The sequence below is a fragment of the Cupressus sempervirens genome, chromosome 1 (genome assembly GCF_028749045.1).
Source record: "Cupressus sempervirens isolate cs-2001-9-10 chromosome 1, ASM2874904v1, whole genome shotgun sequence".
Lineage (NCBI taxonomy): Eukaryota > Viridiplantae > Streptophyta > Pinopsida > Cupressales > Cupressaceae > Cupressus > Cupressus sempervirens.
This window is the reverse complement of record NC_143118.1, coordinates 432,339,204-432,483,382: the sequence shown is the minus strand read 5'-3', so window position 1 is coordinate 432,483,382 and position 144,179 is coordinate 432,339,204. Positions and strand designations below refer to the sequence as shown.

General features: G+C 33.6%; 1 protein-coding gene across 1 annotated transcript; it reads left to right on the top strand.

The window, feature by feature from the left end:
- Nucleotides 1-60,886: 60,886 nt before the first annotated feature.
- On the top strand, nt 60,887-136,958 carry LOC149578128 (polyubiquitin-like). The gene is made up of 3 exons (XM_089827613.1): nt 60,887-61,914; nt 72,672-72,674; nt 135,674-136,958. Exons 1-3 carry the CDS (start codon nt 60,906-60,908, stop codon nt 136,597-136,599), a joined length of 1,938 nt encoding a protein of 645 aa, XP_089683739.1. The 5' UTR covers nt 60,887-60,905; the 3' UTR covers nt 136,600-136,958.
- The last annotated feature ends 7,221 nt before the right edge of the window (nt 136,959-144,179 follow it).

The window sequence follows — 144,179 nt, the reverse complement described above, 5'->3', positions numbered from 1 at the left end:
GGTTTGAAAATTGTTAAGTGTAGCTTTATGAGTATAAAATTCAACACTAAAAGAGAGTTGTGATCTAGTGACATGGGGTTGAGTGTGATTTTGCAAGATAAATTGCATGGTTAGGCTATGAATTTGAAATGCTATGCTATGAAGAGAAAATGTTAAGTGCACCCTCATAGTTTTCTTACACAAATTTCAAAAAATAATGGTGAAGTGGAGATTAATTGAGTAGCATAACTTCATAGGGTTATGAAGGACAATAATTTTCAAGGTTGTGAAGTTTTGAAAAAGTCAAAACTATTAGGGTTGGTAGTAAATTGGTACATCATAGAAGCTAAGGGTCACAGTTAAACTTAGGTTAAAAAATAGGGATGAATATAAAAAGGAGTAGAGCACTTGATTTTGTAGAGATCAAAAGGAAGTTTGAGATAGAAAGTTATGATGATGCAACTAGGGTAAATGAACTATTGAGTGTAACATTGCAACTCCTAGTTAAAATTTCATGCAACAATTTTATAGACATGTAGACTAGGGTCTGGACAAATGAGTTATTGTCATGTTAACAAGAGATAAATTAATGACAAAGATATACAAATGCTATAAAGTATAAGTAAAGGTTTTGTTCTGAGAATTTCAAGGAATTCATGCATGCAAAATTTTAATGCCATTAATGTCATTTCTAACCCATGAAAGTTGTTAAATTATTCATAAAAAAAGCCATTTCAAAACTTTTAAAACCAAAAAACTTATAGAGAATAGAATTCACAAAGATTTCTAGAGTTGATTGCTAATTAAGAAATAGTAGTACAAGAAGGTGCACCAATTATAGAGGAAGAAGTTGAAGAAGATTTAATAAGTCCATCGCACAACTGAGTTAAGAATCTAAGCCCTTTTTTTGAAGAATGGATAGAATTTCTCCCCAGTTCTTCCAATGCATGGTCTACAAATGTACATGAGTTAAGGAACCTATATAGTTTTTGTAGAGATGTTATAGTCCTTGACACCAATGGAGGTGAACTTTTCTAGTTCTTCTATGAGAACAGGTTGAAGAACCCTTTCGCTTCTAACCCATGGTACATGAATTTAGGTAAGTTAATTATACTAGAAGTATTTTTTGAGGTAGATTTACTGAAATCCTTGATCAAGGCTTATAATACTACCACCCAATTATTTTATAAATGGGACAAGAGCATGCTATGCACATTAGATAGAGAGACATTAATCAAAGCACTTGGTCTTGAGGGACCAATGGGTATAGAAATTAAATTGGATAAGTTTGTGGAAACTTTCCAATCAGAGAATAGTTTCTTCACTAGTAGGGTTATGAGGCCTCATATTCCCATGAGTAAGAAATAGTTGGGAGAATTCCAAAGAAGGTGGATAAACCCATGCCACTTGACTACTTCTATGGATATTTCCAAGAGACACTTTTTGGTCTAAACAAAATGTTAGGAGTTGATGGGACTATGAATGTCACTGGTACTACATATATAATGGCTATAAATATTGTATATTTGTACACTAATGTGGACTATGATTGTCTTAACCCTATAATGATAGTGTTGCACAATGAGATTATGGCTGCACAATAGGGAGAAATGAGAAATTTCAAATTTTACCATTATCCATTGCTCATGCACTTGATTCTTTATAAAAACATTGGCCATATTATTCTAGATTGTATTGAGTAGACTAGAGAGTTTGTAGAGGCACTTCCAATGCAATGATGGACTAGGGTATCAAACATGTTTTATCCCTATGCCAATTTCATTTCATTTTATAATGATCTTCTTTTCCAATAATGAGTATGCTAGGAAGTAATTTGAAGAGAGTTCCATGAGTGGTAAGAAAGTTTCTTAGGAAAAAATTATACTATGATGATTATGTTAAATTAGAACATAATTGGGGGATGTATTTTTATTTGGAGACTATACTATGATGAGGGTTTATGGATGCCAACATCCACTTCATAGTTTTCCTAAATTTGTACCTAGGAGTTTAGAAGTTATGGAATACTTTTGGAAAATGATTTCGATGAATTGAGAACACCTAGGGCCCATTAGGAAATAGGGAAACTTTATATGTATAATTTTTAACATTAGGGACTTCAACATTGGTAATGATGCTATAGATGAAATTGATGTAGTCCTTAGACACTACAAATCGCCAGCTTTACTTACCATGACATTCGACCCTAAAGATGTAGTTAGGAATGCATTAAGAAAAATTAGAGAGTATAATTTACCTTCAAATAAATACTTGTGGGAAGAGGATGTGATCAAAAATTGTTTATTTGATGATATTTGTAGGGATAGAACCCTAAAGTGGAAAGAATTCATGAGGTTTGATGAAGAGATGAAGAGAAATGACCCTACATTCCCAAGATGTACAGTGATGCAAAATATTTGGATAGATTCACCAAGTGCATTGAGAATTATCAAGAAATTGCGTCTCACATTCCTCATGAAGTTTAGGAGAAACAAGAGGAAAGGGTGAAACCTACATCCCCTAAGCCTGGTGTATTTCTCGAGGTAGAAGAAGAGGAAGAACAAGTTGAATCATCAACATGGACACAAGGGGAAGGAAAGAACATATGCTAATTCAAATTCCTCAAAAGGCTATGTAGAAAGCCCCATAGATCTTGTCAAGGAAGAGTCAATAGTTTGCTAATTTGAGGCAAAATAATTTAATAATTCAAGCTATTGAAAGTGAAAAGGCTTCTAGTGAATTGGAGGTGGATGCTAAGATGTTTGGTGATAGAATTGTCTTGGCACAAGGATTCTTACAAGATAATGAATTTGTGAAAAGTTGAGAGTTTAAGAGTTTCTTGTTCAAGTTGAAATGGAATGAATTGACTTTAACATTGCAACCAGGTAATTCAGATGAAAAGGTTTTTGAATTGGTGGAGAAATTGAAAGCCTATGATGCCAATAGTGAAACTCTTACTATTGAAGAGTCTAGAGAACTAGCGAAAAAGAGTGGGATGTTGTTTCTCCCTAGGTAGGATCTAATCTCTTCCTTCTTGTTGGACTAGATCAAGAAATAGGAAAAGTCAATACCTGTTGAAGCTTTTAGCTCTAGAGGACTACAAAGAGGATCTAGTCACAACATAGATGCATAAACCATGGTTGTATGAAGTATAGCTCTAAATCAAACAAGCCCATGCTAATGGAGGTAAAAGACACCTCAAGGGAGTGTGATATTTTGGAGTGTGCAATCCACATCTAGTGGAGAAGTCTTTGGTTTCTTGAGTGTAGCAAAAACCTTGAGCAAGGACAAACTAGAGAAGATTGAAGAATATTTGGCTCAAACATTCATGAATTATCTAGCCACAAAAGTTAGTATGAGGGTGAAATGAAGAAGACTTATGTAATGGAATAGATGATCAAAGAAATAGAAATAGAAATAAAAACTTTAAAGAGTGTTACCAAGCCTATCACTAAGGTCAGTGATAAAGAAGTTCAAAAAGAAGGAGAAGGACCAACTCATGTTGAGGTAACAGAGCAATAAGTGAGTATGGATATTGATGAAAAGGACTTAGGCAGAGATGTAGAATTAAATGCAATGAAGAGAAACTACTACAATTGATACCAAATTGTGATAATAGGTCCGTTACAATTTGGTATCAAATGTAGTAGTGGCATTTTGCACCACAAAACAAATGTGTTGAAAAATATTTCTCAAGGTGTTTATAGAATTTTCATTTATTTGTAGGACGCAAAGCACCAATGCTCTGAGGCTTTTCCCTTATTAACTCTTTTTTTTTTTAAAGTGGGGTCTATATAGTCAAAATTTTGATAGGCTAATTCTAATGATGACTTAGAAGAAGGAATTTCCAAAAGAAATCATTATTCTTACAGAAAATTCTTGGCAGAGTCAAGGAATTATACAGATTTTTTATTGGTAAGGTACAATTGATACATAATAAAATTAAGAACATTTTTGCTCTTATTGTTGATGGTGAAGTAAATTTAATGAATTGGCATGAATGGTCCACCTCTTTTAAAAATATTCTAAATAATGAAAGGGTTATGGCTTATTTTAATAGAGATGTAGATGTACCAGCCTTTTATGAGGCCATTGATACTCTATATAAAATAGAAATGGATATGAATAAGGTGGTTATTGATGCAAAAGCTATAATATATTACATTTGGATCAAGAGCTTGAATGAACTAGATGTAATTAGAGATGCTACATGGCTTGATGTAGAAACAGGCATCACTATCTCAGAAGCCATATAAGAGATTGAAGCCTTCCCAACTAGAGATAGATAGAGGGAAAAAATGGAGCAATATGAAGAGAAAAGAGAGGAAGGAAAGCCTACTATGGATACAACTACATTGAAAATAAAGATTTGATCTTGAACACATAGCTTGCCAGCTATTAATTTTGAAACTATCTCCAATAGTATTCCTCATTATTATATCTTATATGTAACAAGTAGTGGTTGTCAAATGAAAATTTGACATGTGTCTATGCTCTCTCATGTTCAAAGCTTGCTGCAATACTTGTATACAAAATGATTTCCAAGACTGGGATTGGGGGCCTAAGTTTTGAGAGAATGGATGCCATTTCATTTTTTAAGTCAGTCCAAATATTGTGTAGTGTTGTGACTTTGATTTTGATCATAAGAAAGGAAAATAAAGTTTCAGTGTCTTGAGTCTATTTTAAGTTATTTTATTTTACAAGATCTAACACTCCAATTGTATTATTTCAAGAAAATTAATACAAATGAATAAGTATTGTGAATAGCTCAATTTGGATCTTGTCTCTTCTCATGTTGTCCTTAATTTTCCATGATTCAATGACAACTATGTTGAATTTCACTTCTAGTTCATCTTGAATTATATTCCATTTCATATTTTATTGTTCATTAAATAAATGCTTAAGGTTATATGAGAGAATTGAAGGGTTTCATGTGGAGATTCTAACAAGTATGAGATCTAGACTATGTATTGATTCTTTTTTACAAGGTGACGAATCATATCTGAAGTTGTAATGTCATCTTATGAATAAATAACCCAATGAATGAAGCATTGGTTGCATCATGATTATGATCAAATTGATAGACCTACATACTATAAAATTTATTAATCACAATCTTTAATATTTCATGTTATATTGTAGATCTAAAATAGTTAGCCTATACTCGATTTAGGAAGCTTTGAGATATGTAGGGTTGATTATCTTGCATTCCTTTTATTCTCTCTAAATTAGAAGAATTGAGGGGTATTTTATGTTTAATAGGAATTAACATTAGATACTCATGTAAAGGGAAGTGGTGATTGTTTCCAAGGTATAACCACTTGAATCTTGTAAAATTCAAAGGGAAGAAGACTTAAAATATCTTGTTAGTTGGTCCTAATGGTATGTTTGGGAATACTTGTCATAGTTTGTAGTTGATCCCTAGGTATTTTATACATACCAAAAGGTTATTAAAATCCTATCAATTCAAAAGCCAACAAGTGGTTTGACTAATCATGCACATTCAAATTATTACTTTGTGAAAAGTTATGAAGACTATGAGCTAACATATTACTTGTAATTATGAAAATTTGTAATGAAATGTGTAATTTAATATCTTAAGTTGAACCTATATTATTATTGTAAATTAGGAAATCCTCAAGGCCAACTAAATTTTTTCTAGGACTTGGTATAAAGGAATGGTAATTTCCTTGTGGATTACTATCTAGTGCAGAATTTTTTGTAATTAGTGAGATCATAGTGTGATATGTGAACTTACATGCAAACATATTTTGGATCAGAGAAGTGATTGATGTAGTTGAGGCATGGTGAGAATACAAGGAACTATATTTGGTGAAGAAGTTGTTGACGTACACTTGTATTATTCAATGAGGATAGTACTGAAGTTGTTTGGAAAGTGGGTCCATATGTCTTCTTTTAAACCCCTAATAGAGTTGGAATCTCCTAATAGTGATTCAAAGTCTCCTAACAAGGACACATATGTACTAAATGTGTTTCATTGACTCCTAATAGGGTCCATCCATTCATAAGGAACATTTGTATTAGTATATCATCTTGTGGGTACCATCCCCACTAGGGTTTTCCCTCTGATCAAGGGTTCCCCTAGTTAATAGATCTAGTGTTATTGTGTATGGTTGTATTTTTATGGTTGTCACATTTATTATTTACATGTTTTAGAATTAATAAGGATATTTAGAAGTTTTAATTCCATAACTGATTCACTCCCCCACTTGTCTTTGTTATCTTGGTGGGCTTTACTTTCTAACAAAATCTTTGCAAAAATACATGTACTTAAGAAAAATCTCAAGAAGGAAAGTACAAGCAAAGAAGAAACCAAAATAAATAAAATATTCTCATTTCCTCCGTACCATAATGGCATCTAAGATCTCACAAATCCTAACCATACCACCAAGCATGAAATACCCAATCACCAACAAGATCATTGGTGTTTCCTTAAGAAATCTATCTTAGAAATATACATCACATGAACAAGTAAATATAACATCCCAGTCTACCAATAGAATTGCTAATCCATAGCACCGACAAGAACACCATCTAAGCAATAATAACTAACACCTTGATAAAGGAATGAATCAAGTCATATACTAGGCATTTCTAAACATGATATCAAATACATAGAAAGTAAAAATTAAATCACAAGTAAACATACTCTAGATACACTAAAGTACCAAGTGAACATCCAACATTGGCCTCAAATAATAAGTAGATTGTCTCTATCCATCAGTCCCTAGTTGTGGTATAGATAGCTATGCCTCCCAACCACATGGTACTCATAGTCCCACTCCCAATGTGTTGATGCAGATAATGACCCAATCACAATCACATTAGACAATCATCCATGGCTAATACCCTCTCCCATAAAGTGTGATACAAACATCTATATGCTCATGAAGACAATCCAATACATTAGGCCACTAGTCAGAACCATAATAGGATAACTATGTAGAGACTCTACTAGAGTATAAGTGCCTCACATCAGAAATCTCAAGCTATAGGTGGCATGGTAACATGCTTCCCCTAGGAGGCTCAATATCTAATGTAGTAAGATGCTCCTGCAAGAGGCCCAACACCTAGTGTGGAAACACACCCTTGTAGGAGGCCCAACACTACACCCTCACACTAGCTCCCTCAGGACGCTCAAAGAACGTACAGGTTTTCACTTATCTTAACAGTAATTTTTGTTATCAAATTCATTAATTTTACTTATCACTTATTTAAAACTCTTCCCATTACCTTATCGGCCACTTTTGAGTGAGGATACATGAGAGAAGCCACTCCACATGTGTACCCTACACACTCATTCTCATCACAAGATGAGTGCCCATAGGAAATGCAAGTTCCCAACCACCTAATAAAAAATCCCTCAATCTACCTATATTCAAGATTTTTGGCCTCAAAATATCCTATCATATGCATGCACACATGCTTGTGTGTGAGTACAACCAACTTCACAAATTTAATCAGGTAATACCCATGCAACAATTGGATATAATAAATTTTTAAAAAAAAGACACAAGCATAATAAGCTCACTCAACCAACCTATATCTAGGAGTATAGATTCTACATGATTACTAACAAGGAAACAAGACATCAAGAATCATTAACTCACTCAACTAACTTAAATCCAAGAGTATAGATTCAACAAGAATCCCAATGTTCAAAGCATGCTTTCAGCACCCAAGTTTTAAACTTTGAGAATTTGCCCCACAAAACGAACCCCTAGACTATCTTGGTATTTTGGATAGTTCTTATTGCTAATGATGATTTGATAGACTATGAATTGTGAAGAAAATAATGATCTGAGATTATGTTGAACTTGAACTTGGAACCCTAAAGGTTCAAATGTATGGCTCAAGTTCACCAGTTCAATTTTCAAGTTTTAGTTTGAGTTTGCAAAGTTAAAGCTTAGATTCAATTTCAAAGGTCCACCATTATCAAGCTTAACATATGGGTTCAAATGCATATTCACTAATTCAGAAGACGTGCAATTTCTTTGGTTGAGGAGTTCAAAAGTAGAGCTTCAGTTTTATGGCCCAATGTTCAAAGTTTGAAGTGTAGATTAGTTTAAGATCCAAATTTAATTTTGAATATTCGAACATGCATAATCCAAGATACAGATTCACTATTCTAGAGTTATATCAAACTTGACCTTAAAGTTCAAAATCTTAGGTTCAAGTTCATAGTTTAAATTGGGCTCAGGAATTCAAAAGGTCAAAGTTCACATTGTTGACCTCAAATTACTCATAGTTCAATTTGAAAGATAAGTTCCATATCTCACTAAGATGGTGGAAGATGTGATATCTTTTAGAAAGAGAAACCATTTTCAATGATATATTCTAAGGCATCACACATATAATTATTGGAGAGTCATTGCTAGAAGGCTTGATTTATCATGGCTTGAAATAATTGCAAGAATGCGGCGGGAGCTAAAATTTTATATTAATATCTACCTCAAAAATATCAATTGCAAGTCAACACCATAGTAAGGACATTTGCAATATTTGGGAATTGATAACACTTGAAGCATGCTCTACACCATTTGATATGAAAATTAGTTGATCTATAGATTTCATGAGGCTCAATTTATAGGAGATATATACAAAGAATTGTTATCATGATATATAGGTTCTCAGTTACAAGTTGGACCTAAAGACTGCTAGACCCTAAATAAGGAATTCCCCAAACTCTTCAACGTAATATCCTGAGGGACACACTTCTTATCAATGGGAATGTTTTTGATATCAAAAGTCATGGATAGGGAGATGAACATGACTCCAGTGTTTGGTCATGTTCTTAATAGACACACATTGAGTATAGAAAATACTCGATGTGTCTGTAAGAACATAGACCATTTGATCAAAGGTCAAGAAGCAATGCACTAAATATCCTCACTAGGTGGCTAGGTTACAACAAGTATCTGAGTCTCAAACCCATGTGGAGAATAACAATTAATTGTTTGAAAAAATGTATGCCAGTCACCATACCAACTCCATGGTATGAACTTCACAAAATTAACACATTCAACATTCAGAATGACATATGGGTATTAAGTGACGAAATGTCAATCAATAACACAATTTATTGGAAACTTATTGCCCAAGTTACACACGAAGATCATAAGTAGTAAAAATTTTTGGTAGTTGGTGATGAAAGGTGTTAAAAATGTCTTCACCATGTATTGGTACTTAGCCTAGGCTCCACAACCTCATCGATATCTTCCTTGATAGTCTTGGTTGTGCGGACACCTTTGATAGATAAAGGTTGGAATAGTCTTCAATATTGGATCACATATGGATCCAATGCACAATTCAAAAAGATGGCATTCACGACAGTCAACTTTAGAGGCAAAGCCCTTCATAATCACAAAGACCAATTGTAAAGTGTTTGATGTTATGTCAATGTCATTTGCAGGTAGTATGTGGAAAATTTTAGACCATAATTGAGCTCTAGAGAATCACTTTGGAATTAGACATATCATGAATTATGGAGTGAATGGTGCTTTCTTGTTCACACCTATAGAATGAGCTATGGAAACTCATATTGATAGAAATTCTCACTAAGAAAATCAAGAGTGAAGGCACCTTTAATTATAGTCAGTGAGTCTTTACTTTGTACAAGAGGCCACCAAATAAGGACTTAGTATGAAAGAAATGAACTCCAAATGCACCGACATATTTGCAGTGATAAATTAGTATGAGATTGGTGTTAGGAATCTTGGTCATGCCCTATGGTCATGATGCTCATTCCAAGTGACTAAAGAGGAATGAAAATCATCTCATCATATACTATAGAAGTTTTTGCATCCTCAATATGTCTATCTGGATCAATGATGGATAACAAAGAGGAGCTTAGAGAAATTAGATGCAATAGACTCATTATCAATCTTGATAAGAACCAAACAATCACGCTCATACTTTCTTATCACAACACTAATTTGTGAAGGTAGAGGAGGGAAAATATTGAGCCTATGACATCATATGTGAGTATAGAAAATTTCTTGTGAACTACTTGATAAAATGTTGATGTAGAAACTAAAGATGCCCAGGACTAATAGGCATGAAGTGGAGTATGAATCTTATGAAACTAATAAGATTGTTCACATGTCTAGGAGTCGATCTTGATACTAATAAGATGAGCCTTATCTATCTGCACTTTGACAATATAACTTAAAGCCATTGGTATTAAAATTATGCCATTTAGAGTTCAAATGCATTGTAATTCATTAATGTTAAAGGAAAAGGGGCTAATAGTACATGACCCAGTGATGGATAAACCTACCTAAAACCCATAGTCAAGAATCCAACTATATTGATGATTTAGTTAGAAAGTGGGGTAGATGTAATTGAGTCTTCTAAATAAACTTGAAATCCCTAATTCCTAGAAATGGTGCAATGCATGATTAAATGTAGAGAGATCCATGAATTCCATCACCCAACTATTCAAGAACTGACTAGTCAAGTGTAAGAGTTTTTTTGAATGAAGGCATGAGCCTCGACATGGAGGAAAGGTTGAATTCATGAGGTATCTATATAAACTTTGCAAAGAAGTTACTCAACCTCAACTCCCACCAATATGCTACTTGTCAATCCAAAGTTACATGTCAGTTTAGGATAAATCTTAACCTATGGGGATGACAAGTTTAATAAGTAAAAGGAATTAAAATAAAGAGTGGGAATAGATACAATACCCGTGTTTTAGCATATCATGCTAAAAAAAAAGAGATGTCTTCCTCATCACACCTGCTAAAATAAGAAATTGGAACCTATCTCCTACTAAGTTGAATATTGGAAAAGAAGACATGGTTGTGAAGAAATATTAAATATTATTCCTAAGTAATAATGATTTCTTCCAAGATTGAGTTACAAATAAATTGAATGATATTTTTCCAAAAGAGGGCTATATATTGTAAGGAGCAAGCAACGCAAGGGGTTCTTCATTTTCTACAAGTCATAGGGCTTCCAAGGGAGACAGATGATAATTGGACTGTAACAATAGATTTGGGATTTTTCTTTGTTATTTTGTATTTTAATTGTAATTAAAAGGGCATATTATCTTATGGTTTTGTGTTGTGTGTTCATAATAAAGATAGGTTATGTTTATCAATTCTTGTGGTCTGAAGATGTAATTCTTGGATTGTTGTCAATTGTGTGATCACTTCTTTCATATTTCAAATCCAGTCCTGGTTTACCCTTAATTGCAGAATAAAATATGTTTTCCCCATCTCTACATAATCCAAAGAAAATTAAATAATTAGTTGCATGGCTACTTTCTATGCTTTCTTTCTTTATTCCATTCTTAAAACTTGTAATAAAATTCATTCCATATTGATGGGTGAATGTTAGCAACCCTTTGTGTCTTTGGGTTAAAGACATAACTAGTCATCTAATTGATTGTAAATCTTTCTAAGAGGGAGTTGTACCTCTCAATTTAGAGGATGATTATCAACCAACGATAACTCATCCAACTGTTAGTACATTTTATTCTTCTTTTTGGGCATACTGAGTCGTTATTTACTTTTCTTTTCAAAGGAAAAAAAATTTTGGTAACAAATTTTTGGTGACTCATATGGGGAAGAAAGTGAATTCTTGGTGCTTTCTTTCCTAGATATCTAAAGGTACATTCTTGAAGATAGAGGTTGGAGACTCTAATTTTTTTTGGTAAACAAAGTCTGGTGTGTTATGGCTTTAGTTGTAGCCTAGCCATGGGGGGCTCAAATTGGGCCATTTTTTTTATCCCAATATTCAACCCTACCTAAAAGATCAAATGAATACTTCAAGAAGTTTTTTGGTGACACAAATCAAGAACTAGATGATCACATTAAAGAAGCTATAGTCATTTGTTGGATTCTTGGTGTGTAGGAGGAGAACATCATTGTCAGACTGTTTGTTAAAAGCCTCACTTGAAGTGCAATAGATTAGTTCCAAAATTTACCAAATGGTTGGATCACTTGTTGGAATGACCTTGAGGTAAAATTTCTTCAAAGTTTTATGCCAACACTTGATGTTGCTAAATTGCTATTTAATTTCTTCCAAATCAAGATGGAAAAAGGGGAGGCCATGAGGGATTACATTGATAGATTCAATAGAACTATTGGTAAGATTCCTCTAACAAGTCAACCAACTAAAAAAAAATAGTTGTGTATTTTCATTTTTTCCATGAAAACTAAAGTTAGATTCTTACTTCTACATCTAAAAGTACAAAGACTGCAAGATACACAAAAAGAGGCTATTAGCTTGGATGATGATATGATCATCAACAGTTTGAGATGTGCTAAACCCTCATAGATAGAAATATGTTCTTATGAACAACAACATTATCTCAAGGCAAAGCTTGCTCAAAAAATGCTTGTTCTCAAAAAGGAAAAATCAGCACCCCTTGTTTCTTTTTGTCAAAATTTGACAATTTGCAAAGAAGAAAATTTGCTAGTACCTCATGTGATTGAAAACAATCCACATAATATGGCTTCTCATGTTAAGGGGCTTATGGTCATGTCTAGATGAGAATCAACCTATTCTTACATGCCCTTTTGAGGTTCTTCAACACAAAAATTAAATTGATGAGGCCATGGGATTGATTGCACTAAATATTTCAAACAGTCTACTATTTCACTTGGATGGTTTGACGACTCCATAGGCTTATTGGCTCAAATTCCAGACTTTGTTTGGCATAGTGAACAAGTTCCAGGCACTTCATCTTGATGCAAAGTTGATTTATTTAACACCTAATAGCTTTCTCGCCATTGAATACTTCTTGATGAAATTCAAATCTTTATGTACACTTTTGTAGGGATGTGGGAAAACTAGGAAAGATTATGAGTGTATCTTTTTTATACTCTCAAAATTGAGGGGATAGTATCAGATCTTCTCTTCTACATTATAATCCACTATGGATGTCTTGGGTGATAGACATAGGATTCCTTCATTTGAGATATTTTTTGATTAGTTAACTCATGAATAGTCCAAGATCAATTAGATGGATTCACTTTCAGGTTCACAGTCATTTCTTGTCAAGGATATATAGGAGCAGAAGTTGAACTAGTTATTAGATCCCTCTTCTATTGGTTCATCATCTTCTAAGAAGAAGGAGAAAAAGAAGACAAATACTCCTACCTATTCCTATTGTTAGAAAAGATCTCATGATGAGGCACATTATTTTCAGAAGAGATTTGATGGCTATGAGAAACAAATTGCAGATTTGTGAGCTCTTCTTCAGAAGAACACTATTTCTTCTCCATCCTCTTCTACCTCACAAGGGTCTTCCTTTCAATCTTCTTCCACGTCTTCACCATCTACATTAGATTTTGGAAAGGCTCATGCATTATAGGCTTCCATTACATCTCCTTCATAGTTTCCTTGGATAATGGATTCAGGTGCTTCCCACCATATGACATCTTCTCAAAGTGTCTTCTCTACTCTTGAGGCTTCTCCTATTCCTCATATTCTCATAGGGAATAGCACTGCCCTACTAGTTTGTGGGAAAGGTTTAGTTCACATCCAAGATGGTATATTCAATAATGTATTTTATGTTCCATCTTTGTCTACCAACCTTCTCTCGATTTTTCAAATTACACGCAATAGATCAGGGAAGATAGTTGAGTTCACTGCTAATTTAGTTTTCATTTGAGATTGTGCCATAGGGGGCCTTATTGCTATAGGGATAGTTGATTCTTCCACCCATCTCTATACCTTCTTGCACTTTTTCCCACCATCTCCATTTTTGAACCATGCCTCTTCTCTTTTGTAGGAGCATCATGTGGTGTAGTCTGAATACTTGAACCTTTGTATTGTTCCTAAGATCCCTATTTTTACTACCACACCACATCTAGTTGAGGAATTTTCTCCTCTATAGGATTCTTCTTCCACTCTACCTGATCCTCTAGCTTTATTCATTGAGACTCCATGTGCATTTGTTGCAGATACTACAACAGATATTCATGATAGTGTCATCACACCTACCTTAGGGATTCCATTTTTGGATCCTCATACTTTTTCCTTTGGGAATCAGCTAGACCTTTTAGTTTCCCCTCTCCTTTAGGGGTTCCTTTTTTATGTGCCCTTGTTCCTTCTGCATTAAATTTTCACTAGTTTGATCATTTCTACAGGAGCTCCATCATTCTAGGGGGGCTTTGATGTTTATTCTCATGGGGGGACTGGTTGTACTTATGGTTTTGAGAGAGTCTCTTGAGCCATTTCTGGTTGTTGTCCTTGGGGGGTCTTGTTGAGGCCTTCCTTCCTTCATGTTTTTTTCTCCATGTTTATTTTTACCTCTTTTTGGGGGAGGGTTTTTCCCATGAGGTTTTCTCTATTTCCCCATTTTCAGAGATTGCATTTCTTTGCATTGTACATGGGTACCTAACATGGCCTTTTTGCCAGGACCCATTTTGTATTTTCCCTTAGTTTTGTGAGCTTAAGGAATTTCCCTAAGTTGCACTTAAGGGGGGGTGTTAGATTAAATAATTATTTATTTATTTATTCTTTATTCTTTTACTTAAGCTTACTTAGGTTAATGTATTAGTTAATAGTTGTAGTGATGAGTTGTTGACAACAAGAGAGTTTGTTCCCTTCTAGCATGTTCCACCTTTTTGTGGAAGTATGCTTAGTTGTCAACCTTATCTCCTAGCACTTTTTGGCTTGTTCTACAAGCTTCCTTGTGGCCTTTATATCCGGTCTCTCTCTCATTATAAATTCATTTATTCACATAGCAATTTCATTTTCCTATTGTGAAATATTTTCTCTTGCATTGTTTGATTCAAGCTCTTGCTCCTTTGGTTTCTCTTTAGCAAGCTATTTGCATGCAAGTGATCTTGGCACATTGTGGAGTTGAATTTTATCAACTTCTACATAAGAAATAAACATGAGCATGAAAAGATTGATAAGGAAGAGACAAAAGGCATTCTCTTATTTGAAGGACAAGTGAAATGTAAGACTTTCATATTTGATTACAAATCACACCAAGGAGAATATTTTCAGCCCAAAGCATTGGATAGCCATGAAGACATTACAAAGGAGTTGTTTTATTTTTATAAGAAGGAAGATAGTATAATGCTTTACTATGCCAACCAGCTCATTGAAAATTGGGTTAAAGTGTCACAGCCATAATCCTATGGAGTAAAATGGTTGTTCGGATCTAACACATCATTTTGAAGATCTATCCAATACATGGTAATCATACCCTTTTTCACATTTTCTACAAAATGGTTGTATGGAGTGATGCATTTCATTTTTCAAACCCGTTTTCATACTATCACATATTTTTCTTAGCTAGTTAATGACTTTCCATGAAGCATCCAAGTGCATCCTTCAAGGTATAGGTTGCTCGCCCTATCCTATGTACATAATTTTTGTTGTGCTTAGGTGTAGCTTTTTTTGTTGGTTTTGGTTTTGGTTTGTTTCTTTTGGCTTGTCGATAGTTTAGGCATTTTGGGTTTTCCCCTACTCTTCCCATTTCTACAAGCATTCCTTTCAATCTTTGTTATATGCCAACTCTATTTTCCCAATGGATAAACACTAGTCTTTTACCATAGGCTTCTGTATTCTTCATGCCCCTTATGATTCACATCCCCAATCAAAGCCAACTGTAAGCATGCTTTTAGCACTTGAGTTTTTGATACAAGGCAGAGCAGATTGAAGAGGAATTGATCCAACTTAAACCCATGGACATCCCCTTCTTAGAGTTACACATGGAATAAAAATAAAAATTAAATAAACAAAAAAAAAATAGAGACCAAATTCTATGCAACCATATTGATATAATTAGAAAATGAATTCAAACATGCCCGGTTGTGAGGCCTTCTAGGTTACGACCAGATACAAAGAATTATAAAATCAAGTTCAAGATCACATCTTGCCTTCTTCTATAGTATCTTCTCATGATCTATCTTCTAAAATATCATCTACCATCTCCTAATCCTAATAATGAATTCCTACATCAATCTAAGGTTCTTATATAGCCAACTAAGCCATAAGTCAACTAGTCAGGCATTTAATTACAGTATAGGTCCTCCTTGGAAGAGTAAACAAAAACTATCAAAAATATGAATGAAACTTAATACCAAGTGATATTTAGGACTAGACGTGATCCAATAACATGGTCCTATAAGATCCAATTTGCTCACACGAAATTGCACAAGATGAAAAATCCACATGTTTCCATGAGAATTATCTAAAAATTGATGCCTGAGGAAAATAATGATATCTCCTAGCTCCAATTGAATTATAATTTTTCCTTTGAACTAATGGTATTAATTTAGGTCCTCTACAAACCCTAAAGTTTACAAAGGCTAATTCATTAAGGAGAGCTACACATCCATCTCATAAGTCACATGTAGAAACCCATTATAGAACTGGTAGAAAATTGATGTGTTAGAAAAACATCTATATCTCCCAAACCATGACAAATTAGTACTTTCACCTTTAACCATAGATGTTAATCTAGGTCCTCTTCAATTCCTAAAAGTTTTAGCTTCTGAATCATTGTGAAAAATTATTTAAAGCACCCACAACAAGAACATAGAATGCAAAAAAATATAGTTTTAGTAGTAATGCTACTTCTCAAGCAAAGAAATGTTTTTGGTTGATGCAAGATTTCTCCAAGACCCAAGATGCTCCTATAGTAGACACCTGGGGTTAATAAAGAATTGATGTCCACATCAAGCACTACTCATATTGTGAACTAAATCATAAAGATCCAACTCAGCTTGTGTAATCCAAGAACTATCTTCAATTTTCTTGTCTTTCCACTCAACTAGATATTCCAAATAATCTTTTCCCCTAGTGCTTTTGCTTATTGTGGTATCAAAAACTCTTTCAATGCCATCAACTTTCTTCTATGATAATCTAGTTTCTCAATTGCTTCATGATCTAATTCATGGTACTCATATATGTCTACAATTTTGAATATAGGTGAACTATTCATATCCTTTGGTAATTCAATCTCAAAAGAATTACCACTTTCAAACTAATTTAGAAGTTTACAAGGCCTAAAATTCTTCATTTTCAGCTTGTACATTCCAACTAGAAATCTTTTATTTTTTAAGTAAACCATTACTTCATCTTCAAATTAAAAAATTTATGTCTTCTTTTCTCATCCATTCTTTCCTTATATACCAGATTAATGTTATTCAAGTTATCTTTTACTTCTTGATTTAGTTTCTTCATAAAATTAGCAAATTATTCATCCTCAACACTCCTATATGTTTCCATGCTCAAGTCTCTCAATTCTATAGTTCCCTTAGGATGAAATCCAATGACAATCTCAAATGGCATTTTCTTCGTACTTCTATTCATAGAATTATTATATGCAAACTCTGCCTCTACCAAAACCAAATCCCAATTAGAAGGATTGTCTCCAAAAAAAAATCTGAAAATGTTACCCAAGCTTCTATTCACAACTTTAGTTTGTCCATCTGTCTTAGGATGAAATGTAGAACGAAACTTCAACTCTATATTTAGCTTCTTCCAAAGTGTCTTCTAAAAAAAATAACTAGTAAACTTAGTATCTCTATTTGAAAATATAAATTTAGGCAAACCATGCAATCTTACCACTTCCTTGAAGAATAATTTAGCAATATGTAATGCATTAGATGTTTTCTTACAAGGTATGAAATGAGCCATCTTTGAAAATCTGTCAACAAAGTCCATACTAATATCTTCCCAAAGCTTATCAAGTACAAGAAAAGGTGAATACAATCCCAAATTCTAACTAGTTCCATTTGTTGTTTAACAAATTCTACAACTTCTTACCATTATTTGTACATCCTTATAAATCTGTGGCCAAAAGTATCTCTCTGAAATTAGTTTTGCTATCTTATCAATCCCAAAATGTCCAGCAAGTCCATCTCTATGTTTCTCCTTCATTATTTTTTCTCTCATAGATCCTCTAGGTATACATAACTAAATTCCTTTAAACAACATGTCTTCCTAAATGAAATAATGAGCCCACTTATCACTCACTATTTTTTCTTTACAAGCATTCCAAGGTTCTTCAAAATCAAGATCAGTCTCATATAAATTCTTCAAATCATCAAAACCAAGTACCTCAACTCTCATTTGAATCAACAAATTTCTTCTTCAGCTCAAGGCATCAGCAACTTTATTTAGCTATTCATTTTTATGCTTCAATGAAAAGGAAAAAGTCTGCAAAAACTCAACCCACTTCATTTGTCTCTGATTCAACTTATGTTAACTTCCCAAATACTGCAAAGCTTTGTGGTCAGTATAAAACACAAAATATTTAGGCATCAAAGAATGTGTCCATTTCTTCAAAGCTTGAACAATAGCATAGAATTCTTGATCACAAAATGAAATTTTTCTCTTAACATTATACAATTTCTCACTAAAGAAAGCTACAGGTCTTCCTTCTTGACTCAAAATAGCTCTAATTGCACTTCCACTAGCATCACATTCAAATTGAGAAACTTTACTAAATTTAGGCAAAACAAGTATAAGTAAGTCTGTAATTTTTTGTTTCAATGTCTCAAAACTTCTTTGTGCTCCATGTGTACATTTGAAATCATTTTTATCTCCTCTCATAGTTTCAAACATAGCATTGCAAATAGAACTAAAATTTCTGATAAACTTCCTATAAAAACTTGCCAATCCATGAAACGATCTTACCTCTCCAACATTCTCTAGTATAGGCCAATCAAGAATAACTCTCACCCTTTTAGGGTCCATCTTTAGTCCATTAGCTGAAATTACAAAACCAAGGTATACAATTTCTTCTTTCATGAATGAACATTTCTTGAAATTAATCAACTTTTCTTCCTTCAATTTTTCCAATACTTGTCTGATATGCTCAAGATGTTCTTCCTTACTCTTACTAAATTTATCAAAATATCATCAAGATATACAATCACAAATTTACCCAAAAATATCTTCAAACCCTCATTCATCAATCTCATAAAAGTACTAGGTGCATTATTCAAACCAAAAGGCATAACCAAATAGAACCCTTCATTAGTCTTAAAAGTGGTTTTCCATTCATCTCCTTCTCTGATTCTAATATGATCATAACCACTTTTCAAATCAATCTTTGTAAAATACTTTACTCCACTCAAACTATCAATTATGGCATCCATCCTAGGCAATGGAACTCTGTACTTCACTGTTATCTTATTTATAGCTCTAGAATTAGTGCACATTCTCCATTCTTCATTCCTTTTAGGTGCTAACATGATAGGTACTACACAAGGATTTAAAATTTCTCTAATTAGACCTCTCTCAAGCAATTCTTACACTTGTCTATTCAACTAAATATTTTCATTAGATGTCAATTTGTGTGGTGCTTTATTAGGCCAAAAAGCTCTAGGAATCAAATCCATACAATGACTTATACTTCCCATAGGAGGAAAACCATCAGGTACATTATCAAAAATAATATCATGAAATTCAGTCAAGAAAGGTTCAATCTTAGCTGCATGTTCCAATACATCTTGTTTTGCAATCTTTCTAGGAATCAAAGCATAATAAATATTATGTTCTTTCATTTCCTTTGCAAAATTTTTACCCTCTACCAAACATACTCTAATTGTAGTATAGTGACTTTCATCAAACTTTTCCACCAAAGGTAACAATATTTGTTTCTTTCCTTCCACCCAAATAGTATATTGATTCATTCTAACATCATGCAAAGCTTTTCTATCATACAACCAAGGTCTACCCAAAATAATATGACAATGATCCATAGGAATAATATCATACAAGACTTAATCATGATAATTCAATTTTTTTAATTTCAGAAGGCATTATTCACTTACAAGTAAGTTATGCTCCTTCTAGATCCAAGTAAGATGGTAAGGCTTAGGATGTCTCAATCTTTGCAATTGCAATTTGTTAACTAGCTCTTTAGATGCCAAATTATTTGAACTTCCACTATCAATGATTATTTTGCAAAATTTTCCAATGATCTTACATCTAGTTTTGAATAAATTTATTCTCAAAATAGGTTCCTCATCAGTTTCTTCATTCCACAAAATCCTTCTTAACATCAGGTTCTCTTCATTTTTAGGTTCATTATGTGTCTCAACAACTTCCTCACAAGCTAAAATATTTCTATTACCTCCAATCTTCTTTCCAGAGTTAGTACATTCAAAGGCCCTAGTCCTTCTTCACCACATTTCTAACAAGTACCTTTAAACCAATATCTCTCTTCTCTTTTTCCACTATTATTATTCCTAGAGTAACTAGTATAGCTACCTCTAGAGCAATTATCTCTTTTAGCAAGTTCATCTTTCCATCCTTTATCTTCCATTGTGTCATCAAATTTTTTACTTTCTCCATAGGTTCTACCTCTGCTTCTTTGAAATCTCCCACCTCTTCTTTGTTGCCTTTGATCATGTCTCTTTGACAACTTTTCTTTAGCCTTTAAAGCAAATTCATATGGCTCTTCCACGTTATACATCTTAACATAGTTGATCTCATCTTGAATTGATACTCTTAGATCATTTAGGTATCTATCCACTTTCTCAACTTCATCATCAACATGTCTAGACCTGATATCCAAGTTGTACAATTCCTCAATATATTCCTTCACACTCATATCCTTTTATCTCAAATTTTGCAATTTTCTCAAAAAACTAACATGGTAGTCTACTGGGAGAAACATATTCTTCATCTTTCTAAGCATCTTCATCCATGTATTGATCTTTTCTTTTCCTCTCTTTTGTCTATCATTTTGAAAATGATCCCACTAAAGAGATGCATGAAATTTTAGCTTTGTTGTTGCAATCTTAACCTTCCTATTATCAGGAGTACCTTGATATTCAAAATATTTTTCCATCTCAGAGATGCAATCCAACAATGCATTAGTCCCAAGTCTTCCATCATAGTGTACAACTTCAATAGCAAGTTTGGAATCAGCTTTAGATAAAACTCTCAAAATTCTTTCCTCATCTTGTTCAACTTCAAGTATAGGTTGAGGTTTAGGTGCTACCTCTTCTTCATCACTAACATCTTCAAGGCATACACTTCTTCATTGCAATGTCTCTACAACTTCATGTCTAGTTGCAATCTATCTCAACATGTCCATTATAGCACTATCAACTTCAAAATTCAAATCTTGAGATAGGCAGGAAGTCACAGGGAGGCAGACCTTGATCACCAAGCACGTAGGAGGGGATCCAGGCAGGCAACGAAGAGGAGTCAGGAGATGGGGACCCACGTGAGGACATTCCAGGGAATCTCCCAAATTGTTGAGCCTCACTCTTTGGTGTCAAGCCATTTGGTAAGTCCTCTTTTCCACTGGAAAAGGGAACTTGCACGATTGTTATTCTAGATGAGATTGTTGATCATAGCATTGCCTCAATGTCCTCAATGCTCATCGGGAAGTTTATTGGCCCGAGACCAAATATTGATGTGGTTCGGGCCTACATTTTGAAAAAATGGAGCTTGAAAGGTTAGGTCAGTGTCACAACAATGCTAAGGGTTTTCTCTCTTTTGAGTTCACCTATCAAGAGGACATGGTTAACATTCTGTGTGAAAGCCCCTAGATCTTTGGAAGGGCCACCCTGATGCTTCAAAAATGGTTGTCTCAATTGGACATAAATGAATCATTCCTTTGGCAAGCTCCAGTATGGGTTAAACTCCCAGAGCTGCCATTGGAGTTTGGGAATGAGGATGTCTTTAAGGGAATGGCTAGCTCTTTCAGAGAGCTTCTCTCCATCGACCCTATCACAAATTCTAAGAGTAGATTGACTTATGGGAGGATCTATGTTGGTATGAGGGAAGGGGATGATATGCCTGAAGTGGTTTATTTTCAGTCCAAACTTGGCACTCATATCTAGCAGTTGGACTTTGAGAGTGTCCCTTTTGGGTGTTTTCACTATCTAAAAATAGGTCCCAAGGCTTTTCAGTGCCCAAAAACTAAGATTGATAGGAAGAACAATCCCCCTTCTTCTTCTCAATCGAGGATGAAGAAAGTTTGGAAAAAGAAGACCATAGTACACGGCCAGAAGAGCCTTTCTATGGAGACCCAGAATGCAGCAGATGCTCCTAAGTTGACAAACCAAGAGCCTTAAGGCAGGACAAGCAAAGAAGGAGAGTTACTCAAGTGAGGACCCAGCTCCTCTCTACCTTTAAATGATTCCACATATTTTTAGGATGAACAAGGCAAGGAAAGGACCCTCAAGCCTGGAGAAGAGGAAGGTAAGGCTGTCTTGCACAAAGGTTTTCAGGAGTCTAGTTTGGACCTTTTCCCTAGCGAGGAAAAGCTGGTTCTGGGCTCCATGGAAGAGGTAAAGGAAAGAGAAAACAAGGAAATTATCGTCTTTCAGGACCCAAAGGAAAACTTGGTTTCCACCAGAGAAGCGGCAACCAAAATACGAAAAAAGGAGGACTTGTTGAAAGATCAGGACCAAAGGGTTGATCTTCTCAACACCCCAAGGAACGACAATAAGGCTTCTAGATCCTTCAAGTTCAAAAAGAAGGGAGAGATACCTAGGAAGAATCAAATTAGAGATCTATCCAAGGCTTCTCCTATGGTGACCAGGAGCAGTTGCAAACTAGATGTGGGCTCTACAACCAAAGCAGGCAGAAAACTAGAAAGGGTGTCCAGAGAAGAGGAGACTAGAAGGTGCTTGGCGAATGGGTGCCAAAGCAGCCTAAAGGATTTTTCTAAGAGTAAAAAATGAAGATCATCTCATGGAATATTAGGGGTCTAAATGGAGCCCATAAACAAGAAATTATTAGGAATCTAATTAGAGACTAGAGCCCAGACATTTTGATGATCCAAGAAACAAAAATGAAAAAGGATTCTTTAAGAAATATAAAGTTTAGTAACCTGATGAGCGGGGAGGCTTCAGACTCTGATGGAGCCTCTAGGGGCCTGCTGACTTTATACAAGACAAAAAATTTTAGGGTGGAATCAGTTTTCAATGAAGGTAATATTCTTTTTTGTAAAGTGTTCCATATCCATTCCAATGAATTTTGGTTCTTGCTCAATATTTACGGCCCCAACAACAAGAGAGATAGAAAATCCTACTGGTCTAGAGTAGAAGGGCTCATACAGAATAGTAACATGAAAAAAGGAATCATTATGGGAGACTTCAATACCCCTCTTCTGGACAACAAGAAGAAGGGTGGTCTGCCTCAGGACTAGGATAGCAAGCATGGCCTTTCTAACTTCATCAATGGATTGGCTTTTCTGGATCTGGACCTAAAGGGAGGTGACTTTAATTGGTCCAATAAATGCTTAGGCAAGGAGTGTAATTAGGTTAGATTGGATAGAGCCCTCATTTATCCTAAATGGTTGCAGTCCTCCTCTTGCAAGTTAGCTCTTTTTCCTAGAGTTGGGTCTGACCACTCCCCCATCTCCCTCTCGATTGTTCCTTTTGATCCCTGTAGACCTCCTTCCTTTTGTTTCAAGAAAATGTGGACCTCCCACCCTGACCTTTTAGAAAGAATTAAGGTATGGTGGAGCATAGATGTGGAAGGCACTACAATGTTCAGCGTAGCTAGAAAACTCAGTAATGTTAAAAGGATGGTAAAAGATTGGAATAAGGTGAATTTTAGTCATTTATTCACTCTAAAAAAGGATCTCTCTACTAATCTCTCTTCTATCCAAGCCTCCATTCAGGAAAATGAGTAATGCCTCGAGTAGGGAAGAAGAGTTGTCCATCCTATCTGATTTACATGATATCATTAGCAAAGAAGAAAAGTTTTGGAGGCAAAGATCTAGAATCAATTGGCTCAAGGAAGGAGACTAGAACACAAAGTTCTTCCATTTATCCACTCTTAAGCATAGAGCTAGTAACAGGATTTCTAGCCTAAAGAAAGATCAGGGTGTGCCAACTAAGGAAGAAGATATTTCACTTGAAGTAGTTTCTTTTTTCTCCTCCCTTCTTTCTTGGGATCCTTTTCTCTCTAAAGTGGACCAGGATGACATTGTCTCTTGTATCCCTCAGATCCTCCAACCGCACTAGAATAATTTGCTCTAGCCCATTCCTTCTAATTCTGAAGTGAGAGAAGCTCTTTTTTCTCTTTCAGAAGATAAATTGCCTGGACCTGATGATTTTCCCACCTTCTTTTTCCAAATGTACTGGCATGTCATTATGAAGGATGTTGTTAAGGCAATTTAGGAGTTCTTTGGAGCCAAAAGTATTCTGAAGGAAATTAACTCCACATTCTTAGTTCTTATTCCCAAAGTGCCAGGAGCTGACACTCTACATAAGTTCAGACCCATTAGCTTTTGCAACTCATTTTATAAGATCATCTTGAAGGTGCTCACTTCGAGGCTACTTAAGCTTCTCCCCCTGATTATTTCTTAACAATAATCTAGTTTTGTCTCGGGCAGACAGATTTTAGATTTGATTATCATGGTGCATGAAGAGATTCACTCTATGGAAGTTGGAAAGAGAGAAGGGATGTTACTCAAACTTGACATGTCCAAAGCTTATGATCAGGTGGATTGGTCTTTTTTGAATTTGGTGTTGAAGGCTTTTGGCTTTGATGTCAAATCATGCAAGCTAATCGCCCAGCTGGTCACCACCCCCTCTCTAACTGTTTTAGTGAATGGATCCCCCTCTGATTTCTTCAAACCTACTAGAGGCCTATGTCAGTGGGATCCTCTAACACCAATACTCTTTATCATCTTGGTAGAATGTATTGGCAGACTTATGGAGAAGAAAAAGAAAGAAGGGAGTATCAAAGGTTTTAAACCTTCTTCTAAATGCACCCCCTTTACGCATCAACAATTTTTTGATGATACTATTATGGGTAGAGAGGCCTTAGTCAGGGAGGCCAAGGCTATGAAAGACACTTTGGACACCTATTATAGAGGGTCGGTGTAGCTCATCAATTGGGACAAAAGCTCTATTTTCTTTATCAACACTCCAAAGGAAAGACAACAAAGAATCTCTAGAATCCTAGGATGTCAGGTGGGGAAGCTTCCTTCTACCTACCTTGGTCTCCCCTTGGGAATGACCCCTTCTAAATCCTTCTGGAATGGCATCATAGATAGGTTTAGTAAGAAGTTGGTTGGCTAGAAAGGAGCCATTCTTAGCCAAGCTGGAAAATCTCAACTAGTTAAATCCATCCTCCAAAACTTGCCAATATATGCCCTAAGCCTTTTCACCATACCGGTGAAATATGTCGAGAGGATGGAGAAAATCCAAAAGGATTTTTTATGGACGGGAACTAAAAGGAATAAAAGGTACCCCCTTGTTGCTTGGGACAAAGTTTGCCTCCCTAAGAAGAATGGAGGTCTGGGAATCAGGAAGCTCACTCACATCAACAAGGTCCTCCTGGCAAAGAAAATCTGGTGCATCTTTAGTAGCACAGGGGAATGGAGAGACACTGTGGTAAATAAGTATATAAAAAGGCCCTCTATTCAGTTCACTCTATTCAAAAAGGATATCCCAAGAGGCTTAGTTGTTTGGAATGGTTTCTTAAAAGCCAAGGACTTGGCTAATTCTAAAGTCTCCTGGAAGTTGGGTAATGGGGAGAATATTCTGTTCTGGTCTAACTACTAGCTTTCTTAGGGCCCCCTAATAAATAACCCCAGCTATGGAGTATGGGCTAATGATTGCATCAACCTTTTTGGGCACAAAATCAGCAATTATAGGACCGAATAGGGATGGAAGGACCTTTCCATTATCTCAGAGGACCTCAAACCAATCATGATCATGCTTAATTCCTTATCCCTCAACAACATTAAGGATGAACTGGTTTGGAGGGATAATGCCAATGGGCTCTATTCGGTCGCCTCTGGGTACTCTACTTTATGGATCTTAAAAGATTCTCCCCCTTGGTCAAGGGCCTAGCTCCTGGGCCTAATGCCAAAAGTCAACATGTTTTTTTTGTTTTCTCTTCAGGACAAAACTCTCACCCATGAAAATCTCATTAAAAGAGGTCATATCATGCCTCGCAGATGTGTTTTGTGCAAAGAAGAGTCAGAGACAGGTAATCATTTGTCCGTTCTATGCTCTTACTCCGAGATAGTTTGGGGCTTCCTCACCCAAGACCTTGGCCACAGCTGGTGCTCTCCTTCCAACCTTCTGGACTTTTTCTATCAATGGCATGTCATGTTCAATGGGTCTGCCTTGTAGAAAATTAGCTCCTAGCTCCTGCCCCATTTTTGTTGGAGCATAAAGAAGGAGAAAAACAATCAAATTTTCAGAGATAGGGAGGAGCCAACTTTAGTTGTTGGAAGGAAGATCTTTAGTAACATAAAGGATAATTTTTTTGTGAGGAAGGGGGGCATTTTTGAGATAAGAGGCAGGAAAAAGGAGAAGGTAAAAGACAAAGTGAAGAAAACATAGGAAGCCAAGTGGCTCCTCCCCCCTGAAGGTTGGCACAAAGCCAAATTCAACGGAGCCTCCAAGGACAACCCTGGATCCTCGGGTAGTGAAGGTGTGGTAAGGAATGAAAATGGAGATAGTATTGCGGCTTTTTCTTTCCTGTTGGGTTTCCAAACAAATCATTTTGCAGAAGCCAACGCAGCGTGCAATGTTGTAAAACTAGCTTTTGAAATAGGGGTCACCAATTTATGGCTTGAAGGGGACTCAAATAACATCATAAAGTGCATCAATGGAAATTTGTATCCATCTTGGATGATTATAAATCGTATTGATGAGACTAGAGAGACCCTTGCTAAATTTAATAAATTCCATGTCACCCATACTTTTCGAGAAGCAAACCCGGTTGCCGATAGGTTTGCGAATATAGGGGTCGACACAAACCAAAAAATGACTTGGCTTCTCGAAACTTGTTTTTTGATGGACGTTAAAAGTATGATCGACTTGGATAAAATCCAAGGAAGTATAGAGGAAATCAAGTTTTAATTATGAATATGAAAGGGTTAAGAAATAAGGGTACTTTTCATAATAGAAGCATGGGAAATTGTAAATGCAGTAATCCTTTATTGATTAATCACCACGCTTTGTGGGTTGTTTATCGCAATCATTTCAGGGGCAACATCAGGGTTATTTTTCTCTATTCTTTGCTTACTCTCGGTGGTCCATTTAAGTCACAGAGTGAAGATCACATGAGTAAAGTGGGTGTGCAATGTGCAGAAATGGTGGGCAAGAGATGTAGAAAGGAGCCAGTGGGGGACTTTGAGAAATGGAGAAGTAGGCCGAAAGTGTGGGAAAAGCTTGAAGAGGGTGGGGTTACCAAGTATATCATGAAGCTGCATGGTTTTGATTAGGAGGTGACCAAAAGTATGGTGGGGTCCTGGAAGGATTGCAGGGTTAAGGTGAATGGTATCTACTTCCGAATAATGGAGGAGTTGATTACGGTTGTCACCGAAATCCCTATTGAGGGTTTTAAATTCTTTAGGGATAAGAAGCTCTCTGCCAATGCGGTTAGGGACTTTGTGTAGAGTGAGAAGGAATTGAACGTGTTGAAAAAGATTGACACCTACTATGTCCCCGACTCCATGAAGAAGCAGTGGACGTATATTCTGAAAGTTGTTATTGAGTACATTACATTGGACCCTAGGTTTGATAGAGCTCGAACTCACCACTTTGTCATTTTGAATCATTTCCAGAAGAAAGCCAAAATTTCCTTCCCTTATTATCTGTTAATATCAATGAGCAAGGCGGTGGATAGCTTCAAAAAGAAGCCCATCACAAACCCAGCTTTGCACGAGGGGCTACTACTGCTTATCCATGAGCACTTCAAAGCTTAGACTATAAGCATCGCCCCCCCTCAGACAGAGAATGTGGAGTCTGAAAGTTCTAGTTACTCCTCTAACTCGGATGAAATTCAAAACCTTAGCTCTAAAAAAGGTGGGATCTCTTCTTTGGGGAAAGCAATGACTTACCATGCTAAAAAATCCCCCTCCCCCATAACCCCAAGCAGAAAAAGCCCTAGGGATCTTGGGTAGAAGCCTGTTGAGAAGGCTGAGGAGGGAGATAGCAATGATGAGGAGGAACCAGAGTCTGATGATCTGATTAGGATCTAGGACTATTATAGAGGAATGCTTAACATTATTTCATAAAGTAAAATTTCAAAGCATTAATTAGCAAATTAACACAACTTAAATGCTGAAATGAACAAAGCATAAAAAGGTAATGACTGAAAGAAAGAGAGTAGAGAGACATAAGACAAAACACAATTGATAACAGAGTTCATCTGTGGGTCAGACTACACCTCTGGGTCCTGCTCCAATAGAGGGACCAATCCGATTTGCTCCAAAATCAATTACAAGTGTTCAGGATCTTCCCTTCAAGCACAATTGCAGCATTACTCTCCAATGTGATGGAATAATCATCAAGTCTCCAAGATCATAATCTCCTTCTCATCACCTGGATGCCTTTCCAAAGCCTATTACCCCCATTTTATACATCAAATTTAGCCAAAAATGGGCTAAAATAATTAACAAACATAATCCTCTATTTTGATTACATATTTTTGAATTTGCCCCTTTTACCGTTATTTTGATATGATCTCACACCAAAATTAAGGGTTTGTTTTCAACAAATACCCTTATTTAAATAAGATTGAAAATTTTTTATGCATAGATAACAACTCTTCCCTTAATATTCTATATACCATAAATAGCCCATTGGTTGGCCTTAATTTTAGGAGGCCAATGGTTAGGAGTTCAACTCCCATTATCTCATTCCTTTAGGGCCCGTTTGGTTGCAGGCATAGGAATGGGGAATTAGAAGAGAAAATTTGAATGGGAATGGAAATGGAGAATGAGAATAGGAAATTACAATCCAATTCCATTTATCTCTTGTTTGGTTGCACAAACTTGAATTGAAGATTGAAAGTCTGAACCCATCAAATTTTATGAATGAAGAAGGAAAAACATAATTTAAATTTTAGCATCAACAGTGCAGATTGCCGAAAACAACATCGACCACCATTTGTGTCATCACTACTATTGAATTTTGTTGGTTTTCATTAGTTAAATAGTTGGCAATGACATTTACTGCAGAGATTAAAAATATTGCAGTGGAATGCACTATTCCTCTGGCTTGGATGCGGCAAAAAAATTAATGAACAAAGCAGCCAAAAACCCATCAGTAAAAAAGAAAACACCGTTCATTATTTTATTGAGTGATGGTGAAAAAAATGATGGAAAGGATCCTGTGCACCGTGTGCAGAAAATGAAAGGAGAGGAGCGGAGGATGACACTTATACCATTTTGTATGGCAAAGAGACCAAAACAAATATCCTGAAAAAAATGGCAACAATGGGTGAGGGAACTTCTTACCATACTCTTGATGGAATTTAGTTGCTTAGAAGCTTTGAGCATCTCGCACAGAGCCTCAGAACCCAAGTTGCAGGTTTCATTCACGCAATGTGATCATCTTAGTTTTTATCTACTTAGATCATCAGTATCATCAGTTTGAAAATGGTCATGATTTTTCATTTTGGGGAGCTCCAACAGGAAGTTATAATGAAGCAGATCTGAAAACATTTTCAAATAAGAAAAATTCAAAATGGGAATGGGAATAGCAATTCCAATTACAAGTATTTTGGAGAATGGACAAATACTCATTTTGGGGCAAAATGGGAATACGTATTCCTATTCTCACTTTTGATTTGGTGCACCAAACGGAGAATTAAAAATGAATTCTAATTTTCTATTCCTATTCTAGTTGTATTCCAGCAACCAAACGGGCCCTTAATTCGAATTAAATAGCTATTTTAATTTGAATTTGAATGTTTTCCCTCTCCTTATGATTTTGTGATGTCATGCCGACATCATCAAAATCCATACTTTTTCTTGAATTTGAAACCATCATAACTTTTATATCTGATCTCCGTTCTTGATGAAATGAACACCATTGGAAAGCTTTTGATGAGCTCTTTCATTTGGAATCCATTGTCAAATACTTTTGAGATGATTATTTTTTTCACCCTTTTATGACCTTTGATCCCAGTTTGACCATTTTGACTAGTCATAATTTTTGCACTTGAACTCCAATTTTGATCGTTCAAGTTATGTTGAAGTCAAAATTGTGAACACTTGTAATGATGTTGATTCTTGGAGCATTGGGGACATTTTACTTTTCAGTAATTTTTATCCCTTAGATCATCTGAGGAGGTGGTTAAGGAGACGTAGGAGGAAATTAAGGAGGAAAGTGGAAGGAAGAAACACAAGAGGGAGATTTTGGAGGAAGTGCACTCTCAATTTGAGGAGGCATCAATGCTGCCCCTTTCTCCTGTCCATCTCCATCCTAAGGAGCAGAAAGAGGAGAAAGTTGGGTATGCAGAAGGGGAAGTGCAGACCAATCACAGGAGGAAGGTGTGGCTCAACTTCAATGTCAAGATTTCTAAGATGGGCATCTTCAGGGAGGCTGTGAATCCCCAAATCCTCGTGGATAATCAAGAAGAACAGCGACTGGAAGAACTAATTGATCCGGCAATTGTGGCTATTTCGGACAAAGCAAGGGAGATAGGGATGAACTTCTTAAATAATGCTTGCAATAGTATGATTGATAATTTTAGATCAATCAAATGGCTTTTCCATGAGCTTGAGGAGGTTAAAGATCAGGTGAAACATATTGAGGCAACAAGGAAAGGGATGGATGCCAACATGAGAACGAATTTGGTTAACAGGCTCAGTCTGGCAGAAAAAAGGATACACAACCTAGAAAACTACAATCACAACCTTGTGAATTAGATGTTCTCCTTGTTAAGCTCCATTAACAACAACATCATCTATCTCATGGGCTAGATCAAAGATAGAGAAATGCATGAAGATGAGGATGGAAAAGATAGGGATGAGGCTAGAAAGGAGGATGACTCTGCAAAGGACAACTCATTCCTGATCAGGACCAAGGGAATCAAAGGGCGCAACAGATGGAAACAGAGGAGAATCAACTAGCCTTTGAGGCTACTCTAGTTATGCATGATCTAGAGCGAAAGAATGAGGAATAACTCTCACCTGTTCTTTTGTTTATCATTGTCTTTTGGCTTTTTGTTATGGCTTTAGGCCGTGGCTTTGCTTGTTTTTTTTCCTGGTCTTTTCTCAGAACTCTTTCCTATGGCTGGGCTTAATGCTTATTATCAGCCTATGACCTTAAACTTTATTGGCTGGGCTTTCACGCTTATTATCAGCCTTTTTTTTGTTTTAACTATTGGGTTTTAGGTTCCCTGTAAAACCTGTTTATCTAATCAAAAACATTTCCTCTACCAAGAACCATCTTGACAATAGTTCCTAAAAGATCATAACCTTCTACAAGTTATAGGTTAGATTTAAAATCTATCACCCTACAACTAATCCAATAAAGTTCTCCAAGATCCAATCCACAAGAAAGAACTAGGCTCTACTACCACCTAATGCAAGGATGGGAAGATTCAAGAGGAATTGATCCAACTTAAACCCATGAACATTCCCTAATTAGATTTAAAAATGGAAGAAACATAAAAATTAAATAAACAAAAGAGAAATAGAGACCAAATAATGTGCAACCATATTTATATAATTAGAAAATTAATTCAAATATGCTCGGTTGTGAGGCCTTTGAAGTTATGGTCATATACAAAGAATCATGAAATCAAGTCCAAGCTTGCATCTTTCCTTCTTCTCTAGGATTTTCACATGATCTATCTTCTAAAATCTCATCTACCATCTCCTAATCCTAATATTTATTTCCTACATCAATTCAAGCTTCTTACATAACCAGCTAACCTACAAGTCAGCTAGGCAAGCATTTAATTACATTATAGGTCCTCCTTGGAAGAGTAAACCAAAACTATAGAAAAATGAATGAAACTTAATAGCCATATTTAGGACCAAAAATGATCCAAGAACATGGCCCTATCTTAAAATTTCCAATTTCCTCATACAAAATTGCACAAGACAAAAATTCTACATGTTTCTGTGAAAACTATCTGAAAATAGATGTTTGAGGAAAACAACGATATCTCCTAGCTCCAATTGAATTAGAACTTTTCCTTTGAACTAAAGGTATTAATTTAGGTCCTATACAATACTTGAAGTGTGAAAAGGATGATTCATCAAGGAGAGCTATGAATCCATCCCAAAAGTCACACACAAAAACCTATCATGAAACTGACATAAAATTGATGTGTTAGAAAAACATTTGTATCTCCCAAACCATGATGAATTAGAAATTTTTCCTTTAACCACAAATATTACTCTAGGCCCTTTTTAATCCTTGAAAATTTCAGTTTTTAAATCATTGTGCAAAATTAGTTACAGTGCCCACAACAAGCATGCAAAATACAGTTCTAGCAATAATGCTACTTTTCAAACATAGAAATGTTTTTGGTTGATGCAAGATTCCTCCAAAACCCAGCATGCTCCTACATCAATTTTAAAATTTGATAATTTTCCCCAAAAAAGGAATCCCTATATCATCTTGTTATTTTGGTTGACTCTAATTTATAATGATGATTTGGTAGACTATGACTTATGAAGAAAATAGTGATCCAAGATTATGTTGAACTTGAACTTGGAACCTATAAGGTTCAAAGTTCAAAGTTCGAAGATTCAAATGTATGGTTCAAGTTCACCATTTAATTTTTCAAGTTTTAATTTGATTTTATAGATTCAAATCCCATATTCAATTTCAAAGGTCAACCATTATCAAGTTTGACATATGGGTTCAAATGTATATTGACCAATTCAAAAGAAGTGTAGATTTTTTGGTTGAGGAGTTCAGAAGAAGAGGTTTGGTTTTATGGCTCAATGTTCAAAGTTTCAAGTGCAGATTAGTTTAAGATTCAAATTTAAGTTTAAACATTTGAACATGCATAATCCAAGGTACATATTCACTAGTCTAGAGTTATATTGAACTTGAACTCAAAATTCAAAATTCCAAGTTCAAGTTCACAATTTAAATTAGGCTTCGCATTTCAAAAGGCCAAAGTACACATTCTTAGCCTCAAATTTTTCATAATTAAATATGAAAGATGAGGCCAAAGTACACATTATTAGCCTCAAATTTTTCATAATTAAATATGAAAGATAAGGTCCATATCTCACCAAGATGGTGGAAGATGTGATAGCTTTCACAAAGATAAACCATTTTTAATGATATATTCTAAGGTATCACACATAGAATTGTTGGGGAGTCATTGAATCAAGGATTGATTTATCATGGCTTGAAATGATTGGAAGAATGGGGTGGAACTAAAATTCCATATTAATCTCTACCTCTAAAATATCATTTCCAAGAAGACACCATAGTAAGGACAATGTCAATGTTTGGGAATTGATAACACTCAGAGCATGCTCTACACCAATCCACATGCACATCAATTTATTTATAGATTTCATGACGCCCAATTCATAGGAGATATGTACAAAGAATCATTATCATGATAAATAGGTTCTCACTTACAAGTTGGACCAAAGATTTGCTAGACCCTAAATAAGGAACATCCCAAACTCTTCAATCTAATGTCCCAAGGGGCCCACTTCTTGTCAATGGAAATATTTTTGACATCAAAAGCCATAAATAGGAAGTGACCATGACTTAAGTGCTTGGTAATGTTCTTAATAAGCATGTGTTGAGTATAGAAAAGGATCAGTGTGTCCCTAAGTACATAGACTACTTGAGCAAATGCAAAGAAGTAATGCACCAAATATCCTCATCGGGTGGCTAGGTTACAACAAGTATTTAAGTCTCAAAACCATGTGGAGAATAACTATTACGTGTTTGATAGAATGTCTACCAGTCATTATATCAGCTTCATAATATGAGATTCACATAACTAACATGTTCAACAAGAAAATATTGAGCCTACGACATCAAATGTGAGTATAGAACATTTCTTGTGAATTTCTTGACAAAATGTCAATGCAGGAACTAAAGATACCCAAGACTAATAAACATGAAGTAGATTATGAATCCTATGAAACTAACAAGATTTCTCACATGGTTAGGAGTTGATCTTGATACTAGTAAGATCACCCTTATCTATATGCACTTTGGCAATAGAACTTAAAATCATATCATTCAAAGTTCAAATGCATTGTAATGCATCAATGTCAAAGGAAAAGAGGCTAATATTGCATGACCTGGTGATGGATAACCCCACCTAGAACCCATAATCAACAATCCAACTATAATGTTAATTTGGATAGAAATTGGGGCAAATTTTAATTGAGTCTTCTAAATGAACCTAAAACCCCTAATTCATAGAAATAATTTAGTGCAAATACAGAGAGATCTATGAGTTCCATCACCCGACTATTCAAGACCCTATTAGTCAAGTGTAAGAGTTTTTTATGAATGAAGGCATGAGCCTCAACATGGAGGAAAGGATGTATCCATTAGGTATCTATATAAAATTTTCAAAGAAGTTACTCAACCTCATCTCACACCAATATTTTCCACTTGTCAATCCAAAGTTACATGTCAGTTTAAGATAAATTTTAACCTATGGGGATGACACATATAAAAAGTAAAAGGAATTAAAATAAAAAGTTGGAATAGATACAATACTTGTGTTATAGCATATAATGCAAAAAAAGAGAGGTCTTCCTTATCACACCTAGTAAAATAAGAAATTTGAACCTATTTCCTACTAAGTTGAATACTGGGAAAGAAGACATGGTTGTGAAGAAAGATTAAATATTATTCAAATTAATAATGCTTTCTTCCAAGATTCAGTTATAAAAATATTGAATGAGAATTTTCAAAAAGAGGGCTATATATTACATAAGTAGAAGGTGATTTAAGGGGTTCTTCTTTTTGTGCAAGTCATAGGGTTGCCAAGGGAGAGGGATGATAACCGGGTTGTAATAGGAGATTTTGGATTTTCATTTTTTATGTTGTATTTCAATTGTAATTGTAGGGGCATATTATCTTATAGTTTTGTGTTGAGTGTTCATAATAAAGATGGGTTAAGTTTATCAAATCGTGTGATTTGAAGATGTAATTCTTGGATTTTTGTTAATCTTGTGATCTCTTCTTTCATGTTTTCAATCCAATCCTAGGTTACCCATAGTTGTAGAATAAAATATGTTTTCCCCATTTCTTTGTAATGTAAAGAAAGTTAAATAATTAGTCATATGGTTACTTTCTATGCTTTCTTTTTTTATTCCATTCTTAAAACTTGCAATCACATTCATTCCATATTAATGGGTGAATGTTAGTAACTCTTTGTGTCTTTGGGTTAAAGACAAAACCTATCACCTAATTGATTGTAAATCTTTTTAAGAGGGAGTTGTACCTCACAATTCAAAGGCTGATTATCAATCAATGATAATTCACCCAATTGTTGGTATGTTTTTTTTTTCATTTCAACCATATTGATTCATTATGTACTTTTCTTTTTGAAGGAAAAATTTGTTTGCAAATAAAAGGAAACATGAAATACAATCCATTTCCACAATCAAAGAAGACAATGCCAAAACCCCCAACAAAAAATGGGTGATATGCAAAATGAGGCAAGAATAAAAGCTCAAGACTCAAACTTCTTAGAAATAGTTGAAACTAAAACTCCAACTCAAGAAGAGAGTCACAAAATCAAGGGTCAAATAAAATTCACTAAACAAACACACAATCATGAACTAGCAAATCCAGCAAAACTCACAATTCCACAATATCCAATATGGAAACATGAGTTTGGAATTAGAAATAAAATACCCTAGAATGTCTAATACCTATGTCATTTCCATGATTTGAATTGTTAAGGAAGGGGCTACAAGATCCAATCTCTAAAAAATTCAAAATGATAAACAAGTGAAAACCAGATGTTACATAAAACAAGATAATGCCAAACACACCCAAAACTAGAACATCTTGGAATTTGAAAAAATCTAAAACACATTGAGAAAATAGGTCCAAACTAAGGAAAATCAAATAAATTTTGACTTCCAAGAAATCACATAAAAAATGGCAACATGACAGTGCTTAAACTTGCATTTCTAAATTCCTACGAAATAGGACATAAAATAGAGGGGAACACTAGTTCTTCACTCCCTAATTGTAATGCCCCACCAAGGGATCAAAAAGAATTAACCTAGAGTTTTACTAAGTTTTCCAAACATTTTTCTTAAAAGAAGCAAGAATAAAATACACGTCAAACACAAAGTAGTGGAAGCAATAACATACAATCATAAATAAGAAAACATCACAGATTACATTCCTTAAGGATTCCAAGAAATTGAATCACATTTAAATATAATTAATACTAAGTATAATAAATACCACATCCACATGAAAGAATTATTAAAAGTCCAAAGTCCATCTAAATAATATACATTTGTTCTGAATGCTACTTGGCAATAAAATTTGGAATGCTCAATCATCCACTGTACATGTCACAAGGTATGGAAGGCTAAAAGAATATATATTTACAAAAATAGATTACATCGTCCCTTTCAAATCCATAAAATAAAGTACAATACAACAAATGAAACCATCATCATAATAACAAGGATAGAATGAAAGGAAATGTAGACAAAGAAATCTAGCCATGACATCAACGGACCAATCTCAATGGTAAGAGTAAAAAGCACTACCACTTGACCGCGTGGTAATCGAAAAAGGCCCACTCCCACCACACTAAGGAGATAGTCTCAAGTCCCAAACAAGATATCAATCAAAATATCAAAAGTAATCTCTAAGTCTAGGAAACCCTAAAAGTAATCTAACTCAAAGGTTCCAAGATAAATTGACATCTAGACCCAAAGGCACACAAAACACATAGGAAACCTACTATCTAAGTGGGCAAGTGTCATTGCATGAATCAACGATAGAGTTAACCTAGTAGTCTCTTAGGACCCTGGCCCCCTAGTGACACTATGTGGCACTAGTATCCTCTGTAAGGAAACTCAGGTGCAGAAACAACTTCCTACACTAATCTCATAAGGAAAGTATGATGTAAATCCTATTAAAATCTTCTACACTTACAGATTCAATATCATGTAAACAACAATATTGCAGCTAACCATGCATACATAAAATAGATAGAGAAAGGAACACATAACACAAGGATTTTCTGGTGGGGAAAAACCTTTCAGTAAAACGACCCCACCCCTTCAGAACCTACACAATGTATTATCTTCAACATGAGGTTACAATACACTTGCAATGCAAGTTCAACATCAACAACATAAGACTCCAGTAGCTACTCGCAGTACCAACAATACACCCTTTTCGCATTGCATCTCTTTGCAACCCTAAAAATGCTTATAACATGCACTTCACTTTAGGGCTACTCCCAAAAGGTAAACTGTATTAGGGTTTTACCATATCTTAGTTGCCACATGTCTTCACCTGTCATTGAATCTTCCTAACATAGCTCTTATGTGTCATAGGAATCCGTCATAACCGTTTTAGTCATGATCTCCTTACACACGATTCAAGATGTTGACACATCAACATTATTTGCAAAAAATACATTTTACAAAACAAATAATAAGAATAGAAATTATACAAGGTTGAGACACCTTATTCCTAACATCCTCTCATACTGAAAAGACATACTAATGATGCATGGTTGCAACTAAGCTTTCTCTCTACTCCCATCCTAGTCTATACTAGCACTCAAGGCATGGGTGAGAACATACAAAGAATCTTATTAGGTTCATTTTGCTCTCATTTAGTGTAGTGTTTTCACTTATTACACAACTTACAATGGGTTACCCTAGCAGCCACTTAGGGCCCCAGCCTCCATTGCAAGCCACTTCCCAACATTACATATAGATAACCTACCCTAGTCATAAAAGTATAAATCAAAGAATCATATAAAATCACGTTAGTCCTATACAAGTGACTAGAAAGCATCAAAAGATAATTCACAATAAATCATCAGTTCTCTACAAGCAATTGGAAAGTATCCCAAAATTACTAATAGAAGACTCAAAATGGTTAAGTCAAGTAGGTCATAACTTTCATCCCGTTATCCCATAATAACATTGAAAACAATAACCAACAATATAAACAAACTCATCAAAGAGCATACCAACACATTACCATGGTTGAGTTTAAAAGATCAAGATAAGTTCAGCATAATACCACAATTGTAAAACTCCCAAGCCTCTTGTAGACATTGTAAAATTGGTCAACACTCTAGCCAACCCAAACCCCAAAACAAAGACAACATACAGATAACATAGTGTAGGTTTCATAGTTTGGTTTGATTTTGATAACATATTGTTAAGTTAAATGTAAGGTTTTAGTTTTCATTTCAATGTATGTTTCAAGTATAAAAGATTCTCAGTTTGCCCCACAAATTAACCCATTCATATAACCGAATAAAACATAGAATTGCCCCCATTGTATTTTAAGTCAATTTCCTAAAATACTCTAAGGATAAATATTTATTAAAATAATAATTATTGATGTTCCAATAAAAGTAATTTCATTTTTATTAAAGTCAATATTTTAAAAAATAAATCTAAATTCCATTAAATATTTCCACCATTTAATTAAATTTGATTAAATTACATTTAATTAAATTAATTAACAAAATTATTAATGATTTAATATATTTAAAATTTATTAATAATAAATAATAATTAATAAATTAAAACATTTTAATAATTAATAAAAACTTTTAATAAATTTAATAATTAATATTAATAAAAAAAATTTATAAAATATTAATTTTAAATCACTGTCGGCCATCCCTTAAAGGGAGGCTATCGAGTGGCGTACCCTACTGCCACAAGGCCTTCGATTGTAGTGGTACAGTGTACCACTACTATCATAGTAGCTGCGACACCAGCCATATGGCCACTGGCAAAGTTTAAAATGGGGGCGAGGGGGGGGGGGGGTGTGGGGAATTCCCACCCCTTCCCAAAACATTTCAAATTTTTATTTAATACAAAAAAAAATTATTATTATTTTGTTTAATAAAAGATTTTCATAAATATTTTTAAAAAACAAAACCTTCCCCACATTAATTTGTGTGTGTGTGTGTGTAATTTTAGTGTTAATCTGATAGGGAAAATATGACCAACTAGTCGAATTTTCTCTTTAAATTTTCTTTCTTAAATTTTAAAACTACATGCATACCAATAATACTAATCAAAGACTCAAAATACTAATCAAAGTATCCCTTAAATTTCAAAACTATATGAATGTAATTTGCAAATTACTAAATAGGGAATTTAAGATATTTTAATCTCTACATATGCAAAAGAAAACAACATGCATACCGGTAATTTCAAATTGAAATACTCATCACAAAGAATTATTCAGTTAACAATTTCATAGACACAAAGAAGGCAGAAAAATAATTAGCATAATTAATTGTGTGAATTAATCACAAGAATCTACCTAGATATCTAATGCTAAAATTGCAACAGCCAAAAAGATTTGTGAAAGAAATTTCTTCTCTCAAAACCTTATCTCTTCAAAAAAAATTCCTTCTACAAAACTCATGGTCCTTTGAAAATTGAACCCTCAAATGCTGATAAGGAGTTCTCTCCTAAATTCAGGGCACTAATTGTGCAATCACCTGAGAGGACTCCTTGCTTACTAGTTTTTAACTCTTTATTATCTTTCTTTATATTTTTCATGCACATTTATTGAAATATGAAATATCTTAATTAAATTCACTTGACTTCTCTTTTTAATTAATTTATTAAATTTTAATCTCATGCACACTTTATGCAATCTTTAAACTTTTAATAAATTACTATCTTTTCCATTCTTTAATTTATTTTTGGAATGTTAATTGATAAAATATTTATTAACTTAAATAATAATAATATTTAGCATTTATTTAAAAATGAACTCTAAATATATTATTATTAAATTAAATTAATATTATTATATTCTAAAATTAAACTTATAACTTTTACCTTTAAATTTAATTCTTTTTATTTAATTAATTTCCCATTTAATTAAATATAATTAAATATTAAAAATATCATAATAATTTTCCATTAAATTAAATCATTAATTTAATCATTTAATTTGACTTAATTAATAGAAAATGTACCAAAGACTTATAGAACAAAATACGAAAACCCATCATAGAGAAACACATACAAGATCAAACTAAAGGGTTATAATCACAAATTAATGTCATTTGACACATTCAGAAGGTAATCAACTTAGATACTTGTCCTAATTTTTTAGGACAATTGACTTAAAGGTTTAGGATTTGGACTTAAGAATTTATCTCCCCTCTGTTACCATTGAGATAATGTGATAGGGTATGCTCATCCTGGCAATTTAGGGAAGTCAATACCTAGTACCTCCAATCTGAATAAAATCCACGCATGTACAAACACATATATACTAAGCTAAATAAACAATGACAAGAAGTGGTGCATCTTGTAGATCTCGACTAGTAGGTGACTATGACTCCCTTAACCACATCAAAAACACCATACATAAAGAAAATATACACGCACACCATACACATGTAGTATGGGGTAGGTATCCATAAGAAAAAACTTGTGATAATCCATCTAACTAATCATTATCAATAATTGAAATCACCGTAATAATCATCATGCATACATGAAGTATAGAGTACCAAGTAGTCTCATCATAAATCAACTGAATCTAAAACAATATCTAATAAGCTCAAAATAATGCTACTAATAATCAAGCATAAAACTGGCCTAAAAGAGTTTGACAATAATAACAAAAATGCAAACTAGGCGTAGGCACTACATCCACCCCCCCTAGACTTAGGCTTACTCCTGCAAGCCTAAAAGAATGGTAAAACTAAAGAACTCACTATGTGGGTCCCATTGGACCCTTTCCATATGTAGGAGGATATGACTCCACTAAGAACATTCTCTAGGACCTACCCATGTCTTCAACCGTAGGTTCTGAAGCTATGGCTCTTTGATCTGAGAATTGTGATTTCCCTCAAGGGCAATGGGACAACTTGTGTTGACGTTGCTCACATGAGAAACATTCTCTGTTGAAACTCCTCTGCACTCTAGGTGCACTAGACTATTGAACACTACCCCCACTAGGATGAGAATGAATACTCTAAGATAGATGATCATACTGGTTGTGCTTATTATGTTGCACGTTACGATATTTCTTAGAGATAGAATTTTCGTCACCACTCTGAGTTGGAGGATAAGATCCTCCCTAGTATTTATTACTTCCAAAAGGAGGTTTTATATTCCCACATGAGTTGTAGTTACCCTTAGATCCTAATACTATAGGTGCTCCCACAAAACCCCCATGTCTTAGGTTGACAGTCCGCTCTACAAGGATAGCTCGATGTAGTGCATCCTTGAGGGTTTTAGGCTCAAATACCTTAACACTCCCAACTAGATGGTTTTTCAAGCCTCTAATGAAATGGTGTGCCAACTATGTTGGGTTATCACTAATTTCCAAAAAGGGCATAAGCTCATTGAATTTCCACTCATACTCTATTACTATCATAGTAAACTGTCTCAAGTTGCGGAATTCATCTGCTCTATGATGCTTCCATTCCTCTAGTAGGAATCTCTCACATAATTTTTCCAAGAATAACTCCCATGTGGCATTTTTCATGTATATTCCTAGCTTCTTCTCTTCAATAGTTCACCAAGTGGCTCCAAAGAGTTCCAATATGGTAATAGAAAACCTCGCTTTGACATTAGTGTCAAATTCCTAAATAGAAATAACCCTGTGAAGAGCAATAAGCCACTACTTGGCTACATAACCTAAACCTAACCCATTAAAGGGTTTGACCTTGGACCTCTGAAGCTCCTTCATCTAAGTAGATACAATTGATCTCTGTCAATCCCTTTGAGGGCTTCTAGACCTAGGTCTATGGTCAATCCTACCTGATGTGCTCCATTCTAACCCTAAATAGGAGGTAGGTGATCAATGATTGTTTTCATCATTTTCCTTAGGTCAACCTCCTCTGAGTCGGCCTGTTTCTCTCTATGGTTCTCTTCCTGATGCTCTCTAACATGCTCTTCCCTACCCTCTTCCTAATTGAGGCCTTCATGGATAGACTCATGTACACTGATTTTTTTGCCTCATCCATGACCTCTACCACGGCCTACGCTATGACCTCTAATAGAAGATTTCATCCTAGACACCATCCTATAATAATATTCAAGAAACATGATACTATAATAGCCATAAAACATACTACTATAAAGCATGGATAAAAGACACATGTTTTGAAAACAATATAAGTTCAATTTTTAGTTTTGTCTATTTTTAGGTTTACATATGATTTAGTTTTAAAGTCTAAATGTTCAAGTTTAAAAATATACAACAAAAAGTTTAAGTTTTGTTTCAGCTCAACTAGTTCAAGTTTTAGTTTGAAATAGATATACATAACAGTTTTAAGTTTCATCTTTGTTCAACTAGCTAACAACTAGTGGCCTTCCAATATACCTAGAGCTCCCAATGTAGAACGCGGACTTTGATACCAGATGTAACACCCCGCCAAGGTATCCAAAATAATTAACCTAGTGTTTTACTAAGTTTACCAAACATTTTTTTAAGAAGCAAGAATAACATACATGCCAAACACAAAATAGTGGAAGCAATAACATACAATCATAAATAAGCAAATATCACAGATTACATTCCTTAAGGATCCAAAGACATTGAATCACATCTAAATATAATTAATACTAAGTCTAATAAATACCACATCCACATGAAAGAATAATTAAAAGTCCAAAGTCTATTTAAATAATATACATTTGTTTCGAATGCCACTTGGCAATAAAATTCAGAATGCTCAATCCTCCACTATACATGTCACAGGGTATGAAAGGCTAAAAGAATATACATTTATAAAAATAGATTACATCATCCCTTTTGGATCCATGAAACAAAGTACAATATAGTAAATGAAACCATCCATCATAAAGATATAATTATCCATTAGAAAGATATAACCATCCATCATAATACATTAGGATAGAATGAAAGGAAATGCTGACAAAGAACTCTAGCCACAACATCAACAGATGGATCTCAATAGTAAGAGTAAAAAGCACTACCACCCGACTGTGTGGTAACCCAAAAAGGTCCACTCCCACTGCACTAAGGAGATAGTTTCAAGTCTCGAATAGGATATCAATCCAAATATCAAAAGTAATCTCTAAGTCCAAAAAACCCTAAAAGTAATCTAACTCAAAGGTTCTAAGATAAATTGACATCTATACCCAGAGGCACACAAGACACGTAGGAAACCTACTATGTAAGTGGACAATTGTCATCACACGAATCAATGCTAGAGTTACCCTAGCAATCTCTCAAGACCTCGACCCCCTAGTGACCCTATGTGACACTAGTATCCTCTCATACTAAGAAGGCATACTAATGATGCATGGTTGCAACCAAGCGTTCTCTTTACTCCCATCCTAGTTAGCACTTGAGGCATGGGTGAGAACATGAAAAGACTCTTATTAGGTTTATTTTACTCTCATTTAGTGTAGTTTTTTCACTTATTAAACAACTTACAATGGGTTGCCCTGGCAGCCACTTAGGGCCCTGGCATCCATTGCAAGCCACTTCCCAACATTACATATAGATAACCTACCCTAGGCTCATAAAAGTATAACTAAAATAATCATATAAAATCACCTCAATCCTATACAAGTGACTAGAAAGCATCAAAAGTTAATTCACAATAACCCATCAAATCTCTACAAGCAATTGGAAAGTATCCCAAAAATACTAATCGAAGACTCAAATGGTTAAGTCGGCTAGGTCATAACTTTCATCCCATTATCCCATAATAACATTGAAAATAATAACCAACAATATAAACAAACTCATCAAAGAGAATACCAACACATTACCATGGTTGAGTTAAAAATCAAGATCAGTTCAACAGAATACCACAATCACAAAACTCCCAAGCTTTTGGTAGACATTCTAAAAGTGGTCAACACTCTAGCCAACCCAAACCCCAAAACATAGACAACATACAGATAACATAGTGTAGGTTTCATAGTTTGGTTTGATTTTGAGAACATATTGTTGAGTTAAATGTAAGGTTTCAGTTTTCATTTCAATGTATGTTTCAAGTATAAAGGATTTTCAATTTACCCCACAAATTAACCCATTCATATATCCAAATAAAACATAGAGTTACCCCCATTATATTTTAATTCAATTTCCTAAAATACTCTAAGGATAATATATTTATTAAAATAATAACTATTGATGTTCCAATAAAAATAATTTCAATTTTATTAAAGTCAATATTATTATTATTATTTTTAAATCTAAATTCCATTAAATATTTCAACCATCTAGTTAAATTTAATTAAATTATATTTAATTAATTAACTAATAATTATGTAAAACAATAACTATATTAATATTTTTATTAATTAAAATAATTAACAAAATTATTAATGATTTACTAAATTTAAAATATTTTAAAAATTTATTAATAATAATTAATAAAAACTTTTAATAAATTTTATAATTAATAATTAATAAAACTTTTAATAAAATTAATAATAAATAATAATAATAATAATTATTACTATAATACATTAATTTTAAATCACCGCCAGTTGTCCCTTAAAGGAAGGTTGCAGAGAGGTGTACCCTACTGTTGTAGGGCCTACAGTCGCAGTGGTACATTTTACCACTGCTATCACAATACTTGCAACAATAGCCGTATGGATGCTGACAAAGTTAAAAAGGGTTGGGGTGTGTGGGGAATTTACATCCCTTCCCAAAACATTTCAATTTTTGTTTATATAATTTTTTTATTGTTTTGTTTAATAAAATATTTTTAAAAAACAAAACCCTTCCCACATTAATTTGTATATATATATTTTAATAATAATTCCAACATTAATTTGATAGGGAAAATACAACCAACTAGTCAATTTTTCTCTTTAAATTTTCTTTCTTAAATTTCAAAACCCTACCTGGTTTAATATCTAATTTGTAAATTACTGAACAGGGAATTTAAGATATTTTAATCTCTATGTATGCAGAAGAAAACTACATGCATACTAGTAATTTCAAATTGAAATACTCATTACAAAGAATTATTCAGTTAACCATTTCACAGACATGAAGAAGGCAGGGAAAGAATTGGCATAATTAACTATGTGAATTAATCACAAGAATCTACCTAGATTTTGATGCTAAAAATGCAATGCCCAAAATGATTTGTGGGAGAAATTTCTTCTCTCAAAACCTTCTCTCTTCAAAAAAAATTCCTTCTCCAAAATTTGCAGTCCTTCCCAAAACTTTGATCCTTTGAAAATTGATCCCTCAAATGCTGATAAGGAGTTCTCTCCTAAATTCGGGGCACTAATTGTGTGATCACCTGAGAGGACTCCTTACTCACTAGTCTTTAACTCTTTATTATCTTTTTCATGCATGTTTATTGAAATATAAAATATCTTAATTAAATTCACTTGACTTCTCTTTTTAATTAATTTATTAAATTTTAATCTCATGCACACTTTATGCAATCTTTAAACTTTTAATAAATTACTATCTTTTCCATGCTTTAATTTATTTTTGAATCTTTAATTGATAAAATATTTATTAACTTAAATAATAATAATAGTTACATTTATTTAAAAATGAACTCTAAATGAGTTCGAACAGATGGTGCTCCCGACTATCGCAATGACTAGGGTTTCACCTCCCTACAATCTGCCTGTTGGTTATTGAAAATGTTAGGCTCTCTCCCCTCTGGCTTCAAATGGAAATATTCTAGAAAATGATGGTGCTAAGAACATGCAGGGAAAGGAGAAAAGGGTGATCGCAAAGAAGGATACAAGACACATTTCTTATGTGGACAGTGATGTTGGTCCTCTTGCTAAACAGTCACCCTTCAAAGCTGATGGATCCAGGGGCCTGGAAAAAGTCACACAAGGGATGTTAGCTATGGAACTCAGTTTAGATGGCAGACATAGGGTTTCATAGGTCCCAAGCAAAAATTTTAGTTATTGCCCAAATGTTAGTAGGCATTTTGATAAGGCATGGAGTTTTGGAGGGGGTAGATGTAAAAATGGAAGAGATTATAGTAATGAAGGAAATAAGGGTGGAAGAGTGAGTGGTCAGTTTGATGATGGTGGTAGTTTTGGTGCCGTCAGTGAAGACTCTACTGTTGGTGGTAATAAGGGAGGCAGTTTGGTTGGGGATGGAAGCCATGATGATCATGGCAAAGGATGCAGTAGGGCTGTTACCTTTAGACCCCATGTGCAACAAAAAAAAAGGAGGTGTGTTGGTGGTTTTAGATGCATGTGTATATGAGGAAGTTGTGCATAATGTTTTAGTCTTTTTTGAGTTTGGAATAATAGGAAGGTTCAGTGGGTTGTGGCCTAGTTTGAGTGAGCTGCATAAATGGATCTCAGAAAATTGGGGACCTCTACTAACAGGAATAGTTCAGATTAACCCTGCAGCTAAAGGGTTATTTATTGTTGTGTTTGAGAATATCCAGGATAAAAAGATAATCCTATGTGATCATTTTTGGTGCTGGGAGGATCAACATGCCCTTATGTTGAAACCATGGCACCCAAATTTTTGACCTAATTCAAAAGTTTTGAAAAGATCCCTATCTAGGTAAGACTCCCCTACTTTCCTTTACACTTATGGTTTAACTCTTGTTTGGAATCTATTGGAAATTCATTAGGTAATTTTTTGATGGTAGATGAAGGTTCTTCAAACCTTTTACATTCCACCTATGCCTGAGTTTTAGTTGAAATGAATATTTCAATTGGGCTACTGGCAAAAATTGAGATTAAAACTTCAAAAGGTTGTTGGGTTCCACACTTGGATTATGAAGGCATTCCATTTAGGTGTAGGAGATGTCACCAAGTGGGACATGTGGCTTCAAAATGCTCAAAAATGAGAATCCAATGGGAAGCATCTTGGTGGAAAGATAGTGAGGAACAACACTACACAGTTTTGAAGAATGTGGATGGGGGTGAGAAACAAAAAAATTTCTCTCAATTTGTTACAGAATCTCCACAAAGGATATCTCTAGAAGCTACAAATGAGCCTCCAAAAAGGAGTGGCAAATTTTTAGCAACGAGTGGAAAGTGTTTACAGGCTTATGAAGGCACGAGTACACTAGAAGGAAAAGAGAAGCGAAGCATTATGATCATGACGCAGAAAAAGAGACATTACAAAGAAATGATAATGAAGAGGATTCTCTTACACATATGGAGACGACATGGCAGACCAAACTGTAATGGTGGAAGATGGATGGCAAGTTGTGAAGAGCAAGAAAGAGAAGCGAGGGGCAAAAGAGCCCTTTGAGATGATCCTCCGGTCTCAATCTCAAGGTAAAGGAAAGTTATAGGTCCTAGCCCATTTTTTAAATGTAGTTTTCCCTTTGTATTGACTCTCTTTGGATTGGGTGTGTAACCTTTTGTTACTGGTTCGGGCCAAGGATAACCCATTTTTATATTTTATATTACAAAACAACTATTACCGATCAAAAAAAAAATGAACTCTAAATATATTATTATTAAATTAAATAAATATTATCACGTTCTAAAATTAAACTTATAACTTTTATCTTTAAATTTAATTTAAAAATATCATAATAATTTTCTATTAAATTAAATCATTAATTTAATCATTTAATTTGACTTAATTAATAGAAAAATCACCAAAGACTTATAGGATGAAATACAAAACCCATCATAGAGAAACACATACAAGATCAAATTAAAGGGTTATAATCATGAATTAACATCATTTGACACATTCAAAAGGTAATCACCTTAGATACTTGTCTTAATTTTCTAGGAAAATTGGCTCAAAGGTATATGATTTAGACTTAAGAATTTATCTCCCCTCTCTTACCATTAAGATAATGCGATAGGGTACGCTCATCTTGGCAATTTAGGGAAGTCGATAGCCAGTACCTGTAATCTGCATAAAATCCACATATGTACAAACACATATATACTAAGCTAAATAGACAATGGCAGGAAGTGGTGTATCATGTAGATTCCGACTAGCAGGTGACTATGACTCCCTTCCTTAACTACATCAAAAATGCCATACATAAAGAAAATATACATGCATACCATAGACATGTAGTACGGGGTAAGTATCCATAAGAAAACACATGTGATAATCCATCTAACTAATCATCATCAATAAATGAAATCACTGTAATAATCATCATGCGTACATGAAATATAGAGTACCAAGTAGTCTCATTATAAATGAACTAAATCTAAAATAGTATATGATAATCTCAAAATAATGCTACTAATAATCAAGCATAAAACTGGCCTAAAAGAGTTTGACAATAATAACAAAATGCAAACTAGGGGCAGGCACTACAATAACATTTAGCAATAAGAATCAGAAGCTAAAATTGAGTAAAACCAATAGAAGCAGAAAGCCCTGCCTTGCAACCAAAAGGGAAAAACAAGAAATATCATTGTAAAATAATGAGGACGCCAAATCTGATGAAACCATCAACATCGAGGAGCAATCCCGATACGAATCCAAAGAGATCAATCTCATGACGATCTGCCAAGCCAAACTCCTACGATGATAAAAATTTGAATTCTCACAAGAGGGTTTTGAAGGATTTCCTCCATAACCATGAAATAGAAAAGTGAGAAGTTTGAATAAACTTACTTTTTAGTCAATATATGCACTTTTAAAAAGTGACATATAAATTAGACTCAAAAAATAAAATAATTTAATTAGCTCCCTTAACCCAAAAATTATGTAATCCCAATTGAATTGGGATTCAAATATGTGAAATTAGTAGACAATAAAATGAAGATTAAATCAAACACTTAAAATCCCTGTAACCCATTAAATAACATTTAATTTAATCATTTATGTGACCATTGTAAAATTATAAATGAATAGAAATATTCATGGGTCTAATCACATAATATATTATGAATCCATATTTACCAATTAGAAGAGGGTTTAAATAATAATAAAATATGCATTGCCCATATAGGGATGATATTGACTTAACATGAAGGTGTGATCACTAACTCAACGTGCCATTGTTTGGGATATAATTCCTACATAGGAAATGGACACAACCAAGTGTAGATTCACAATATATAATAGCCAAAGAAACAAGTATGTAAATGACATTCTTAAAGCATATAACTAATTTTATTTAAATAATCATTGAGAAACCCCTTTTACATAAATTTACTGAACAAACAAGGTAATCATTCATAGCACAATAAATTAATGAATCTACTATGGATAAATCATTTTCTAATTAATTTAAACATTTAATAATGGAATTAATAACAATTACTCAACAACATAAAAGAAACCATAAACATATAAGTCAACGTGGCCAACACATGAGTAAACACTATTGAAGGAACCTAGCCAAGTGCAGGAGGACAATAATAAATAGTGCAATCACTACACACATCTTAGGGTAATCACAAAAAAACATTGTGGCACCATTTCAATCTAGGAAATAACTGGAATAAACCTCGTTAAAGCCATCTAACACATCATAGACACATGAATCAAGTCTAAGCATAAATTATGCCAACTAATACAATAACATAAACAAATCACCCTAAGGGTGTTGATTAATCACGAGTCCTTATACAATCAACAAAAAGAAAGAGAATCAAGGTTGTATCCATTAGGATGACTTAGAGAAATCAAATGGAAGATGCACTACATCATCCCCCTCAAAGAGTACACTTACAATTCAAAGCCTGCAATCCATGATTAGAAACCAATTACACCAAGAGCAAAATCAAAACAAGCAACACTCAAGAAAATCCTCATCGACTTATTCCCAAGTTGAACCAAATCACTTCAACACTCACAAAGCATCTCATCAACCCCCAAAAGGGTCAACCAAAAGAGAAAAACTAACACATCAATCCCAAGTTTTTCAACAACAAACTTCATGTGCATTAGGAAAAACCCTCTAGCCATGAACTAAGCACAATGAGGCAAGGAACCTACCACTCCACCATGTTATAGGTGCCCGACTGCCACATGCACCTACCAAGTGACCACTAACCAAGGTCAAAACATTAGACACTTCCAAGTTGAATTGTAATTAAGAGGAATAACCATCCCAAACACCCAAGAACACTACCGTGCAACACATGATCATTCTTGAATCCAATAAATCTCATTCTTAGAACACAAAGGATGAAGATTATCTACCAAAAATTACACTCTACAGAATGAGACTCTCAACAACTAACCATATAGTACAAGACCAACTTAGTCTCTATGGTACAAAAAGCTTAATTATCATTAGAAACTTAGGGTACTTAACCCTACCAGACCTTTCAACAAGGTTGCAAGAATTTCATTAATGAAAAAAAAAAAAAAATAGCTTCATACCATCTCACCAAATGGTAATGCATGTCAAAGGATACCATATCCCTCCAGAAACCTATTGGGAAAACTACAACCAACCTATGACTAAAATAATATCCAACCTCAAGTCAACCATGAAAGGGAAACTTGATCAAGATAAAACCCTGAAGATACAAGCTTAGGGAGATAAAATTGTTGAGCATTAGGAACAGGAGGGATTCCCCCTCAACATCTACACTAAGACATCCCAAGATGCATTGGGGAGAACTCACAATTCCATCAATGATCTATAAACTCATCCAAAAGTAATTATGCTAGTGGCATAACCATGCCAACCTACTTGCTCTAGAGAGGCAAGCACAAGAAAAATAGACTAGCACTAAAGCTCACAACTAGGGTCAAACTCAAAGCTTAACTAAGTCACTCCCACTAATAGAGAATGGCTCCAAAGAAGCACATGGTCATAAGATCCATGATAATATATCAAAGCATTCTAAGCATAAGGTCATGCAATAATGCACTAAGCAATAAAGACCTTCAGTACAGGAGCCACCAAGAGCTATCAGAATCCACCAGGAGCTACCAAGAGAGGTAATCTTCATATCCAATCTCCACTTGACTCTTCTCAAAAGAGGTCAAAAAGGGATTTATGTAAGCTCTATGACATAAAGAATCTAAGGCCAACTAAGGACCACACAAAGGACAACATGGAGGAGCATCCAACAAGGTTGAAAACCAACCATCCTGGTTTCCAAAGAATGCAACAACCAAAATGTCTTGAATCTACAAAAGAGGAGGAATGTGGACACAAATATAGAACTTGACAAAAAATTAATAACACACCCTAAAACCACATAATCTCATTTAACTTAACCAACATTAACTCAATCATCTATAAATAGTTGCAAATATTTGAATTCAAGATAGAGAAATACAACAAGAGTAAATTACCATCTAACAAGGATGTACTTTTATCAAATTTGTCTCTTTTTCACCTAAACATTACATTTATCAACATTGAACCAATTGACATTTTCATTACAACTTTATATCTATTAACAAATGCAATAGTATGCTTTGTAAAATTTTATCCCTTGTACATACTATCAAGGATTCAAAATAAATATGATAGAGTCACAATACACAACTGGGCAGCAGTAAAAGACATTCAGAATAGTCACCATAAAGGGAAAAAAAAGGCACAAATGTGGGAATTATCAATTCCAACAGTAAATCTCAAGAATATGTGTAATTCAACAATAAATCAAATGTGACAATTATTACAAAGAGAGTGATACAACAATTTTGGTGACTAGTCCAAGCATGGAAAACATTGAAAACCAATGCTAGCACAAACAACATATGTAAAGTTTCACTTGGTAAATAAAATAAGGCATCAACTTAATCACATTACATGTGATGACTGAGAACAGTCACCTACGAGGGATTAACTGCAACACAGTGCTAAGAAATACATCTTCCTCACATTGTTAGAGAACATGATCAATCACATTAGACATTATACCATTAATGACTTCATGGATATACATACCATAATATTCTATTAAATTCAAGAGCATGATATATCAAATGTAATTTTCCTAAGATTAAGAAATAAACCATTTGGGGGCATAAGTCATTAACCTAAATGATCTAATGCAACAAATTACTTATTATACAATGATTTCACAATATACACTCATTTCTCAATGCAGGGAAATATTTTATTACTATAATGAAATAAAGATGAATTTCAATTACATTCTATTTATGTTACTTTCAATAGGAGAACACAAGGAATATAGTGCACCACTCTCCACAAGGAGCAACACAAGAATCACTCAAGGCCAAAACATGGACACCAATCAGTGACTCCATCTAAGGGGTCACACAAGAAACCAATCCATATTGAGGCACATCAATTCCAACTGCAAAAACCATGAAAGAGTCACTAACCACTCAAATCCATGAGAAAAAACCCACAAAATGGTCTAGTATGTTCAAATGAGGTTCCCACTAAGGGGTATTATCCATCCCTAAAAGGTATACAGAACTGAAAGATTCACTTCCTTCTCCTCGTATTACTTGAGTCACACCTACCAGATAAGAAAGTTCAATCCAAGTAGGTGTCCAAGCAACAAGATATAATGACCTCACAAGGAGACACTCGCACTCACACAACAAAAACATCAACCATATGGGAAACATATACACAGAGATCCAAATGTTTGAACATGGTCTCTGATACTAGATGTAATGCCCCACCTAGATATCCTTGGAAACAAGGATAAACAAAGACGAATATTTTCTTTTAAAAGATAAAGAACATATACAATAAATTACAAACATAAGATCACAAAGATTGCAATGGAAGACTAAACCATTTACTAAAGCTCCCCAAGAATTGATATGCGATCAACATATTCATTTCCATCTACATGAATTAAACATACAAGGTTCATTCCATAATTTTCTAATACGATTACAATGTTCATTTTAGATCCCAAACAAAATTTCTAAATGATTAAACCACACAAGTTCATTTACCATATGCCTAGAGCATGAACAAATTCATGAATAGCCATTTTGAAATTAGGCTAAGTCTAAAATCCTAAACTCCTAAACTAAGACTAAGTTTGAAATCCTAAAAACTTTATAATTATGGAATTTTTAGCACAACTCCTAGAGAGTTGGAACCTATCCCAAATGAATCATCATATATATAATATTTATCAAATGGTATACTCTTCTTCCTTTACTTGTGTTCCTCAAGAAGGCTAAAGGAAGAAGAGTATGTCACTTATATTTAAATGATATATTTTATATATGACTAAAGATCTATAGGAAAGCAATATGATACTTCTCCTAACTATGGTATGATACTTCACTAGTATTGTACAAGATTCCATATATCTGTAGTACAATACTTCACCAATATTGTATCAATTGACATGTCCTAGGGTCATCCAGGAGAATAAGAAAGGTTTAAATGCTAAACTAAGAAGAAAATAGGGTTATAACATCCACACCAGGGAGTATCAAAACCACCAAACTCAAGGAATGAACACTCAAGAGAATCAAAAGCATAAATAAGATCTAGATAACTCACATTAACAACGTGCTACTCTAAACCATAAAAAGTTACATCTCAATGAAGCTAAGAAACATCCTCACATTATACCTATACATAAGAAACATCTCAAAAAGAAAAGAACAAGAAAATAAGCAATTGAACTAAAATAATTGTGCTCATTTCCTCCATAACATAATTGAATCATGAGATCTCACAAATCCTAACCATACCCCTAAGCATGAAATCTCCAATCGCCAACAAGATCGTTGGCATTTCCTTAAGAAATCTATCTTACCAATAACCATCAATAAACATCTCATGAATAAGTAAACCTAAAATTCTAGTCTACCAATAGCATCGCTAATTCATATCAGTATTAAGAGCACCATCTAACCAATAATAACTAACATCATGATAAAGGAATGCATGAAGTAATATAGTAAGCATCATATAAACATGAGATCAAATGCATCCAAAGTAAAGCTTAAATCACAAGTAAACATACTCTAGATATACTAAAGCACCAAGTGAACATCCAACATCAACCTCAAATAAGAAGCAAATTGTCTTTATACACTAGTCCCCGGGTCTGGTATAAGTAGTTATGCCTCCCAACCACATAGTGCCTATGGGCCCATTCCCATTGTGTTGATGGAGATAATGATTTGACCACAACAACATAATATAATCATCCATTGTTAACACACACCCATCAAGTATTATACCAAAATCAATATGCTCATGAAGATAATGCAGTACATCAGGTCACTAGTTAGAACCACTTTAGGATAACTATGTAGGGACTCTAGTGGAGCGTAAGTGTCTGGCATCACAAAACACAAGCTATACATGGCATGTTAATGCACTCCTCTTGGGAGGTCTAACACCATGTGTGGTAATATGCTTCTGGAGGAGGGTCAACAACTATTATGGTAACATACTTCTATGGGAGGCCTACCACTACACCCTTACACCAGCTCCCTCAAGATGCTTGGATAACATACAAGTGTTTACTTATCTTATCATAAGCTTTATTATTCCATTTTATTAATTTTGGTTATAACTTATTTAAACATCTACATGTTACCTTGTTGGCCACTTTTGGGTTAGGGTATACAAGAGAAGCCACTCCACATGTTTACCCTACATACCATGCTCATCACACAATGTGTTCCTTCAGGGAATGCAAGTTCCCAACCCAACCCCCAAATGAACAATCCCTTAACTAGCCTATATCTATGAGTTTGGCTCTCACAAGATCCCATCATACCCACACACAAATGCTCATGTATGGGCACAACCAAATTCATGAATATAATCAAGTAATACCAATGCAAGGGTTGGATATAAAAATGAAACAAATGCTACAAACATAACAAGCTCACTCAATTGACCTATATCTAGGAGTATGGATTTTACATGAATCCCAACAAAGCAATAAGACACCATGCATCATTAACTCACTTGATCGACCTAAATTTGGGAGTATGGATTCAACATAAATCTCAATGTCCATTAAGTAAAATCATAACATGCAAGGAAATGTGGAATACAATCCAAGCAGACAATGCCAATAGCCAAACAAAATATGTGTGGCACAAAAAATGAGGCAAGAATAAAAATCCAAGATTCAAAGTTCTCTGAAAGGGATAAAACTAAAACCCCAACCCACGAATAGGCTCACAAAACCAAGGGTCCAATAAATTTCACTAAACAAGGTCAAATTTATGAACTAACAAATCCAACAAAACTCACAAGTCCACAAAATCCAATATGGAAACATGAGTTTGGACCAGGAAATAAAAGTCTTGCATAGTAAATGAACAAAATCAAGTGTAGATGCACAATATACCATAGCCAAAGCAACAATGACATAAATTACATAATTAAATCATCTAATTATTTTTGTTTATATAATCATTTAAATAGCCCTTTTATATAAATTTATTGAGGAGACAAGGTAATTATTTGTAGCATAATAAATCAATGAAACTACTATGGATAAATCATTTTCTAATTAATTCAAGCATTTAAAAATTGGTATTAATAACAATTACTCAAAAACATAAAAGGCACCACAAACATATAAGTTACTATGGTTGTAACACAATCACTCACAAAGCAAGAGTATCAAGGTTGCAGCCATTAGGATGACTTAGAGGAATCAAAAGGGGGATGCACTACATATGTCAATCCACACCAAATGACTGTGATGACCCAAAGTAAAATATGTTACATTTACATCTAATAGATAAAATAATTCCAAAATATAGGACATACTTATGAATACTTATCAACACACTATACCATGACCCACAAATAGGTCACAATTAAGATTAAAAAATGCATATTACACTTTTTGAGAATCAAGTGAATACCATGACTAAGGCCCAAAGATGAATCATGATATAATTCAAACCATCAGAAGATTAATATTAATAGAATATTTCCTAAATGCAATGTGGCTAATAAATCAAAATTATTCATTGAATTATGTTATTTGAACCTACATAACATAAATACTTTGAGAAATATTGTAGTCATAACAATCATACAAAGTCCTCACTAAAGGTTAAATATGATACCTCGTGTATTCATATTTTGGGGTTTAGATGGGAAAAAAAGTGGGTAATATATTTCCTAAATAAGGGGAGGAGGTTTTTAAGGTAGTCAAGTTTGGGGTTTATATAGGAAAATGCATTCAGGGGGTATTGGTTGGGTGTTGCGAGGAGGTGAAAAAAGGATTTTGGGGAAACATTCTTTTAAAATAGTGTGATTATATAGTATATCGCATATCCACATGCTATGATTTAGGTTCACTATTCAAAGACCTCATGAGAATTTATAAAAATTTGATAGAATATTTCAAGTAAAACTAAACACCAAGGGCAGATAAGTTCACCAAAATAGATGATCCATGAGTAGAACAATGTATATTTTCCATGAAGCTCCAAGAATACAAAACAAATCACACTAAACATGTACTATCCATAATCAAAACTTTTCTTGCATAATTGATAGACAAAATATACATATCCAAAACTATCAACAACTAATTGATACCACTAGAGTGTCATTGTGAACGTTTTGACATTAATAAAAATAAATATCATTGTGAGAAATAAAGATAGACTTGATTGCAAGAACTGCTCACAAATGGAAGGTATTGACTTTGGAGATGTTTTTTCTCATATTGGTATAATTGAGGTAGTTAGGTTATTTATTTCTTATGATACTTTAAAGGACTTAAATTTGTATTAGATGGGTGCAAATTCTACATTCTTGAATAATGAGTTGCAACTATAACTATATGTAGAATAGCTAGATGGTTTCTCTTCGACAAATGAAAGCAATATGATATGCAGGTTTAAAACATATATGTATGGACTAAAACAAGCCCCTAGAGCATGGCATTCAAGATTGGATAAATATATTTTGAAGCTTGGTTAAATTAGTAGATGTATTGTTAATTGCAATTTATATTTTAATATTATTTAGGATAACATATTGATTCTTTGGGTATTTATTGATGATATTATTTTTGGTGGCAATGAAAAATAGAGTAAAGAGTTTGTTGACAAAAGGGAAAGAGAATTTGATATGTCTATGATAGGTGAGATGAATTTATTTCTTGGTTTAAAAATTACAAAACCAAAAAATGGGATTTTCATATCACAATTGAAGTATGTAAAATAATATTGAATTTTTTTTATATGGATGACTCTAAACTAGTTGGAAATCCTATGAAAACTAGTCGTAAGTTTACAAAAGATAAATCAAATGAGATACAAATTAATGATAGATGTCTTATTACATACTTGAAATAAATAAGAGCTAATATTATGAGTGTAGGATGTATGGATCTATATTTTCAATAGAACCAAAGAGATCTCATGAGGTTTCAATGAAGAGGGTATTCAAATATCTAAAAGGAATAGTTGAATATGGCCTATGGTATGATTAGGATGATGATTTTCTAAGAAAGAAAGTGTAGGCAAAAGAGGTGAGGTTGAAATATTTACCAACCAAGGAGCAACTAGATGATAATTTCCCAAAGCCTCTTCAAAAGGATACTTTTGAGTAACTAAGAGAGAAGTTAGGGGCCTTACCCCTATCAAGCCTGAATTAAGATACATAGGCATACACAAATCTATGATCAAAAAGTAAAGAAATCAAAAGATGGATTGATGAGAAAAAGAGACTACTCCATTGGGGGAGAAGTCACAAAGTTAAAGATGAGCATCTTTGGAATTATTTTCAAAGGAAGAGAAGTTAAGAATAGTGGATGAAGAGAAACAAAAGGGAATCCAAACAAGAGAAGTTGAGAAGAAAGGGGAAAAGGTAAGAAGAGAAAGTGCAAATAGAAGATGAGAAGAGCATAAGATGGACACTAAAAAGAGTGAAGTCTAACATAACCCACAAAGGACCAAGAATGATCAAAGTATGTGGATGCATCATCCTAGGGGGAAGATGTTGAAAGAAGAAGAGAAAGAGAAGGAACCAGTATAATGAAAATGTGGAAGTGGTGTCAATAATGCCAAAGGGTGAGATTGATGGCATAACCATCTCAAAGGTCAAAGACTAACCAGAAGAATGGCCAATGGACTCAATTATGATGATGTTTTCATTGATGTCAAGACACAATGAGGAACAAAGATTAGTAGGGAGAAATGACCAAGGAACATTGATCTTGTATGTGTGACTATAGCTCACCAGGGTGATTAGATAAAGATGAAGTACAAGCTTAGAAGAGGTGATGATAGAGGAGATCCACTTAGATAAGTGAAGAGAGAATGTGTAGAAGGACGTCAAAGTAGAAAGAAATTCAAATCGATCAGTGACCATATAGGATGACTTGGCTAAGTCGGTAAGTGAATCATGGAGTGGGTAGAAGTGCACTCATTATTGCACTTAATAGTGATGGGGTTGTCATGTAGAGGAATAGTCGAAAGAATTAAAATTTAAATTCTTTCTAGTAGAGTAAGCTATTGAGGACACAAGAAACCTCTAACTCTTGTAAGAACATGCCACATCTTACAAGAGTGGTGCACTATTGTAATGGGAAGCCAAGCTAGGAGTAGGCTTGAGAGTTAAAATTTTGAATTCACATATTAGGGTTTCAAAGCCAAGAAAGAAGAGACTATAAAAGAAAATGGAGTTGAAAGATAAAAGGTTAGATTGTTGGTTGATAAACTAGAGAGCCAAGAAAGTCGAGCGAAGTCATGTAATCTCAAAGTGTGAAGAAAGTGACAAAATAAAGTCATAGCTAAGGAGTTATTGATGTGTTGAGGAGAAACCAGTGAGCTAGAACAACACAAGTGTGATTGTGTGCAAGAGTGAGTAGCGTTGACCACACAAGTGATCGTGTTTGAAATTGAAGAGCTGAGAGAAGAAAAATCTTAGTTCAAAATGGGTTAGAAGAGAAATAAAGGGATCTATATTCAAGGTAAGTGTAGTAGTTGTCTATTTATAAAATTCTCTATTGTTTACTAATCTCTAAAACAATAAATATTGTTGAGGGTGGACCATAAAAAGTTCTTTGTATCAAATCCCCTAACAGGGTGACACATTAACTTGTGTTCTGAAGTCCTTTAACTAGGCTGCTCCTAATAGGGAAAGACTTTAATATGTCTCATCAAAATCCCTTAATTGGTCGGGTGGTACCTAATAGTGCCATTATAATCTTTTAAAATAGATAGGCTCTTGATTAGATGCACTCCAAGAGAGTGCAAGCTTTGTGGATTGACTCACACATTGAGGCTTTTACCCTAACTGGGTTTCCACAAGATAAATATTGTGTTATACATTGCTATGTTCATTTTCTTTATTTTTACTTAATCTTGACTAATTAAGTTGTGGTTAGCATGAACTTGCAGACTGGCGTGAAGTGTGATAGAAGTAGAAACATTGAATGTAGTAGAGTATAACACCCCTCCTCTCCCCCCCCCCCCCCCCCCGCCCAACCCCACCCCAGTATATTGCCCTGTGTTAGACCAACATAAACATCCTAGATGGTTCTTGAGGTTGACATCCTCTACATTTAATTTTTCTTACATTAGAATATGTTGAGAATAACCCCCAAATAAGTTTTGACACTCACTCAATTTTTTAAAGGGATTTTACATTTTTCTCCTAAAATAACACAACTTTTGAATAATGTATCTAGTAATTTGTGGACTCAATTAGTTATTATTACCACTTTTCAAAAACCTCTTGAAGTGTTCCACATCCTTGAACTAGAATTACTCTATTCAATCAACGTTTGGCCCCCTTCCGAAGCCTCTAAGGCCTTTAAAATGGAGTTCAAAGTTTTTTATACCAACTGCCAAAACAAAAAATTCAATATGATGATCTTCAAAACTAGACTTGATCTTTCCATGAAACTTTATCAGAAACCTTACACATCTAAAGTGAACCTCCAAAGAAGTAATTGGAACAATCCACTCTCAAATGAGTTGCTTACTAAAAATAGCAAACTTGCCAAAAATAGTAACATTGTGCAAAGATAGCCATTATTGAAAAACTAAACAATATTTTTCTTGGGCGATGCATGATCACTCTTACACCTTGGATGCTCATGTGTCAAATTTGCATGTTCGTGTCCTTTTCCATTTAGTTTTTCACCAACCTCAGGAGAATGTATTTAATGCAGCTATATACTAATAAAATTTGTGGCACACTCTGTGCTAGGTTTGTCTCACACCCAATTCCTATCCATCTCAATGTACTCTCATTTACAATAATTTTACAACTTTCACCATTCACCCCTCATTTAATGCATCTCATTCACATGTGCTTAAATACATGTCTCTTACTTTGAGGTTATCATTTATTTGTCCATGTTCATTTATATGCTACTCAAGATCAAATAAACCTCAAATGCAAACTTATTTTCTTCTCTCTTCCCACTAGTTATCATGGTCAAATTTATGCATAAGTGTGGCATGTTACTATGTCTTGGTGTTTAAAGAAACTCAATGTGCTAAAAAATTAAAGAGCGAGAAAAAAATAAGAGAAGTGAATCATTAGAACTAAGAATCATGATAAACCACACTCTATTTTCTAAGGGACAAAGGCTCATCCACATATAGACTATTTACATATTTAAACTTGTTGTCTTTGAATATTTGTTGAGAACCACAATGTCCGCCATCTAGATATCCAACCCAAAAGAACTTGAATGTAATGATCAAATAAATTTCCCTCAAATACTCATTTTAATAAATCATTTACAAACATTGATACTTTTAATAGTTCAAACTCATGTACCAAGCATAAATTTTCATCACTTAAAATTGACCATAGAACATAAGTGTTTAGAGCACAATAAATTCTTCATCATCATTAACTTTTAAATCAAATACTATGTTTTTCTATTTAAAAAGAATATTTTTAAATCAAATTAATGATAAATATAATCCAAATTTATCTATTAATACTATTTTATATGCTTATTATTATTTCTTTGTCATCGTAAATGATTTTATATCTTTCGTCAATGATTCAAATTGCAACGATGATAGGTAATGGCTTGTGATGGGTATATATAACTTAAATCAAGTTCCAAATTGGACCAAGGCGATACAAATCATCTCAAATAAATACGTTATTCATTGCTCTGAATTTCACGGAAGCAAATTTCGTTCCGCCAAGAATTTCTTGCTCTGAATTATTCAATCTCTTCCAGCATGCAGACATCTGTGAGAACATTTTCTGGAAAGATTCACGACAGAGAAATGATTTCCCCTGATCAACAGAGATTGATATTTGCTGGATATCAATTGCAAGATGGCAGCAAAATTGCCGATTACAATTTAAAAAGAGAATCCCCTGTTCATCTGATGAGAGGGATGCAAATCTTTGTCAAGGCTTTGAGCGGCAGAGTAATCAGCCTGGAGGTTGAGGCTTGTCACATCACTGCCGAGATTAAGGCAAAGATTCAAGAAAAGGAGGGAATTCCTGCAGATCAACAGAGACTGATCTTTTCTGGCAAGATATTACATAATGAGAGGGCGCTGTCTGATTATAACATCCAGAAAGATTCCACCCTTCACCTGGTTCTCTGCCTTCATGGAGGTATGCAGATCTTTGTGAAAACTTTGGCTGGTAAAATAATTACTCTTGAGGTTGAGAGCTTAGATACAATTGACAAATTGAAGACAAAGATTCAAGTAAAGCAGGGCATTCCTGCGGATCGGCAGAATTTGCTTTTTGTTGGAAAGCAGCTGGAAAATGGGAGGACACTTGCTCATTACGGCATTGAGAAGGAATCTAATCTAACCCTCGTCCTTCAGCTCCGTGGTGGAATGCAGATATCTGTCAAGGATTTGAGTGGGAAGATCAACGCACTTGCAGTTGAGAGCTCGGACACAATAGCAACCGTAAAGGCCAAGATTCAAGATAAGGAAGGGATTTCTCCAGGCAAACAGATTTTGACCTATGCTGGAGAAGACTTGCAGGACGAAAGAACTCTGGCGGATTATGGCATTGTGAAGTATTCCACGCTTCGCCCTCGTGGTGGTATGCAGATTTCTGTGAAGACGTTAACAGAAAAGATCATTACTGTTGAAGTTGAAAGCTGGTATACAATTGACAATGTCAAGTATATAATTGAGGAAAAAGAGGGGATTCCTGTAGTTGAACAGAAACTGTATTTTGCTCGAAAGCAGCTGGAAGATTGGAAGACACTTGCTGATTACGGCATTCAGAAGGATTTCACTCTGGAACTTGTGCTTCGCCTCCGCGGTGGGACTCAGATCTAGGAGATATTTTGTCTCGCATCATCCTGGTAGATTTTAGCTGTAGGATATCTTTTAATCTTTAAATTACTCTTTCATAATTTTGGCTGGAAGTATATATCATCATTCGCAGTGCCCTGAGGATCTTTCAAATGACAGATGCAAAAGCTAGGCCATAAATTGAAAGTACTTGTCACAGATTTGTTTTGAAGTTCGTGTTTTCTCTGTACAAGATTTGGTTGATTGTCATACACATTTTGTTCCTCAATAAATGTTTTCCCAGTTTAGCAAAACCTGAGGCACGTAGCATTCACTAGAAAGACATTGAAGTAAATGCATGTTCAAAAATTTATTAATTCTTTTTTCAAGAAAGTCTTTGGAAAGCAGAGTTAAAAGCATTCATTTCATATACAAAGATCGTTTGATCTTTCAAATGATACGTGCAAAAGCTAGGCCATGGAATTGAATCTACTTTTTGGAGTTCATGTTTTCTATGTACAACGGATTATTTTTCATGCAAATTTGTTCCTTAATTATCTTTTTCTTTATGTACAAAACCTGAGGCAATCAGCATTCGCTGAAAAAGATTAAATGCATGTTCAAATATTTGTCGATTCACATTGCTAAAAAGTTGAAGAACAGAGCATTCATTTCATAAATAGTCGTTTGATCTATCAAATGATATATACTAAAGCTGGGCCATGGAATTGAAATACTTGTCGCGGGTTTGGTTTGGAGTTGCATGTTTTCTCTGTAGAATAATAGATTAATTTTCAATTAAAAATTGCTTCTCCATTCCTATTCCAATCAAATTCCAGCAAACAAACGGGCCCTAGATGCATGTTCATGTTCAATTATTTATCAGTTCTTATCAATTCATATTGCTAGAAAGTTTTTGGAGAGCAGAGTTTAAAGCATTCATTTCATATATAAGGATTGAATCTCGCATATTTTGTAAGACACCATTTGTCCACATTAAAATACGAATTTAAGCACTAAAATGTTTCTGGTAAAACAATTCCTCGTGATGATCAGATTCTTTTGACTGTGACAATGCTTATAGTCATCCTAAGTAACGCACAGACAAGAAGTAGTGCATTAACTAGATGTGTTCGTTGATCAGAGCTTACTGAAACCCTTTCAGAAACCTGAACTGATAAAATCATTAGCTACATCTACCTCATCTGATAACAATTCCCTTTAGCAGCTATGTTTTAGATTTCTGAATACCAATTCTTGCAAAACGGATTTATGAATTATAGATCAATCATGGCATTGCCAATTCTTGGTTATTCCCAAAGTAACAGAAATCTCACAGAAATGATTTTGTAGTTTTAGTAATAGAAAATAGTTTGTTGCAAATATGATTTTGAGGCTTTACGAGAAACAATACACTGTTGCAAATGTCAAGGACCAGAACTTTATATTCTGAAAATTACCATATGAAAAGTCTCATTAGATTGGGAAGACTAAGGTATTTGTATAACATTTGGAGGTATTCAATATTTTGAAAATGAAACTGAGCGGGAAAAATCTGTAGAAGGGAAAGAAAAAATGAATGGAATAGAAATAACAGAAAGATTCGTAATTACAGTAACAGAAAATCCCGTAAAAAGAATTGTGTAGTTTTGGTAATAGAAATTCAATGTCAAAAACCAGAGTTTCATTACAGTGTGAAGGTATATGAAATCTTTCGTTAGACTCTGAAGATTAAGATACAAAGACTACTGAACATTTTGAAAATATAACCGAGCGGGAAAACTCTCTACAAGAAAGCAAGGGGGACATCTCCATTGCTAAGCTTTGAGGATGGCTTGAAAGATTGGGGATGAAAGGGTTGATCAAAGATGTCCTCAAACTTGATAAAAAGGTTGATTAAAGATTGTGCCTCAAGTTTGAGAAAACAATTTATTTCATTCAGAATTGAATGGTTAATAGTTTTTGGAAAAGAGGGGTAAAAATTTATTAAGATAGAAAGGATTACAACAAAGAGAGCTCAACAAGGAACTCTGTCCTAATCAACAAGTTCATCAAATTCTCGTAACAAATCAGAGGTAGCTGCCTCTATCCATAATATTCCAGCCCGGTTCATGAACAGAGACTCACTTGGCCAAACAATCAACACGACAAGAATGTAAGTAAACTTAATGAACTCAAGAGAGGCACAAAAGAAAAGAATCTGATTAACAAGTCCTCAAGCTCCTCCTAAGTAAGAAGTTCACCACCACTTGAGAATCAGAGTCACAAATAATCTTGTGCTGGTGCTTCAAACTACACTGCTCCTAGTTGTTATTTGCGGTAGAGGTCCAACCCTAATTCCTATCCATCATTATTTAGACCATTCACACATTATTATTATTAGTTCCTACTATTGCATTCATTCACTTTATTTCTCTAATTAAATTGACCAGTCATATTAAAGAACTAAACACACTTCTATAGTTTATATTTATTTTTTATTTTGCATAATTACATAATTTTCAATTTTCTAAAACTCTATCGAACAATACTAATTTCCATCAATCAAAAAATACAGATTTTTCAAAATCAATCTTATCTTTTTTAACCCTATCTGGGCCTACAAGAACTCGTGAGCACCAATAATGTCAATGTCATATCTAACAGTATATTTAACCATTCTTACGTACAAAAGAAATATTTAAAGATCCAATTATTATTTGACAAAGTCCCGATGCTTCACCCCTGTGAGCATCACCTAGATCCAATGAGTGGTAAGTGTTCCATTTATTCTCATGAGAGATGGATTCATGTTGAATCACTACTCATGAAACATGGGTCAATGAGTTTGACTCAAAATCACACAGTTAAATCCTGAGAGCAATATCACAATTTGACTTGTTGTGGAAATTATCTCCGACTTATCAATGAACAATGATATTAAACAACAAACTAACACAATAGAAAATCAGTCATTTCAAAACAGTAACAAGTTAGTGTTATATTATAGTGTTGTAGTTAAATGTAATCGAACTAATCCCATAAAAAACTTGAAACATATTCTAGTATATTAGTTATTATATTTATTATTTATAATGTTTAAATGATTTTAATAGAAATTGAGGAATTTAGCAAAATGAGTAAATAGATTGTGTTATTGTTTGAATATGGTAATTTATACAAAATTTATAATTTAGGTAAGTTAAGTACTTAAGTGACATCTAATTAGTTAGAAATAGTTTTTAAAGTGAAATTAAAAATCCAATTAATTAACAAGTTTAAATCTATACATAAATATTTTGTCATGTATATAAAATACACTAAATTTGTAGCGAAAATAGTGCAATATGGAAGCATTTAATTAGAACCCAACACCTCCCACATGAGAGGTTCACAAGTTACCATTGTGTTGTAGGCTCTTGCCTAATTATTGATGCAAAAAAAAGATAAACAAATCTATTAATTAATTTGATTATTATTATATAGTTTTTTCTTAGATTTCTTTTAAAATGTATATTCTTATATATAACTAACTAATATTCATCTAACTTTATTTTTATTTGATTTATTTTATTTCAATTTTCATCTACAAATCTCTACTTTCCTTGCATTGTGTTTCTTGTTTAATGAGTCTTGTACAATTTACTCATTGTTATTCCACCCACACTTTTCCTCCTACCTCAAAAGTATTATTTTACCCCAAATATCACTTTGAGTGATCTAGGATTGACCTAGTTCAATTTTGTGATATATGATAATAAAATTGAAATTTACGTTTTAACATTTAAATAATAAGTTTCATATGCCTTTCTACTATCTATTTTGAACTAAATTAATACAATTGTGTGTGACATGTTATACTATAGTTTTAAACAACATTCAATGTGCACTTAATTTTATTTAGGAATTAAAAGAAATTTTGCTAGAATATGCTTTAAGTTCTAAAGGGGTAGAATTTTATCTTCCTAGAGGCCAACTACATGTTGCAATGTTTTTGTTAACATCTCTACTTATAATTAATTCTACCCATCGAAAGGGTTTTACTTGAGAACCTAGTGACCACTATAGGCATAGTCAAATCATGTTAATTATTTGACAAAATACCTCAAATAAATGTAGTGGGGTGAAATAATATTTTTAAGAATGCCTTCAAAAATTTTAATTTAATAAAGCACTTTAGAAAATATCTTGACCTTTAAAGATTTTCTTGAATTCAATGTGCATGAAACCATGTACATTAGTGGATGAGGATTCTACATACTTCAACCATGAATAACCCTTATTGCATTTCATGTATAGCTAATAATTTTTGGTTCATGGTTGACCTTGTTTATTAAGGAGACCTTAAGCATTGATATTTCAATTAAACCTATGGTGGTTGTGCGAGTACGATTTCTACGATTTCTATAATGAGAAATAACATACTATAGAAAATTGCATAATTGAGCAAACACACATAACATAGTATTTAGGTGGAAAAACGTGGTAAAAATATACCAATAAAAATCCATGGGTCAATCTATTAACTTGTATTACTGAATTTTTTTAAGAGTTACAAAAGTGTTTTAAAATTTAAATACAATCATGACTCCAAGTTGTATATAACAATTGAGTTGTAGAGTTCAAAATAAAGACCACTTACTAAATTTAGTAGGTATGACATGTACAACTAGATGTTAACACTTGTTGAAATTACTATTTTAGGAAAGCCACCTACCCGAGAATTTGAAAGACTCATGCCAATTTTGATGACTCAACCACAACTAGATGACTAGATGGATGACTTTGTATTCCAACAATTTCTTGGTTCCTAAAATGACATATTAACATATGTTATGTACATGTAGTCTCGTGGAGGTCCTTCCTAAAAAATATTACATGGGTACTACTAAGATTCTTTTAAAATATTTTAAATTGAACAATCTCATGAACATTGCAATGTTCAACTTAGCTTTAGAATTTAAGCTTCAAAATCTACAAAATATAAGGACCTTAGGAACTTAGTTATTTAAATGCATATGAAATTCAAAAAAATATAATTATACAAAAATAGCAATAAATTTGAACTCTCCAATTGATTGACAAGTGATAGAAAATTTCTTAATCAACTATTCCATAACACTCAGAAAATAGAACTTTATATTGAACTTTATGCTCATCTTCATTCTGTAAAATTCCCTTCATCAAATCTTCATTATATTTTTCCAGTCATAAAATTCATAACAAACTTTGACTTTATCCTTTGAACTTCTTGTTCATTTTCATTATTTTCATCAAATGTTGACCTGAGATTAAATCTTTCTTAAAGTGTTCTTCAAGCTCATACTCGGTGAACCTTACATCTTTTCTTGAGAAATACATCACTTGGTTAGCACTAGAATTACTCAATTAATACTACACTTCAACTCTTCTTTGTCAGGTGCTCAGTGACAAATGTATTTATTCAGTGAATATTATATTCTTTCTTTCACCTAGTTTCTTGATGTAGCTTATGAAGCTTAGTGCAACTTGATCATCTTCAACACTTTAACACATGATTGTACAACAATCAAATTAAAATTAACTATCACATTCCAACTCATTCAAGTGCCCATTCAATACCATACATATCAACACTCTAACTCAACATACTTTCTTCAAAACCTCTTCATCAATCAAATGATATGGTACTCTACTAAACTAGCATACTATCTATCTAATTAAGGCTTGACATCAATGACAACATAACAATCGATATGACTCTTACACATAGATTAATAACATAATCAATTAAGGGTAACAAATCCAAGTTCTAACCCATAAAAGTCTACCAATGCTTCCATCTAATTATTAGTGCCCATTGGTAAAGGAACAAGCTTGGCAATAATCACATTTCCCAAATAGTCTTGAATGAATATTCCAACACATTATAATCATGGGTTACGATGTGAAGCCCCATCAAAATTAAGCTTATACACATCTTGTTGTACTAGCTTATGCCATTTAACATCTTTCCTATTAATTTTTGTTGCCTCTACATAATTTTAGCAAGTGGAATCTTAATCCTAGGCTAGTCCCTAAGAATGGCATTCTCTCAAGATGTGAATTGTAGCTCATTAAGTGATATCTAGCTAAGATGTGAATTCATCTTTTCACTTATTGAACTAATTGTATTTTTTAACCAATTCCAAAATTGAGCTCTGCTTACAGAGTATACACTTATTTCTTTCTCACTAGATGGACAAAATTTTAATTACAGGAGCAATGATCCATAGTTCATGTAAAGCCCCGCCAAGGGATCCAAAAGAATTAAGCTAAAGTTTTAGTAAGTTTGCCAAACATTTTTTTTTAAAGAAAGAATAACATACACATCAAATACAAAGTAATGGAAGCAATAACATACAATCATAATTAAGAAAACATCATAGATTGCATTCCTTGAGGATCCCAAGACATTGAATCACATTTGACTTTAATTAATACTAAGTCTAACATATACCACATCCACATGAAAGAATAATTATAAGGCCAAGTCCATTTAAATAATATACATTTGTTTTCAATGCCACTTGACAATAAAATTTGGAATGTTCAATCATCCACTATACATGTCACAGGGTATGAAAGGCTAAAAGAATATCCATTTATAAAAATAGAATTACGTCATCCCTTTCAAATCCATGATACAAAATACAATACAATAAGTGAAACCATCCATCATAAAGATACAACTATCCATCATAAAGATACAACCATCCATCATAATACATAGAGATACAATGAAAGAAAAAGCAGACAAGGAAACTCCAACCACGATATCAATGGACGGATCTCAATGGTAAGAGTAAAAAGCACTACCACCCAACCACGTGGTAACCCAAAAAGGCCCACTCCCACTGCGCTAAGGAGATAGTCTCAAGTCCCAAACATGATATCAATCCAAATATCAAAAGTAATCTCTAAGTCCAAGAAACCCTAAAAGTAATTTAACTCAAAGGTTCCAAGATAAATCAACATCTAGACCTAGGGGCACACAAAGACATGTAGGAAATCTACTACATAAGCAGAGAAGTGTCATTGCATGAATCAACGCTAGAGTTACCCTGGCAGTCTCTCAGTACCCCAGTCTATCAGTAACATTACCATGGTTGAGTTTAAAAGATCAAGATCAATTCCTCATAACATCACAATCACATAACTCCCAAGCCTCTGGTAGATGTCCTAAAATTGGTCAACACTCTAGTCAACCCAAACCCAAAACATAGACAACATATAAAAAACAAGTGTAGGTTTCATAGTTTGGTTTGATTTGAAAATACGTAGTTAAATTAAACAGTAAGGTAACATTTTCATTTCAATGTACGTTTCAAGTTAATGAGATTCTCAATTTACCCTACAAGTTAGCCCATTCATTTATTCGAATCAAATATAGAATTACCTCCATTATATTTTAAGCCAATTTCCTAAAATATTCTAAGGATAATCATTTATTCATTTATATTATTAAAATAATATCTACTAATCTTCCAATTTAACTTATTCTCAATTTTATTAAAGTCAATATTAGTATTTAATGAAATAAATCTAAATTCACTAAGTACTCTCGTATATTAATTAAACCTAATTAAATTTTATTTAATTAATTTAATTAATAACTATAGAAAATAATATTCTTAATATTTTATTATTTAAATTATTCATAATAATAAATATTAAATAAAAATAATTTAATAAATTAAATATTATTAATTTTTAATAAACTATTTATAAAATTAAATTAAATAATATTATAAAATTTATATATTTTTAAAAAATTAAAGCAGTTATTATAAAGGCTTGCTAGCCTTATGAAGGGTCACGGCCTCTCTACGACTACCACAGGGCCTACGGCCACGGCCGTTGTTGCAGTCCTTACATCAGTGGTAGAAGCTACCTCAATTAAGAATAGGGGGAGGTGGGGTAACTCCCTCCCTCAAAAATTTTTTTTTTTGTATTTTTCTTTATAAATATTTTATTATAAAAAAAAATCAACAAAACTCCCACTTATATATATATAGTTCTAGCCTTAATCTGATAGAGGAAATATGACCAACTGGTCGAATTCTCAATTGAAATTTTTGAATTTAATACAAAACCCTTTCCCGTTCAAATTCCACTTTTAAATCTACTAAAGAAGGATTATATTGATCTTTTAATCTTTCCATGTACAGAAGATTTAACATACATACTAGAAATTCACAATACCGAAACATTCGTCATAAAAATTGTTCAGATAACCATTTGATAGTCACAATGAAGACATGAAAAGAAAAAATGTAATAAATTGTGTGAATAATCACAAGCATCTTCCTGGACTCTGATGCTAATCACTATGCCCAAAAAGATTGTGAGCAAAATTTCTCCTCTCAAAACCTTCTCTCTTCTGAAATTCTCTTCCCAAAATTTGCAATCCTTCGAAAATGAACCCTCCAATTGTGATATGCAGTTCTCTCCTAAAATCAGGGCACTAATTGTGTGATTACCCGAGAGAACTCCTTGCTCACCAAACTTTAACTCTTTATTATCTTTTTCATGCACGTTTACTGAATTAAAAAATAACTTTTTTTAATTTCACTTGACTTCTCTTTTGATTAATTTATTAAATTTTAATCTCATGCACACATTATGCGACCTTAAAACTTTTAATAAATTAATATCTTTTTCACTTTTTAATTTATTTTGGAAACATTAATTGATAAAATATTTAATAACTTAAATAATAATAAAAATGAACTCTAAATATATCATTGTTAAATTAAATAAATATTATCACGTTCTAAAATTAAACTTATAACTTTTATCTTTAAATTGAATTCTTTTTATTTAATTAATTCTCCAAATTAATTAAATATAGTTAAATATTAAAAATATCATAACAATTTTTCATTAAATTTAATTATTAATTTAATCATTTAATTTGACTTAATTAATAGAAAAATCACTAAAGACTTATAAAACAAAATATGAAAACCCATCATAGAAAAACACATACAAGATCAAACTAAAGGGTTATACTCACGAATTAACATCATACAACACATTTAGAAGGTAATCAACACAGATACTTGTCCTAATTTTTTAGGACAAATGGCTTAAATGTTTAGGATTTGGACTTAAGAATTTATCTCCCCTCTCTTACCATTGAGATAATGCGATAGGGTACACTCATCCTTGCAATTCACGAAAGTCGATACCTAATATCTGCAATCTGCATAAAAATCATGCATATACAAGCACATATATACTAAGCTAAATAGACAATGGCAAGAATTGGTGCATCGTGTAGATCCTAACTAGCAAGTGACTACGACTGCCTTCCTAAACCACATCAAAAATGCCATACATAAAGAAAACATACACACACACCATACAGTATACACATGCAGTACGGGGTAAGTATCCATAAGAAAACACATATGATAATCCATCTAACTAATCATCATCAAATAACTGAAATCACTATAATAATCATAATCATGCATACATAAAGTAAATAGTATCAAGTAGTCTCATCATGAAATCAACTGAATGTGAAACAATATTTGATAATCTAAAAGATAGTGCTACCGATCAACAAGCATAACCTAGCCTAAAAGAGTTCAGCAATAATAACAAAATGCAAACTAGAGGCAGGCACTACATCCACCCCCCTTAGACTTAGGCTTACTCCTAGAAGCCTACAAGAATAGTAAAACTAAAGAACTCACTGTGCGGATCTCATTGGACCCTTCCCCCCTGTAGGAGGATATGACTCTACTGAGAATGCTCTCTAGGACCTACTCATGTCTCCAACTATAGGTTCCGAAGCTGTGGGTCTCTAGTCTGAGAATTGTGATTTCCATTAAGGGAAATAGGATGACTTGTTTCCATGTTGTCCACATGAGAAACACTCTTCATCAAAACTCCTCTGCACTCTAGGTGCACTAAATTGTTGAACGCTACCCTCACTAGCATAAGAAAGGATACTCTGAGATGACTAGTCATACTAGTTGCAATTATTGCACTGTGCATTGCGATAGCTCCTAGCATTGGAACCACTACCACCACTCTGTGCTAGAGGATAAGTTTCTCCCTACTTATGATTACCTCCAGAAGGAGATTTCTTACTACCACCTGAGTTCTAGTTACCCTTGGATCTTGATGTTGTAGGTGCTCCCACAAAATCCCCATGTCCAAGGTTAACACTCTGCTCTACAAGAATGGCTTGATGTACCACATCTTTGAGGGTTTTAGGTTCAAACACCTTAACAGCCCCAACTAGACAATTGTTCAAGCCTCTGATGAAATGTTGTGCCAACTATGTTGGGTTATCACTAATTCCCAAAAAAGGCATGAGCTCATAGAACTTGCACTCATACTAAATTAAGGTTAAACTGAATTGTCTCAAGTTGTGGAATTCATTTGCTCTATGTTGCTTCCATTCCTCTAGTAGGAAACTCTAACAAAAAATTTCTAGAAATAACTCCCATATAACATTATTCATGTCTATGCCTAGCTTCTTCTCTTCGATAGACCACCAAGTGGCTCCAAAGAGTTTTAGGTTGGTAATAGCAAACCTCTCTTTGACATTACTGTCAAAGTCCCAAATAGCAAAAATCTTGTCAAGAGCAATAAGCCACTACTCAGCTACATAACCTGAACCATGCCCATTAAAGGGCTTGACCTTAAACTTCTAAAAGTCCTTCATCTAAGAAGCTACTATGGATCTTTTTTTATCCCTCCAAGGACTCCTAAACCTAGGTCTATGCTTGTGTCCTATCTCATGTGCCCCATCCCAGCCATGAATAGGAGGTAGGGGATCAATGATGTTTTTCATCATTTTCCTTAGGTCAACTCCTTAGAGTTAGCTTGTTGCTCTTTATAGTTATCTTCCTAATGCTCACTGACATGATCTTCCCTATTTGCTTCTTGAAAAGAGGCTTCGTGGATAGACTCATATACACTGATGGCTCTACCTCACCCACAACCTCTACCACAGCCTAGGCTATGACCTCTAACAAAAGATCATGTCCCAAATACCATCCTACATTAATATCCAAGTTACAAGATGCTATAATAACCATAAACAATACTATTGTATAGCATACATAAAAGGTACATGTTTTGAAAACAATATAAGTTCATTTTTTGTTTTACCTATTTTTAGGTTTAAGTATATTTCAATTTTTGAAGTCTAAGTGTTCAAGTTTAAAGATATACAACTAAAAGTTTAAGTTTCATTTTAGTTTGAAGTTCAAGTTTCAGTTTGTAATAGATATACATAACAATTTAAATTTTATTTTTGTTCAACTAGTTAACAACTAGTGGTGTTCCAACATACCCAGAGCTCCCAATGTAGAACTTGTGCTTTGATACCAGATGTAACGCCCCACCAAGGGATCCAAAAGAATTAACCTAAAGTTTTACTAAGTTTTCCAAACATTTTTTCTTTTAAGAAAGAATAACATACACATCAAACATAAAGTAGCATTGAAAGCAATAACATACAATCATAATTAAGAAAACATCATAGATTACATTCCTTAAGGATCCCAAGATGTTGAATCACATTTAAATTTAAGTAATACTAAGTCTAACATATACCACATCCACATGAAAGAATAATTATAAGTCGAAGTCCATTTAAATAATATACATTTGTTTTGAATGCCACTTGGCAATAAAATTCAGAATGCTCAATCATCCACTGTACATGTTACAGGGTATGAAAGGCTAAAAGAATATACATTTATAAAAATAGAATTACATCATCCCTTTCGGATCCATGATACAAAGTACAATACAATAAGTGAAACCATCCATCATAAAGCTACAACCATCCATCATAATACACAAAGATAGAATGAAAGGAAAAGTAGACAAGGAAACTCTAGCCACAATATCAACGGCCATATCTCAATGGTAAGGGTAAAAAGCACTACCACCCAACCGCATGGTAACATAGTCTCAAGTCCCAAATAGGATATCAATCCAAATATCAAAAGTAATCTCTAAGTCTAGGAAACCCTAAAAGTAATCTAACTCAAAGGTTCGAAGATAAATCGAGATCTAGACCCAGAGGCACATAACGACACATAGGAAATCTAATATGTAAGTGTGAAAGTGTCATCACACGAATCAACACTAGAGTTACCTTGGTAGTCCCTCAGGACCCCAAACCCCTAGTGATCCATGTGGCACTAGTATCCTCTCATACTGACAAGGCATACTAACAATACATGGTCACAACCAAGCATTCTCTCTACTCCCATCCTGGTCTATACTAGCACTTGAGGCATGGGAGAGAATATACAAAGACTCTTATTAGGTTCATTTTATTCCCATTTAGTGTAGTGTTTTCACTTATTAAAAAACTTACAATGGGTTACTTTGGTAGCCACTTAGGACCCCAGCCTCCATTGCAAGCTAGTTCTCAACATTACATATAGATAACCTACCCTAGGCTCATAAAAGTATAAATCAAAGAATCATATAAAATCACCTAAGTCCTGGAAAGCATCAACAGATAATTCACAATAACACATCATTTCTCTATGAGTAACTGGAAAGCGTCCTCAAAATATTGATCGAAGACTCCAAATGGTTAAGTCAAGTAAGTCATAACTTTCATCCCATTATCCCATAATAACACTGAAAACAATAACCAACAATATAAAAAACTCATCAAAGAGCATACCAATATATTACCATGGTTGAGTTTAAAAGATCAAGATCAATTCCTCATAACATCATAATCACATAACTCCCAAGCCTCTGATAGATGTCCTAAAACTGGTCAACAATCTAGTGAACCCAAATCCAAAACATAGACAATATACAGAAAACAAAGTGTAGGTTTCATAGTTTGGTTTGATTTGAAAATACATAGTTGAATTAAAGAGTAAGGTAAAACTTTTGTTTCAATGTACATTTCTAGTTAATGAGATTCTCAGTTTACCCTACAAGTTACCCCATTCATTTATTCAAATCAAATATAGAATTACCCCCATTATATTTTAAGTCAATTTCCTAAAATATTCTAAGGATAAGCATTTATTCATTTATACTATTAAAATAATATCTACTGATCTTCCAATAAAACTTATTCTCAATTTTATTAAAGTTAATATTATTATTTAATAAAATAAATCTAAATTCACTAAGTACTCTCGTATATTAATTAAACTTAATTAAATTTTATTTAATTAATTTAATTAATAATTGTAGAAAATATTATTCTTAATCTTTTATTAAATAAATTATTATTAATAATAAATATTAAATAAAAATAATTTAATAAATTTAATATTATTAATTTTTCATAAAAAAATTATAAAAATTAAATTAAATAATATTATAAAATTTATATATTAAAAAAAAAACATTTTAAAAAATTAAAGCAGTTATTATAAAGGCCCATCGACCTTATGAAGGGTCGCAGCCTCTCTGTGGCTACCGCAAGGCCTGCGACCATGGCAGTACATAGTACTACCATTGCCATAGTCCTTGTGTTAGTGGTAGAAGCTGCCTCAATTAAGAATAGGGGGAGGTGGGGTAACCCCCTCCCTCAAATATTTTTTTTTCTATTTTTTATAAATATTTTATTATAAAAACAAAATCAACAAACCCCCCCCCCCCCCCCCCCCCCCCCCGCCCTACTCTAAAATTTTTTAATATATATATATATATATATATTTAATAAAAAGCTTCAGCCTTAATCTCATAGAGCAAATGAGACCAACTGGTTGAATTCTCAATTGAAATTTTTGAATTTAATACAAAACCCTTCCCCATTCAAATTCCACTTTTAAATCTACTAAAGAAGGATTATATTGATCTTTTAATCTTTCTGTGTATAAAAGATTTAACATACATACTAGAAATTTACAATACCAAAACATTCATCACAAGAATTATTCAGATTACCATTTGACAGTCACGACGAAGACATGAAAAAAAAAAGTATAATAAATTGTGCGAATAATCACAAGTATCTACATGGACTATGATGCTAATCGCTATGCCCAAAAAGATTGTGAGAGAAATTTCTCCTCTCAAAACCTTCTCTCTTTGGAAATTCTCTTCCAAAAATTCATGGTCCTTAGAAAATGAATCCTCCAATTGTGATATGGAGTTCTCTCCTAAAATCGGAGCACTAATTGTGTGATTACCCGAGAGAACTCCTTGCTCACCAGACTTTAACTCTTTATTATCTTTTTCATGCACATTTATTGAATTACAAAATAACTTTATTTAATTTCACTTGACTTCTCTTTGATTAATTTATTAAATTTTAATCTCATGCACACATTATGCAATCTTAAAACTTTTAATAAATTAATATCTTTTTTCACTTTTTAATTTATTTTTGAAACTTTAGTTGATAAAATATTTAATAACTTAAATAATAATAGTATTTAGTATTTATTTAAAAATGAACTCTAAATATATCATTATTATATTAAATAAATATTATCAAATTCTAAAATTAAACTTATAACTTTTTTATAAAATTTAATTCTTTTTGTTTAATTAATTCTCCAAATTAATTAAATATAGTTAAATATTAAAAATATCATAACAATTTTCCATTAAATTAAATCATTTAATTTGACTTAATTAATAAAAAAATCACCAAAGACTTATTAAAGAAAATAGGAAAATTCATCAAAGAAAAACCCATACAAGATCAAACTAAAGGGTTATAATCATGAATTAACATCATATGACACATTCAAAAGATAATTAACACAAAGACTTATCCAAATTTTCTAGGATAAATGTTTTAAAGGTTTAGGATTTGGACTTAAGAATTTATCTCCCCTCTCTTACCATTGAGTAATGTGATAGGGTACGCTTATCCAAACTTCTTCATCTTCAACTTACTATATGTTCCAATAGAAAATTTGCCTTTCTTCAAATGAACCATCACCTCATCACCAACTTCAAAAACATGATGTCTTCTAGACTTATTAGCATTCTCCTTGTACTTTTGATTTCTTTGTTCCAAATTTAGCTTTACTTCCTTATGCAAAGACTCCATAAAATCAACAAATTATTCTCCTACAACACTTATCTTCTCTTCATCAGCGACATCCCTTAAATCTGATACTCCTCTAGGCTTCATTCCAATAACAATCTCAAAAAGTGTATTTTTTGTACTCCTATTCACAAAATTATTATATGCAAACTTAGCTTGTGCTAGTACCATCTCCCAATTATGTGGTTCATCTCCAACTAAGCATCTCAGCAAATTACCCAAGCTTTTGTTTGCAACTTCTATCTATCCATCAACCTATGGATGAAATGTACAGCTAAATTTTGACTCAATACCCATCTTCTTCCACAAAGTCTTCCAAAAATAACCAAAAAACTTACTATCTCTGTCAAAAATACTACTTCTTGGTAATCCATGCAATCAAACAATCTCTTTGAAGAAAAGTTCAGCAACATGCTCAACATCTGATGTCTTCTTACATGGTATAAAATGAGTAATTTTAGAAAATCTACCTGCAACAATAAATGTAGAATCATACCCCTTTTTTTTTTTAGGCAATCCAAGAACAAAATCCATACTAATGTCAGTCCAAGGTTTCTCAGGAATAAAATTAGGTGTATACAATCCAATATTTTGACTTACTCCTTTTGCAACTTGACAAACTCTACAAATTTTTGAACATCCTTATACATCTGTGGCCAATATTACTTCTCCTTCAACAAACTCAATGTCTTATCAATTCCAAAATGTCCAGCCAATCCACTACTATGCTTTTCCTTAATCAAATTAACTCTCATAGAACTTCTAGGGATACACTACTAAATACCTTTGAACAACATACCTTTTTGAATAAAATATTAATCATACTTACTTATATGATCTATTAGATTTGGTTCTCTACACTCTCTCCATGCCTTAGAAAAATTAGGATTAGTATCATACAACTCTTTCCTATCATCAAAACAAAGAACTTCAATCTTCATTTCAGTTAACAAAGAACGTCTTCTACTAAATGCATCAGTAACTATGTTAGTAACTCCACTCTTATGCTTAGTCACAAATGTAAAACTCTACAAATACTCAACCCACTTCATATGTCTTTAAGCAATTTGTGTTGACTTCCCAAGTACTATAAAGCTTTATGATCAGTATACAACACAAACTCCATAGGAATCAAATAATGTCTTTAGTTCTTCAATTCTTGAACAATAGCATAAAACTTTTGATCATATACAGAATACTTCCTTTTAGCATCATTAAACTTCTCATTAAAGAAAGCAACAGGTTTAGCTTCTTGACTCATTACAGCTCTTATTGCATTACCACTTGCATCACATTCAACTTGAAATACCTTATTGAAATTAGACAAAGCCAATACAGGTAACTCAACAACCTTTTCTTTCAAAGGCTCAATAATATTGTTAACTCCATGTGTCCATTTGAATTTTTTTTTATATCCTCTTATTTTCTTAATCATAGTATTATGAAAAACATTGAAATTCTTTATAAACTTCCTTCCTATAAAAAATAGACAAACCATGAAATGATCTTACCTCACCCACATTCTTAGGTGTAGACCATTCCAAAGTTGCTTTAACCTTCTCAAGATCCATTCTCGGACCATTAGCTGAAATCAGAAATCCCAAATACACAATCTCTTCTTGCATAAAAGAACACTTTTTCAAATTAATCATCAACTTTTCTTCTTTCAATCTCTAGAATACTTTCCTAACATGCTCAAGATGTTCTTCCTTGGTCTTACTGAATATCTAAATATCATCCAAATTAACAATCACAAACTTACCCAAAAATCTTTTCAAATCTTCATTCATCAACCTCATGAAAGTACTAGGTGCATTAGTAAAACCAAAAGGCATAACCAACCATTCATACAAAACATATTTTATCTTGGAAGAAGTCTTCCATTCATCTTCTCTGATTTGATCTGATGATAGCCACTCTTCAAATAAATTTTGGTAAAATACTTTTCTCCACTGGAAAAATTCATTTTTCATCTATCCTCGGTATAGGAAACCTATATTTTACTATGATCTTGTTAATAGCTCTAGAATTAGTACACATCCTCCATTCTCCATTCTTCTTAGGTGCTAATATAGTAGGTACAACAAATGGACTCAACATTTCTCTAATTAATCACTTCTACAACAATTCATGCACTTGTCTATTAAGTTCTTCATTCTCTATAGGTGTTAATCTATATGGTGCTTTTTTTGGAAAATAGCTTTAGGAATCAAATCCATACAAATGACTTATACTTCTTACTAGTGGTAAACTATCAGGAATATCGTCAACAACAATCTCTTTATACTCATTCGGCAATTCTGTAATTTCTTCTATTACTCAGCTACCACTATCTATTGTCACTTAGTCATTACTATCCAAACTTGGTCCTCTAGGAACTATAAAAAAACAAACTCAATTCTTCTTCACTTCTTTTTCAATTTTTTTTCCATTAACCATGTAAACTCTCATAGTAGTACACTTAACCTCATCTAGACTTTCAATCAAAGGAAGCAATATTTGCATCTTCCCATTCACCCAAAGAGTATATTGATTCAATCTTCCATCATGTACATCATATCTATCATATTGCCAAGGACTGCCCAACAAAATATGATGATAATCAATAGGCATAATATCACATAGCACTTCATCAAAGCAATGTCCAATCTTGAACTTCACAACACATTGCTCACTTACCAATATCCTATGCTCATTTTTGATCCATGAAACATGATAGGGTTTGGGATGTTTCAACCTCTACAACTAAAACTTTGTAACTAGCTTTTCTAATGCCAAATTTGTAGAGCTTCCACTATCAATGATCACCTTGCAACATTTTTCAGCCATCTTACATTTGGTCTTGAAAAGACTTCTTCTAAGGACATGTTCCTCATCGCTTTCCTTATTACATAAGGTTCTTCTCACCATTGGATTTTATCCAGCCTCATGTCCACTCAGTGAACTCTCAAGGTCTACTTGAATCACAACATTTATGCTACTTTGCCCACTTTCTGAGGATCAACATTCAAAAGATCTATACCCTTTTTTACCACATCTGAAACAATGACCATGACAACCACCTCTAGGATAAGAATTACCTCTTCCTCGGTAAGAACCAATAAACCCTTAGTAAGAACTACCACCTTTCCACTCAGTCTTGTCTTTCTCATCATTCTTCCATCCAAATTTATATTTATCTTTCACAGAACTATTAGATCTACCACCTTCACCATAAGATCTATCTCTACCTCTCTGTCTTTATTCATGCTTTTTTGTCAAGATCTCCTTAGCTTTCAAGCACATTGATATGCTTCTTCTACACTTTCCAATTTCACAAAACTTATTTCCTTGAATTATAGATCTTAATCCATTTCAATTTTCTCAACATCATCATCCACATGTCCAACTCTGATGTTCAATCTATAGAATTCCTCAGTATAATCTTTCACAGTCATGTCTCTTTGTCTCAAATTCTACATTGTTCTCAAGGAGCTAACTTGGTAATTAGTAGGAAGAAATTTTTTCTTTACCTTGTTCACCATCTTTGGCTAAGTCTTGATCTTCTCCTTCCCTCTGCTTTGTTTATTAGTTTGCAAATGCTCCCACCATAGTGAAGCATGACCTTTCAACCTTATAACTACAAGTTTCACCTTCCTATTATCAAAAGTGTTTTCATACTCAAAGAACTTCTCCAAATTAGAGATCCAATTCAACACAAAATTGGTGTCCAATTTCCCATCATAACGAACAACTTCTACAGTAAGATTTGAATGTACCCTAGACAATAATCTCAATAATCTTTCCTCATCTTGATCTTCTTCTAGTTCTAGATTAGGGTTTTGTGCTACCACTTCATCATCACTCACATCCTCAAGATGTGTTCCTCTCTTTTGGGCTATCTCCACTTCATCTAATCTAACTGCAATTTGTCTCAATGTATCCAATATGGCATTATCAACATTTCCTCTACCATGAACCATCTTTATAAATCAAGTTCCTGCAAGATCCTAACCCTCTGCTAGTTATATGTCAAATTTTCAAATCTACAACTCTACAAAAAAATTTGAATAGGGTTCTACATGATCCAATCTCCACAAGGAAGAACCTCAAGCTTTGATGCCACCTGACACAAGAAGGGAAAGAAGGATAGGGCCAAAAGCACACCTAGCAATCCAAACCAACCTTGCAAAGTTAACACAACAGAAGAAAACACACAAAGAGAACAAAACCATAGAGAGAGAGAGAGAGAGAGAGAGAGAGAGAGAGAGAGAGAGAGAGAAATATCCTTTTATTAAATCATCAAATGATCATCATACATGCTTAGTTGTAAGGCCTTCTAGGTTACGACCAGATATGATATACATTCAAGATCCAAGATCTAGCTTCAAATTTGCACTTCCAAACACATATGCAACCAACTTCTCCAACCTCCTATTTCTACTCTAACTCTAAGCCTAAACACCATATTTATACTTGCCAAAATGACTTATAGAATATTCTAGAACATTAGAAAACATAAAAGCCAACCCTAAAATGGTTTGCACACATCCCAAGACAACATCTTATCATAAACATCATGATCAAAATTAATCCCACAAGTTAGTTCCCTTCAAAAGTGCAGAAAACTCATCCAAAATGTTGACACTCAGCATCAAAAGGAACACTTGGCACATGAAGGATCACTCAACACATGAAGGATAGCTCAACACACACTATGGAACTCCAAACACACTGTAGAGTGAGATGGGAAAACACGCTAACCCAAGTGTTAACATGACATGGGATAACTTCAACTAAGCATATACTACAAAATTACTAGCACTCGACAAAAACTGGCAGAATGAACATAAATGAGAAGGATAAAATGTCAATGCAGGATGCTCTTGCATCACTCTCTCTCTCTCCTAATCCTTACTCTCTCTCCCATCCCCTTCTCTCTCTCTCTCTCTCTCTCTCTCTCTCTCTCTCTCTCTCTCTCTCTCTCTCCTACTCCTTACTCTCTCTCCCATCCCCTACTCTCTCTCTCTCTCTCTCTCTCTCTCTCTCTCACACACACACACACACACACACACACTCACATCCTCTTCTCTCTCTCACCCCTACTCTCTCTATCTCACTCTCTCTCATTCCCTACTCTCTCTCACACACACACACTCCATCCCCTTCTCTCTCTCCCTACTATGTCTCTCTCTCTATTCTCTCCCATCCCCTACTCTCTCTCACACACACTCCCATCCCCTTCTCTCTCTCCCTCCCTCCCTCTCTCCCTAGTCTCTCTCACTCACTCACTCTCCCATCCCCTACTCTCTCTCACACACACTCACACACTCTCATCCCCTTCTCTCTCTCTCTCTCTCTCTCTCTCTCTCTCTCTCTCTCTCTCTCTCTCCCCATCCCCTACTATCTCTCTCTCAAACACACACACACACACACACACTCCAACCCCATACTCTCTCTTTCTCTATCACACCATCTCCCATCCCATCCCCTACTCTCTCTCTCTCTCCATCCCTCTCTCTCTCTATCTCTCTCTCCCTATCCCACATTCTTTGATCCCTACTCTCTCTATTTCTCTGTCCCTCTCTCCCTGTCCCACCTCCTACTATCTTCCCATCCTATACTCTCTCTCATTCTCTACCCTCTCCCCTTCCCTCTCTATTGAAATTTAGGCTATAAGAGTGCATGCACACTAAATCACGTACACACTATGAAAGCCTAAATTTAAAAAAATTGGATTCTACCAAGCCTAAGGCTTGGTTTTGCCTTGGAGATCCAACCCAAAAGTTTGGAGTCTATAAACTGATATGAGATATGTTTTGCTACAAATATACAAAAAATGATTAATTTTTCTTTTGTGCTCTCCTTCAAGTTTCCTCGTGGTTGAGCATCGATAAAATTAGATTACATAACATTGTAGATATCTATGTTAGGTATATAACTATATAATTTATTTTAAATTTGAACTATTTCAAGCCTTTCAATTATAATTTATTTTGAATGTATGCACCTTTTTGTCAAAAACCAACATGTACTAATTGGGCTATAGATTTTAGCTTGTTCATTAAAATTTGCAACAACTTAGTTTTTAAAAAACTAGACTTCATTTTGCACACTTTGAATAAAATAAGTTTTGATTTTAGATTAGTTTTCAATCATTTCTAGGGGAAGCACACAAATATTTCACATTTTTGGGATGTGTCCAATTAAAAATTCATTAAAAAAAATTACACATTATAAAATTACCGAAAAATTTTGGGACAAATTACTAGTGTTAGGTAACTTTTGAACAAAGTGATTAAAGAATTTCAAAAAAAAGTTAAAATTTTAGTGGGGCCACACTTTGTACTATGTTATATTTTTTTTACAAAAATAGTACCACTTTTTGTGGCTTCCTTTTTTGAGGACCTAAAACTAAACCATTTTGAAAAAAAATTAGTAGTTTAGAAACTAGATTCAAAGGACTACTACTTTTGTTTTTGTATATCTTAAAATTTTGAGTATAACTATCTTCAAATTCTTGTTGAAGTTTAGAAATTGTTGATTTCAGAAAATGTGGCCACTTATACCCCCCTTTTGGCACCACCACTTGGTGTACTTACCCAGCTACAAGTATTAAAGCTCCATCAATTCCAACATTTATGTCATCCTAAAGTACTTTATTTTGAGCCTTCTTGTAATTCCAACATTGCTTCTTGGTGTGGCATGGTTTACCACAAAACTAATAGGCATCATTTCTTCCTCTAGACTTTGAGTGATGACTTGATCTACCTCTTCCATTATCATTATTGTTATGTCTACCTCTTTCACAACTTATCCCTCTATTGATTGTGCTTACAACTGTTAGAGCATCACCAAAACAGCATTCATGGTGTTTCCTTTACATGTCTTCACTAAGTAATATAGTTGTGACTTCATCAAATTTTAGCTTGTTCTTGGCTTCTATTGAACTACTCACAACCATTACTATGCCTTCCCAGTCATTTAGAAGTAATAAAATGGCTTTTATTTCATCATCTAACGATATACCAATTGAAATGAGCTAACTGGCTAATCTATTAAAATCATTTAGATGATTCAACATTACTCCCCTCCTTTCATTTTCAGATTATATAGCTTCTTCTTTATAAAAAAATTATTCGAAGCTGAAGGTATCTCATGCAATGATGATAATTTTTAAACTAGCTTTCTAGTTGTCTTCTTAGCTAAAATGTTAAACAACATGCTACTTGAGAGAGCTAAGAAAATCATTGCCCTTGCTTTCAAATCCAGTTTTTCCCATTCTTCATCTGTTAATGATCCTTTTCCCTTTTTCTTGCTAAGAAACACAGATTATAAATCTTTCTTGATGAGAAAAGACTCTATCGGCACCTTCCATAGCCCAAAGATTTTCCCAGAAAACTTTCCAATTTTTCACTTATCTGCCTCATCCATGACATCTATATTTATCAATTTCTAGAAAATCAACCAAGCTTAACCAGTTCTGACACCAATGTTGAGGTAAAATAAAAGATACAAAAAAATAAACTAAATCTGAAAACTAAAATTGAATAAAAAAGATACAAGAATAGACACAAAATTTATAATGGTTCATCCAACTAGTTTGGACTACATCCACTCTTCAAGCAGGGTAATTTCTCTTATTCAGATAAATCACAAGTTATAATAATAAAAAACATTAACAATGGAAGACGAATGGGTTGAGAAGAGGAAGAGTCACAATGATTGGACTGCACAATCAAAGCAGTTACATGTTCCCTTGTCAGAATTGTTACACTTTGGGTGCCCTCAATGGAACACATGCTCTTCACACTACCATGTTGGATTAATGGCAAGTTACTTATTACTACCCACACCTAAGAAGGTGCTTTAACCTCATGCTTTCAAAATAACATTTGGAGAAACCTATTTCTAAATGATGACCATATGTCAAAACTTAACTATAACAATTGATCTTCATGTAATATTCCATGATTAATTCTAGTGGTGATTGGGTTTCCATGTGTATTACTCTTGAATTTGTGCATGTGGCTGGTCCATGTGAGTGTATTGAAGTGCTCTCCTTTTGGCTATGACATTTTGTCAAATAGTTTGAAGATATCCTCCATAAACCTGAGTCTTTAACATGTTTACTATGGCAAGTCATTTTAACCATTCACTCTTGTGAACTAGAAAAATGGGGTGCATTTTCATTAACATTGAAAAATATGTGCCAAAAAGATAAAGCTACTATTGAAGCAATCAAGCCACTATCTCTGGATATCTTTTCAAAGGGAGAGAGATTGGGGAGCATATGCGAATCTTGATAATCACGTGATTATCAAATTTTGTGTTCTATCAAAGATTTATATAAAGATGAACCATGCCAAATAGAATCTAAAATGTCTATCGATATTTTGTCCAGTAATTTATGGTTCTCCTTCGCCAATAACCCAAAAATTCCATTATTAATGCTACTTCATGTACCTTGAAATGGAGTCTAAAACAACATCACTCTAAACCAATGAAGTTGAACCTTGAACTAAAAACTTCAAATTTATGGTCTTTGAACTTGGATTTGAACCCTAGCTCTCTAAATTTATGAGTTTAATTTTGAACTGCAAATCTGAATTGGCTACTTGTGTTTTCAATCCTAAGATTCAAACTTTGAGCCTAAGAACTTGGCAGATGAACTTCTCTGAATAAACCAACACATTCTTTGAAGCTAAACTTTGGATCTTCACTTTTAAACCAATGAATCTATATTCTAAACTTTGAACTTTAAACTTTTGAGCTTTGAGATTCAAGTTCAAGTTCAACATGGTCATAGAACACTATTTCTTCATAGATCAATCTTTATAAAGGCATCACTAGTAATAGAAACCAACAAGAAATTGAAACAATTTCTCCACAAGATCAATTTACAAAATTTAGAAACTCGAGTGTTGAGAGTATGCTTACACAATGTATTATCACCTTATTGCGATTGATCTTATTTATCTCTATACAAAACTATTCACTACACTACTCAGACTCTTCTATCTCTAACACTCTTATTCACCTCCAAAATTTTGCATTCAACCAATCTCTTCATCACATATACTCCATATACTCACATAAGAAAACTAGGTCATAGACCTCCTTAAATAGTTGTTTGGGAAAACCTTCTAGATCCCAATCAACAATCTAGATTCATTTCATTTTCTGCTTAGTCCTTGAAATTTTATGATTGGAAGATTGCCTCACATAGGGATTAATGATCTTCTATTGGATGTGTAATCAACTCCTTGATTTGTTCATCGATCTATAAAACATGCTTCCAACTCGATAAAAATGGTTTACTTAGGATTTTATGTCATTCCAAACAAATATGTAAAATTGTATTGCTTGACACTTATACCATATTGATGCTCAACATAAACTATTTCTCCTTGCTATCCCTCAGCCTTAACTATATACGACATATACTTGATAACTTGACCTCTACATCACTCGACTTCTATGACTTTCCCTAAAAAACTCAGCAAACACTAGTGTACTTGATGACCTTTGGCTTTCTCAGTAGTAACTAATGCTTGATACTTGACTTGACATATATACAAGTCCTCAATACATGACTCGACTAGTATAGGATGGTTCAGTCACAATGATGACCAGACCATGCTTCCTTGTGAATGACTAAGTGTTTGACACTAATAGACAACATGACTTAGGGATCAACACAACATTCACTTGCAAATGGGTAGTGTAAACATAAATGATCTACTAATACATTAACCATACCACAAAGAACACATTTGAAAGGTTGGTCATGTATATTTAGCTTCATCAATCTATTGCTAGTCAAAATATGGTTCTTTAATCTCAACCAAAAGAAACAACCTGCTCTTAGTAGAATGCAATTACTCCAACAAAAATTAAATTCCCAATTTGGGGTATTAACTAGATTACTCATTTGACAAGTTGTATAACCAAATTTAATGGAATATGACCCCTTATTGGATGGGGACCAAATTAATTTTCTTGTATCATTTGATAAGAGTACAATTCTCATTGCCAAGTCTTTCTAAATATGTTTGTGAGATTTTCCTCAATAGGAAAAGATGTAGATGTTGGACTAATTGCCAACATTTCCCTTTGGGGTTTGTGACATGGCTTAATCGACTTCTTTGTTCTATAAGTCTATTGGTTATATTAGGCATTAAGAGGTCAATCTTTTGGTGCAACAAAAAAACTAGCTTGTAAAAGTAGGGTCTTTCTATATCACTTTCCCTAAAGAAATTTGTATTGCATCCACGTACTAAATTAAATGATATCCCTGTGCATTTGAAATGGTTTTATAATGATTCAAAAAAGCTTCCATTTTATACATTGGAACTTGACTATTCTATGAATCCAACAAAAATATACTTTTTTTTCACTAGAGTGGACTTCCCAAGGGAGATATTTTATTATGATTTCTCGAGATGATACTAAAAAATTCCAAAATACTAAACCTTTGGGAGGGTTAGCAATAGAGAAAATTAGAGTAGGATCATTTGAGTCTAAGTATTTAGACCTCATTAACTTACACCATGGTAAGTATGGCTTGCTGTATAATTGCCAAACAAGTGTGGCCCCAAAAGCAGTGTTTTAATGAAACAAATCATGAAGACCAACACCCCCAACCTCTTTGCTAATAATAATCCCTTGAATAGACATAAGTGAAATCATTTTTTTCCCATTCATATTATCATGCCAAAAGAAATTTCTTATAAATTTTTCCATATGATTTATAACTGATTTGGGATTATCAAGGACTGAGATAAAAAAATTTGGTATTGTTGCTAGTACTGACTTGACTAGAGTTGGTCTCTCTCCCAAAGACAACCATCTTGCTTTCTAGCTTGAGACTTTAGCCTTGAATATCTCAATAATGTCTAGGCAATATTGCTTTCTATTAGCACCTTGGAATAGAGGAATACCAAGATATGAGCTAGGCAAATGGGCCTTAGAGAACTAAAGAGAGCACATGATTTGTTGTTTCAAAGAAGGTCATGTATTGAAGACATAGATAGAGGACTTCTCGGGATCAATCTTTTGATTTGTAACCTACACCCAAAATTTCTTTCACACATGTAATTTCAATGATATCAAATTTACAGAATAATAAGGAGTCATCTGCAAAAAGTGAATGGGTGGAAGAGAAATCAGTTTGTGTGATGCATAGACCAACTAATTTAGCATTTACAATTTTATGACTAAGAGCTTCTACCATGATAATAAAAATAATAGGATAGAGAGGATTTTCCCTGTCTTATCCCTTATGTGGCCATAAATGATTTCAATGGAAAATCATTAATGATAACTAAAAAATAAGGCCCCTTTAGGATATTCATAATCCATTTACACCATTTGTGAGAAAATCCTAATTTTACTAATACTTTGAGTAAGAAGGATGAACTCGCTCTATCATATGAATTTCACATATTAAGTTTGATCACACAAGTTGGAATATTATGTTCTTTGATGGAATGGAGGACCTCATGTACTACAATAGCACCATCAATGGCTTCTCTTCCCAAGACAAAGCCCCACTTTTTTGGGGATACGAGCTTTCTAATCATTCCTTGAATTCTTAAGTATATTACTTTTTTGAATATCTTATAAATTGTGTTACACAAAGAGATTGGGTGAAACATCTGCAAAAGTGAGAGACTTATTTTTCTTACAAAAAATGCAATGTTCGTTTCACTGAAATGAGATAAAATATTTCCACTTCTCCTTGATTCTTACATTTCTATAAGGAGATCAAAACTAACAACATCCCAGTTTTTTAGAAAGAAAAGTGGGGTGAAATCATATGAGCTTAGAGCTTTGTCATGTGGAAGAGAATAAAACATGCTTGATTTCCTCCAATGAAAAGGGTTTTAGTTGTAGAGTATTGTCACCATCTAAAATTAAGGATGGGAAATGGCATACTAAATGTTCTTCATCTTGAGTCATAAAGCTATCATGTAAATGTGGAGGGGCAAGAAGATTTTGGTAAAACCTTACTCCCTCTTAACCAATTTACTCTCTTCTCATTAGCTGCAAATGAAACTCACCATATTGAATGGAAAATATTGAGTGGTTAGCTTTCTTGATTTTAGCAACATTGTGAAAATAGTTTGTATTTTTGTCCCCATCCTTAAGCCAGAGTCCTCTCAATTTTTGTCTCCAATATATTTCCTCTCGAGATAATAATTCTTCCCAATATGCTTGAAGTTCCTTTTTCTTTTCATAAGTATATTTATCCATTCCATATTTCAAGATAGAATCTTGAATCTATTGTAGGTCCCCTTGCACACTCTCTTTCTCTGAAAAGATATTATTGAATACCATTTTATTCTAAAACATGATTTTTTTTTTAGAAACCTGAGTTTCATATGGAATCTATACATATGGGTACACTCGAAATGAGGAGCAGATGTCCACCATTGATTTAATAAAGGGATAAATTGGGGATGAGGAAACCACATTTTTTCAAAATTAAAAGAAAGGTTGTGCTTAGGAACACTAATATCCTTATCCATGGTCAATTAAATTGCAAAATGGTTAGTGACAATTAAAGGAATAATTTATGAAACAACAAAAAATCCTGAAACAAACCAATAATAAAAGAGTAGGAATCTATCCATTCATTCAGCTATATTTAAGAATTTCTTTATGTAATTTTTCCATGAGAATCTCCCGTTGGAATTTGGGATGTCAACAAGAGCATTGTCTTCAATAAATCCTACAAAATCTATCATAGTTCGAAGTGGAGGGAGAATACCTCCGTGCTTCTCATTCATTGAAGTAAGAGCATTGAAGTCCCCAACAAATATGAACATATATGTATCTAGTGATGATATTACCTCTAATAACATTGTCCATAGATTTGTCTCTATCCCCCATGGAGGTTGGACCATAGATATTAAAAAGCCCAAATTCCAAATCAAACATTATTACTACCACTTGTTGTGAATTTCAATTATGATAGGGGTGATTTTATTTACCCAGGGTTTGATAGATGAAGTATATTTTAGAGAAGTCTAAATTACCAATCATAATACTTGCATTATCTTTCAACAATTCATTACCTACATCATCCCCAGTTTCCCTTTTTGTGTCTACAATGCATGCATCCTCTTCTTGCTCACTACCTTCCTCATTGACACTTGTAGAATATTCTCCAAAAGTCGAGTAAAATGAATCTTTTTTAGTAAAGGCAATTTCCTTCATATCCAAAATATTTTTTTGGTATGAAAGCACATTGGGCATTATAGGCTTCTCAAACTATGGTGGTATCCTCTCCTTTTTGGGATCCATGAGTTATTGGTGGAAATCATGTGCCTCGATAATCTTGACCATGTCCATCATGTCTTTGTTCTTCGAGTGGATGACAACTAACTTTCTAATTTCTTCATTAAATTCCTCAAACTTCAAAGGAGGCATTGACTTTGTAGTTTCTATAGTCTTATTGCAACCAAAGGTATTGTCCCAAAATCTCTTAAAATGCTAACCTCCAATTGTTGGTTGATCTACACAATAATGTAATATTGGATTTCTCTGTGTTCCCAAGAGCAGGGACATTATTCATTCCATTTAATAATTCGTGAGGGTGCTCTAACCTTTCAATTGTTGTAATTCTATAAATTATTTTTTCTTGATTCACATTACCCTTCATTCATATGAAGGATCTCTTTGAGAGTGAGTCCATGAACTGTTGTAATTACACCGAAGGTGTACCTATACTGAATTGAACAACCTTACTTTTGTAATGAATGGTTCACAGTATACAAGGGGCGTGCAAGATGATTGCAGTGTGTAGAACCATTCATCGTTGTTGAGATTATGGTAGTTTCTCTCGATGAATCACCTATGCACTATATCGATGAGAGTTTCAACAAATTTATTGGTTTTCCCATTTTGTTAGGGACATCTCTATATTAAACAAGGGTTCTAAGGGAGCTAGAGTCCTTACCTATTTTGTATTTGTAGATATGTTTATATATTGTGTTTGAATATGGGTGGGTAAATTTAAATTTGATCTTGTATTTTTTTCTTAATTTTAATATGAAAAAATTAAAATAACCCTTGGCAAAAATGCTTCTGACCAATGAGATAAAAGAAATTATGTCTTTAGAATTAGAAATCATTTTTATAATGTCAATTAATTGCATGGGTCTAATGAAAAAATTAGTTCCCTCGCAGGGACTAATAATTTAATGGCTCTTGGAGTAAATTATTCAAGATATTTAATTTTTTTTTTATATTTTATTAAAAATTTGAAACATTATTTAGTAGATAGATAAGTAGGAGATAATTTCCAGAGCAAGTCAAATTGTGATATTGCTATCAGGATTTAACTGTGTGATTTTGAGTCAAACTCATTGACCCATGTTTCACGAGTAGTGATTCAACATGAATCCATCTCTCATGGGAATAAATGGAACACTTAGCACTCATTGGATCTAGGTGATACTCACAGGGGTGAAGCATCAAGACTTCACCCCTGTGAGCATCACCTAGATCCAATGAGTGCTAAGTGTTCCATTTATTCCCATGAGAGATGGATTCATGTTGAATCACTACTCGTGAAACATGGGTCAATGAGTTTGACTCAAAATCACATAGTTAAATCCTGATAGCAATATCACAACACTATTTAGTATTTTTTAGTATACACACACACACACACACACACATGTATATATATCTATTATATATATATGTATGTATCTGTGTGTGTGTGTGTGTGTGTATGTATATATATATATACATATGTGTATATATATATTGTAATGCCCCGTCAAGGGATCCAAATAATTTTACTAAGTTTGCCAAACAATTTTTTTTTGTAAACATGAAAGATAAAACCATTCATAACATTTGTGGAAGCAATAGCAACAATTCAAATGAAAATAAACATAACATATATACATAATAGGCTACATTCTTTAAAGATCTCTTAATGTTGTGTCACATCTAAATTAACTATTCATTTAACATCCCATCTTTATGAAATAACAATGATACATCCAATGTACTTAAACAATATACAAGTGTCTTTTTGTAATTATATTTTAGTTTAGCTCAATCATCCACTATACATATCACAGGGTATTAAACATCCAAGTAAATAAAGTACATCATCATCATCTAATATTAATCCATGATGCAATAACATAAATGAAACCACATATCATACATAATACATCATCACAAAAGATATAAACATCTATCACAAAAGATAACCATATATAACAAACATAAATAACTAAGTGCACGGTTCCTCCCAACCATAAATAACATCATTAGACCATCGTGGATCCTAGCCATACCTCCGTGCATCACATTCCAAAGCACCGAAGATATCATCGGTATTAACATAGTAGGAATGTCACTCCTAAAACATCCTACTAACATGCAAAGTAAAGCATAATAAATCATCAACTAACATATGCAAAGTAAAGCAAATCATCAATATAAGAAACATACCAGTATATACTGTAATCACCTAAAAATGGTCATCTAGACTATTAGCCCCCTTCTCAACATTTTGGCTAAATTAATTTAATCATTTACCTAGACCAAATTGCTAATAATCAATTTATTTGATTATAACCTATAGTTTGACTATGCTATCCTAAGTTCATTATTTGATTAAAAGAACATGTCCCCTTTTAATTAAATAAAAGACCCCATTCTTCTAACCCACTTAAAGTGCACACATAAAGTCTTTTTTCTATTTTGCAATTAAAAGAAAAGGCTTTGTGACTTTTGTCTTATATGACAAGTCAACTTATATTCTATTGGTTGATTTGTGTGTGCACATGGATCACTCCTCTTTTCAAATTCCACCGTTGATCATCCACCATCTTCATCTTGATCTCTACCGTCCATACATCTTTAAAAGGGAGAGAGCTTTCCCCCTCAATCAATCCATCTTTTGAATATTGTTATGCTGCAGGTTTTCTAACAGGTTTCTTTGGAGCTTTGTGGAGAACTTCTATTTCTTGTCTACATTCTCTCATACCATAACATCTTAGCTTAGCTTTCATTTTTACATGTAGCTTAATCTCACATAGCTTAATAATGGTATTGTAACACTCTCATCCATGCTTAGAATAGCTGCATTTGACATTCTCATTCTAGCTTAATCTTCATTTGCATTGCATCCTTGAGGAACTCCTTGGGACATTTGCATTCTTGCATCTTGTCTTTGGAACCTCCCATTGCATGGTTTACTAGCAAGAAGAGTATCTCTAAGGCTCATCTGAGAGCCTTCTTATTCTTAAAATATACTCTCTTGCACTCCGTGGATAGGGAGCTCTAAGCTGGCATCCGAACATTCCAAACTCATGAAATCGTTTGGATAGAAGGGTTTAGAGTGGGACACTTTCGAGTGTACATTTTTGGCGCCCACCGTAGGGCTTGAATCAAGTTTCTAGCTCCATTTGCTTTTATTTTTCATCTCTGATTTTTTACAGTAGCATATTGGATCTAATCAAATGCTTTTGTAGAATTATCACTTGGATTTTAAGGCCAACCCATAAGTAGATTGGTTTGAAGGCCAAAAATCTAGTTGTTTTAAAGATTTGATCATATCTTTTAAATCGCTTGGAGTTTGGTTTTGAATTTTTTTTTTAAGTTGGGTATATGTTCAAAATGTCTCAGTCCAATTTTCAGAGCATTATGATGTGATTTTCGGGAGTTATGAGTTTTTCTTTATTTTTCATAAAAAGTCATTTCTGGTCGCAAATCAGTGTATTTTTTTAAAAAATTTACATTTCCAAAAAGGGCTTTCAATTATAATGGGGGTTATTTCTTTGTATTTTGAATTTTGAGGTCGTATTAAAGATCAAAAACTCAATTTGATAAATTTGGCCTATTCTGACAAAATTGATCTCTAGAGTGCAAATGAAGAGATTTTTTAAAATTTCTTGCATTTTTAGAAAGCTCTCTGATTTTTAATAGGGGTCTCTTCTTTTCATTTTCATTTTTGGATACAAAATCATAGTAAGCAAGTCCAATCTTGTTGACTAGGTCAAAATCAAAGAGTAAAAATGAGAGCATTTGTGATTAACTTGCACTTTTTTTGCATGCACTTGGTTGGAAGATAAATTGGATTTTTGAGGCAACTCACCACTTTTTATTGCAGATTTTTATGTTATTTCATACTAACTTTTGGTGCTAACAAGTTGTGATTACAGGTTGCTATCCTTATGAAGAAAAAAAAAATTGAAACATTGCATAAACAGAACGCATGTCAAAGCTTCAAATGCGCAAGGGCTACTAACATTGTTTGCAGGGCTGCCCAAAGCATAAAAACCCAAAAAAATTTGTTTTTTTATTTCCATGTGCGGCATTTGAATAGTTGTTCATTTTCTTTAGGCACATAAAACTTGTGATTGAAGTCTTTTGGTAATAGGAGAGTATGCTCTTCACCCTTGTGGTGAATCAGAAATCGTGACTTGCCATTTGGTTTCAAAAGCAAGGGGTAACAGAATCTTCTTGGCATGTTTGGGAAAAAAAGATTGGAATAGGAGAGTATGCTCTTCACCCTTATGGTGAATCAGAAATCTTGACTTTCAAAAGTTGATCCACTCTTTGTGTAGTTTAGAATCCTTTAGAGGGCCTGCTCTCGGACAACCTGAGAGGAACGACCCAAGTGGGGACAAGCTGATTACCTGGCTCTTCCAACCCACTATAAACTCAAGGCTACCAAGGACACAAAACTTTGGTAGACGTAGTGTTTGTCTTCGCCTAGTGTGATTGCTTATGGGATTTCGACCATAGGGAGATCACTAGGCAAGAATGCTTAAGATACTCTTGTGATCATGAGATCGGTTACTCATCGCAAGGTGAGGTGTCCCATAATTGGGAGCAAGAGGAACACTATGAACGGAAGCCCGATCTAAAAACTCTAAGTTAGTAACTACCTTTTTTTTTAGCTGCTCAACTTCTTGGTGCAAGGATCGATCCTAGTGGACTACCCGAATCACCCCAAGATTTACACTCACCATATGTGTTCCCTTGGTTGTGCTTATGGCACTTCCATGACAAAGCCAATATCTCTTGTGGGCAACCACTTGGTGTGAGGTGAAGGAGCATCAAGCGTGGGCCAAGTTGTTGAGTAATGAACCATGTCCTTTAGGTAGATATTGCTTGATGTGTTCTCGAATGTGGTATACCTGTGGAAATATTTGGAACATACACATGATGATAGTTATACGGCTTTCTTTTAAGACCTCACATATGCTTGTATCATGCAAGGTTGCTTTGTCCCTTGCTTGATTGTTTGAAGACTACTCCATGTGTCACTATCTTGCTTGGAAAGAAATTTCTTTTGAACATCAAACTTGCTATGCTATCAACTATTGTCAAACTTTATCAACCAAGTCAAAACATCAAATGCAAACATTTTCTTGTGTTGCTTGCTAAGGGGAGTCTCATCATTTGACTTTGATTTGCTATGTCTCTAGTTTTTGAACATGCTTAAAGTGGCTCTTTGGTCTTAGCACTCTTGGTCTTTCTATCTTCATGGTCTATGTCCACTTGCTAGTTATCTTTTTGCTGAAATGGTTGCCTTGATTTCTTGACTACACTCTTGGGTTGGAGAGTTGTTCACTTGTCACCCTGCTTGCTCTATCTATTTGGCTATTTGGGCATCTTGCCTAGCTATTGACTTGAGTCATTCATGTCGTAAATTTCTTAGACATATTGTTTGACAAGTCACTTTAATCTCTCTCTAATATCTTGGCAAGTGAACACTCTACCTCCTATAGTTTCAACATCAAGTTATCTTCTAGATTATTTTATGCTTGGCTTTGCATCTAAAACTATGGGATCTAAACCTTATGCTACCAAAATTCAACCAAATCTAGATGATCATGATATCCTCCATGTCACTAAAGAGTTTCAAGATCTATATGCACAATACAAAGAACTAGAAGAGACAAATGATCTTTCTTACCTTCATCTCTCTAAGCGCATGATAGAAATGAAGTCTAAACTTGAGAAAAGGTTGGAGGAGAAGATTGCATCATTACATGAATCTTCCTTAAAGTCTTTACATGCATGTGAGTCACCTTCTTTGAGGTCATCCTCTTCTTCTAGGTCTACATGCTCTACTTCAAGACATCAAATGTCTTCATCTTCTAGATCTAAAGACCTCTTTAGAGAACAAGCAAGTGATACCTCCTTTGAGCCTATGCTAAAATTTCATGATGGACCTATCTTTGACCAAGATAATGATGAATACATGGATACATACTATTCACTTGAGAAACAAAAAAAGGACTCTAGACATACTTCTAATAGAATTTTTGCTCCCTTGGAAGATTCTTATGATGACACTTTGCAAAAACTTCTTGGCAATAAGATCATCATGTTACCTAAGTCTAGCTCATATGGAAACCCATTCTTGGATACCTATTGTACCTATCATCGATCTAATGACCATGCTACTTCAGATTGCATTGAGCTAAAACATAAAATCCAAGATCTTATTGATAATGGAATTATTGGAACCTCTAGTGACTCATGTGCTGAGGATACTTCTCTTGAGCAAGATTACGTTGATGAACCTATGTCTAGTAGTGGCTCCATTACATCTTCCACTTCTTCCAACACTCATGCATCTCCCAACACTTCAAATCTTTCCAACATGCCTCTATCAAATAAAGAACCTAATGCTTTCCACATTGACTACATGTATCCTCAAGGGCTACCTCTAAAAGAAACTCAAGCTAACCTTCACTTGGCTGTAAACCTTTTCCATGCTACTAATCCTAAACATCCTCAACCTTCATGCACTACTATGCCTAATCCAAGCACTACTCCATTCACTCTTCATTCTCCCTTGTCCTTAGAAGTGGCTCCATGTCAAGAGGACTCTCAAAAAGAAAAAGCTATAAATGTCAAGAAAGATCAAGATCAAGCACCCTTTCATCTCTTTCAAGATTTTTCCCCTCCATATCCTATGTCTTATCCACTTCCTAAGTATGATGAAGATACCACTTCCGTTATGTCCCTTGAGCTTACTGAAAATTATGAGAAAAGTTCTCTTCATATGCTATCCAAAGCTACTTGTCAAGATCAAAGCATCCCCTCATGTTCTACTTCTCCATATCCACTTCAAAATTGTGCTCAAGCTTCAAGTGCTACTATTAAAAATGTTGTTCCTATCAAAGGTACTCATGAGTCTATTAATGGCTTTGACCATGGTGCTCACTTTAAAGATGTTGATATTCCTTTTCACTATCCATTTGCATCTCCTAAGTCTATCCTTGGTCCTCATCCATCAAAGCTAAAGTATTCAAACCTTCCATCTATATTGGGACCTTATGTTCCTTCATCTCCTACATTCACTCCTAGCTCATTCCCTAGCTCTCCTATAATACCTCAAGATCAACAAAGACACTCATCCTTGATGAATTTTCACCCATCTATCCATCTAAACCAGTCATATCAGCCTTATTCATCCACAAATCCCAAGTCCTTTGGAAGTGAGAATAAACATAATAATCCATTGAAAAAGAAAGATCACTATGTCCCATCTAATCGACATGTGAATTCTAAGAAGGAAAATGCACAAAAAAGACTACAAAGGTCCACTATTAAAAAAGCTAAATCAAAGAAAATATGGGTTCTTAAACCCATTATTGAAGAAATGTGTTTTGAAGTATCCAAAGGAAAATCTAAAGCTATGTGGATTCCCAAGTCTCTTTTAAAAGACTTGAATATTGAAAATACTTCAAAGTTGACATTCAAGCTTCCAAAGGCTTCCATTCCATCTTCTTCCAAAAATCTTCCTAAAAATATCCCAAAGCCTTCCACTCCACTTTTTTCCAAATCTTTTCTACCACCTCATACATCTAAATCTCAAGCTATTTAATCCATGATTCCTCCATTGTTCCAATACCCTTCAAGGTGTGTGTCAATGTTGATCTTGTCCAACATTTTAGCTACCCAGATGAAATCCTCTAAAGCTTACACCTCCTTTCTATACATGAACTCTTATCCTCCATATATTCTTCCTACTACCATTTCCCTTTCATCACCCTATCAACATCTTTGAGCATACCTTTCTATGGTCTTGGCTTATCATGGATTATCTTTCCTATAGGAGCAGTATCTAAATTCAAAAAGCTTGAGCTCTTTCTAAAAATTCAAAAAAGAAAAAGAAAAAATGAAAAAATGAAAAAAATGAAAATGTGCCTTAGTGAAAACCACTTCTTGTGGCACCTTGGTAGCAAAAGTAAAGAGAAATAAATGCATCCTATGGTGAAAACTACTTCTTGTGACACCTTGGATAAGTACCATGATGAAAACCTGTCAAATAGGCATCATACGTAGTTCTTCCATCATCCATCTATCCCCTCTTCTCTCTTTGATCTTAACAATGTTGAGCTATCTTTGCATATTGGCTATCTTATCCATGAGATTCTCTATTTGTGCTTTCTCATTCCCTCATAGCCTCCATCTTGAGCTTTATTTTTATTACTCTATCACATCGCTATCCTATCTAGTTGACCCCTTGGTCTTGATCATAATAAATGAAACATGGTTCTCATAGGTCTCTTGACATGTCTACTCTTTTGGACTACATGCTTCATGCTATCTCACTTGTTGGCTTCATTGCTTATCCTACATACCATCTTTCTCATTACTTCCATTGCTTATCCAAAATATGCTTCATATGACTATTTCACCTCTTTTCCTAGCTTGGGTACTCTTGAGGAGTCAGTCCTTGAGGATCACTTTCACTTACTTCACATTCCTTTCTTATCCATCTCTGCTTATCCATTGGCTTGTTGCTCCATCATATCCTATACCTTTCTAGACATTGGGAGAAAATGATGTGATCTTGCTTGAGAACTAGTGATCTCTAAAACCTTCTAAAAAATTCCAAAAAAAAATCATATATAATCTTGAAAAAATTCTAAAAATCAGAAAATGTCCTGAAAAAATGATCATCTTAGTGAAAACCTAGCAATAGGTGCTATGATGTATCACCAAAAAAATCAAAAATCAAAAATACAAAAAAATTGAAAAAAGTCCTGAAAAAATCTATCAAGTGGTGAAAACCTGGAAACAGGCACTACTTGAAACCCTTGCACCTATGTCTATCAATCTCAATCATCCACTTTGCTACACATTTCCTAGCTTGGAATTGTTTCTTGTCCTCATCTTGGGGGCATAGCTACTTAGCCTATTGAGGTATTCTTGTGGATTAGGGTTTCTTTGACAACTCACAAAATAGTGTTTCTCAACACTTCCCCCACTTTGACATCAAGTGTTTTTTAACACTTTACAGATAGTTTACCTACGGTCTCCGATGTTGTGATATCTCACTATCAGAATCAAGTCTAGAAGAAATGGTCAAGTGACTTACACACACGCACTTTAACACTTAAACGACTGAGCTATGCTGACATTTATCTATTTTGTGTGCTGTTTATGATGATTTCTTTGCCATGTATTCCCTCCCTATTAGTCTTTCAAGGATGTCATTGACTAGAAGACTGGGGGCATGGGACATATTTTCTTGATTTCTGCTTGTGGGTATACTTTTGTTTGTCTATAGTGTTGTAAGCATTCATGCTTGTCCTATTCAACACTTTGACTTATAAATGTATCATCCTTGATTGTTTTGCAAGATCGCACTCAGGGTTTATCCTGGCGCTTATGCCTTGATACAGGTGTAATCTTGCTAAATTAAACTTAGGGAATCTAATCGTGTAGTTATCTTGACTTACATGTCTCTGATGCTTAGATTGGATTTCCACATACCTATCTAATATCGATCACATTCATATCCTCATAGTTATACTAGTGATGGTTGTATGATCTCATGATGTCCCTAATAAATGCTCAATGATGAAATTAAGAGTCTAAATGTTATGCACTTCTTGCTGGTAAACCACTTTTCATATTAGCTTGCATTTTAAGTTCATTTTCTAGCTTAGTCTTGCATTCTTGCATATGGGGAGAGCTCTCTCTTCATCTTTTTGTGGACATATCAGCTAACTTCTTTCATATATTTCTTTACTTTCTTCTTGTTCATGTCTTTTCACCTTCTTAATCTTTCACTTCATCTCTTTTCTATCTTATCATCACATTATATAAATTTTTGACCTCTTAAATAATTTTTACATCCTAGATTCATTTTCGAGATCGAAATCCAAATTCGAGTTCATCTTGATGGTCAAAATTGTCTTTTAAAATTCTACTTTCTTCTGAGCAGTTAGCTGACCTTTTGAGGTCTAATCTCTGAATCATCACTGGGGCATCTTCATTTCTCCATGTCTTCATCATTTCCATACTTCATATCTACTTAAATTCACTATTTCATGTCTAAAATCACCTTTCTACTCATTTCAACCTTATTTTTATGCTATATCCTTCAAGGTCAACTCTAGTCAAACTGGGGCATTTTATCAATTTTTTTATATAGTCATTCTTGGGTTCTAATCATCTATCTATCATCTTGGACATTGCTATATTCTAATTTTCTCATTTCTAGCCAGTTTTTGCATCCCCTTACTTCATTTCAATTTCGATCCCGAGGGGGCATAAATACTCTATCACTACTTAGGAGCATTTGTTTGATCTTCTCACTTGCTCTCACTCTATCTGCTTTTCTAAATGTTAGTATTCTTCTTGAATTCTAACATCATCTCTTCCTAGTGTTCAGTACTACTGCTATCAGGCTGTGCATTCAGGACTTGCTATCTATTTCTGCATTTCACTCTTCGAAATTAGACATCTATATCTATCATCACCTACTTGGCTTCGATTTTCTTTGACATAATGTGTTCCCAGATCGATCACGCATTAGTCAAAGAGGGGCAAATGTAATCACCTAAAAATGGTCATCTAGATTATTAGCCCCCTTCTCAACATTTTGGCTAAATTAATTTAATCATTTACCTAGACCAAATTGCTAATAATCAATTTATTTGATTATAACCTATAGTTTGACTATGCTATCCTAAGTTCATTATTTGATTAAAAGAACATGTCCCCTTTTAATTAAATAAAAGACCCCATTCTTCTAACCCACTTAAAGTGCACACATAAAGTCTTTTTTCTATTTTGCAATTAAAAGAAAAGGCTTTGTGACTTTTGTCTTATATGACAAGTCAACTTATATTCTATTGGTTGATTTGTGTGTGCACATGGATCACTCCTCTTTTCAAATTCCACCGTTGATCATCCACCATCTTCATCTTGATCTCTACCGTCCATACATCTTTAAAAGGGAGAGAGCTTTCCCCCTCAATCAATCCATCTTTTGAATATTGTTATGCTGCAGGTTTTCTAACAGGTTTCTTTGGAGCTTTGTGGAGAACTTCTATTTCTTGTCTACATTCTCTCATACCATAACATCTTAGCTTAGCTTTCATTTTTACATGTAGCTTAATCTCACATAGCTTAATAATGGTATTGTAACACTCTCATCCATGCTTAGAATAGCTGCATTTGACATTCTCATTCTAGCTTAATCTTCATTTGCATTGCATCCTTGAGGAACTCCTTGGGACATTTGCATTCTTGCATCTTGTCTTTGGAACCTCCCATTGCATGGTTTACTAGCAAGAAGAGTATCTCTAAGGCTCATCTGAGAGCCTTCTTATTCTTAAAATATACTCTCTTGCACTCCGTGGATAGGGAGCTCTAAGCCGGCATCTGAACATTCCAAACTCATGAAATCGTTTGGATAGAAGGGTTTAGAGTGGGACACTTTCGAGTGTACAAATACATCCATCATAAGGTATATTATCTATCATAATGCTCCAAGAACATAATGAAAAATAAATACCAACCAAAGATACTCCAACCACAGTGTCTCAGACGAATCTCAAATGATAAGAGTGAAAATATACTACCACTCGACCGCATGGAACCTAAGTGGTCCACTCCCACCGTGCTGACGAGATAATCTCAAGTCCCAAATAGGATATCAATTTACGAAACAAAAATCTTTATAAGTCCAAGAATCTTAAAAGTATACTAACTCAAAGGTTCCATCACACAAAATTGACATCTAATTCCCAGAGGCACACAAAGACATGTAGGAAACCTACTCTGCAAGCGGGAAAGTGTCATCGCATTTATCACGTACAAGTTACCTTGGCAGTTAGCTAAACTCTACAAGTCCATACTGATCTCATGTGGCCACTAGTATCTTCTCATACTGACAAGACATACTACGGAATGCACGGTCGCAACCATGCGTTCTCACTACTCCCATCCTAGCCTGTACAAGTACTCAAGGCATGGGCGAGAACATCAAAACAATTATCTTTTTAAGTTCATTTAATCCCCATTTAGTATGTAAATGTTATCACTTGTTAACCAAACTTACAATGAGTTACCTTGGCAGCCACTTAGGGCCCTGGCCCCCATTGCAAGCCACTTCCCGACACTACAAGTAGATTACCTACCTTAAGCTCATAGAATCATAAATTTCAAAATCATAAAAGATAATCCATAATAAAATCATCAAATATTCATAAAAGCATCAAATATCCATAATAAGAATCATCAAATCTCCAAGATAAGAATCATCAAATCTCTATGAGCATCTGAAAAAGCATCCATAGAAAATCATGACCACAACAGTTCTCTATTGGCAACTGAAGGCATCACTGATAATCATAAGTATCCATTGGTTCTCATCAAGCAACCAAGAATATTTCAAAATCATACTGATCAAAGACTCCAAAATGGTTGAGTCAAAACATGTCACAATATGACATCATCAAGAAATAAATTCATATTTCAGTCCCATCATGGCAACTAGAAAATAATTTAAAGATAATTGATCGATGACTCAAAAATAATTAGCTCAAGTGTCTCATACACATACCTCTCAGCTTAACACATGAAGACTGATGAACAATAACAATCAGTAAATACAGACATTTCATAGAGCATACAATCACATTACCATGGTTGGGCTTATAAAGATCGAGACCAAATAAGATCAACATGCCATCATATCTCATAACCCCGAGCCTCTGGTAACATCCTAGGACTGATCAACACTAGTCAACCCAAAACTCAAAACAAGAAGCATATAGAATACACGATGCAAACACATGTTTTGGTTTACTAAATTCACATAGTTGAATAATGTGTAGGGGTTTCCAATCTTCTGTTTGCAAGTATACTTCAAGTGTATAGGATTTATCATTTGACCTACACGTCAACTCATTTGTTCTCCGATAGCATTATCCTAAGAATAACTTAAGGATAATTATTTACTCATTAAACTGATCATCACTGACCTTTAATTAAATTACTTTCTTTATTTAACTAAGATCCATATTCTACTTGATTAAATCTCCTTCATAAATCAAGGATCATTATTCATTTATAAAAGAACCAATTATCAAACTAAGAAGAATTATAACTTTATTAAAATGATCAATTAAATCAAACAATTAACATAGATACACCATCCATGACCTATTAACATCTAATAGTTTCCAATTCAATAATACTAAGTCTCACCATTAAAACATCTAAGGTCGTTATTCAAGTCACGAGAGTACGACTTATCGACTTCGATGTAAATACTTCACAACTTTGCTAGAGGAATCGATATTAGCATAATTAAAACACTATTACATAACTTGATTATTAATTAAATCTAATTAACTCTAATTAATTTAATTAATAATTACATATCTAAGACAACATTCCAATTAATATCAATTGACTAATAACTAACTATAATTTTGTAAGTTAAAAGTCATCTATAATTTAGTACACAAATATTCATATTTATAGTTCAATAATAATAACTTGTTAATATTTAATAACAAGTTATATTGGAAATCTTATTAATAAATCTATAATGACCACATTCGTCATTCTTTCAACAATGTTCCCATTTTATTTTAATAATAACAAGTTATAATAAATCTCCAATACCAAGTATTATTATTTCAAATAAATTTCCCCTATGTACGATAATTCAATTAATTAATACTCTAAATTATTAACCAATTCAATTTGATTAATATCATTTCTTCAATCATTAACTAATCTCCTTTAGAGTAACTCTGTTCGTATTAGTTGATAACTATTTAAACTATTTATACTATTATTTATTAATAGTTTGTTAGACCCAACAAACATTAATAAATAATAAACTTATCACAACTATAAATAATCAATCTAGAGAACTTTTACATAGAACTTCATTAGCTAACTCTTAATACCATTAATATAATAATTCAATCTTAATGCAATATCATTTAGAGTTTTTAAATTTAAATCAACATAATATAAATTATCATCTTACAATTATTTAATCAATATTAAAATCAACCATTAGACTCCATTTTCTAATTGTTCTAATAATATTTGTCTATATAAACGTTGTTTGAAAGAGATCCCTATCACAAACCAATAAGGCTCACTGTAAATTTTAACATGAATAATCTCCAAATTCTTAATATTATCATCTTCATTAAACAACTCTAAAATTGTTTAATATATATTAAATAGTATTCAATATATATTATAAAAAGTCCACTTTATAAACTATATTAAAATCTCTTTTCTTTTAATCCATTTACTTAGATTGACTAATAATTAACTACACTTTTTCTACTATTAACTAATCTTAATTAAATTTGATTTAATTAGATTAGATAATAAATCATATAAAACTAATGCATATTAATAAGATTCTAATAAGGGAAAATTGCAATAATATCTTTAATTTATTTCATACTTTGATATATATATTATTTTTGGGAAGTTTAAGCATAAAGAACTCTTAGTTAAGAAAAATGGAGAAATATCTGTCTTTGAATAAAATAGTCCCAGTACGACGGTCATATCTCGCTAATGAACCGTTGAATCGAGCTGAAATTTAAATATGTTGGAGAGGGCCAAGTTGTGCCAATTCTGACTGGAGCGATCGAATAAATTTGATCACAATAAAAAGTTATGAATGACTGAGTTCGGGTCTATCCAAGGGGCAACGACAGGACAATTTGTGATGAATTAAGAATTTTCTGTTAAAATAATTGTTCTCTAAATTTAACCATAAAAGGGTTTGTTCATATGCATCTAAAAATATAATTGATAGACAGATTACATCTAATTATTCAAATTTTTACCATAAAATTTTTATTTTAATTCTAAATCTTGTCTTTCTAATTTAATATAAATTCGAATCCAAACTCGATTAAAATCTAATTTATTTCTCATTTGGAACTAGGGTTTTTCTATTGTTTTCTTCTCATCCAAATAAAATATCTAGATTCCAATTTCAAATAGTAGATTCAATTACAGAGAGTATTCAGACACATCAAACAGATATGATGAAGACAAGAAGAGAAAGAGTGCAAAGGGAATATGAGAATATCACGAGTGCACCTGGACACTGATGCTACTTTGCCATGCCTCAGAAGTCCATAAAAAATCCCTTCTTTCTCCATCATTCGCAATTCTTCCAAGAATCCAAGCCGATCGAATCCTCCAAGTGATTAGAAGTGCTAGTAGGAGCATGGAAGCAAGTAAAAAATATATGAGCATATGAATCTTCTCCCATGCATATAAGCTTTGAAGCTTCTATTTTAACTTGTAGCTCGTAGCTTCCATTAAGCTTGTAGCTTCCATTAAACTTGTAGCTTCCATTAAGCTTTTCATTTAAGCTTCTATGAATGACTGAATATCAAGAGCTCTCAAGAAACCTTTGGAATGCTTTTTGAAACCGCTAAAAGTTGTCACCAACTAAGCATGGGTCTTTTCCAATTCTTTTTTATGAGTCATAGAATTGTAGACACCTTGTGCTTAATTGATGCACTAACCCCCGTGTTGTTGACACATGTTAATTCACATGCAAGTTTATAACTTCAATTTACTTTTTAAATAATCTCTATTTAAATTTTATAACTTTTATTTTAATTTTTATAACTTTTATTATTATTATTTTATTTATTACTTTATTATTATTTTATAATTATTATTAATTTTAATTTCTAGTTTTCTTTTATTTAATTCCTTTTTTCCAATAATTCACATTTAATTAATTATAATCAAAATATCAAAGATCATGATATTTTATTAATTTTTTCAAATAAATAATTTATTAATTAAATCTATTTATTAAGACTTAATTAATGAAAAATTCACCATAGACCTCCAAGATAAAATATGAAAACCCATCATAGAACAAATCATACAAAATAAATCTAAAGGGTTAAAAATCACGAAATATTTCATCCGACACATTCGGTGGGTATTCAACTCAGATACTTGTCCTAATTGAAAAATTAGGACAAATGGCTCAAAGGGTTGAGATTTGGACTTGAGAATTTATCTCCCCTCTCTTATCATTGAGATAATGTGATAGGGTACGCTCATCTTGGCAATTTAGGGAAGTCGATACCCGATACCTGCAACCTACATAAAAATCATGCATTTATAAACACAATATATACTAAACTAAACAGACAATGGTAGGAAGTGGTGCATCGTGTAGATTTTGATTAGCAGGTGACTACAACTCCCTTCCTTAACCACATCAGACATGCCATACAAAAGCAAACATGCAAGGCAAACACGCACACCATACACATGCAAGTATGGGGTAAGTATCCATAAGAAAGCACATATGACAATAAATCATCTTACTAATCATCATTAATAATTGAGAGCAATGTAATAATCATCATCAATAATTGTGAACACTAAAAATAATCATCATACATACATGAAATGTAGAGTCTAAGTAATCTCATCACATAATAAACTGAATCCATAGCACAATATCTGATAATCTCAAAAGAATGCTGCTAACCAACAATATAAAACTAGTTCTAAAAGAGTTCAGCAACGATAACAAAATGTGAACCAGGGGCAGGCACTACATATATATACATATGTATTCATGTGTGTGTGTGTGTGTGTGCGCACACACACACACACACACACACACACACACACACACACATATCATAATCAAAATATACATTATATCAAAATTTGTTGATATTAGATCATGTGTGTATGTAGTGAAAAATGCAAAATATTTTTTACCATTTAATTATACCTACTTTTATTATCTTTTTTTTTTTGTTTAGTGGACAAAAAAAAATTAAAATGAAATGATATAGACAAATAAATTCAAAGATTTGTAATATCAAACTTATTAAATAGTATTTTTTATTGCAAAATTTCTTGATATCAAATAATGTTTTTTTATATATATTTTATAGTGAAAAATACAAAATATTTTTTAATATTTTATTATAGCTACTTTTAGTATGTAATTTTTTGTTTAGTACACAAAATAAAATAAAATGATATTTTAAAAATTATAATTTGATTTTTAAATATGATAACTAAAATGCACAAGTTAAATCACATCCACAAGTCACTCAAACAAGCTTTAAATAAAGCATGTAAGTCGTTTGCATTCAAGTATAAACAAGACTTACATCTAACTTCAGCAATGAAAAAGGCAGCTTTTAATCTAGGCTTTCATTGCATTTGCAAGATCCATTTTCCTTCAAGCCACAATAATTTCCAAGGAACCAAGCTTATTAGCCTGTGATAGCCCCCTGTAATCTCAATTCCTTGTTGAACCATAGGCAAACGCAAAATAAGAATTACAACAAGAGAAAAGTTTTATTAAAAGAATTATTACCTAGTGTTTTGGGCATGTTTGTTTTTACTTGATAAGTTGATGATCTGCACTAGTTGTGGAGAGAAGTCCTCTATTTTCTTTAGCCCTTCTAATGAGGTAAGGCATGACATGATCCACCGGCCCAAACAGAAGATATTTGCTTACTTGGAATCCTGGCTGAACCAAACCCAACAAAAGACTATCTACCATTCCCTTCAGCTATGGAAATTGTACCCTATCATTGCCCTTCCTAATATTCAATTCTTCTGCCTTGCCTACTGCAGCCTTGCCTATAACCAACAAATAAAAAAGTAGTTAATTACTAAGACATTGTGCGTAAGCACTGATAACTTTGATTGATTACTGCACCAATAATTATTATACCAATGGTTCACAAATTTCTAGTAATGCTTGGATCATTATGAAATGGTTCTAAAATCTCTTATAAGTTATAAAAAAAAATTAGTAGTGATAATCTTTAATAAACAATGCTAAAAATGACTATTAATATATTATTAAAATTCTTTCCTTATATTGTTCAAGTAGTGTAGTCTAATTTAACCTTTGTGTTCTTGTCATAACAAAATCTTAGCACACACTTTCTGTATTGTTTTTAACTAAATGCAAGTTATGAATGGACAAAGGGGGCTTGTGTTTTTTACCAGAATGGAAGTTATGAGTGGCCAACACAATAGAAGCCTCTGCCATGGCAGCTCTCTCCATCATGAATCATGTGCATGCGTCATAACACCTGTGTGTGTATTGTATGGAAGAATGGATGGACATGAATTGAATATATCATCAAAGCCAAACAATAGTGAAAATCTCACTTGGACTAGAAGTCGCCGCAAAATCTCTTATCTAATCCAAATGCCCTAATATGAAATGCCAAAACAATTGTCCTTTCCTATCAAAAAAAAAAGGTGAAGCTCAACATTTTTCTTATGCCATATGGAGATAGTACTCATCAAATAATAATTTAAGCAACAATTTGGAAGAAATAAACCAATCGACAATAGTATAATTTTCAATAGGACTTCAGAGAGAAAACCCCCACAAAACTTGACACAATAAAGAAAGAGCTATCATATGCTCTTTTAGAAGCAAACAAACTGCAGAAAATTGAAATGAAACACAATAAAAAATAGTGTTCTCTTTTCAAAACTCTAGCCTGAAACTATAAAACCTTCTTAGGACCTTCCATAATTAGCATATGGCGGATGGAAAAGTTGGTTGTTCTTGTCATTGCAATCCTGTACCAATGTGTTTGTAAACCAATCTAATATGTCTTACTATTAGCCTAAATGAAATTCACAAATGCCAAGAAAGCTAAATGCATTTCATATTTTAGTAGAAACAAAACAATAAAAAATTGGTCCTGCAGAAACATTGCTATCTATTTGTAGTCATTTCCCTCATCTTCTATACAAATTTTGCGACTGATAGATTTTCTCTACATTTTCCCATTAATTTCCCAGTCGGGCCAAATGTCAAGTTGTTGTATATGACAAATGCTTTTGCTCTCAAAAATTGGAAGATTTTGCAGTTCAATTTTAGCTTTTGATTGATACACAATGAAGCTACTAAATTCTCTTGATGGAAATATTTTTAAAATATTTGGTGAAAGAAGCATAGATCCTCTACAGGTGCCCATTTCATTACTCATCATTTTCTTTTCTCAATCTTTCTATGGATGAATTCTTTTACTCTTTTTTTGATAATTCTTTTACTCTTTAACTCTTTTTTTGGGATAAGGAAGAGATGTAATTGCAATTAGTAAAATTGTCATGGATAATACCACCCAGGGTTTTAAAGAAATTTATTGAACAGGAAGAGACTCTACAAGTAATGTAAAAGGATAGCTCTGCTTCGTCATCTGTTAGTCTGAATTTGACCAAGATAGTTCACGTCGTCGATATAGTTACAATTAACAAGAACAAAGGCCATGATGAGGATTCAGATGATACCATGGAGAACAAAAGCATGAAAGAGTAAAAGAGCAAAAACATTAATTTGCAAGCAGCTAAATGAAAATAGAAAACAAGATGTAAACATAATCACTAACAATCCTTCATCCTAGAACTAGTAAATCAGCACCTTGCAAAACTAGTCTAATGATAGCAACATTGTCCATATACATGAGCAAAGCAAGAAAAAGAGTAACTTGCTTTGAAGCTGCATCCACCGAAGCTAGCCTGAGGATTAAATATGGCAATTAATAGTCATTATGAAGACAGTAAATATTGAAGTGTGTAAACCTATTCTCCTAAAAAGCTTGACTGTTGTTTTGCTCTCAAAATATGGCCACTTGTCCTTTCCTTTTTTATTAATTTTTAATATAGAAAACAAATTAAACCATTAGGAAAATGCAGCCGACCAATAGTAAAAATCAAAAAATCATATACACTTCAAAATGGGACATATCAAATACTATGGACTATAGGATATATTATTCTTTTCTAAAATTTGAATCGACAACTAATGTTTATAATTCATACGAAAACAATACTCTCTGCCTTTTTAAAGGCAGGGACTAATAAATTTAATGCCCAGAGTGGACGTGCACAAAAACGTAGCCTTAAAATAGAGCAAAAATTAAAAAATAATTTAGGCTTGCCTTTTCATATTTTTCTTTCCCAGTATACCCCTATACTTCCTATCTCTTCTCTTCACAATATTTGTGCCATGCTTCGCTTCTCCATTACAAGCTTTTCCAGGTTTGAACAAGGAAATGGCATTGGTAATGTGTGTGGGAATTACTACATTGGAGATGTTGCACTATATTTTATCATATGTATTTACTTTTAAATATACAATTGAGAGTTCAAAATTGGAAAAGAATATTTCATTACAAATATAATATTGTAAATAATAAATAATTGCTTGTGATGAATTTAAAATTAGATTTTTTATTATTGGTAGAATCCTATCTATTTTTAAAATTAGATTAAATAATTATATTATAATAATAAATTTAATTGTAAACTTAAATTTTAATTATTATTTGTATAGTATATTATATTATAAGTATTGTACTTAAAACATATACTTTCAAAAAATAATAAATTATCTAAATATAGTTATAAAAAAATCAATTATGTACTTAATTCATAATTTAAAATAATAATAAACATATAAATTAAAAGAACTATTATACACTAATATAACATATTTGAAGTGAATCTTTGAATCTAATAGGGGAAGTCCAATGACTATCACTATAGGTCCCTCTCAATTACTACCTTTAAATAGCCCCCAAAAAATTATAACATGTGTACTAATAGTTGACAACACATGTACTAATAGCTTATCACACATGTACTAATAGTTCATATTTTTTTAGCTTCCTTGGTTGTTGATTGGTCCATTTGTGCAAAGAGTAATATTCATTTTGGTGAGCAGCTATTGGGGGGTATTGGACAAATGTTTTGAAATGACATTTCTTGATAACTTCATACTCTACAACTTCTACATAGAGAATTAGGAGTTTAACTGCACATTGTTGACTTTGGTATGTCAAAAAAGCAAAGATGATTTATATTGTTATATAAAGTTAGGCCTCAATATTTAGCCTCCACTAGTAAAGCTATTAAGAATGAGACTTAGATTAAATTAATCAATTTTCAATGTACCTTTTGACAATATAACTTAATTGACTCTATAAAAAATTTATATTAGTTTATTTAATATTGTATTGAAATCATATTGTATTATCAGTTCCTTACATAGGCAGGATACTATAGCATTCAGTGAATGCTATTTTTTTTTCTTCAACCAATCAACATTAAAAAAAATTGTAATTGTTTGTACTTTTGTAATGTTTTTAATTTTTATTTCTTTAGTGAAATTTATTAGAAATATTTTATTTCTCTTTTTATTGGCTAGTACAATGAATAGTCATGGGTGGAACAGTTTGTAATATTTACTTGATCTCAATGAAATACTTTTTTCTCAACTCTAGGCTTTTTTATAAACTTCTAAAAAAATCTAGCATTGGTTGGTGGTTGTAATTAATGCATATCTCTGGAAACATCTTATTTTTTCCTAAGAAATTATGTTCACATATTTTGTTCTCTTCCATCATATTCTGGAACATTCATGTAATTTAGTATGCAACTTATACTTTGCAAGATGTAGAGGCACTATGAGAAGATAATTCTGAACAATTTTTAGGCAGATGCAAACATGATTGGCCTCACGACTTGTTAATGTGGAAAGAATATTTTCATCTACAAATTCTTGTCTCGAACGTAAGGAATCTATGCAGCTTTAAAACCATGCTAATTCCATATCAAAGTAGCAGCGACAAGGATATTTTATTTGTTTCGTCTGCCTTTTTTACTTTTTAAAAGTGTTAGATTTATTTTGAATTAGGAATTTCCATTGTGTTAATGTTTATCAGGGTTTCGTATGTATTTTCTATTTGTTCAATTTATAAATTCTTCAACCACGCACGGTTTTGGCTAGAAAGTATCTGTCAAAATTGGTTTTATGTGTTCAGGAGCAAATTTGATATGGATTTAAAAGCAACTATTATGTCACTTCAGAGGTTTTCTGCTTACTATTTCTCAATTTATTAATTTAGTCTCATTATGCTTTTGATCAAAGAATTATGTTGCTAATTGCTGGTAAAAATTGCTATCATTTGGTTATGAATTATAATTTTATGAGTATTGGAGCAGCCCTCAAATTCTTGTTTGAGTGGGTTTTGATCCTCTTTAAATATATTTTGTCGAATAGAAAAAAATGCAGCAACTTATGGTTTTTTATGTAAGAATTAGGTGCACATTATTTGTAAAATTGGTAAATCATGTTGTAGGAAATAGGAATTTGAATTTATGACCAGTCATGTTTGGTAGGGTTTTCTATTTCTTATTTACCTTGCCAAATTTGTTACTTAGTTAAACCCTCAGAGTTTTTGATTGAAGAGTTGTGCTAGTATTATCTGTAAAATATGCTTTAATTTGTTAAGAAGGTTTGATTCTCATAGAGTTTGAATCACTCTAAGAGCCCTATTTGGGATGATTATATATTTTTTATGTTGACCATGCACATGAAACTCAATTTACAACCTATTTCTTTGAAGTGAGAAACTAGATTGGATTTTGATCTTCGGGCATTGCCATGATAGGTCTATTAATTTACCACTTTATGTCTACCACATCAGCTTATTCCTATATATTTATATTTTACAAAAAAACCACTTATTTGTAAACTGAAACATTTTTTCTTTGTTAACGTCATTTGTTCATATTTTTAGGACAACTAATGATATTTCTTTATCAAACATTTGGGCTGCACAAATTTTACATAATATATATTTCTAATATCATTATAGCAAGCAATATAGCAAAAAATGTACATATAGTCCATAATAATCGCCAAATCGAGCGTTATACCTTTAGTGGATATAAAGACCATTAAACATTTGATTTCAATAATGTTAACAAGTAGTAATTTTTAGAATATATTGTTTTACAAATTTTGTATATTCAAAACATTGTTTCAATTTATTTTTCCCTACTAAATTAACTTGTACAAAAGGTAAATTAGTTAAAAGTAATTATATAATTTTCTTCAATCAAGAATTTGAGACGCACTTCTATATTCTATTTAGGTAAGAACTAGATGCTATGCATCCTTGTTAATATGAATGCTTTACATTGAATTACACAAAGTATCATATGAGTTACATGCCACTAAAAATAGACTTTGGTGTAGCTATTGCACATATGAGTTACACATCACTAAAAATAGACTCTAGCATACCTATGACACCTTATCATAAGGTGTGATTGCTAGTTCCTAAATTGTTTTTTCTTTTATGCACATTGCCCTTCTTTCATATAAAGGATCTCTTTGAGAGTGAGTCCATGAGAAATATCTCGCATTATTTGTATCCCCAAACTATGAGGGACCCATATCCAAATCTTGTCCATGACTGACTACATTTTGTGAGGTTTTGCAATTCATTTCTTTGTGACTTGTTTGATGAAATTAGTGACAAACATTATTGGGGTCTTCACAGAATACCTCTTGAATCCAAACACCCAATTCAGATTTGAGAATAGGTGTTAAGTAGAACAAAAACCCTAAATGTCATGGTTAAATCCATTAGCAATTTTTGGTTTATCTCCAAAAGGATTCAACTCCATTTTCTAAAATCTCTATGATTTCTTCTTGTCAATATTCTAATGCAAGCTCCAGGATTTGAATACAAAAGGGGACAAACCCCCCGAGATCTTTCTCCTTCACTAGTTTTGAGGGTTTCAATTGAGGAACCTTCAGCCACCAAATCAATTTAGCTTTGATAGTTGTATCATTTGGATTAAAGAGGGCTCTAGAGTACAACAATCTTGATGTGTTACCCAGATCCACATTGCTCACTGGATCTTGAACACCCTATAACTTTATTTGCCCCTATTTATATCAAGATCTATCATTTGCAAACATGGAGATTGCAAACCCTTGTCATCCAAACAAATATTGAATGAATTATTTTGTTTTGAGTCGGATTCTTATGCCAAGAGGATCTGTAAGGATGTTTTCTTGGGTGAGCCACTCTAGTCTCTAACTATTGCTCATCCTCTGAAAATACTTTTCTATTCATAGTGACTCTTACCCTACAATTTGAGATTCCCTCATATTTTAATATTTTTCTTTTGAATTAAATAATATTTAATAATTAAAGTATCATAAGATTAATTAAAGCATCATAATTAAACTATTTATTAGATGAATCACAAGAAAAAATCACATAGAAATAACATGAGAAAAACTTACTAGAAGATAATTCATGGATTTCAAAAGGCAGACAGTCAAAACAAAACCTCCTTCTTAGGACAAGTAATAATGGTTTGGCTAGGATTGGACCTAAACATTATTGTTGGAATAGACCAATTCTACTCCATGTCTTTCTCCTATTGTAACTAAAATTGTAGTTAGCTCCACCACGTGTGTGCGTGATTGAGTATGTCTCCAAACACATGGAAAGGTTGTTAAGTTTAGTATTAGTGTTGTTACATTACACCATCTACATGTAGGATCTAGACACTTCTTTTGTAGTTGGAAGTCTTCTATTTATAGAAGCTATGTAATCTATTTTATGCGTGTAGCCAGATTAATCAAATACTTTTGTTATTTGTTGTCACCATTTTCTTGGTTCTAATTTTCAATATGGTATTAGAGCATCTATGACGTTGGATGATAGATATTAAAAAGCCCAAATTCCAAATCAAACATTAATAGTACCACCTGTTGAGAATTTGAATTATTAATTACTAGGTTAATCTTAACAATTTTTTAATTCCACAAAATGCATAAACCCGTTGATGCGTCTATAGAAGGAGCATAAAAAATGCTCCAATTAGCCCATTTAGGAACTTTTTGTTTTCAAAAGTTTTAGCTGATAACTTTGTTTCCTAAAGCAAGATAATATCAATGCCACATGCATCAAGTTTTCTCTTGATGCAAGATCTCTTGTTAGGGGCATTAATTCCCCTAACATTCTATGAGATGATCTTCATTGTTTTTGAGGAGTGCAATTAACACTCCTTGTACTTCTTCCAATTGACAAATTCTTGCCTAATGTTGTTTGTACTCCTTGATCAATTTATTGTTTTGTCTTTAATGATTTTGGCTCCCTCTATCAATTTTTTGTTTCGTTAAAAGTAGGGTATTTTTTAGTGGTGAATATTTGTAACTTTGCAAATTTTAGAAAAAAATTGCTAGTAATTTGGCTAATAATTTAAGATTTAATGCAACCTAAATTGCCACATTTTTATTAAATTTAGTTCTAAAATATTTAAAATTGCTCAATAATTTATTTTATAAAAAAATTAAACTCAAATATTTGCCACATTATTCGATACATTATTAGATTTGATTCACCTAAATATTATATATTCTTGAAGAAATTAAAATTAATTCACCAATAATTATCATTATTATTAGTTACTTTAGGGATATATTACCAATATTTAGTTTTCACTATTGATTTAAAATATAATGTAATTATCCTCATAATTTCCATGAGATAAAACATGTTCAATTTTGATTTATAATATTCCATGACGATTAGTGAACTTCCTATTATTATTGAGATTCACCAATATTTTCTACTCAAAAATTATGATTCCAAAATAATCGCCAATGTAAATAATATTTAAAATTAAAAAATGAAAAGATTCGCTGATAAAAATAATTTGATTTTTCAAAATAATGAAAGATTCGCCAATAATTTATATCTTTTTCCAGAAGAGGGTTTCTTAATGTTTACCCTCCTTAAAAGATTTAGGCTTCCTACCTCTTTTGAGAGGGGTGATTGTATTTACCTGAGTGGCCATTGGGGTTTGATAGATGGAGTATGTTTTAGAGAAGTCTAAATTACCCTTCATAATACTTGCATTACCTTCCAACAATTCATTACCCTCATCATCCTTGGTTTCCCTTTGTCATGTGTCTACAATGCATGCATCATCTTCCTGCTAACTACCTTCCTCATTGGCACTTGTACAATATTCTCCATAAGGTTTGGTAAAATGACATTTTTTTTTTGTAGTAAAGGAAATTTCCTCCATATCTAGAATATTTGTTTAGCATGAGAGCGCATTGGGCATTATAGACTTCTAAAACTATGGTGATATCCTCTCCTTTCTAGGATCCATGAGTTGTTGGTGGAAATCATGTGCCTCAATAATATTGTCATTTCCATCATGTCTTTTTTCTTTGACTAGATGATAGCTAACTCTCTCATTTCCACATTAAATTTCTTAAACTCCAAAGGAGGCATCAACTTTGTAGTTTCTATAGGCTTATTGCAACCAAAGATATTGTCCCAAAATCTCTTAAAATGCTAACCTCCAATTGTTGGATCTTCATAATAATGTGATTTTGGATTGCTCTTCCTTGTGTGGGGCTCTTCATTCCTAAGGATAGGGACATCATTCATTCCAATCCATAATTTGTGAGGGTGCTCTGACCTTTCAATTATTGCAGTTCTACAAATTGAATTTCCTTTGATGTACATTACTCTTCTTTCATATGAAGTATCTCTTTGAGAGTGAGTCCATGAGAAAGATCTCGCATTATTTGTATCCTCAAACTATGAGGGATCTATATCCAAATCTTGTCAATGAAGAACTACATTTCATGAGGTTTTGCATTTCATTTCTCTGTGACCTATTTGATTAAATTGGTGACAAATGTTGTTGGGGTTTTTGTAGAATACCTCTTGAATCCAAACACAGTAATGACAAAAAATTCACAACATTTTCCACATATGCAAACAACCTCAAGATGCGGAAATATATGCGAAAAATATAAAACTTGAAAAGTCAAAAGTCAATTTAATTCACATAACTATATAATTCATTGTCCATTTCCAGATGGAAATCTATACATATCAACAATTAGTTGAGAATAATTAGAATCACAATCATTAATCCATATTTCAAATTTCTCTAAAAATACTTGACAATTTAAAGTCAACCACATATTGATTCCATATACAAAGAAAAATAAAAGTGCTAGAAATGAATCAGGTGAACATGACATCTTTTGTCAAAACTATGTTGACCTGCATGTCGAACATGAATGTATCATCAGTACAGCATATGATATAAAGCATATATAACATAAAACATATAAAAGAACATGTCATCAAACCTTAGTGTCCATTTGCATGTAATCTCATCTCTGAGCCATCAGAACTATGTCCATCCACTATCATGAGATGGAAGAGTGGTCCAGGCACTTTTACCGCCCAATCATGGAGTGGTTAGCTCCCCGAGGTTCTTCGATTAAGGAGAACTACCCGATCCTGGCATTAGAAGGCTAGCAACTCGACACAATTGGATCAGAAAGATCTAGTGCAGCCTTTGTGCCTAATCTACTTACACATGTGTGTAGTAGAAACATACACAAGGATGTGGAAGAGGGAAAATATAAATAACCAGTGCATCTCAATCATATGCATAAATATTTTACCGAGCTTGGCCAAGCATCATGAACCAATTTAGTGTAAAAGACTAGTAGGTAAATTTCTAAGGAAAAACAATACATTTCCCATAGATTACCCTCCTCTTTATTCCCACATTCAACACCCTTCCCTAAAGTCAAAGTTTATTCCTAATTACAAATTCATGTAATCCAATAAACATCTATCTCAAAAACTAGACAAAATTGTAATTTTATAGCAAGTACATAAATCTGGCAATATAATTGGCAAAACATAAACCTAGGTTATATTTGCTTAATTATATATATATATATATATATATATATATATATATATATATATATATATATATAACCTTCTATCTTTATAGCCAAAGTCATTATTTCTTGATGTTTCGTATTAATGCCCTGACCTCTATAAGTTTATGAACTAAAACTCCCATTATCACTGGTGAATTTCTGACCAATAGTTTTTTCTCTATTACAGTCAAGCCCTCAATATCTACTCTATTTAATTAAAGTGCCAACATAGCATAACAAACAATGAAGAGTTTTTGAATTACATACAAAAATTTGTACACCATCAACCAAAATCTAGATACACCACTGCCTTTTTGGCCAAAATGCTTTGCAAGCAAAACATTAAATCAAATCAAAGCTTCATGGATCTAGAATTTGGAGAGTTCTAATCAATGGACTATTCAAGATTTTCCTACGATCACCTTGCACTAAGAAAATCTAAGTTTATCTACACTGGAAAATATAAGCCAAAACATCTTTTTGGGGTGTGAAATTTAACAACATATCTAGAACTGGATCAAGCATGATCAGTTTTGTGTCAGCATTTGAAGCTAACAATCTTAGTATAAGATATTGGAAAGTGGAATGAAATCAAAAGATAGGGTGGAGTTTGTTGCATCAGATCTCTCAAAATTGTATGAAGGTATTTCACAAGATGCAAAGATGGTTTCAGATCCAATAACCTTAACATCTAAAGATCACTATCGGCATCACAAGCCCCCTTGTATTTGACAAGATAAAACAATTTCTCATGGTTATCCTCTTGCTTCATAGTAAGAATAGATTCAAATTAAATAAAAATAAATAGACACACGTAGAGGATAAACAATAATACAGGAAAATAAGATGAATGGTTGTCCTCTTAGATCTTGCAAGTGAATTTCTTGGGAGTTAATGGTTTCACAAATACATTGATTTCTTAGAAGAAATCAATTTGGAAAGAAACTATCCATATTACAATGGTATGGCTACATTATCTATCCAAATAAGAGTCAAACAATATATAACTATAAGATGCAATTTATAGGTGTTGATTTCTCTATAGAGAACAATGACAATTAAGTGGACAGCAAACACAAAAAATAAAAATAAAAAATAGCTGCATCAAACTCTTGGCAACATTTTTTTTTTTACTAATTTACTTCTATTTGGCATTATGACATCTTATTCCATTCATAGCAGATTTTAATAAATTAATCTTATGCTCTTAATAACTTTATGATGCATACAACAAAAATCTTCCCATAAAATATAAAGAATCAAAACATGGAAGAAAAATACATCAAAAATAACAATAAGAGGAACCTGGTTCTTTCTTTTCAATTTCTTCTATCTAGTAGGCAAAAAAAATGTGGAATGAATCCATCCACCCAGTAGTTTTGTCTATGATTTCCTCTCAACAACAAAACATGCCCTCTTCCTTCTAAAATAGCAGGCTCTCAGTTAAAATTACTCATCCCTTCACCTAGTCTCCTTCCTTGCAGTTTTCTCCAGCCTTTCCTTATCATGTTTCTTCCCTTCAATAATAATGATCAAAATAACATGCTTCCTCCTTATTTTAACGTCTTCCCCTCCTTTAATGCAACCAGGAACAAACAAGATGATTCATAATAAAAAAGTTACACTTGGCTTTAGAAATAAATAAACTTACACTTGTATTAAATATAATTTTAAACCAACTCAAGATCACTTCCATCTTCTTATGTGATTGCCATCATGATCATTAATTTTAAAATTGTTAGCAATCAATTAATTTTCCTTATTTGGATCTATGGCTACCACTTGGCTCAAGAACTTTAAATGAACTTTAAGTTCAATTAAAGCTTCCACATCTAATTCAAATCCACCATTTTCAAAATAGAAAAACTATTAATCACCATTTAATTTTTCTGACTAACTACTACCATTTCAAATTCATGCTTGTAATTAGTAAGGAAAAATAAATTGAAATTATAATACTTATTTTATAATCTAAATTATAATATTTCTAAAGAAATAATATTTAATCATTCATTTTTTTTATTTTTTATTTTTTTCATTTACGCCACATTATCATAAACAAAACATTTAATCCATCTAGATTAATTAAAATTCAAAGAAAATGATTTAAATTCAAATAAAAACAACTGTGTGTGTGTGTGTGTGTGTGTGTGTGTGACTACACCATACAAATTCCGGACCAACCTTGCCACGGAGCTAAACTCCTCTACCTCAACCACTCTTCTACCTTCAATATCTACACACTCACAAACTTGACATCATCCATTGAGTTAGTAATGTCATCTTCTTGACAAATAAATAACATCTTAAACACGAATTTCTAAACATTATTCATACATCATCAAATATAAATATGTAAAAACAACCATAATTTTAACCATCATTTTGAAAGCTCATAAGATCAACATATAATGACTTATCATAATAACAAGATAAATTAAATTACCCATCTAATAACATTGACTATAAAAGTCTAAAAAGAGTCTATAAAGCATTCGACTCAAGTCGAGTCATACATAGTCAATCATAGTCTTAGTCAAAAAGTCAAACAACATACTAAGTCCTAATAAAAACATGTCAAAATAATGAGTCATGACAAACACCCAATTTAGATTGAATTGTAGTACTCTTTGGGATTCGAGAACATGTATTAAGTAGAACACAAACCCTAAATATCATGGTTAAATCCATTACGAATTTTTTTGGTCTATCTCCAAAAGGATTCCAAATCTATTTACTAAAATCTCTATGATTTCTTCCTATCAATATTCTAATGCAAGCTCTAGGAATTGAATACAAAAGGGAACAAACCTCTCTGAGATCTTTCTCCTTCACTAGTTTTAAGGGTTTCAATTGAGGAACCTTCGACCACCAAATCAATTTAGTTTTGACAACTGTATCATTTGAACTAAAGAGAGCTCTAGACTGCAACAATCTTGATTTGTTAGCCATGTCCACATTGCTCACCAGATCTTGAACCACTTATAACTTCATTCACACATGTTACATATCAAGATTTGTTGTTTCTAAACATGGAGATTGCAAACCCCTATCATCCAAACAAATATCAAACAGAGATTTTTTCTTTTGGGCCAAATTCTTACGCCAAGAGGATCTATAAGGATGTTTTCATGGGTGAGTCACTCAAATTATTGCTCATCCTCTAAATTTTTTTTATGTTTATAGCGAATCTTACCCTACAATTTGAGATGCCCTCATATTTTTTGTTTAAATTAAATAATATTTAATAATCAAAATATCATAAGATTAATTAAAGCATCACAATTAAACTATTTACTAGATGAATCACAGCAAAAATCACATAGAAATAACATGAGAAAAACCTACTAGAAGATAACCTATGGATTTCAAAAGACAAATAGTAAAAAAAAACCTCCTTCTTAGGACAAGTAATAATGTTTTGGCTAGGATTGGACCTAAACATTATTGTTGGAATAGACCAATTCTACTCCATGTCTTTATCCTATTGTAATTAAAATTGTAGTTAACTCCACCATGTGTGTGCATGATTGAGTATGTCTCTAAACACATGGCAAGGTTGTTAAGTTCAGTTTTAGTGTTGTCACATTACACCATCCACGTGTAAGTTCTAGACACTTCTTTTGTAGCTAGAAGTCTTTTATCTATAGAGACCATGTAATCTTTTTTATGTGTGCAATTAGATTAATAAAATACTTTTGTTATTTTTTGTCACTATTTTCTTGGTTCTAATTTTCAATATGGTATCAGAGCATCTATTGATGTTGGAATAGACCAATTCTACTCCACATCTTTCTCCTATTGCAATTGAAACTAAAGTTAACTCCACCATGTGTGTACATGATTGAATATATCTCCAAACACATGGCAAGGTTGTTAAGTTTAATGTTAGTGATGTCACATTACACCATCCACATGTAAGCTTTAAACACTTCTTTTGTAGCTAGAAGTCTTTTTTCTATGAAGACCATGTAATCTATTTTATGCACGCAATCATATTAATAAAATACTTTTGTTATTTGTTGTCACCACTTTCTTGGTTCTAATTTTCAATAATTATCTACCCATTCTTACCATTGAGTTATTGAGATAAGGCACACTCATCCTAACAATTTAGAGAAGTCAATGTTTGATACTTGTAAACATGTATGAAAGATGAGCACATATATTATATAGATCCCGGCTAGCAGGTGACTACGACTCCCTCTCTCAACCACATCAAGCATGTCAGACAAAAATATAAAACTGATATGCACACCATACAAATGCAAATATGGGGTATGTATAGTAGTAAAACATCATATTCAAACATGAACATATAATCATCATAATGATATAATAAATATATTTTGAAGACATGTCCTATGTCATGAAGGTAATTTCATTGACTAACTAAGAACAATAAAAGTATCATAAATGTAGGTATGCAATCACCACTAACTGATATAAATCAATTACTCTACATATCCAAAGATTGCATTTCAAATATTCTTAAGAGTTGTCAAGTTCATAGAAGGCCTGATAGGACTTAAACAATGAAACCTACAATGATAGAAAATGAGAGGTATGATATATACTACTTATTAAAAATAGTAAACTTGCAAAAAATAGTAACCTTATGCAAAGGTAGCCCTTATTGAAAACTAAACAATATTTTTCTTGGGCGATGCAAGATTGCTCTTACACCTTGGAAGCTCATGCACCAAATTTGCATGCTTGTATCCTTTTCATTTAGTTTTTCACTAACCATAGGAAAATGTATTTAATACAATTATATATTAATAAAGTTTATGGCACACTCTATCCTAGGTTTCACATACCCAATACCTATCAATCTCAATGCACTCTCATTTGCAATCATTTTACAACTTTTACCATTCACCCCTCATTTAACACATCCCATTCACATGTGCTTAAATACATGTTTCTTAATTTGAGGTTACCATTTATTTATCTATGTTCATTTCTATGCCACTTAAGATCAAATGAACCTCAAAAGAAAACTTATTTTCTTCCCACTTCCACTATTTATCATGGTCAAATTTATGCATACATGTGGCATGTTACATGTCTTGGTATTTAAAGAAGCTCAATGTGCTAGAAAATTCAAAAGAGTAAAAAAAAAATGAGAGAAGTGAGTCATTTTAGCTAAAAATCATGATAACATGACATCCAATTTAAATATAATAATCAAATAAATTCCCCTCAAATACTTATAAAATTATAATACTTATATATTTTATTTAAATATTAAAATAAATAATTTACAAAAATTTGATGCCTTAAATACTTTAAATTCATACACTAAAGATAAATTTTCATCACTTAAAAATGACCATGCAACACTCATGTTTGAACCATAATAGATTTCTAAGTTACTCATAGAATGTGAAATAATTTCTAACTTTACAAGTTTACAGAGAATCTAAAACAATAACCTATACTTCTCATTGTAAACTTGAAAATCAAATAATTTCTATTTTTTATTTTAATAAGATATTTTAAATCAAATTAATTATAAATTTAATCCAAATTTATTAATTAATCTATTGATCCAAATTTATCAATTAATCCTTTGAACATTTGTGGAGCATCTATATATCCAATCTAAAAGATCTTAAATATTGTGATCAAATAAATTCTCCTCAAATACTAATAAAATTATAGATCACATAGAATCTGAAACAATTTCTAACTTTACAAGTTTATTAATTCTCTTCAGGAAACACTCCTAGCTAAATGTGACATCAATGGGGGTTTGAATCCTACTGATGTTGGTATTTACTCTCGCCTCTTCTTTCCTCTTCAGGGTTGCTCTCCCTCGATCCCCCACACCTGCTTTGGGAATAGAGCTAAGCAACACTCTTAGCGTGTTAATCATCAAGGACATTGGTCTCCTCCTGAGGCAGACACTCTTAGAATCAACACTGATGGTTCTTCTCGGGGAAATCCTGGTTCGATTGGTATTGGGAGAGTTGGGCGTGATAGTTCTAGTGATATTCAGTTTCTATTTTCTATATACGAGGGTTACCATACTAATAACCTCATGGAAGCCCTGGCTATCTTGGTTGCAGTGGAATAGTGTTGTCAACGTGGCTAGAAAAGAATTATTTGTGAGACTGACTCACAGGTGGTTGTGAACTTATTGCATAATAGGAACCTTGTGCATGTGGATTGGCATTCGGCTCTGGTTATTTAGCAGATCATTCAGTTATGCAATTCTCTGAGTTCTGTATCTTTTATGCATATCCCTCATGAGTGGAACGGTGTGGCTAATTGTTTGGCTAAATCGGCCTCTAAGTAGGTGTAATGTTCCCATGTTTTAGCCTTCACATTCTCCAAAGTCTAAGTGGAGGATAAGAAAATTAAAGTCACTCAATTAAAATTAAAAGGTGACTTTGTATTAATAGCTTCTAGGGTTTGTATAATTATTGGAAGGACGGAAGCCTCTCGTGATTTAATTAATTATTGCCAGGAAGGAATTTCTAGGGTATGCATTAATTATTGGAAGGAGGAAGCTTCTAGCTCTTGCAATTAATTAATATTTTAGTTCCTTCCAGAAGGATGAAGAAAAGGATAAATAGGGCTGAAAGTCTCATTGCTGATCATCGGATGATTATGATTTGCATTTGATAAGAGCTTGGATGTGTGAATAAAACTCCTTTTTTGGCAATAGAGGATGTTCATTCTCTGTTGTAACATTCTAGATGTCATTCCCTTAGGGTTTGGCCTCTGGAATACATCTCTTTGTACTTGATTGCAGCATTTTTAGAATTAATATAATTTCAGCAATTGATTCAGCTTTTGGGCATTCCTGGGTGTCCATTACAGTGGTATCAGAGCTATAAGTCCTACCATACTGTGGAGATCTTCAACATTTATGTTTGAGCATGCGACAAGGGCTTTATAATTTTCGCAATACTAGAGCAAGACAAAGTAGGAGTTCGGACTCGCTTAATGAATGGGATAGTTTGTTTGTACAGGGGGACATACAATCCACTCATACAGACACAGAGGAAACATTCTTTGAACAAGACAACAGCATGGGTGACCAAGATGATAGAAATACCAGTTCCGACCAAGAAAATGTAATATTCAGATTACTGGGTACATTAGAGGAGGGGCAACGAATGCAACAGGAGCAGAATATGATGCAACAAGAGAAAAATAGGCGAACGGATATGATGTTGCAGCTAATGGCTAGATAGATGGGCATCAATATTAATCCAGGTGATGCCAACAATGGAAACAACAATAATAGGGGTAATGATAATGGAGGCTGAGACAACATTAATGGTAATAATGGACATGACAACAATGGAAATGAGGCTGATAACTTTAGACATGTTGCATGACAAACTCGAACAACTAGCTCGAGACCTCTTCTACCGACCTTTCCACCTAGAGAACCAGTTCAACCGATTAATGAACCACAGATTGTAGAGTTATAGGATCATTTTAGGAGGGATTGGGAGGCTAGTGGGCTAGAGTTTCAGGCGGATATCTCTCTCAGAGATTACTTGGACTTGAAGATGAGACACATGCCCAGATCAGAAGGACGAAGTCAAAACTTTGAGTTGAGAAAAAAAGTAGGAAAACTTTCTTTACCTTATTATGATGCTTCAGGGAAGATGACCGCACGAGATTTTGTGCAGAAGATGGATACATACTTGCAATTGAATCCTACACCTGAAGAGGAGGCTATAAAGTATGCAGCTATTCACTTGGATGGACCAGCACATGAGTGGTGGCACCGTGGCATGATAACCTTGGGACATAACCAAATCACATCTTATGAGGAGTTTACTAAGAAGCTCATAGAGAGATTTGATACTAGGGATCCTGAATTACAATTTAAGGAGCTAGCACAACTCAAGTAGTGGGGATCAGTTGAAACATATATCAGTGAGTTTCAGAGGTTAGCTGTGTTGGTCACAGATATTTCAGAGAGGAGGTTAGTAGTTTTGTTTATGGATGGACTCTCAGAACCCTTGCGAGGTTGGGTCAAGGGACATGACCCAGGTATGTTGTAGGAGGCCACTAAAAAGGCTCGTGACTTAGCACCTTCTTCATTTAGGAGCAGATTTCAGCAAAAGGATTCTTATATGAAAAAGGACAAGGAGAAGGACAAAAAACCCTTTCACAAGGATGTTCAGCCCAAAAGAGATAAGTTGGATAATGACACCTTGAATGATTTAAGAAAGAAAAAGTTATGTTTTCATTGTAGAGAGCCTTGGGATTTATCTCATAAGTGTCCACTCAAGGCTAAGGCAAATCAAATGGAGTATTTCTCAGCAGAAGAGTCACAGTTAGAGAGAGAGGATCAACACTCAAATTCAGATGATGATAGCACTACAGAGGAGAGCAACATTCTTGAGGATGAGAAGTCATTAGCACGATTAACGGGGGCTCAGAAGGAAATCACATTTAAGGTCAAACGTACTATCCAAGGGCAAAAAGTGATCTCACTCATTGACATTGGGGCTACACATAATTTTATAGATACACAATTTGTAGCCAAGAGAGGTCTATAGACTGAGGAGCACCACGGATTTAGAGTTATGGTAGCCAATGCTGACAAACTATTATGCACTCAGAAGATATCTAATCTTCACATCAAGTTTGGAGATGGCTATGAGTTGGAAGATGAGTTCTATGTGGTAGACATGAGAAACTATGATATCATCCTTGGCATGGTATGGATGGCCTCGCTAGTAGAGTTCACACTTAACCTAGCAAAATTGGAGATGAAGTTTCAGCATGAGGGAAGAACTGTGGTACTTAAAGGACTTTCAGATGGGAGTTGCAGAGTAGTTTCCTTGAGGAGAATGCAAAAACTTTTTCGGCATAGTAACATAGAGTGGGCAGCAAAATGCTTCACTATGCCAACTTCACAAGAGCCACAGGTGAAGAGTCATCCACCAGAGATTCAGGAGATACTTGATAGGCACACTAAGGTATTTGGCAAGATTTTGCACGGGGTTCCTCCTAACAGAGGGATAGAACATGTTATTGAGCTTGAAAAGGGAGCCAAACCAGTCATGGTTACTCCCTATCGTCATCCTAAGAAACATAAGGATGAGATAGAGAAGGCAATTAAGGAGTTGTTGGAAATAGGACATATCAGGCCTAGTAAGAGTCCCTTTGCTTCAGCAGTAGTGTTGGTAAAGAAGAAGGATGGGACAATGCGCATGTGCATTGATTATAGGGCATTAAATATGAAGACCATTAAGAACAAATATCCCATCCCACGAATAGATGAGCTAATTGATGAGTTACATGGTGCATGCTTTTTTACAAAGATTGATCTACGGTCAAGGTATCATCAGATCAGGATGAGGGAGGAGGACATTGAGAAGACAACTTTTTAGTGTCACTATGGCCACTTCAAGTTTTTGGTTATGCCATTTGGGTTAACCAATGCCCCTGCTACATTCCAAAGTTGCATGAATCAAGTATTTAGGGAGCAACTTAGGAGATTTTTTTTAATTTTCTTTGATGACATTTTAGTTTTTAGTAAGACTTGGGAGGAGCATTTACAACATCTTGAGATGGTGTTGTCTACCTTGGAAAAAGAATCATTGTATGCCAAGGAATCTAAGTGTGAGTTTGGGATGACCAAGCTACTATATCTTGGACATATTATCAGTGCAAAGGGAGTTCAGGTAGATCCTGAAAAGATTAGGGCTATTGTTGATTGGCCTGTAGACTCCAAAAAATCTTACACAGCTTAAGGGATTCCTTGGTCTCTGTGGATTTTACAGGAGATTTGTTAAAAGACTTTCACAGCTCGCTACACCCTTGATAGACCTTACCAGGAAAGGGGCCTTCACATGGACAGAGGTAGCTCAAAGAAGCTTTGATCATTTCAAGAAGGTGATGTCATCATGTCCAATACTAGCTCTACCAAATTTCACAAAGCCATTTGAGCTTCATTGTGATGCATCAGGAGATGGGATCGGAGTAGTCTTGATGCAGGAGAAGCATCCCATTGTTTTTGAGAGCAGGAAGCTCTATGGAGTGGAGAGAAGCTATTCCATATATGATCGAGAGATGTTGGCTATAATGCATGCATTGGCTAAGTTTAGGTCCTACCTAGTTGGGGGAAAGTTTGTTATCAAAATTGATCACAATAGCATCAAATACTTCATGAATCAATGTGATTTGAATGATAGAAAATAGACGTGGATCACAAAGTTGCAAGCTTATGACTTTGACATTGAGTTTGTCAAAGGTAAGAAGAATGTGGTTGCAGATGCCTTATCCAGGAGGCCTCATATTTGTGCTCTAGCTGAGATTACAGGAGTTCTAAGAAATAAGATCACAAGAGAATATGCGAGGGACACTTGGGCTTCTGGAGTAATTGCAGGTACCATACATGATGATCACTATGTGGTGTTGGATGGGTTGATAAAGTTTCAGGGCAGGATATATTTGATTCCTTCATCACAGTATAAGGAAGTAATACTAAAGGCATTTCATGATGCACCTACAGCTGGACATCTAGGGGTCTTTAAGACCTACAGGCAGATCCGTGAACGGTTCACATGGAAAGGGCTCAAGGATGATGTTCAGAAGTATGTCAAGGAGTGTACAATTTGCCAATAGAATAAGGGAGAGCACACATATCCTGCACGGTTGTTACAATCTTTGCCCATTCCAAATAGAAAATGGGAAAGTATTTCCATGGACTTCATCACCGGGTTACCATGAGTACAAGAGAAAGATTGCATCTATGTGATAGTTGACCGACTGACGAAGTTTGCTCACTTTTTTGCTATTCCATCCACTTATACAGCAGCACAGGTGGCTGATCTTTTCTTTAGAGAGATATTCAGATTACATGGCCTACCTACTTTCATTGTTAGTGATAGGGATAGTAAATTCATAAGCACTTTTTGGCAAGAGCTGTTTAGGTTGTGTGGTACTGAACTTACACCTAGCACTAGTTATCATCCACAGACAGATGGCCAGACAGAGATTGTGAATAAATGGGTGGAAGGATATCTGAGGAACTATGTGACTACACAACAGAGGGCTTGGGTCAAATGGTTACATATGGGGAGTACTGTTATAACACCACTTATCATATGTCCATTAAGATGACTCCATTCATGGCACTGTATGGTTATGAAGCACCTAGTTTCATGGATCTAGTTTTGGGAGATAATAGAGTGCCCAAAGAAAAAAAATTCTTGCAGGATAGTCAGGATATTTTGAGGGTGCTCAAGAAGAATATACAGCAAGCCCAAAATCAACAAAAATTGTATGCTGACCAGCATCAGATAGAGCATAGTTTTGAAGTTGGGGATATGGTTTACCTGAGGCTACAACCATATAGACAGTCATCACTCAAGAAAAGTGGAGCAGAGAAGTTGAAGCCTAAGTTTTATGGCCCCTACAAAGTGATCCGCAAGGTGGGTGAGGTTGCTTATGAGATAGAGCTTCCAGAAAATAGTCAGGTGCATAATGTGTTTCATGTGTCAAGGCTTAAGAAAGCCATCAGACAAAGAGTTGTGCCTTCGGCAGAATTACCACCATTAGATGAGGAGGGGAAGCTTGTATTAATTCTTGAGGCTATTCTGGATACTAGGGAAAGGACTCTGCGAAGCAGGTTGATTAAAGAATATTTAGTCAAATGAAAATATTGTTAGGATAAACCACGGACAGAAATAAAAAAAAAACTACATGCAAATATAACCAATAACAAAAATAATAGAACACACAGAAATGAACACAAGGCACCAAGATTTAACGTGGTTCACCCAATCCCTGGGCTACGTCCACAAAACAACAAGTCCGATCTTATTACAATCCAGTGATTACAACCTGATTACAATCCGTAATCCCTTACAGCTCAATACCGCTGCAAGAACCAATTTCGTATCACCACACATAAAAAATACCCAACCCTAAGCCCTTTTTATACAAGTATTAAACCGCTTTAGGGTTATAACATGTCGGCCATATGTCGGCCATAATATGTCGGCTACCATGTATGAAGTATGTACAGTACTTTCCTGATCAGTCACCACAATCTAACAATCTCCCACTTGGGGACTGATCAGGCTCCACACTAAACAACAATCTCCCACTTGGAGATTGATCTTGTAGCAATACAACTACCGCATGGGGCTCCCACTGGATCAAACCACCCTGGATTCTACTGTTCTTTTATTCACATTTAGTCTAAAAGACCAACTGAAGCTGAAGAGGAGTTCAGCTTCTCCCTTGTGACAACCTTTGTCAACATATCGGCTGGATTTTCATTGGTATGTATCTTCTCCAGCTTTAACTATCCATCCTCCAAAATTGACCGAATGAAATGGTACCGCAACTGTATGTGTTTGGTCTTAGAATGCAGAGATGAATTCTTAGCAAGATGAATGGCACTCTGACTATCTATGAACAAATAATTATCCTTCTGAGGATGTCCCAATTCTTCCAAGAAGAATTGAAGCCAGATCATCTCTTTGGCTGCCTCTGTAGCAGCAACATACTCTGCCTCTGTAGTGGAGAGAGCATTAATCTTCTGTAGCCTAGAAACCCAGCTCACGGCTGCCCCACCAACAGTAAAGACATAACCTGTAGTACTCCGTCTGGTATCAATATCCCCAGCCAAATCGGAGTCAACATAGCCCTGTAAATCAGTAGTAGAGCCCCCAAAGTGTAAACACTTATTGGATGTTCCTCTCAAATATCTGAGAATCCACTTGACAGCATTCCAATGCTCAAAACCTGGACGACTCATATACCTGCTAACGACTCCCACTGCATGTGCAATATCTGGCCTAGTGCATACCATAGCATACATCAAACTTCCTACAACTGAAGCATAAGGTACCTTGGACATCTTATCCTCCTCTTCCTGTGTCTTGGGACACATCTCCTTAGTCAATTTCAAATGACCAAGTAAAGGTGTGCTGATAGCTTTAGCATTCTCCATAGAGAAACGTTGCAACACCTTCTTAACATAATCAGCTTGAGATAGCGTTAATGTTCTGTTCTTCCTATCTCTGCAAATCTTCATACCAAGGATTTGTTTTGCTGCCCCCAAATCCTTCATAGCAAATGCATGTGCTAACTGGCATTTTAGCCCCTTAATATGATGCATGTTAGACCCAGCTATAAGCATATCATCAACATATAGACATAAAATAATGTAGCTATCATCATCCAACCTCTTAAAATAAACACAGTAATCTGAATGACACCTGTTATATCCATGCTCATGCATAAAACTGTCAAATTTCAAATACCATTGCCGAGGTGCTTGCTTCAGGCCATATAAACTTTTCTTCAATTTGCACACTAAGTTCTCCTTACCTTTGACCTCAAAACCCTGTGGCTGAGCCATATATATTTCTTCATCCAAATCACCATGAAGAAAGGCTGTTTTAACATCCATCTGCTCTAAATGCAAATCTTCAGTAGCGACAAGACTTAAAACAGTACGAATAGAAGTCATTTTAACAACAGGAGAAAATATCTCATCAAAATCAATTCCCTTTTTCTGTGCAAATCGTTTTACAACTAACCTGGCCTTAAATCTTTTCTTACCTCCTTCCTCTTCTTTCAACCTGTAAACCCATTTATTCTGTAAAGCCTTTTTACCTGCAGGCAACTTGCACAAATCCCATGTCTTATTTTTCAGCAAAGAGTCCATTTCATCTTTCATTGCAGACTCCCACTGAATCTTAGTATCCACCTGCACAGCTTCATCATAACTTTCAGGTTCACCAGCATCAGTAAGTAAAATAGAATACAAAGAGGGAGAAAACCTTTGTGGAGGTCTAATTGGCCTTGTTGACCGTCTAACATTCACTGGTGTGTGTGGTATTTGTTGTTGCAGTTGTTGCACATCATGAGGAATGGCTGGAACATCAGCTTTTGGAGTATCATCCAGCACTACATAATCATCTTCTTTCTTCTCATGTTGCTGCAACAGATCTTTGTACAACACTTTTTCATTGAATATGACATCCCGACTTCTTATAATTTTATGATTTTCAAAATTCCAAAGCCTATAACCAAATTCATTAATGCCATATCCAACAAAGACACATTTCTTTGATTTCGCTTCTAGCTTGGTTCTATTTTCAAAGTCTATATGAGCAAAAGCTTCACAACCGAAGGTCTTGAGAAAAGAATAACTCACCTTCTTACCAGTCCATGCTTCCTCTGGAATACCACAGCCCAAAGGAGTAGAGGGACCCCTATTAATCAAATATACTGCAGTATTGACAGTCTCCGCCCACATGTGTAAGGGCAACCCAGCATGCAACCTCATGCTCCTTGCGCGCTCCATTATAGTCCTGTTCATGCGTTCAACCACTCCATTTTCCTGTGGAGTCCTTGGAACAGTTTTTTGTCTATGAATACCATTAGTGGAGCAATAATTTTCAAATTCATGACTGCAATACTCACCACCATTATCAGATCTGAGACATTTTAATTTCTTACCAGTCTCATTTTCAACCAAGCATTTCCATTTCTTAAAAGTTTGAAATACATCAGATTTCTGTCTAAGGAAATAAACCCATACTTTTCTAGTTGCGTCATCAATAAATGTAACATAATAATGAGAGCCACCAAGGGAAGATACCTGAGCCGGTCCCCATACATCTGTATGCACAAGCTCTAATTTCTCCTTTTTGTTTTCCTTCCCTGTCTTTACAAAACTTACTCTCTTTTGTTTTCCATACACACAACTTTCACAGAAATCCATATTCACACATTTTAGACCTGGTAAAACTTTTCTTGAATGAAGTACTTTCATACCTTTCTCACTCATGTGCCCAAGTCTATTATGCCACAGCGTTGTATCAGAATCTACAGCAGCTATTTGTTCTCCCTGCTCAACTGCAGTAATTGTTCCTGAATATTCATTTTTCTCTGAAACAATCAAAGTAGAAGGAACAATATGACCTGTACAAAGATATAAGGTGCCTACTTTCACACCTTTTGCTACTACAAGGGAACCTTTTGAAACCTTCCAATTTTTATCATTAAAAGTAATTACACAACCCTCATCACCGAGTTGCCCTGCTGAAATTAAATTCCTACTCAGCTTTGGAACATGTCTTACCTCATGTAGTAGCCAATGATTCCCATTCTGCAACTTAATCTTAATTTTTCCCTTTCCAACAATCTGACAGGGTTCATTATCCCCCAAATAAACAAGCCCAAAATCCCCTTGGACATAATCAATGAAATAACCTCTATGAGGTGTAGCATGAAAAGAAGCACCAGAATCTAAAACCCATGAATCATCAACACTCTCTAAAGACAGAAGCAAAGCATCCTCTTCGGATTTATTACTTACCACATTTGCCTCTTTGTCTCCATCTGATTTATCTCCTTCATTTTTTTTTCGAGTCCAGCAATCTTTCTTTTTGTGCCCTGGTTTCCCACAGTACCAGCAATCATTTGGTCCTCTCGATTGAGACCTCCTCCCCTTTGACTTTCCTCTTGATTTCTCACGATTTCCAGAGTTACTTCCTCTTTCAGTCGTTCTGCCCCTGCTTTGTGCATTTAAAGCACTTCCTGATGTAGATCCACCTGAGGATTTTCTACGAGTTTCCTCACTTAAAATAACACCGATCACATCATCATATTTTAGGGTACTTGATCCAGGAACAGAATTACTCACTGCCATTACCAAGCCATTCCAGCTTTCAGGCAAAGAACACAAAATCAAGAGAGCCCTAATTTCTTCATCAAAATTGATACCCACAGAAGATAATTGACTAGTAATAGTATTAAACTCATTTAAATGATCTGCAACAGATCCACCTTCTGCCATTTTCATATTAAATAAACGCTTCATGAGAAATGCCTTATTTGAAGCGGAGGGCTTTTCATACAGTGTCGCTAGGGTTTTCATCAAATCTTCTGTCGTCTTTTCTTTTGTAATATTAAATGCCACCGATGGTGCCAAGCATAACCGAATGCTTCCAAGTGCCTTTCTGTCCAAAAGATCCCATTCAGCCTCTGACATAGTTCCCTGATTCTTGGCTTTTCCTTCCAACGGCTTCCATAAATCCTTCTGATATAAATAGTCTTCCATTTGCATCTTCCATAACTGGAAGTTCTGCCCATTAAACCTATCAACCCTCAGCTTACCATTATCTGCCATTGCTCCCACTCAACCGTGAGACTCCCACTTAACCGTGAGACTTTCCTGCAGAGGATAACTGAGAAACAACTAGGCTCTGATACCACTTGTTAGGATAAACCACGGACAGAAATAAAAAAAAACTACATGCAAATATAACCAATAACAAAAATAATAGAACACACAGAAATGAACACAAGGCACCAAGATTTAACGTGGTTCACCCAATCCCTGGGCTACGTCCACCAAACAGCAAGTCCAATCTTATTACAATCCAGTGATTACAACCTGATTACAATCCGTAATCCCTTACAGCTCAATACCGCCGCAAGAACCAATTTCGTATCACCACATATAAAAAATACCCAACCCTAAGCCCTTTTTATACAAGTATTAAACTGCTTTAGGGTTATAACATGTTGGCCATATGTCGGCCATAATATGTCACCTACTTCCAAAAAAAAAAAAATTTGGGGCGATGCCCTGAACCCCACTATTTATGAAGTATGTACAGTACTTTCCTGATCAGTCACCACAATCTAACAAATATCTGCCAAAGGAAGATGCTACTTGGGAGAGTGAGCAGGTGCTACAGCAAACAAGACTAAGATTTCTTGAGGGCAAGCAATTTCAAGGAGGGCGGAACTGTAATGTTCCCATGTTTTAGCCTTCACGTTGTCCAAAGTCTAAGTGGAGGATAAGAAAATTAAAGTCATTTAATTAAAATTAAAAGGTGACTTTGTATTAATAGCTACTAGGGTTTGTATTAATTATTGGAAGGACGGAAGCCTCTTGTGATTTAATTAATTATTGCCAAGAAGGAATTTCTAGGATATGCATTAATTATTGGAAGAAGGAAGCTTCTAGCTCTTGCAATTAATTAATATTTTAGTTCCTTCCAGAAGGATGAAGAAAAGGATAAATAGGGCTGAAAGTCTCATTGCTGATCATCGAATGATTATGATTTGCATTTGATAAGAGCTTGAATGTGTGAATAACACTCCTTTTTTGGCAATAGAGGATGTTCATTCTCTGTTGTAACATTCTAGACGTCATTCCCTTAGGGTTTGGCCTTTGAAATACATCTCTTTGTACTTGATTGCAGCATTTTTAGAATTAATATAATTTCAGCAATTGATTCAGCTTTTGGGCATTCCTGGATGTCCATTACAGCAAGGACCGGCTTGCAATATTCTTGATCATATGATGCTTCCCCTTGATTTATCTCAGATGCTGATTCAACTTGTGGACCAAGATAAAGCTATGTAGTTTTCTTTGTTTTTTGTGTTGTTCAGATCTCTTTGATATTCAAATAAAATCTAAGACAATAAACATATACATATCATCATAAACTTTTAAATCAAATACTTTATTTATTATTTCTTTATCATCATAAATGAAATGATTTTATATCTTTCTTCAATGATTCAAATTGCAACGATAATAGGTAATGGCTTGTGATGGGTATATATAACGTAAATCAAGTTCTAAATTGGGCCAAGGCGTTACGAATCATCTCAAATAAATACGTTATTCATTGCTCTGAATTTGACGGAAGCAAATTTCGTTACGCCAAGAATTACTTGCTCTGAATTATTGAATCTCTTCCACTATGCAGACATCTGTGAGAACATTTTCTGGAAAGATTCACGACAGAGAAATGATTTCCCCTGATCAACAGAGATTGATAATTGCTGGAAATCAATTGCAAGATGGCAGCAAAATTGCTGATTACAATTTTAAAAGAGAATCCCCTGTTCATCTGATGAGAGGGATGCAAATCTTTGTCAAGGCTTTGAGCGGCAGAGTAATCAGCCTGGAGGTTGAGGCTTCTTACACCACTGGCGAGATTAAGGCAAAGATTCAAGAAAAGGAGGGAATTCATGCAGATCAACAGAGACTGATCTTTTCTGGCAAGATATTACATGACGAGAGGGCGCTGTCTGATTATAACATCCAGAAAGATTCCACTCTTCACCTGGTTCTCTGCCTTCATGGAGGTATGCAGATCTTTGTGAGAACTTTGACTGGTAAAATAATTACTCTTGAGGTTGAGAGCTCAGATACAATTGACAAATTGAAGACAAAGATTCAAGAAAAGCAGGGCATTCCTGTGGATCAGCAGGTTTTGATTTTTGTTGGAAAGCAGCTGGAAGATGGGAGGACAGTTGCTTATTACGGCATTCAGAAGGAATCTAATCTAACCCTCGTCCTTCAGCTCCGTGGTGGAATGCATATATCTGTTAAGGATTTGAGTGGAAAGATCATCGCACTTGCAGTTGAGAGCTCGGACACAATAGAAACTGTAAAGGCCAAGATTCAAGATAAGGAAGGGATTTCTCCACACAAACAGATTTTGACCTATGCTGGACAAGAATTGCAGGATGAAAGAACTCTAGCGGATTACAACATTGAGAAGGAATCCACGCTTCACCTCGTTATCCGCCTTCGTGGTGGTATGCAGATTTTTGTAAAGACCTTAACAGAAAAGATCATTACTGTTGAAGTTGAAAGCTGGTATACAATTGACAATATCAAGCATGAAATTGAGGAGAAAGAGGGAATTCCTGCAGTTGAACAGAAGCTGTATTTTGCTCGAAAGCAGCTGGAAGATTGGAAGACACTTGCTGATTACGGCATTCAGAAGGATTTCACTCTCGAACTTGTGCTTCGCCTCCGCGGTGGGACTCAGATCTAGGAGATGCCTTGTCTTGCGTCATCCTAGTAGATTTTAGCTGTAGGATATCTTTTAATCTTTAGATTACGCTTTCATAATTTTGGCTGGAAGTATATATCATCATTCGCAGTGCCCTGGGATCTTTCAAATGACAGATGCAAAAGCTAGGCCATGAAATTGAAAGTACTTGTCACAGATTTGTTTTGGAGTTCGTAGAGGCACTCAGCATTCACTGAAAATACATTGAAGTAAATGCAAGTTCAAAAATTTATTAACTCATTTTTTGAGAAAGATTTAGGAGAGCAGAGTTAAAAGCATTCATTTCATATACAAAGATTGTTTGTTCTTTAAGTGATATATTCGTGTTTTCTATGTACAAAGATTGTTTGTTCTTTCGTGATATATTCGTGTCATGCAAATTTGTGCCTTGATTAACTTTTCCGTTATGTGCACAACCAGAGGCACTCAACATCCGCTAAATGCATTTTCAAATATTTGTCGATTCACATTCCTAAAAAGTTAAAAGAAAAGCAGAATTAAAAAGAATTCATTTCATAAATAGTTATTTGATCTTTCAAATGCTATATGCTAAAGCTAGGCGATCGAATTGAAAATACATGTCGCGGATTTGGTTTGGAGTTGCAGGTTTTCTCTGTACAACATTTGATTAATTTTCATACATATTTGTTTATCAATAACTGTTTCCCTTTACGGGAAAAGCCATTGAAGTAAATGCATATATTTATCAATTCATATTCCTAGAAAATTTTAGGAAAGCAAATTTTACAGAATTCATTTCATAATATCATACATAAGTATTGAATCTTACATATTTTGTAAGACACGAGTTCATCCACATAAAAACACTAATTTAAGCACTAAAATGCTTTTGATAAAAAGTTTTCTCATGATGATCAGATTCTTTTGCCTGTGAAAATGCTAATGAGTCATCCTAAGTCGCACACAGACAAGAAGTATTTGTGCATTACAAGTTTTGATTTCCCCCAAAATTGCACATGGAGGACATGGATGTGTTCGTTGATCAGAGCGAACTGAAGGATTCCATCTGTAAGGTCACCCCCAATCCCTTTCAGAAACCTGAACTGATCAAATCATTAGCTTTATCTGATAACGATTCCCTACAGCAGCTATGCTTTAGATTTCTGAATCCCAATTCTTGCAAAACGGATTGACAAATTATAGATTAGTCGTGACATTGCCAATTCTTGGTTATTCCAGAAATGGATAAATATGAAGAGGAGGAAAAGGGTCAAAAATCTTATTAGATTTTGAAGCTAAAGATATGAAGAATCATTGGTATTGTAAGCTGGCCGGAAATCTGTAAGAATAAGGATGAATGGAATGGTTAATAAAGTAACAGAAAATCTCACAAAACTGATTTTGTAGTTTAGTAATACAAAACAGTTTGTTGCAAATATGATTTTGGAAAGGATTGGAACATCATTAGGTCAATACAATTCTATTTATAAAAATTGAAAACTAGTATAGGGCATGAAAAGGATTGGAAGATCAAAATGGAAAACTAGTATAAGGAATGGAAAGGATTGCATATTCATGTTATTTATTATTTAGATTTGTGTTTTTATATATGATGTCTTAATATAGTAACATATTCGTAAGTAGTATAATTTTGTGTTAGAGGTTCTACCCTTATTCTTATCAACCATTATTTACATCATTCACTCATTATTTAATAAGTCTTGCAATTTACTCATTAGTATTCCTCCCTAGGTCCTCCTCTCACAAATTTTATCCTACCTCAAAAGTATGAATCTTACCCGAAGGATCATTTTGAGTGATCTAGGATTGACCTAGTTCAATCTTGTGATATGTGGCAATGAAATTGAAATTTACATATTTATATATTTAAACAAGAGACACAATGTGTCATAGTTCCTACCTAACGCATAATGGTTGTAGAGGTGTAGATGAGTGAGAATAAGGTTAAATAGTTCTAAATTAACATTTTGAATGCATTAATTTTTGCCTAGAAATGCACTTGTGATCTAATAGGATGGATCATATTTTGTTGTTAAATTCTTGTCTTAGAAATGCACTTGTGATCTCATAGGATGGCTCATATTTTGGTGTTAAGTTCTCATGTTATATTATTATATTTTTGGGCATGTAAGCCCAAGAATAAGAGGCCAAAGTCCCCGATATGGCACTAAGTACTTAATATCATACTACGATCAATACATATGCTTTAGACAAATTTGCATCTTCTACATTGACAAGTTAAAATATGTGCAATGAGGAAAGATATCCACATCAATATTTGAATTATAGAACTTGAAGAAGTCATGAAGAATTTGGAGTATCACATTATATGTTTAAGCATGTTAAGCATGCTACTAGAGAACCATAAGTAGTTGGAAAAACTCCCCCAACTATGTATTATTCTCATCTTGATTATCAAATGGAAGTCACACTATTTTTAATCATTAGATAAAGATAAATAGCAATATAGAACAATAACAACATAAATATATCTGTAGAGGAAAAAAGGATAGATAATATAAAGGAGGAAAAGAAAGAGAGATAAAATAGTAAGATAGAGTGATACCAACATAAGTTGTGTGTGTGAGAGAGAGAGAGAATTAAATATAATTATTTTTCTTAATAAAAGAAATAGTCAAAATAAAATCATGGTTATATATATATATAAACTCACATTTGTATAAGAAAAATGAAATGTATTGAAATATAAAAATATTTTATAAGTAAAACTAATTGTTTAATTGTACACAATTAGAGAAGGTTTACTATTTAATGTTTTGTATTTCCAAATTTTTCATAAAATTAAATAATTTCTAATTATGAAATAATATCTATATAATTTAATATGTACATTTGTAAATAATAAATAGATGTAATACATATAAATATAAATTTGATTTTAAGTAATTTTTAATTATAAAATAATATCTATATAATTTAATATGTATATTTGTAAATAATAAATAGATGTAATACATATAAATATAAATTTGATGTTGATGAATAAATATGATGTAATAAATAAGAAATAGAATATAACTATTTAATTTTAATACATAGTTTATAAAAACTTAATAATAGTTTATATATTTTTAGAATTGAATTATTTCTTTTTTGTGGTTATTTCCTTTAGTATGTTTTTTTAATGTGAAATATAATTTTAATTTAATATTAAAATATATATTTAAGTTTTAAATATATTTAAACTAAATAATAAATTGTTAAAATAAAAATATTATTAATAATAAATGATATAATTTATATATAGTAACACTTATCAATTATACATATTACAAACACTATTATAAAATATAATTAAAAAATAATATTGTTTAATTTATTTTTATAAAAGTAAAATAATAGTAATAATTTAACTACTTTTATTAAAAAATCAAAGTTTTAAAAAAATTAAAAATTTAAATACAAATATATAATATATTGAAATTATATTACTATTGAGAATTAATATTGATTAGACATGTTGTGTGAGGTGGAAGATAAAATGATTGAAAAGACAAAAATCTTATCAACTTGTCACAAATGTGGAAAAGATAAAGTTGTAAATTAATGCATTCATTAATGGATGATGAAGTTGCTAGAAGATATTTGTATTTTTGTTGAAGAAAATTAATTTTCTCCCCTACCAAAAATAGTATGGACCAATAGGATGAATGAAAAATGTGATTTATAAAATAATGAAAAATTAGAAAAAGATATAAACATTTGAAGTTTCATATAATCATTTAAATCCTTTGATTTGATTGGTGAGTGTTAATGTTATATTAGCACTGACATGAATGCATAAGTATTCATGCCCATGGCAGGAACTAATAATAAGCTTCATATCCATTTTTACTAGTTCTTTTGAACTAACTTAACACATTTTTGTGTGACATGTTATACCATGGTTTTAAACAACATTCAATGTGCACTTAATTTTATTTAGAAATTAAAAGAAATTTTTTTAGAATGTACTTTAAAGGGATAGAATTTCATCTTCCTAGATGCCAACTACATGTTGGAATATTTTCGTTAACATCTCTATCTATAATTAATCCTACCCATCGAAGAGGTTTGACTTAAGAACCTAGTGACCAATGTGGGCATAGACAAATCATGTGAATTATTTGACAAAATACCTCAAATAAGTGTAGTGTGGTGCAAATATTTTTTAGAATGCCTTTAATTATTTTACTTTAATGCAACACTCTAGAACATGTCTTAACATTTAAAGATTTTCTTGTATTCAATGTGCATGGAAACATGTTCGTTAGTGGATGAGGGTTCTACATACTTCAACCATGAATAACCCTTATTGAATTACATGCACAACTATTTTTGTTTTGGTGCATGGTTGACTTTGTTGCTTCTATTGACTATATTAAGGAAACCTTAATCATTGATATTTTAGTTAAACCTATGGCGGTTGTGTGAGTGTGACTTCTTGGTTCCTACAAATTACATATTAACTAATATTCTACTTGGAGTCCCATGGAGGTCCTTCCTAAAAATATCACATGGGTGCTACTAAGATTTTTAAGAATATTTTAAATTGAATAATCCTATGAACATTTCAATGTGTAGCTTAGCTTTAGAATTTAAGCTTCAAAATTTACAAAATATAGTGACCTTAGGAGTTTAGTTATTTAAATGCATATAAGATTTAGAAAAAACTAATTATAAAAAAATAGCTATAAATTTGAAATCTCCAAATGATAGACAAGCGATAGAAATTTTCTTAGTCAACAGTTATATACCACTCAAGGGGTCTGACTTAAAATAACCGAATCAAAGATTGATTTCACAAAGTCCTAAATGTTGTCTATAAAGATCATCTTGTTTGATTCAATAATAAGAATAGTGGAAGTGAATAGGTTTTTTTGTGCACATTTTGATATAAATATTTTGTATCATCTTGATATTGAGATTTTCCCTATCATACATTTATATATGCAACATGAGAATTTTGTTTTCTATTAAAGATAAGTTGAACAATCTAATACATATAAGTTCAATTTCTATTAGATTACCACCATTACTAATAGTTTGCTTGGCATAAACAAAAAACATGATATGTGGTGCATTCAAATCTACCAAATATAACATTGAGTCATAGCAATATTGAAAAATCAATCAAGCTAGTATCAATTATGTTGTCCAAAGTAGGCGACATCTGCCCATCAAAGTCTCAGTCCATCTTCCTTTATCTTGTTGTAGGGGTTATTAAGTAGTGCCTCCCATGGTAGAGCAGGGGGATGGGGGGTAGTATTGACAAGGATGCAAGGGTGTCTTCTAGCTCTGATCTTAGTTGTATATTTTATCACCACTATCACATTCGTTGGTCCTTTATTAGGAACCAACTTGTTTATTACCTCTTTGATTATACTCTTCTATGCACGGGTACTAGCTATTCCAACATTTGTATTTTGAGTATGTTCTAATTGGGTGTTAAGTTCCATGATCCTCTTCCTTACAATGATCTGCTCTAATATATCCTTCAGTGTGCAATCATAGTAAAAGTCTTTAGCCTCTTTGGAATTGATCTCAAATGGAATGTCTTCCTTTTTTACTATATATTGGTGTAATCTTTGATCACTTTTATAAGGGTTTGGGGTAAAAAAGGGATTCTAATTTCTTTCTCTGTAATAATGGTTGAATGGACTAAGCTAATTTCTTTTCAAATGCAATAGAAGGGTTCTAAAATTATAATAGAGGACTCCAATGTCATGTTCTTATGTATCATCTTATACATTTGTATATGAAACAAGAGAAAATTTGTGAATGTGGGACTTGATTTATAAAATTGAATCTAGTTTAATGTAATACCCCACTTAGAGATCCTTGGAGCAAGGATGAAATACAAGCCAAGATATTTTATTTTTTAGAAGTATGAGTGCACATGACAACATCATACACAGATCACATCAATCACAATGGAAGACTTCACCACCATCCCGACAACCAACGAATCTCCAAAGGCCACTACTCAAATTGAAACACACATAACAAGAAATGGAAACCCAAAATGATGATAGCACAAAGAATCTAAGATCTGTCTAAGCATGGAAAATTAAGTAAACCCAAAGGGTACTAGAATCATCAAAAATAATTCCCTGAAAACCAATGGAGATTCCCTCTAATTTTCACACAAGGACCAACAGAAGATAGGAATCTCCCATGAAGATGTGCAGCATGCCACACGAGGAAGTACCTTTTGCAAGAGGATGTGCACCAAACGATGTGAGAAAGTACTTGGCCAAACAACCAAGACACCCAAAACTAGTGTTGGGTTTTGCGCGAGAAGGTGCCCAAGGCCATGCGAGAAAACTCAACATGCCATGCGAGATCTTGCATTCTCATGTGAGAAAGTACAATTTTGCATGAGAATCCAAGACAATGAACCAACAAATGTTAAGGGATGAAAACTAGAAAATGAATTCCTCCACATGAGAGAGTATCGGATCCACATTTCGAGGCAAGGATACTCAATAATAACTAAAAGACGAAAAGATGAAATCTAACCATCTAATATATTAGAGAAGGAAAATTACATAAAGAAACATCGCAATGTACGAAAACAACATCACAATAAACTGAAGCAACATCACAATGAACAGAACAACTAAACTAAGTACACGGTTCCTCCCAACCATAATAGCATCATAAGACCATCGTGGGCCCTAGCCATCCCCCACACGTAACATCCCAAATTCTTGATCAGATTGTCGGTACTATCATATGAGGATATCACTACTAAAATGTGATACAACATAAGCATAAGAAAATCTAACATGCTAGAAGTAAAGCATAAGATAATTCTACAAATCAACTCATCATCTACATATGCTAATAAACATAATAAGAAAATGCATCAATAACTAACATCATCTAAACATGATATACAAGCATTCCAATGAAAGAATAACTCACAAAAATGCATACTTTGGAACCTGAAGTACCAAGTGAAAACATCCAGCAATGGTCACACTGGGATATCAGACTGTCTCTATACACTGATCCCCTATAGTGGCTTAGGTAGCTACACCTCCCAACCACGTGGAACCCATAGGTCCACTCCCATTGTGCTGATGGAGATAATGATCCAACCATAAAAACACATAAAGAAAACGTCCATGGCTAACACTCACGCTAGATAGTATGATGACTAAACCAAGAACATAGATAATGCATAAACTACAAGTCCTTGTTAGACACTCAATAGGCTACTAAGTAGGGGCTGACATCATGGAGAGTCACTTGGCATCAACAATCCCAAGCTCGGATCATGCAGATTCAACTCCCTTAATGGAAGGCTAAAGCACAAAAAAAATTTCATTATCTTAAGTTTTATTACCACTCATTGATTTATTTAGTCATCACTTAATTAAATCTCCCTTTTCCAATCTATGGCACCATGATCACCAAGCTACGAGATAGAAGCCCCCTCCATATGCTACCCTTCCGTACCCATGCTCATCCAATGATGAGTGCTCGTAGGCATGCAAATTCTCAACCCAACCCCAATGATCATAACTTCTAGAAGTGCCATGGAAGATCAAGCCTCGCAAGTCACCCAACAA

Excerpts from the sequence above, each read along its gene's own strand:
- LOC149578128 (XM_089827613.1), top strand. The coding sequence starts at position 60,906 with ATGATTTCCCCTGATCAACAGAGATTGATATTTGCTGGATATCAATTG.